Raw genomic sequence first — 144,179 nt, forward strand, 5'->3', positions numbered from 1 at the left:
AAAAAGCTCAGTTAGCAAACGACCCTGGTGTGGAATGTCACTTATTTTTAATATTGTGCAGACGTGGACGATGACTTAATTTAACACCAAAACCTTGTGAATATTCAGAAAAATCATTTTGACATTTCGTCCCTGCAAATTAGGTTTTCCAAATTTGGGAGGAGAAGTGTGTCACCATTGGAGAACGGCGGAGGGGAATGTGAGACGACAACCACGATACAACGACGGAGCCGTTCTGATTAACAATCTCATCTGTGGTATTTTGCATTTATCTTTCATTCCTATGTAGCATCTTCGTCTTCTGTGTAGTTAGTTGTATCTCAAAATTTAATAAAAAACTAGTAGAAGACGTCTGCACGGGTAAATCAAATCTTAAGATGAATAATGTATTACAAACGCATAAAAATAAGTTTAAAAATTTGAATGAGGAATGTTAAATTAAGATTCATAAAACATAATATAGATGTAATGAAGTTATATATAGTAGTTTTTTTTTTTTTAAAAGTTGAAAATGCAATAGGAAAAAGGGTATTATGGTGATAGCAACCCGTGAAAGTAGTGAGTTTTAGTGATAAAATTCACATATGGAATGTATTACGGTGATAGTGACTCGTAAAAATAGTGAGTTTCAGTGATAAAATCCACCTAAGAAAAGTATTATGGTGATAATGACTTGTAAAAATAGTGAGTTTCAGTGATAAAATTCACATAAGAAAAGTATCATGATGATAGTGACCCGTAAAAATAGTGAGTTTCAGTAATAAAATTCAGTATCTTAGATCGGCTTGATTGTTACTGATATATAATTGTTATTATAACTCTAACACATTTTATTGAGTTAAAGGGCAAAAAAAAAAGTATTTTGATGATAGTAATCCGTGAAAATAGTGACTTTTAATGATAAAATTCACAGGAATTGATAAATTTTACAAATATGACTTTCATTGTTTCATTAGACAGCATTACAAAATTTAATTTTTTGAAATAGGTTTAAAGCTTCAGGGAAAGCTAGTAAATTAGAAATTCAATTAAAAGTAAATCAATATAGAATGTATGGGATGCATTTGGGTTGAATCCAAAAGTGCGTCTTTGAACTAAATTTTAAAAGGAACAAAAGTGGTAAAACCAAGGTAATTAAAATCAGACCGGTCTATGAACCAGTACATATAAGAGTTTAAGGTTTAAAAGTTTGACCGGGGTTAGACCGGTATTAATAAAAATATTTTTGAATTTTATTAGTGTGCTTCTCGACCATTTAGGAGAAGCAATTTCCAATTTTTCTAGGAACTTACAACTTTTGAATTTTGTATGTTCCATGATTTTACTGTTTCTTATTTTTGGTGTAAGTGAAATCTTATTGTAGACATCTATCTATTATTCAAGTTCTTTTTTTAAACAACTCTTAGGCTGGGATTTAAAGGGCATAACAATGAAATAACAATCACACAAAATTGTAGACATCTATCTATTGATTTTTCAGTAGTTTATCGGATAATTACTCTACAGAATTGTCTTGAGCCAAAGGAGAAAGTTAATATAACAATTACACACCAAATGATAAAAAAAAAGTCTACAGAGACATGGATAGTAAAGTTACAAGGTTGTGTCTTTCTTAGAAATTCAAAAGTCTTGGTACCCAATTGATCATTTGGAGAAAAAACGGCAGCTCCTTAATAGCTGTTGTACACAAAATCTTGAAATATGAGGCTTGTATACCCAACACAGAGACTCTTTTGCATTATTTACCTGCTGAACAAATTACCTATCATAAACTATGACTTCATTTCATGTTTCAGATTTAAGGCCAGGCCGACATGTATCAGGCGCACAATAATAATACTCATTGAGAGCTCAATACCAAAGTCATCAAAAAAAGGTCCTTATCATTAGGTCCTCGCAAAAGCTCTTTCTGTTCAAAATCTGTAATCACCTGTAAACAATTGGCAAAATTAGGAACATGATTAGGAGATGTGCAAGTTAAAAAAAATTATAAAAGCATACCAATTTTTTATTCTGTAGCTAAGGAAAAAAGCATACAATTAGGAACATGATTAAGAACATGTATTGCTTCTTTTCTTCTATTTGTTAAAAGGCATTTTCACTGCTTGATTACCTTCGGAAGAAGTATAGAGGCTTTGACATTTATTTCCCATAAATTGTCAAGGATCGACTCTTGTGTTTGCAGGATGGATTTGACATAAGGGATTTGCATCAACATTGGATACAACAACATCTATATTTCCATACTTCTGTAATAACAAATTGTTACGAAACAAAGTGTAACAACCTAGTGTATTAGTTATCGGTCAATGGATAAAATTATCAAGAGACAAGAAACTAAAATTTTGACTTGAAATTTCATACCCGTACAGGACTTACCACCGCTTTAAAATCATATCTGCAATTTCACACATGGTCTGCAATACAAATAATGGTTAATAATATATGGTTTTCTAACTGCAGTATACAAATAATTTTACACATCGATATGAAGACATTAATAACTATGGACTTAAGATGAGTTCAGATAGTATTCAAAGCTCAAAGTAGCTAAAACTATAACACTGTACATAGCATCACACAGATCTGCAACACAGAACAACAATAGCACCCAACACACAACAACAACAACAACAACAACAACTTAAGGGAAACACATAACATCAATATAACAGCAACACAGATTTGCAACACAGAACAACAATAGCATCATTATCAAAAAACGAAAAGCATTTAAGATTTTCATCAGCTTCATTATTGGGAAAACACAAGACAAAATACACGATTACATTTTTACACGAAAAATAGGCATGACAAACAAAACCAAACACACAACAACAATAGCATCATTATCGGAATCGGTTCACGGTCATGGTTGAAGGAATCAAAACCAATACGTAAGTACAAGCAAATGGAAATCACAGGTTGACAACATATAAAGTGATGAAACCTAAAAGTTTGAAAATCTAACAAACCAAAATAAGGCTCTTATGGTAAAATTAAATACTAAACAAAAAAAATTGAAACTTGTATCTGTTTTAAAGAAAAAACAAAACAAATAGTATGAGGAAATGTTGAAGAAGCTGCAAGTAACATAAAATTGGAATCTTGGAGAAGCGGAAAGACAAAGGAAAAACGAAATATAAGGCAAAGCGGACACAAGTAAGTCTTACCCCAGGTGCAAGGAGGATGAATGGCGGACGACGGAGTTGGGATGGAGAAGGAAAGACGAACGAGGAAGCTGAGAGAGAGAGAGAGAGAGAGAGAGAGAGAGAGAGAGAGAGAGAGAGAGAGAGAGAGAGAGAGAGAGAGAGAGAGAGAGAGAGAGAGAGAGAGAGAGAGAGAGAGAGAGAGAGAGAGAGAGAGAGTACTATGATACCTCAAGAAATGAAAGGGTTTTTCAGTTTTCAAAGGTTAGCGGGAAAAATCAAAGGATATTAGAAGAAACCCAATAGACATATTGGAAGGAGAGTGTCATTCAGAAGAATGGAGACATTTGATTAGTGGGATAAATTTTTGATTTAGCAAATTAAAAAAAAAAAAACTTAAGTTTATAAAAAAGGAAAGTGAGTAGAAATTTCCAAATTAAAATTTATAAAAAACATAAGTGAGTAGAAATTTCCAGGGTGACTTTTAAGTTGACTCTCTATCCCACCGAGAGCATAACTAACAAGTCACAGATTATGAACTTAATATTCCCTCTAAACATAATCTCCTCCTCCTCCCTTTCTTATTTTCTTCTTTGTTCTAAAAGAATGGATAATCATATCAATAGTCTTATGCCCATAAATTTTAGATACATATTTTTCTTCTTGTTATTAATAATAAGCACTTTTTGCTCACAACTATCCTACTCTCAATCCCAACCTCAATCAATTTATGATTACTCCATTTGTAGAGATCTAAACCATTCCTACAACTGTGGCAACCTATCCTACATATCTTACCCATTCTGGGGGCAGAATCGTCCTATTCAATGTGGCGCAGGCAAACCATTTCAGCTTCACTGCCACAACAACCAAGATACCACTATTCAATTATCCTACCAAAATTTCACAGTCATTGAAATTAACACAAATCATCACATCATCAAACTCAAAAGAACAGACCTTTCCCAAAATCTATGCTCTCCTCAATTTGATCATATTTATTTGACTCCAACTTTGTTTCAATATGCTGATACTTATTTGTCTCCAACTCTGGTTCAATATCTCCCACAAGTCAAAAACATCACCATATACTATAACTGTGACCCATCTCCATATTTTCCTAAAGTTTCTCTATGTGGAGCTCAGAATTATGCTTTTTGTCCTGTTGGTGATTATGCAAATAAGTTTCTTGAAGTATCAAGAAATTGCAGACAATATATACAAGTGCCTGTAGGAGGAGATTTTCCTATTGAGAATGGTTCTTATTACTATTTAAGTCGTGAAGTTCTTGAAAAAGGTTTGGATAAGGGGTTTGAGGTTAAATATAGTGTGAATGAGGAGTGTTTACAGTGTTTGGGATATCAAGAAGGAGGTTGTGTGAGTGATGATTTTGATAAACATGCAACATCCACTTGCTATTATCATGATTGTCCTGATGGATCTATTGCTTTTTCCTCACAATGTTCTTCTGATCAGAAAAGTATGTTTTCTTATCCCTCTATCTCATAAATTAATTTTTTTCATTGAAAAATTATTGTATTTGAAATATATATATATATATATATATATATATATATATATATATATATATATATATATATATAATGATTTTTTAATGACTTTCAAATTAAATTTTCTCAATCCATTTGTTGAATCTTTTAGTCACTCGCCGAAATTTTATTTGTGCCTCTTGTTTTCATAGATTTATCTCCGAAAATATTTATTTTCAAAATTTTTAATTTTTTTCGTAGATGCCCGTAGATGTACCTACAAAATTATTATGTTATATTTTAAATCAATTATATTTCACTCAAAAAAACTCAATTTTTATAAAATAAAAATAGAAATCAAATTATAATAAATCACAATAGTGTAATTGAAGTTTCTTAATTACTTTGATTTACTATATAATTTAATGTTTTATTTTTATTTAAAAAATTGAAGTTTAAGAATAAAATATATATGATTCGAGAATGATTTAGGATTTAGGATTAAGATGATTGCGACTAATTTTGCTATGTGTTCTAACATAATTCTCTATGCTCTTTATATTACTATCGTAGGTAAGCAGGTGAGCTGGCATGGAAAAATGAAAACCATTCTAGGTGATTCATCTATGATCTAAAATTCTAGTGCGACTCTTCTCTTAATTGTTTTTGTCGTATACTTGATAATTAATCTATATGCACAAAATGACCTGTTTCTATTAGATTTTCTAAAATTGATTTTTATAGGATTATATCTCTTTTACAAAGATTTTTTTAAAAAAAATTAATTTAAATAATTATTTTAAGTATTTTATTCTTTTAATATAATTTTTTTAAATATTAAAATTCTTTTAAAAAAATTAGTTTTGAAACTATTTTAAATAATTTTTCGTAAAAATAATTTCTGAGATATATCTTTTTTAAAAAATTATGATTTCGAGTATGTTATATGATATTAAAATTAATCTTTCAATTTATAAAAAAAATTATTATTTTTTAATATTTTAAAAGATGTTTTTATAAAAATTGTTTTGAAAATAAAAAAATAAACTATTTTTCAATAAAACAAATATATCACTAAAAATAACGTTTATTCTTCCAATGATAGACAATAGGAGTGAAAATATGTTAGGTCGAAATAAGTTTTGTCAAGCTTAAGTCTATTTTGTTACAAATTTCAAAGTTTAAGCTTGACTATGGTCTATCATAGACTTATTTTTTAGCTTGAGCCTAGCATTTTCAAAGTCGTGATTAGCTTATTAGTCTGATTAAAAAATCTATATCATTTAGAAATATGTAAGTAAGCAATTCAACTAATATTTAAATATACTAGAAAATTAAAAGTACAATGAGACTAGATATTTGTTTATATTGACTTATTTAAACTACACTTATCATAAATTTTGTAAGATTATTTGTTTGAGAGAACTAGTGAAAACAACTTAAAAGATTATTCATAAAAAAATTTCAACTTATCTTCTCCATGTTAATCAAAACTAATTTGGACTATTTCTTTTATCTTTGATTACAGTGAGATATTGAGTTGTATCACTTTGATTTGATTAGAAAGAGGTCAATATTTTATCATTGGCAAGCCAAATATCATCATAAGAAAAGACCCAATCCCGATCTAATAATTTTTATTTATTTAGTTTTATTTCATTTATCAACACAAATTAATATATATCTCTTTCTTTCTAACAACAGGTATTGGAAGTGCAATAATGGTAGCATTGCTGATGTGCGTCATATTTTGTTGTATTAGAGGTAAGCGATCAATACAACAAGTAAATTTCTGGTATAAAACAAAAAATGATAAAAATATCGAAGCATTTTTCAAAGAAAATGGAGCTCTAACGCAAAAGAAATATAAATTTTCTGAAATAAAGAAAATGACAAATTCATTCGAAATTAAACTTGGTCAAGGGGGTTTTGGGGTTGTGTATAAAGGAAAATTATTCAATGGTTGTCTTGTGGCGGTGAAGATATTGAATGCATCAAAAAGAAATGGTGAAGATTTTATTAATGAGATTGCAAGTATTACTAGAACCTCACATGTTAATATTGTCACTCTTCTTGGATTTTGTTTTGAAGGTCGTAAAAAAGCACTTGTATATGAATTTATGTCTAATGGTTCTCTAGACAAATTTATTTATAATAAGGGGCCTGAAACCATTATATCTGTAAGTTGGGATAATTTGTATCAAATTGCGAAAGGAATAGCTCGTGGGCTAGAGTATTTGCATAGAGGATGCACCACTCGAATTTTACATTTTGACATTAAACCACATAATATTCTTTTGGATGAGAACTTTAGTCCAAAGATTTCTGATTTTGGACTTGCAAAGCTCTGCCCTAAAAAAGAGAGCATTATTTCGATGTCGGATCAAAGAGGGACAATGGGATATGTAGCTCCAGAAGTGTGGAATAGACATTTTGGAGGAGTTTCACATAAGTCTGATGTTTATAGTTATGGAATGATGTTGTTAGAAATGGTGGGTGGGAGGAAAAACATTAATGCTGATGCAAGTCACACAAGTGAGATATATTTTCCTCATTGGGTATACAATAAACTTGAGTTTGGTAGTGATTTGAGACCTGATATAGTAATGGATACAGAAGAAGATGAGATTGCAAGGAAAATGACCATTGTGGGTTTATGGTGTATTCAAATATTTCCTAATGATAGGCCTACTATGAGTAAAGTGGTTGAAATGTTAGAAGTTAGCACAAGTTCTTTAGAAATACCACCAATGCCATTACTTTCCTCTCCTATTAGACCAGTATCAGAGTCTTGAATGTTTCTAATTTAAGGGCATGTATAATTATATTTTACTTTTTAATTGGAGTAGTGATCATCTCAACCTTGTTAATCATCTTGTAAAGTAAAGTGGATCTCAATGTCTCAAATTATTTTTATATTGAATGCATAATATTCATGAGCAATTGATCATGTAAACTCTATTATCATTTTATAATTATTTCTTTTAGAAGTTGGTGATAATCACCTGCTAGTAAGTGGTGATCGAGGCCTATCCTTAACACTTATTATGAAGAAAAAAAATAGGTATGTTAGTTTTTTCTATAGCAAGCTGATATACAAATTAAGATCTATCTAACACACAAACACAATAATTATATTATAATTATGTTTAAATAAGTATTTCTACTAACTCTGATTGCTGTCTTTTTTAAATACATAAAATTTTATGTCAAAAATAAAAATGTAACGAGTTAAATTTAAATGTTATAACTCTGCAGTGGTGATTTTGTTGCTATGGCTTGTTACTGGTGAAATAATTTGCGGCAGTCAGGAGATTTGTGGAGGAATAGCTGTATGTTCTTTAGGTGTTTCCATATATTTTAGAGCTGGTGTGTTTTGTATTTAGTGTTGGGTGTTCTGTCTTTAGAAAAACTCTATCATGTATTAATATTCATTATCTACTAGTATGGCTAATGCTAGATCTATAATATTATATTTTTGCTTCTTCAAAAAAAATTGAGAATCGACTAATAATTCTCCATAATAATTTTTCTCCTTTTTCAAATGATTGTACTTAGAGAGAAATATCTCTCTCAATTGTGAGTTTAACTACTTGAACAAACATTAAGTACATATATGGAAAGTTGAACAAGTAACTTTTTTTAGCAAATGGATGCATCCAAATGAGAGAAGAAATCTTTTAAGATATTCATAATTATTGCTAATCCGGTAAGACATTACACGTCACCAAGCCGGGCTGTAAGAGTGAGCTTTCAACGAATTAAAGTCGAGATGGGATAACTTGGCCAAACCGATTGGATATTGGAATTGATATAGCTAGTGCATTGAAATATCTTCACTACAATGGCATTGTCCACCAACGTTAACTTGGCCAAACCGATTGGATATTGGAATTGATATAGCTAGTGCATTGAAATATCTTCATTACAATGGCATTGTCCACCGTAATGTAAAGTCTAGTAATATTTTCCTTGATCTAAACTTTTGTGCTAAACTTGGTAACTTTCATTTGTCAAAGAAACTTGTTGTTGAAGCAACCGACATTACGAGAGACATGACAGGAACGAGTGGTTATATCGACCCAGAACTTGTGTCAAAAGGCTTACTTAGTGTTAAAAATGATGTTTATAGCTTTGGGGTGGTGTTATGTTCATGAATTTAAATTGGATACTAGTATTTTTAGTATAAATTTTTTATATTATTTTAAAATTTTAATAATATTAAAAAAACTTTAAAAATTTATAAAATCAACAAATATTTATATTAAAGTATATAATAATTTAATCATAATATATTTTTTTATTAATAATCATAAACTCTTACATTGACTATCAGTTATAATGGTAGATTCTTACGGCTAAAAAAAAGTATAATAATTTTTTTTTTAAATTGAAAAACTGAGAAAGATGCTCAAAAACCCTAAATCATAAAACTTAATCATAAAAATCTTAAAAATAGTGAAAAACGTCTAAAAACCCTAAATCATAACTTCAAGGATCAAAGAGACTAGGTCTAAAAGAAGAAGACATACCTAAAAGCAGATGTGAAATCGACCGTGAATCTTCAATGGAAACCTCCTTCGATGTCGCATGTACACAAGTTAGAGCTTCAAAGATTCGCCTCCCTGCACCTTGTGTGGTTTTCGCATAAATGATATTCTTAAGTTGTGAGGTTGTCAGGTTACCCTAATGAGTAATTGAGTCTTATGCCACGTAGGAACCACTTCACCATTCTAATAACACACGTGGATATTAGATACACAAATTAACTAACGGATGCTGACAGAAGGATTAACGTGCTCCATTTTAAAAAGTTAAGGGAGCTATTTGCACTTTTTAAAAATTAAGGGACCAAACTGGACCCGAGATAAAGATAAAGGATAAAAAAAGACTTTATTTAACAATTAATTTGATATTCATGAATTTAAATTGGATACTAGTATTTTTAGTATAAATTATTTTAAATTTTAAATTAATGTTAAAATAAATTAAAATAAAAAATGACATAAAATTATACTATTTTATTATTTGAAATTTTATTAATTGAGAGTACCGATATTTTATATTTGACCTTATGATATGATAGACTAATAAAGAGTATGAATCTTACAACTTATAACTCATTTAGGAAGACTTTAGGATCTAACTTAGTAATCGACTAATTTAAAAAGAGATAAATGTGTGAAACTTTTAAAGAAGCTCGCTCATAATGAAATCTTCGCCGATATACCAACCTTAGAGGTAAAATAATTTGAAACATATATTTAGTGCAAATTGGTCAAAATCAAGTTAACAATCAATTTGAATGCACTCTAAAAATTGAGTGACTTGTCAAAAGCAAGAGACAAATTTCATGAATCAAACCATAGTTTACTCTACCCTGTCGTGCTTCTTAAGTTAATATTGACTTTCACGTCCCTTTGTTCGCTATTCATTTCATTTTCTCCTAATTGTATAATTTCTTACTTCTTTCCTTCCTATTTCCGTAGATAACACTATCTTTCCTTTGTTTATGGGTTGCTTAATTTGCATGTATGTAACTAACTATGATCACTAAAAACATCAACCATCTTAACATTTTTATTGCTTCATTAAGTTTGTTCTAATAAGGCTTTTCCTCAACTCTGCAGAGGACGTGCAATAACCCTATGAGGTTGGGGGAAATGGGGTTGGATCTCTGGATGTGCTGTTTCACTTCCACTTCTGACACATTTCGAAAGCAGACTGAATGGAAGTGGCAAATCTTCCCTTATCACAAACTTAAAATAGCCACAAATTATTTTCATCAAGCTCGGATTCTTGATAAGAAAGGCTCTGCCACAGTATATTATGGTAAGAACTATTTTACATGAAAAACATATGAGTCCTTGAATTTCTAAGTATCATCCAATTTAGTCCCAGAATTTTGTTCTTATAATCTACTTTGATTAGGAAAACTTAAGAATGGTCGTGAGATTGCAGTACAAAGCTTTAAGGAGGACAAGTGCAACATATTGAAACAGTTCATCGAAGAAACTGTTATCCTAAATTTCATGCCCTACAAAAACCTTGTTACAATTTATGGATATTCCACTCATCAAAAGGAATTCTTGCTAGTACATGAATACCTGTCCAATGGGACTCTTGCTACTCATATTAAAGGCCAACCATCAGATAGCCGAACAACGTTAACTTGGCCAAACCGATTGGATATTGCAATTGATATAGCAAGTGCATTGAACTATCTTCACTACAAGGGCATTGTCCACCGTAATGTTAAGTCTAATAATATTTTCCTTGATATAAACTTTTGTGCTAAACTTGGTAACTTTCATTTGTCAAAGAAACTTGTTGTTGAAGCAACCGATGTTACGAGAGACTTGATAGGAACAAGTGGTTATATCGACCCAGAACTTGTGTCAAAAGGCTTACTTAGTGTTAAAAATGATGTTTATAGCTTTGGGGTGGTGTTATGTGAGCTTGTGTCATCCATGCTTGCAGAATATTATGTTCATAACGAAGAAGAAAGTCTAGCTACATTTTTAATGACAAAAGTTGAAAACCAAGCTTTGGTCGAGCTTTTGGATCCAAATCTTGGCTTTCAGTCAGACGTTAAGATCGACAAGATGATGACTGCTACGGCTGAGCTTGCATTTTGGTGTTTGCAATGTCCACAAGAATTAAGGCCGAACATGGAACAAGTGCTAGAGAGTCTCAATGGCATAAAACAAGGGAGATATGAGTTAAGCCCAATAAAAGGTACGCGACATTATTTACTTAAGACCATCAGACTTTTATTCCTTTATTGTTGAGTATGACTCATAGTTGACGTATAAGCTAGCAGATTGCTTGGCCCTAAAGTCAGTTCGGTTGCAACTAGAGTAATACTATAAACTGAATCGTAGTATTTAAACACAAGTTATACGCTTTACTTTTCATGTTTTCTGTTATCAAATATCATGTTTTCTGTTTACGTTTCCTTGTCATTTTACTTTTGAACAGGGTTGATGTTCTAACACTTTTCCTCTCTATTGTCTTTCTACCTGATAAGCTAAGTGTTTTGTTGTTAACATACTAGAGATTATTAATGTCTATAGACTATCAATGTCTTACTCTTACTATGCAATTCTCATTTATCTCAGCTTTCAAAATCTTCCACCATGCTGAACTTGAAGAAGCTACAAACCATTTTGACACTTTCCTAGGAAAGGGAGGGTTCGGCAGTGTCTACTACGGTAAGAAGCTAAAAACCCTATTGGAAAATTTTAATGACATAGTACTGACTGCATACTTTAACTTTAGGAAAACTAAAAGACGGTAGAGAAGTTGGAATAAAACGTTTCCATGAAGAGACAAACAGAACAATTAAGCAATTCATGAAAGAAATTGAGATTGCAAGTCACTTGCGTCATCAAAATCTGGTTTTACTTTATGGCTGCAGTTCTCGTCATAGCGACAAGCACATGCTAGTGTATGAGTACATCTCTAATGGAACTCTTTCACAGCATCTCCATGGATCTTCAGGCAGTACGTTATCGTGGCCTAGTAGATTGAATATTGCCATTGAAACTGCAAAGGCCTTGGTATATCTTCATGACTCAGGTATCATCCATCGCGACATAAAAGGAAGTAATATTCTGCTGGATGAAAATTTAACTGTTAAAGTTGCAGATTTTGGACTGTCGCGGTTTCTTCCGGACTATGTTACTCACGTTTCAACTCTTCCGGTTGGAACTCGTGCTTACATTGATCCAGATTACTTTGAAACTGGAAGGGTGAGTGACAAAAGTGATGTGTATAGCTTCGGGGTGATCTTATTCGAGCTTATATCATCCAAACCCGCAAGTTTAATGCAAGGAACGGAGAATGTGACTCTCGCCCAATTCGCAATGCATAAAATCTTAAACAAGAATTTACAAGGGCTAGTGGATCAAAGTCTTGCAATTTGTTTTAATGAAAATGTTGTGGAAATGATAACAGCGGTGACAGAGTTAGCATTTCAGTGTGTCCAGTGTCCTAAGGAACTCAGGCCAACCATGAAACAGGTGTTACAAACTCTACAGGGCATAAGCAAGGGGACATGGGGATTCAACCAAATAACATAGGAGTAGATTTTGGTGATTCTCCGACATAGAAAATATATTCCTACTCGTGACATTTCACTTATTCATTATTAAAAAGTGAAATTTCAATCATTAAATTACTCGAAGAAAAAAATAAAACGTTTAAATTATTTTATAACAACATCAATGCAAATAATTTTGAACTTTTTATCTTTTTACTTACAAAGTTACAAACTATATCTCCTACCAAACAGTCATACCTAACTAAAAAAATAGTTTGGTGTCTGATTGGCTGTTCAATGGGGGTTGGTTCCTACCATATTCTCTCACAAGATCATGCACAATGTAGTTGATACTTGCATCTTTAGGCTGTGCTTTGGATGGTGGTTTGAGCTTATTTTATCACCCTCCTTTCAATTCAGATATTTAACAAATGAAATGTTTTTGGATGTTTTCACTTTCCATTTATTTTTTTGTGTAGTCTGTCTTCTTTAACCGTGTTTTAATTTCAAAAATAAAGAAAACTCTTAATAAATATAAAGTAGATTTTATTTATTTATTTATTTTAGATATAAGTTTTTTTTCCTATAGATCACTTTAACATTTTCACAAGTAATTAAGAATAGTAATTAATTATATTTTCCAAAAAATGGGTGAATTCATAAAATTAGCTTTTATTAATGTACAGGAAAAAATTTAAAAAATTTAATGAAGAATAATAAACAATTAAAAGTATTTTAGTAAAAAAATATTAATATTTAATTAGAATTGTAAAATAATTTATAATATTACGCAAATATCCTTATAAAATAGATATAATAAAAATAGAAATAGTAATAAATTATATAATCTTGTTTTTTGTTCTGAAATATTAAGTTTCGAATAATAAAATCTAATTTTAAATCAATTCAAGATGTGGAGACATTAAGAAATATTATAAAAGTTATAACACCGCTATGTATTTGGGGTTGGATTCAAACCTAAAATTTCGATTAAATTGAAAAAGACTCCATCATCTCATTCAATTGCTCTTGAATTATTGCATTTATTATATTTTTATTAATGTGATTATATTGATTTTACATTATTTTTTACCATCAAAGATAAATATCATAATAGAATATAAATTTATTCTTTTTTCTTAAAGGAAATATTTATAAATATAATATTAATTATTAATAAATTTAATAATACTTTTATTTCTTTAAATTTTGTCAAATAAATGTTATATTTAAGGCAAATATTAGAGATGATAATGAGTAGAATTTGAAAGTTATACTATATTATTCATTCCATATTTGCATTTTTTAAAAAAAACTCCTTATTCAATTTGATTTTCATGTGGATAACAATGTTTATACTTTCATAGGATATTTGTATACCTATATCATATTTGTTACACACATTTTTAATAAAAATAAATTAATCAATTATAAATTTTTATATTATTTTTAAAATTATAACAATATTATAAACTTTAAAAATTTATAAAATAGATAAATATTTATATTAAAAAATATATAATAGTTTAATAATAATCATAGACTTTTACATTGACTATCAGTTGTAATGGTAGATTCTTACAATTATTAAAAAAATATATAATAATATATTTTTTTAAAAAAATTGATAAACATAAATTTTTATATATATAACTAGTCATAATTGATATTTTTATAAGTGGTAAAACTAGTCATAATATAGTAATATAGTCATTCTTTAGTCTAATTTGTTTTTTCAAATTTTGTATTAGGAATTGATATATTTTTATAAATTTTTTATTGACTTTCTGCCTTTCTTAAAATAAATGTTATATTTTTATATTTTTTTGACAAAAATTTAGAAGCACAAGTTAGTTTTTAAATTAAATATAAATAAAAAAAATTATATAGAAAATTATATATTCAACTTTTTCCTATTTTTTCTTTCTTTCATTTTGTGAAATTATGAAAGCGATTACATGATTTTAATCTATTTAAATACATCTTAAACTATTTTTGACTAATTATAATTACAGTCATACTCTATTACTAAAAAATTAATATTTAATTTATTTCTTAAATTTTCTTTTTTTATCTCGGTCAATTTCTTAAGTTTTCTTTAAAACATATTTTAATTAGTTCTTACAAAAACAACGGGACTTGTGCGGTCAAAAACAAATACACCACGGTATCAAAATTTGTACAGAAAAAGTTTTAATTCAAATCATTGATGAAAAAAAGGAAAGGCGGGAGCGACCCTAATCCCGAAACTTAAATTAAAACCCAGGGCCCACCTAGGCCGGACTCACTGGCATTCAACACTTTCTGTTTGGCTCTCTCTTTCTTCCACCTTTTCTCACCACTTTTCATTTCTTTCCAGAAAACCAGCGAAACTTCTTCTCTCTCTTTTTCTTCATCCTTCATTCACCTCTCTACAGAGTACAGATCAGGTATCAATTCTTCACCTTCTCTCTAATCTTTTTCGTTTCAATTCATTTATGCATGTTCGCTTTTCGGATTTCTTCTCGCATTTCAGTTTTGAATTCTTGAAATTCGTTTTCTGTTGTTAAGTGTTAATCAGACTATAATCGTTTCGTTCTTGATTCTAGTTAATCTACAATTTACTGTTGTTTAGTACCGTAAGCTTAAGATCTTAAACCTAGAGTAGAATAATAGTTACTACTTGAATGATTAATTTAGGGATGATATGGTGAATTTTCGTAAACATTAGGAGATTAATATGTTTAGTTTCGTGTTTGGAGTAATAAGAGTTGATTCTGGAGTTTAAGAATTTATTTTTACTTAATTTTATTGTTTTCGAGTAAAATCGATTCTAAGTTGAAAGTATGATTTATAGATTTTGAGTCCGTGATTTTAGAAAATGGTCACCGTTGCATTGTGGACAATGTAAAGGCTTTTGCGATTTCGGTCGGTATAAGTGTTGCGACATTGATTACGCGGTGTGAATTGACTGTAGTTTGTTCTTTAATATAAAAGCAGTGAATAACGGTATCGGTATCGATATCTTTGAATATCATTTTGTCGCAGGTGTTTTTGTGGTCGCGGACCGTTTTTTAAAATCCTTGAGGTTTTTATATTAAAAACTGCTGTTCAACAACTTAATTATAGGTAGATGTATCCGAATTTACGAAGTGGGGAAATAGTCTTGAAATTGAAGACATGCATTGCAGGGGCTATTTTTTCATTTCTTAATTTTGGGAGACAATTTGCTTAACGTCTTTAGTTTTAACAATTAATCAAATGATTTAGTCAATGTGAATATCTATGTCAGTTACGATTGCAGAATAAATGTTTTCTCAGTCAGAACCATTTTTTGTTTGCACGAATGAGTTGTGACATGTCTTTTATACTTAATTAAATGGTGTAAGTAAGTACTTTTGAGCTGCAAATTTGTGAGTTCAATATTTAAAGTGTCTTTCTATGTTGGATATTTTACTTTTCCTATCTGTTTTGATTGTAGGATTTTTAAACTGTTTTATTTTATGAAACTATTTTAGATTCTCTTCATATCTTGATAAATGATGAGAGAAAGCATGATCCTGTTAGTCACTGTCTCACCGAATGGTTTCGCGAACCAGTTTTTTGTTCATGTTACTTCTATTTATTTGAGTTGAATGAATCTTTCTATATTGATTGGAAAACTTGTTCATTTTAGAATTCTTTATTTATTTTTTCTCCAATGAGTACTTATCGTAGTTTTTTTTTTATCCTCAGAATCTCAGATGGAGGGCTCTGGCGATTTTAGTGAAGGTCTTGACCAAGAGAGATCAGTGGTGACTCCATATTTTACACCATATCTGAAGAAGGTAAAGCCGGATTCTGATCTTCAAGCTGTCAATTTGGATTTCTCTCCTAGCTCGGGTGGGGTTAGCTCTGACGTTTCTGTGAAGGAAGGCTCTGGATCACCTTCCTCACCCTCTTTGGAATCAGAACCTGAATCTTTTACCAAGTCTGAAATTCGTATCCAGGGCACGCCGGTGAATACCGATGATGAAGAAACCCCTGAAGGTAAGCTGAGAGAAGACACTCCTAATATGGAGAGACAGAGCGAGTTTCTTGGAGACGGAGAAAATAAAAGTTATGATGAGTTGCTTAAGAAGTTTATCAAAAATGAGGAAGAGCTAAGAGTTTCCAATCTAAAACTTCAGCTGTCTGAACAAGAGATTATCAAGTTGAAGAATCAAATTGAGAAAAGGGAGAATCAACTTGATAATGTGCTGAAAGAATTAGAACTGAATAAGGATGAACTTGAATATAAAAAAGGACAGGTACAGAAGTTGCAAATTCAAACAGCTGAGTTGGAGACTCATGTTTCAGATTATTGCTCCAAGATTGCAAATTTGGAGGAACAGCTGGAGGTAGCTAATGAACACCTCAAGATATCAAATGATGATACTGCAAGATTAAGAAATGAACTTGAGAATAGGTCATTTGAGACTCATCAATTGCAAGGGCAGCTTGAAGCGGCACATGAAAATGTGGCTAAATTAGAATGGCAGCTTGATTCAGGAGAAAAGCAGATCCGAGAGTTAGAAGATGGGGTTGCATGCTTTAAAGCTAATGAAACTAACCATCAACATGAGATGCAAAGAGTGAAGGAGGAAATGCTTGAGATGCAGGCACAATTTTCTTTAGAGAAAGTTCAATTGCATTCTGATATTACAAGCTTGTCAGAACTGAAAATGGATTTGACCTCTAAACTGGAGGAATTGGAGCGTAGACACAATTCATTAGAAAATAAATTGAGACAAGGCGAAGCTGAAAATTTGGAGCAAAAAGAGCTGTATGCTACACAACAATTGGTTATACAAAGTCAAATAAGTTCTTTAAAGGAAGAACTTCGTCAGAGAAAAGATGACGTGGAGACTGTGAATAAGGAGTTTGACGGGCATAAACAAAAATTTGACATGCTCATGACGGAAAGAGACGAAGCAAATGCTATGATTGATAAACTTAAGGCTGAGATAACCTTCCGAGACGATCAAATAGAAAATATGAAAAAAGAGCTTTTCCAGCTAAGCACACAGCAGCTTGAGTTGAAACTGAAAGTGGAGAAGCAGAATGTTGTGATTTCTGATCTGAATGAGGAGAAGAGAGGGGCACTGACTTTGGTAGATGAGCTGAAACTGAAAGTGGAGAAGCAGAATGTTGTGATTTCTGATCTGAATGAGGAGAAAAGAGGGGCACTGACTTTAGTAGATGAGTTGAAACTGAAATTGGAGAAGCAGAATGTTGAGATCTCCGTTCGGAATGAGGAGAAGAGGGAGGCAATCCGGCAACTGTGCTTCTCGCTTGATCACTATAAGAGTAAATATGATGAACTTCTTCAAGCTTTTACTGGTCATAGGCGCCATACCGTCATAGCCTCCTAAAGTCACATTCTGTAGTAGTCTCATCATTTTATATTGTTCTGTAGACCTTTGTGGATTAATAGTTTTGCATGTCCGATTCTTATTTTGTTATGCAGCCAAACAAAATATACTTGATGGGTTGTGACTATTTCTTTCTTCTTTGAGTGCATAGAGTTGCAGATGAATTCTATTGTTGAATCCAAATTATTTTGTTTATAATAATCATGATGCATTAGGTAAATTTTGTATGGATGTTATGACCAAAAGCTATTGAAATTGGTATTTTGGCCATGATAAACTAGCAATGATATAGTTCTAGTTGTCTTATTTGATTAGACTATTTTTAAAAGATGTGTTGGACATATGCAAGCAAATGCGACTGCAATTGCGACTGTGAAACCATTGCTGAGACCTCTAAGACTATTGTAGCCACAATATAGAACACATCAGAGATTAGAGCACTCTGTAGTATAGTAGCTGATGATTTGTGTTTGTATATTGAATGAGTGAGAGAGTGAGATAGCATATTTCTTTGAAACTTTATGAATCTAAGTTTTTAAAATATAAATCTCATTTCAATTTTTATATGCAATAACGAACTGACTAAAACAAACTGAATTGCTAATAAACACTTTTTTTTGGAGATAATGTTGACATAAATCCAGGTTATATTATTATACATTTGTCTAGTTTATAAAACGAGAATTCTTTTTATTAATTTCAATTTGTACTTCTTACGACCATGTCCTAAATGGAAAAGAAAATTTGTATTTTATGTCGAAAAAGGTAAAACAAGAAACATAACAAAGGGTCATAAAAAAGAAGAAAATCTAAGTGAAGGCATACCTAGTCTATTTTGTATAAAATCCTTCTTAATGTTATTAGGAATGGAATAAAAAATGGTGAGGGAATTACAATTGAGACCGATATTGACCAAGAAATCGGTGCAAGAAGTCCCTTCTCTATAGGAGAAATGAACAAGTGTTTATATATAAAAAATTGTAAGTAGGTAAACCATTGATACCTTAACTGCCAAGGCAATAAAAGTTGATTATGGAAAGTTCGCACAATATTGTGGTAAATGCGTTTCAATCAAAAGCTTGTCCCAACCTCTTTCCATTGCAGTCTTCACGGCTTGGACAAAGACTTTGAACTCTGCAAGGTATAAAGATGGCTATTCTACCTTGTTTGCAAAAGCTAACACAAAATTTCCAAGTTTTTTCTAAAAATCCCACTATAACTGGCTGGGCTAGAGTCTTGGAGATAAGCACTGCCACAATTGCACTTTAGCCAAACTAGAGGTGGGGATGCCACCAGACCTCTTTGATTTGGAGATCCCACCGGATTACTCAACTAAAAAATATACTCTCTCTCTGGTCTCATTTATAAGAAAAGATTATCTTTTTAGATACATTGGAAAAATAATGTATCTAGACAATATGTTGTAGAGATACATTATTTATTCAATATATCTAAATAGGGAATCTTTTCTTATAAATAGGACCGGAGGCAGTAATAAATTTGAATATTTTTTCAAATTAATCAACGACAGAGTAAAATTATAAATGTTAGACAAATTTAAGTTTTTTTGTTTGATTAAACTTTGTCTAACACTCAATTTAAACATTGAGCAGCACTTTCAATTAAAATTTGAGACATTTTATCTTAATTTGAGGCATTAACTGCAACAACATGTGAGCTTAAATTGTTGCTCTAGTTGTTCAAAGAATTGAGAGTTGAATGCATCAAAACACATGTCTTTTATTGTGATAAATTCTATCTACATTGCAGCAAATCTAATTTTTCACGAACGAACAAAGCACTTGGAAATCGATTGCCACATTGTCATAGAGAATATGCTAGCTGGAGTAATGAACCTGTTACCATGTTCTTCCAATAGAGAATATGCTAGCTGGAGTAATGAACCTGTTACCATATTCTTCCAATGAGCAATTGGAAGACTTTTTCCCAAAACCATTACTTCCTCAGCCTGTAATATCTTTTTCCCTAGTTGTGTAACTAACTAATTCTAATATTTTAGGACAATTGAGAATTAGTTATGAGCTTTGCTATGGAAGGTGCTAGACTCTAGTTGGTTGTGTGCTCAGGTGCTAGACTCTAGTTGGTTGTGTGCTCATTAGTTTGGACATAAGTAATCATGCGCTCATTCATTCAAAGTTTATTATTCCCTCGGTCTCATAATGAATGACCTATTTAGAATAAAATGATATCCCAAAATGAATGATCTATTTCAATTTTAAATACACTTTTTTCAATTCAATTCTAACCTCTAATTAATAAAAATTCCATCATTCTTAATATATGATAAGGGTACTATAGTAAAAACAATATTCTCTCACTTACTTTTATACATTTTTCTTAATATGTGTGGAATGGTGTACTGGATCACTTATTGTGAGACGGAGTGATTAAACTTCTTTCTTCCGAATTAATTTTCCAACTTTTATAATAAGTCGCTCTCACATATCATAAATATTTTAATTTGTTTTAGATTTTGATCGAGTGGTTGTGTCTTTTTGGTAGTGGTTATGTCTTTTTGGTGGATATAGTTTAGAGTAAATATCTATGTCTTTCATAAAACAGTTTAGGATGGTCTTGCAAAATAACATTAATAATAATTAGACAATTATAAAAATATTTAGAAATATTTAAAATTTTAAGTTTGCCATTATTTAAATTTTGGATTTTTTTTTTTTTGGTTTATAACCACCGGTTTAGTCCGGTTCGGGGGATCAGCTCTGGCATCAAGTGGGTCAAGCCCCCTCCCGATCGCAGTTGCGGGGGATCGAACCGTGGTTCTCCCTACCAAGTCCAGCGCCAATCACCACTGGATTTTTTTTCTTATATAAACTTTACTTTTGTAACATGCCATTGTGCTTCCTAAATGTCTTATAGTAATTGTCGTTTTAATATTTAAAAATTAAAAATATAGTAATAATAATGACTCTTTTTGTCATTCTAAAAAAATATTTTTCCAAAAAATGTCAAATATTTTCTTATATTTTTTTTTAAAATTTCATCATCGGAAGCCTTCTCATCCTCTCCTCTCCAAACTCACAAACAAAGCTTAAATTTATTAGAGATAGGTGGCTGCCATGGCCGACAAAAATGTTTCATGTTAACCAAAAAAACTAATTTTTTGAAATAGTTGTAAACAATTAAATTTTCAAATTTTTTTGACAATTTTTTTTTGTGATGGCCCAATTTAGATTAGTATTTTTTATGGAAAACAACTTCAGTCTTACTCTTTGTATAATTTCCTCTTTATCACAACTTTTGATTAATTTGGAGGTATTTATTTTAAGGTTAAATAAGTTTTTAGCCCCTATAAATATATCACCCTTCAATTTTAGTCCCCACAAAATTTTTCTTTAAATAATGGTCATCGCAATATTTTTCGTCCCTATTTTTGGTTCCTCCCGTTAGATTCCACTAACGGAAGCTTACGTGTGACAAACTTAAAGCCAATGTGGATTTGTTTTTGTTTGATTCGCCTGCGTGGGCATTTGATAACGCTACCTTATCTTTTAACACCATCTCCATTTTGACTAAGTTAAACAAACATATACTGCATATTCCCATCCAATACATTCTCTCTCTTTTGACCGAAACTCTAACCAAGTATGTTCGTACTCCGCCTGCGCTCTTAAAGATTTGTGTGGTCCCAACAACAAAGCTTTGAGTTGTGGTCCCATATCAAACATTCACGTGGTATTTGTTCCATGCTTTCATCAAGTGTGGTCCCATGTATGACGATTTTTTCCTTATCTTTCAATTTTGTAACGGTAGTGTAGATAAAGAAACATTAAATAGTGTAAGACAACGATTCCTTGATGCATCAATATACATGTTTTCTTTGTATTTTCTACCGTATTTGGTTTATCTAATTTAGACAATTTTAAACGTGGGATTTTTAACCGTATAGGAAATGGGTACATTTAAGGCAATTTTCTACACAAAGGGTTGTTTTGTAAAAGACTATGACCTAAAATATGATGGTGGTGAAGTGTATGCGTTTAGTAGTCAAGATCTAGATTATTGGTCTTTATTTGAAGCTTGTGACTTAGTGAAAAGTATTGACCCTAAGTTTGATTGTAACACTGTTAAGATATGGTGGAAACATGATGAAGGATCCCTTGAAGCATATTTAAAACCATTCAAAGATGACAGAGATGCCTCTGAGTAAGCTATGTATGTTGTTGGGAATAAATGTGAAATTGAGATATACTGTGAGCCAAAACCAGATGAAGGAGATTTCACATTTATGGATAATGTTAGAGAAAAAAAGGAAGGGTACTTCTTTTGTAGAAGAAAAGGAAAAACTAAGTGACTGTAGTGGTGAATCTAGTGATGAATATGTAAGGGATGTCCACTTTGATGATAGTGAAGAAGAGATGATGAATGAGTTTGATGAAGAGGCTGGTGCAAGTGTTGATGCTGAACTTAGAACTACACCTGTTGTAAATAGTAATATCCCTAGTGAACCAATCAAGAGCATGTTTATCACAGATGAGATGGGCAAGGCACTTGTCATTGAGGAGGACTACATGACTGATGAACATAATAATGGAGTTGATGATGACAGTGGTGATGAAAGGCCATGTGTAATCAGGTTCAATGCAGAAGATCTAGTTAGTGCTGAACCTGATTCAACAGTGGGTGTTGTAGTAGAAGCACCACATAGTTCTGAACCTGATGTTCTAATTCAATTTCAACCAGAAGCACCAATTGAAGTTCAACCAGAAGCACCAATTGAAGTTCAACCAGAAGCACCAATTCAAGCTCAACCGGAGACACCAATTGAGGCTGAACCACAGGCACCATTGCAGGTTGAACATGAAGCAACAATTGAGGCTGAACCACAATCACCAACTATCAACAATGATTCACAATCTTCTATGCTAAAATATTATGGCATAGATGCTGACACCTTGGCTGCAATACTGAAGGATGATGATATATTGGATGTTTAACCTTTGAGTGTTGACACATCACCTTTGAAGAAAACTGTCAGGACTTTCTATGGTAAAACTCCAAAGATTTGCCAAAACAAACCTTTCAAAGTCCCGGGATCATGTTCAATAAGGCAAACTTGCAGTAAACCTTAGAGTCTTAAATTTTCCTCAAAAGTTGTTGCCTAACTGTTTTTACAATTTTCTTAACTCTTATTGTTTTGCACATGTCAAGACTTTAAATCAAAAGATCAAGCTCAAATTGTTGCTATGGGTGTTGCAAGAAGACAAAGTGGCAGGCTTAGGACCCTCAAAACAAAGGAAGTTGGTAGCCCTAGGAAAAAGCCTGATGATCATTTGGTCATTAATGAAGAGGAAACCATAGAAAACTTGACTGGTAGTGGAAGGCTTTCAAAAATTGGGAAGACATTTGCAATGGAATGACTCAATGATGACTGTTTTTATTGTGTGTTTTGGTACCAATATGGTTTGTGTTATAAACAAATATGTATTGTCCTATAAATGTGGCCTGTACCACTTTATATTTTGATGTATTAACCAACTGAATCTAATGTGTTAATGAATGTCATTTTTATATAGAACTTTTAGGCCAAATTCTTAAAAGTTTCTATCAAAATTATGCAGGTATTTTGTGTCAACTTTATAGGTCACATTGTGTGCAAATTATAGGCCAAATAATGCCAAATTTATAGGTCATACCAACTTCAAAAAAATTTGTTAAAATCATACAGATTAATATGCCATACATTACGTCTACTTTATTGGTCACATTGTGTCCAAATTATAGGCCAAATGATGTCCAAATTTTAGGTCATACCATGTTAATGTTCATACAAACTGAAACTCACAACATCAAATAAATCTTCTTATCTCAATTTAACCATAACACGAATCAATTTTAACAAAATAACATTGCATTTCATGAGTCACACTTACATAATTGTACAATTCTAAATCTAACTAACAACATTACAACCAATACAACCAGACCAGAAAGACCAAATAAGAATTCAACAGTTACATTTCAATAGAATATACATGTTGACCATTATAAAAAAAATAAGACACAACAACTTCAACTTTCCAGACAGTGCATCTGTCTTTATCTTCATCTACAATTTCTTGTTCTTCTTTAGTGAATTTTCATACAAATCCCTCATAGTTTCAACAGCTTGCATCTCCCTTACCTTGCTCTCATTTTTACTCCATTCTTCATCTACCCTTTCTTAAACATCGGTTCCTTGTGCAATATCATCATCCCGTATAAATAAGTTACAAGTTTTCTCATCTTGTCAAAAGGGACATCTCCAAAAGAGGTGGCCTTTATTACACCCGTTCTTACAGTGGTACGAAATCATTCGAGCATCACATACACACCTTCTCCCTGGACGGTTACTCACACTCGTAGCTTAATAAGATGTTAACTTGCTTCTCCTTGATGAAGATGACATTGTATCTTGTCGTGAAATATGTGCAGAACAATAACTCGAAGTTGCGGTTTGAAGAAGATGAATAAAACAGCTTGAAGATTATGGCTGATGTTTGAAGAAGAGGTCGAAGAAGAAAGAAGAGGTCCAATCGGTGGAAAGGGATTGAAGAAGCATGCAATTAGGGCTCAAAAAGTGAAGGACAACTTGATTTATTTAACACAAATCCTACTTGTTAAATAAAAAAACATTGCTGGTATGACATGTAAGCCATCGTTAGTGGAATCTAACGGGAGAGACAAAAATAGAGATGGAAAATATTACTAGGACCATTGTTTGAAGAAAGATCTTGTAGGGACTAAAATTGAAAGTTGTCATATTTATAGGGATCCCATACATATTTAACCCTTTATTTTAAAAAACCAATTTTTTAAAATAGTTGTAAATAGTTAATTTTATCTCTTCTTTCAACATATACTTAAATTTTGAATTTTTTAATAAATGACACTTAAATTTGACAAATTATAGTTCTACTCATCATATTCTCATCCCTAATTTTACGTAATTAAGAGCAATATTAATACTCTACGAAATCAATTAAAAGAAATGGTTATTTTTATTTAATTGTGTAAAATTTTGTTAATTTTAAATATATTTTTTATTATTAAAAAATTCAAATTTCCATTTTAAATAAAAATGTTTTGGTTATTATGTCATTATTTTTATAAAAGAAGTTTTTTTTATCTCCATTCTCAATTGATATGTTTCTAATTTATAAGCTTTTATTGTATATCATTATATGAATATTTTTGCTTTTGTTTTTCGAGAATTATAGATTGTTGTACTAAGTTTTTAGAGATATATGGAAGTGCATACAGCATTAGTACAAATTATTCTTGAACTAACTTTGCCTTTTAACTACTCTTCACCTACTCTAGTTAACCTCCCTTCACATTTAGTAATAAATTTTCAACTAGTCCTCACCTACTCTAGTTAACTTCACCTTCGGTACTAAATTTTCAACTACTACTCACCTACTCTTGTTAACTTCCCTTCAACTCTATAAATACAAACTTTTCATCAAACTCTCTTCACACTATAAAATCTCTAATCAACCACTCTTTACCTATCAACTCTTCTCAACCTCTCTTCACATACAAATAATCTCTCTCCATTCTTTCTCTCAATCCATAAACTTCTCATTTCAAACTTTAAACTAATTGGCAAGAGTATGTTGAAAGAAGTTTGATGGCCAGCCCATGAATTGTAAACATGTCTTTAGGCATATTCTATGTATAATCATGCATAGCAAGATTATAGAGATACATCTTACATTCATTTAGATGTCGGATATTGTTATGCCAATAATCTATTTACATTTTTCTTATATAAATATCTCTTTATTTACATTTTTCTTATATAAATATCTATTTAGTTATTAACGATAGTTTAATATTGACATTATATGTGCAACTATTTAAATGAATTCACGATGTATATGCCAATAATTTTTCTAAGATAGGTTTACTGTCCACGGGTTTGGCCATCCAACTTTAAATTAATTGACTAAAAATGTTAAAAGAAGTTTGATGGCCATAATCCGTGGATGCTGAACATATCTTTGGGCAAAATGTATGGCAACCATGCATAGCAAGATTATACATATACATCTTACATTCATATAAAATTGCAGCATATTGTCATGCCAATAATCTCCCACACAGTAATTATTAATTCCTTTGACATAATAACATTTGTTTTACAAACTTGTGTCTGTCGCTAATTCTATATTTTTGTGTTAGTATGTACTATATTTTATACTCTCTTTAGAATGCATATTTAATTTGGTTTCTAACAATAAAAATTGTGATTTAAGTTGATCTTTCACTTAAAAAAAAGAGTATATTAAATTATGTCTATTAATCTTTTACAAAAATTAATTGAGACCTTTTTCCACTATGTTTGACCTGTCATGTTTTTTATGTTTCTATTTGTAAAATTATTGCTCATTTTAATCTTTAAAAATATTTTGTTGGGAGATCTTAGTTTTTCAATCATATTTATAAAAAAATCTCATAAAAAGCCTCTATTTTAGTTCATGATAATATTTTTTTTATTCAGCCCTTATAAAAAAATATATTTTTAATCAATTTTTGTATGTATTTTATAGATTACTTTTTTGATACACCTTTTATATTACTTTTGTATGTATTTTAGAATATTGATAAAATCATGTAGAATTTTAATGTTCAATTTATTATCTTGAATGTTCAATCTATCTTTTATGAAATTGGATCGTCTACAATTTTTTACTAATTCTCAGGTGCAATTATATATGTACCGTTAGATTAATTTAATGGACAACAAAAAAAACATCATTTAAAGAAGAGAGAGAATTATATACTAGTTTTAATTTCCTTTTATTTTTCTTTATTAATCTAATTTAAGAGAAAAAAATGAATTCATTTAATAAGAACAATGTTTCATATGTTTCTTTTTATTTTCTTTAATTTTATTTTATTTCTTGCCATTAATCAACTCAAATTCATTGTGTTTAAGTAAAGTGGTTAAATCAAAATTGTTTAAAATTAATTTATAAAATTTAAAATCATTTTCACGGTGGATAAATCAAAATTATTTTTATGGTATATAAACATTAAAAGTTTCATAAAAAAATAAAATAAATTTTTAATACAATACAAAAATTATGGTCTCTCATAATCTCGTTTTAATGTTATGTGATTGAAAACCAATTATTATATTTAATTCTTTAATTACAAAATTCGCTGTAAGTGTATTTTTATAATACATTATAGTAAACATATTATAACTATTCTAGTTTTTAATTTGAAAATATATAATGATAAATTAACTAATTAGCAATGATTTATGATAAATATAAAATTTTAATATCTTATTATAAATAAGTTGTTAAGTCTCTTAATAATTTTTAGTTGCCAAATTTAAGAGTAAATATGTCTTTTACTTTGATCTATTTAATTATAATTTATTTTAATTAATTAATAAAATTATAATAATTAAAAATAATTTAATAATCCTACTAACCACGTGAGAAAGAAGTAGGAAACTATAAAACCACCCATTACTCACATATTTGCTAATTTTTCTCTCCAATTTCTATCTCCTATTTTTTTAATTTAATTATTTGTTATGATTCTATTTTTCTACTTCTCTCATCTTACTCTCCTATACTCGTTACTTTATGAAATAGTTCTATATAGAATTAAACTATTCTTTAAATATATAGTTTAACTTTTCTATTTTATCGATTTATTATATTTATTATTTAATTCTATTTTTCCACTTCTTTCATCTTATCATCATACTATACAATCAATTTTTTCTTCTAAAACTTTCAAAGTTAAAATTGATATTTTCAACTCCTACTATTATTAATTTATTTTATTAGTTTTTAAATATGACACACATTTCTAATTAATTAATAAAAATATTATAACTTACCAACTACCTCCACCACTAATATTAAATAACTCCCACAAGAATTTATATTAATAAATCTAAATAAGAATAATAAACAATAATAATTACTTAATTAAATTTTTAAAAATTAAATATGACATATTTTAATTTAATTTTAAAAAATTAAATATGACACATATTTCAAATTAATAAATTAATAAAATAACTTCTCCACTCTTATGATTTTAGCGACCAATTTTCACTCTCTCAAACCAATCTCTACTATTCTCTCTAACCAATCTCTACTATTCTCTCTAACCAATCTTCACTCTATATATAAATTCAACTATCTCCATTTATTTTAACCATTTTATTTCTACATAAACTATAATTTATCATTTTTATTATACTTTTCGATACATTCTACTATACTTTTCTTTTTGTTTTACGGTTACTTCCTATTAAGTTATAATAATTCAAAAGATTATAATATTAAAACTAACATTATGCAACACAGAGTTTTAACCTCATTATTCTTACTATTTTGATTTGTTTTGTATTTTTTTTGTTATATTCTACTTTTTTTTTTATATGTTTTTACAAGTTTTTTTTATATCGGAATGAATCCATTGGTTTAATTGAAAGTCGGACAATTTTTTAATTTGATCTCAATTATGCTTTAGTTTTTCTTAATTGATTTGATTTCAATTATGCCTTAGTTTTTCTTAATTCATATTATTAAAATATTTTTTTTTACCATTTATAATGATTAATTTGAAAACAATGACCGCAAATTAAATATCTAACAATAAAATTAAAAAATTGTAAATATTGATATTGAGACTTGTTTAGTATTTTATTGTTTTCATAGCTATTTACACATGACTTGTTTTTTTTTATTACATTAATGATATTTCACTTCAAATTATTCTAAAATGGCTAAAAAAGTAGTCATATATATAACATAAATAATTGTATCTAAACGGACACTACCACAATTTACAAAACAAAATAAATGAGGAACTTCTCTACCCGTCACAAAAAATTGGGTAACATACCTTCAACCAATCACAAAGTTCTATTTAATTTTAATACAATTAATTAATTATAAAATAGTATAATTTTTTGTTGTATCCAAGAAATTTTACCCAATTTTTTAAGTTGGGTAGATAAAAATTTACCATAAATGAAATATTGAATAAGAAGAATTAATGTATAAATAGGTTAAAATATTTACCATAATAACTTTTTAATACATAGTGACACTTATTCTCTACGGGATATGAGTTAATCAATTTTGTGTTTAAGTTGATTTTTATGATATTTTTACTTCGCTTAAGAAACGGACTAAAATGAAAAATAAATAAAAACACCTCATCTCTTTAGTTTCCATTTTTCCTCTATCAGTCATTTAGTTGTATTTGGTGTTATTATCTTTGTTTGTAACTTAGCATTGCACATAATTCTTATTTTTCTTATTAATTACAAAGAATCACACACACAAACTTCATTTGTTATATCTTTTTTAGAGTACGTATTTTATTTTCTCACCTCTCATCTCCTTTTTTACATCAGCTAGATTTATTTTTTAATTATATTATTAGTTCTACTAAAAATAAAAGTTTTTTTATACAGCGACAATTATCAAAAAATTCAATTATGTAAATAATTTTTCATATTTCATATGTAAACAATTAAATTATATCATTACTTTTAGTTTTCGCATTATTATATTTTTCTTATTTTTTAAAATTATAAAAAAAAAATTGGTTTGAAAGTAGACACACTAGAAATATGATGGGTGGTAAATGATAATGATGGTAGAAGAGCGGGTACATATTTCTTATCCTTATTTGTTATGTGTATAATTCTTATTTTTTTACCGGCCTCCTTATCATTATTAGTAATAGTTTAATAAGATTTATTCGTGCGACATACGGGTAGACGTCTAGTATAAGTTATATGCTTCAACGATTTCAGTATTACTCATTTGTAAATAAAAGAGCTTTAAAAGATTAAAATTTGAAATCAGAGTAGTTGATTTTTTTTTTCTTTTTCATTTTTATGTTGACAATATGAAAAAAAGACATTAATTAGTTTTCTTTAGCCACAAATACGCTTTTTATGTATAATATTAAAATTATTCTTATTTTTATTTATTAAATAGAAAAAAGTTAAAGTTAGCTAATTAAATTAGTGATAGATAATTTTCTCATATATAAATTATACTCGTTGATCCTTATTTTTAGCGAGTTATTTTCAAAAAATAATGTTTATACAATGAAGTATAGTAAAATAACTTAAATTGAAAAGAATTAATTATAATGATTGATGGTTTATAAAAGATCATAGTTGTTTTTATTGTATTAAAAATAGATTTTAATTTTTACCTATCGTGAAAATGATTTTGATTTTTATAAATTAATTTTGAAATAATCTTCATTCAACCACTTATTTATCGTGAAAATAGTTTTGAATTTTATAAATTAATTTTCAAACAATCTTCAATTAATCACTTTAATTAGCCACAATCAATTTGAGTTGATTACTAGAAATACAAGAAAATTAAAGAAAAAAAACAGACATATGAAGCACCGTCCTTATTACATGAATTCATTCTTGACTCTTAAATATTAGATTGATAAAAGAAAATAAAAAAAATTAAAACTAATATATATTTCTTTCTTCTTTAAATAATGTTTTTTTTGTTGTTGTCAATTATTAGATTAATCTAACGGTACATAATCGCACATGACAGAAAAAATTAGAGATGATCGAATTCCATCTTCCATAATTTTCGAATATTTTAATGTTACAATTGAGGAATACAATGTGGTTATTATTGTTTTTTAAATAATTATGTATAAATATTTAAAAAATAATATTTAAATAATTATATGGATCTATCTTTCATGCTCTGGAATTTGTGTAGGAATGCTGATAGATAGTCTTTGGATAAGATGGGTTCATACTTACTATATGAAAGATGAACATATGATGAGTGTCCCTATTAAAACTTCTTGTTATTGGATTTTGAAATAAATTCTGAAAACTAGGCTTGAGGTTCGTGGGCTGAGTCAGTGGCAACACGTGGTTGGCAATGGTGTGTTCAAGACTAAGCAGTTTTATAACAGTCTCATAGTCGTTGAGGATAAACTGGAAGTTTCTTAGAGGAAATTGATGTGTGAGAATCAAGCTTCTCCAAAACCATTGTTTATCCTTTGGATGACTTGTAATAAGAGGCATGTTACCAAAGATAGATTGAGTAAGTTTAGTATGATCAGTGAAGAAAATTGTGAATTCTGCCTAGCAAAAAAGAACTTGCTTCATCTGTTTTTTGAGTGTTGTGCTATGAAGAATATTTGGATTGCTGTGTTGAATTGGCTAAATATTCCTCATACTCCTTATGTTTGGGATCAAGAACGGGGATGGATGTTGTCTACATGCAAAAAGAAAGGCTGGCGCTCAATAGTCCTTAAACAGCTTTTACTGAAACAATATACATGTGTTGGTTGTATAGAAATGCTACTGTATATAAGGATAAAGATAAGTATAGAAATGACAATAGTGGTATAGATAAGGAAATTATAGATATAATAGTTCATAGATGTTGGAGGAAATCAAAGTTGCGTGACCATGTTGCTCCATACTTGACATAAGTTCACTGTCAGTTTGGTTTCGTGGTTCATAGCTGGTTCTTCGGGGTCGCTTTGGGCTAGATTGTTTTTTAAATATATATTATATCTTATTTTCCAAAAATAAAATAATTATGTATATAAATTATTTATTTTGATGATTTCTCAATGCATCCATTGAATCTCTTAGCCACCTAACGCAATTTCAATTATGCCCTTTGCTTCTGTAGATGCACATTCGGAAGCAATTTTTTTTTAAAAAAATTGGTTTTTTCCGTGGCTGCATCTACGTAAGCGTTAAAACATAGTAAAACTTGGTATTTTCAAACCCTTTTCCATAATAGATGTAGCTACGAAAGATTTCATGAACTTAATTAATTTGAGATTTTCCCAATTAATTTGGAAATTTTCCAATTTATTGGGATTCCCAAGTTTAACTATGTTTTAATGCTTCCGCACGCGTCTACTTTAAAAACCAAATTTTTTATAAGAAAAATACTTTCGGAGATACATCTACAGAAGTAGAGGAACAATTTTGTGAATTCAGATGTGCATGTGCGTGAAATCCAAGAAGTGTAGTTAGAAATTCTCTTTCTTTTTACTGAATATTCCTATAAACTAAAAAGATATTAAATTTCATGACAAAATGTATAATCAACTTGATGGCATGTCATGGTTAAAAAAAAAAGAAAAAAATCATTATTTAAAAACACAAAGCTCACTTTTAAAATAATTGTTCACTTATAGATATTCTAATTTATTTTTGTTGGGATCAACTTCATTTTGATTTTACAGTAGGGAATTAATTTGAATCTCTACATTTTCTTTTCTTTATCATAGGTTATGTTTGGTAAAACATGTTTTCGAGCTTATAACTTATGTCTTATGTCTTATAAGCTCATATGATAATTTAGACCCGTTTGGTAACGGTATATTCATCACGGACTTATATCTTATTTTACTAACTCTAGCTTATTTTCCAGACGCTATTTCAAATAGCATTTTAGCTTATGTCTTATAGTTTATTATTTTTCTTCCTTTTTTATCTTTATTATTCTAATTAAAATCTATTTTTAACCCTTATAATTTATTTTTATTTAAAATAAAATAATTATATATTAAATATAATTAGCTTATAATTTAATTGAACCGCTAATTTTACCAAACACTTCAATTAGCTCATAAGCTATCAGTTTCAACCATCTACTATAAGCTATAAGCCATCAACCATCAGTCATAAGCTATAAGCTATCAGCTAGCTTATTAGCCAACCGCTATTTTTACCAAACAGACCCTATAATATCATTTTTAATAATATAAAGAGCATTTATTTTATTTTATATGCTTCTTAAAGATAAAAATGTTAGGTAAATGTACACATTTTGTTTTTTTTTTTTAATATTTTATTGGCTTATAGTGTTCTTATAATTTAACTTAAGTAACTTGTAACTTATACTTAGGCTTTGTTTGGTAAATATATCGATTGATTGATAAGCTAGCTGATAGTCTATAACTTATGACTGATGGCCGATGGTTGATGGTTTATAGCTTATAGCGGATGATTGAGACTAATAGCTTATAAACTAATTGAAGTGTTTAGTAAAATTAGCAGTTCAATTAACTTATAAATATAAAATGACATAAAAGATATTTAATATATAATTATTTTATTTTAAATTAAAATAAATTATAAGGATTAAAAATAAATTTTAATTAAAATAATAAAGATAAAATAGGAGGAAAAAATAATAAACTATAAGACATAAGCTAAAATTTTATTTGAAATTGCGTCAGAAAAATAAGCTATAAACTCGTGATGAAAAAATCGTTACTAAACGGATCTAAATTACCAAACAAAACCTTAATCTTTTTCTATCTCAATTTACAATAGTTATCTTAATTGAAAAAATTAAATATCAATTAAATCTATTTCTATACTATTTTACATTCATAAATATTTCATAAATTATCAAATATAAGTTGATTTAATATGAATTTGCTTCTAATATTTTCCTTCCCAATCTTTTTGATAAAAAAAAACGCGTATTTTTCGATCAAAAAAGGATTAAAACGCGTATTTAATTGTGAAAATTGTAATGCTTAATTTTTATTTCACTTGCTACGACCTTTCTTCTTTTTCAGGTGATTGATTATATCATTTGTTAGTATATTGTTCTTTCTCCTTTTTGTTTGTCTTGATTTATCCCCACAGAAAATTAGAACCCTTTTCTTTTGATCCTAAAAAGTTTTAATTTTTCATCGAAAATCATACAATTGTAATACTGTTTAAATTCTTCCATTTTAGGTTACTTTGAGGTTATTTAGCTTCACTATTTTGAAATTGTTTCTATCACTGTCACAATATTTAGATCAATTTTGTTTCTAATTCTGTGTAATGTGTATTAGGGGAGTGAGTATTTTCTATGAATTTAGGTTTGTATAAAGGGATTTTCTCTGTAATTTTAGGGATTTTCTCTGTAATTTTAGGTATGTTAAGTTGCTTAAATCTTAGGGCCACTTTGTAAAAAAAAAACCACTTTAGGAGTACTTAATGCAAATCCTAACTCAACTGGCAGAAGCCGAAATTGTTAGGTTGGACGCTATCACCAGGGCTCGAACTCTGATACTCACGGTTGTGTGTGTGAGTTTATTGTGATTATTACCACTTCGTCCATAAACCCAAAAAAAGATAGTGTTCTTATAGCACTATAGTGTAGCAGAATTCTTACAAACTGCTATTTGTTCATAATACATGATTTAATATGGTGTATTGTCGATTAGTGGCACTATAGCACCATTGTATAGGACAATTTGAACAAACCGTTATATTTTACGATCTGGCATTGGTGATGCCGATTTTCTCTTTTTTATGTCACTGTTTTTCCACTGATGGAACTGGAAAGAAAAACAGCTCTTCATTAAGAGATTTTGAGGAGAAGGGTCGCAACAATTTCGTGGCAGTGAGTTCTGATAAGCCAAATGGTAATGATGAAATGGTGTCTGTGGATTCTAAGGTTTTGAGCAGAGGTAACGAATCAGTTTCTGTAAATGTGGTTTCTGAGTTACCAAGTGGTCAATCATTGTTGATTGATTCTGAGCTGCAAAACGACGGATGCAACAGTAGTGACTGTGAGATCTTCAAGTATTCTGAACTTGAAAAAGCTACCAATAAATTTGATGCTAGTAGAATACTTGGGAGTGGAGGCTATGGCACGGTTTACTCTGGTAAGAACATGACATTGATTTCAATTTCAAAGTTTGTAGTTAGATTCTGTTTTATACTGATATAATTTACTGTCTTAATATATACAATTTTATGTATAAACTATTCTGGCATGTTGATCCATATCATAGAAATTCTTATTCGACAAAGCTTTACGTTGTGTGTTGACTGGCTAACACAACCCTCTCATTTTATCTGGATTTGGGATCGGCTATGCATAGCAAAACTAACTTAAAGATTTTACAAATTAAAATGGTTCAAGTAGGATTCGAACCTATAGACCGTAGGAACATACACCGAACTGTCTTACCAACTCAGGCACTGAGCTCATTCAAACGGAACACCTATCCGCCGGGGAATGTTAGAATTTTATAATGAGTTTGGACAAAAAAGGACATGCAATGTTAGTGTAAACTAGTTTTAAACTGATGTCCAATGAGAATCCAGTGTTTTTCGGTTCTTTTTATTTGTGGTTGCAAAATGGGTTTACATGACAATATCACGAGTTCTCATCAGATGTCAGTGTAAAACTATTTTGTAAAACTATTTTATATTGCAGTACATCCCCATTAAACTTATTAGATTTTATCTTGAATATGTAATTAGAATAGGATGATGGATTTGTATACGTACTCAATTTTGTTTTTATCATAGGAACACTTAAAGACGGGCGACTTGTAGCAGTAAAGCGCTTACACGAAGAGAAGTTCAAGATCTTAAAGTTACATGATAAGAAGCTTGAGGAGGAGACACTAAGAAAGTTCATCTATGAAGTTTCTATGTTAACTCGCATGAGGCATGAAAATCTTGTCCAACTCTATGGCTGCACTTCTCCTCAAACCCGCGAACTACTTCTCGTGCAAGAATATGTTCCTAATGGAACCCTGGCTCGTCGTCTTCATAAAGACACCTTCCCGTGGTCTACTCGATTAAATGTTGCATTACAAACCGCAAGTGCGTTGGCTTATCTTCATGCTTCCAATATTATCCACCGTGACGTGAAAACCAGTAATATTCTACTTGACGGAAGTTTGAATGCTAAAGTTGCGGATTTTGGATTGTCACGAATTGTCCCGTACGGGGCTACTCATATTACAACCGATCCCGCTGGAACTAGAGGTTATATTGATCCAGAGTATTACGAACATTGTCTTCTTTCGGATAAAAGCGATGTGTACAGCTTCGGTGTGATATTGGCCGAGTTGATATCGTCTTTGCCTGCATTTAACGAGGATGAAAAACAACCTTTTCTTTCGGATTTCGCTATGGATCACATCCTTAGAGGACAACTCGGGAAGCTTGTCGATCCAAATCTTGGATTTCAATCGGACAATTGGGTAAGTGAAACGGTAAGTGCAGTGGCAGAATTGGCTTTTGGATGTTTACAGCTTCAAAGAGATATGAGACCTTCCATGAGTGAGGTGTGGAATACTCTTGAAAGCATTAAAAGTGGAAACTCTCAAAAAGCACTTAAATTGGGTTCAAAAAATTGTTATAATGCTACCAAAGTTCACATTGTATCACGTTTGCCTGATGATTATTTTGACAATAAATAACATCAAAATTGAATATCATATGATAATGGAAACTTATTTCAACATTTATATACTACATATACCCTTTATTTGTATATGCTTTCAATTATTCTATGGTTCTTTAATAATAATTCATATTGGTATAATGTTACTTTGAAACTTATATTTCATTTATTAAGACATAAATTCTTTTAAAATTTAATAATGAATTAAAACCTTAATACACCATCTTTCTCATGTAGACCTTTCATAAAAATTTATGAATGTATAGTTAAGATTGTAAACACATTTTTTTTATAAATAACAAACATATCAATTTTTTTAACATAATTTGTTTAAATTTTTATGACATACACTTTTACTAACTAATAAATTAACTTGTTACTTAAAAATTTATACAAGATTAGAATATCTAATTTAACTTGCCACATGATATATTTGACTTAAAATATAAAGAAAAGAGCGGTATGGGCCTTAGGCTAGTCACTCTTATTCTTGTAGATCAAAGGTCCTTGGACCCAACTCATCACTGGTATCATATATCCATATCTGCAACTTTTAAAAACCTAAAAATTATTTTGTAATTAAAAATTATTACAAAATTAATTTTACTTTTTTATCATGTCATTTTATCTCCATAAAATTATTTTAGGTATAAAAAAATTTTAAAATTGAAAATATATTTTAGAGAATTTGAACTAAATTTTTGGATAGAAACTGTAAATTAGAAAACCTAAAAATCAAAAATCAAAAATTTAATCATGATTAGATCTGACTAAATTTATTGAATACTATTATGATTAGGGTTGATTTGAAAACCAAAATCTTATCCATTATCTATTTAAAACTTTTTTTATTACTAGCTATAAAAATAGAGGATTTTTCAATGCACTCAATGAATCTCTTAGCTACCTGCTGCAATTTCAATTAAGTCATCTATTTCCGTAGATTTACATCTCGAAGTAACTTTTATTTTAAAAATTTTGGTTTTTTTTCCTTAGATGCATCTACGGTAGCGTTAAAACATAGTAAAACTTGAGAAAACTTGAGATTTTCCCAATTAATAATTGGGAAAATCACAAGTTCTTAAAATCTTCCGTAGCTACACCTACGAGAATGTTTGAAAAAGTGTTTCGTAAATGTACCTACGAAATATTCTGTTATATTTTAAATCAATTACATTTCACTCCAAAACTCAATTTTTATAACAAAAATGAAAGATCAAATTATAGTAAATCAAAGTAGAGCAATCGATGTTTTTCAATTACTTTAATTTAATATAATTGGATGTTCCATTTATGTTAAAAACAATTGGAATTTAGGAGTGAAATGTAATTGATTTAAAAATATAACAGAATATTCTGTAAATACATCGACAGAATACTCTATTTTCAAACCCTTTCGTAGATGTAGCTACCGAATATTTCATGAATTTAATTAATTTGAGATTTTTTCAATTAATTGAAAAATTAATTTGGGATTTTCCTAGTTAATTTGCGAAATCCCAAGTTTAACTATGTTTTAACTTTTCGTAGAAGCATCTACAAAAAACCCAAATTTTTTTAAAAAAATTACTTTCGAAGGTACATCTCAGAGGCAGAGAGACAATTCTGCCAATTCACATGTGCTGAGAGATTCAAAGGATATAGTTAAAACATTCTTTAAAAATATTCTCATAGAGATGATAAATTAATTTTGTCTCATAGAAAAGTAATAACAATAATATTTACTATAAAAAATTAATGTTACTAATTAATAATTTTATAATTCTTACATTTTAATCAGTAAAATCTAAAATTTAGAGAGGGATAAATTATTTTTAATTGATATTCCATTCATTTTTTTATAAGTAAATTTTACTTTTTATGTTTATTGAATAAATTATCTATTTAGAATATATATACTAAATACATCAATTATTTAATAAATTTAAAAAATAAAAATTGCTTGTAAAAGAGAATGAAGTGAATATGCACTGTCAATGTAAAAAAAAATTATATCATCAATACATCATAACCATTCAATTATATTATTTAAAAAAATCTACAATATAAGAAAATAAACTGTTCTGGAAAAACCATTTTTGCCCTTCTTTTCTCACAGCTTGCCACGTGGATGCTCTTAAAAAGTTCCATTTCAATTGCTACTGCCTTTTATTTTTTTACCAATTATTATATTATTAAATAATTCTATCACTTTTGTTATCTTTCTCTCTCTTTCACATAAACCACTTTATTTTTTCTCTCTTTTTCTCTCACTTTCTTTTGACGATCTCTCTTTCTCTGAGTTCTCATATTTTTCTCAAATCCCTAACCCTAAATCTTCTCATTTCTTCTCCTTCTACACGTTTGTTGATTATATGGTGATGTTGATTCTGAACCGTTAATGGTTGTTGTTGAGGGTTACGGTCGTGGAAATGGATGATGATGTTGGTGACACTGAAAGTCACAGCAAATCGGTGAGATCTTTCTTTGTTTTTAGTATTTTGAGCTCTATGATCTCTCTTCTTCTCTCAATATTTTCTAAAGGGTTTGTGTAAAAAATGAGGAAGATGATGATGAAATAGGGTTTCATGAACGTTAGTGTTGTATCAGGTTTATTGAATATGAACTGCGTTCTTTTTCTTTCTTCTCATTGTTTTTGGAAATTTTGTATAGATGAGGATGATGATGATGGAATTTTAGGGTTTTGGTTCTGTATTCTGCGGTTGGGTTTTACAGACGGTGAACAGTAGAACTGCTACTTCTTTCAGCAGCAACTGTCTCTGACCGTCCTCATTATCTATTTTTCCGTTGGCTAAATTTTCTGTTCAATTTTCATTGATTGAGTAATGATTTTGATTGGTTGAGTTTTCTGTGTAGTTTCAAACAATCCCCTGCTGACAACCGTTTCTCCAACTCCGACCGATTCGTACTCCTCATCTTGCGACCTTCCTAAAGTCTTTTGATTGGTTTGGTGTTGATGATGCTAACGGGTTTGTGCGATATGTTGAGACTGGTGAACACCTTCCCTAAAGAGATGTCTCTGTTGCTAGGCATATCAATACCGTGTCAACGGTGGATAGTGGTAAATCATAGCTTACATTTTTTGTACCGATATCTTTAAAAATCATAGCTTATTATCCAGTATGTGAAATTTTATAGAACATTTCAGTTAAATTCATTAGTAGTATTCAATATCGAATTATATCCATCATTTAGGTTTACAATATAATTTAGTTTGTTCTTTCAGATTAATCTCGGGATATACATAAAGGATAATATAACAGAATTCTCGGTTTTGGGGGATAGAGCTATCGGAGGATCCAACTTGAAAGATTGACAAATTGAGCTGATGCTCCACAGGTATATTTTATTTGTGGCTACTCTCATGCAACCTCTCCAAAAGGGTGCTGCCAAAGCTCCACAGGTATATTTTTGTTTACATTGCAGCTGCTTCTAACGTGGTTCCCTTTTTCGACGCTGCAGCAAATGCTTTTCATCCGTCCGACTACTTTGCTGCTTTACTTGACGGCAACAAAATCTTCACACTCCTAAAACTGAATGGTAACTCCGTTTTTTCTACTATTCAATAGATGGGTATTTCTTTTCATTTACATCTTGGAAATCATGTCATTATCAATTTTTAATTCCATGATACCAACATTGTGATTAATATGAAAAAAATGATAATAAGTATGGTTTGTGTTTCTTGTGTGATACAGGTAGTGTAGAAACATACTTTGATAATTAGTTTTGTGTTTAATAGATTGCTGACTTGAATTTTTTGTATACGTTTTTTATATTCTTATTCTTGCAGTATTGCTGAGTGCTTTGCGTTTCTCGTATGTACGAAGTGGTCGAATCCTGTCATTCATAGAAGTGAAAATTTATGTGGCTTGACTTGATGTTGTTTTGAATTGCAAATTTTAATTGGTATTTATGGTAAGATGCTGTAGATTTTGGTGGGTTTGAAACTGTTAGTTGTGAGGTTTTATAATTTGTTATGAAACTCTTATAGGTGGTTAGTGAAACAGTTAGGATGGTTATAAATGTGTTAGCAGCAGCTTGGATTCATTTTATAATACGTGATTGGATTGATCATATAGAAGACACTCACCAACAATAAGAGGTTTAATCAATTTACTTACTCTTGAAGTTTCCTGCAACAAATAAAACAAGAAAGAGGACACTCAGCAACATAAAGAGGTCTAATCAATCAACTTTGTACTGAGAATTCAGAATTTTAATTGATAGTTTTGAACAATTACAAATATATATGACCCGATTTGTCTCTGTCAAGGGATTGTTCAAAATTGTTTACAGTAAAATCATGCTATGATGCACTTGCTGATTGTTAATTTTTTGCAATTCCTCTTGATACAGGGCTGCCGAAGACGTAAACGCGTGTGTGGAAATTTTGAAGGTTCCTGCTATAGTTCATATTTTTTGTTTGGAGATGCATCAACCATGGCTAATATATGATATCCAAAATTAGGGCTCTTTGAGTAATACACCAATTCAAATGTAAGGTAATGCACACTAATGTTCCAAGCCTATTCTTATCCATGATTTATGGAGTTATAATACTGCAACTAATCAAAATCTTCGGTTGAGATCTTTGACCACTTTACTTATTTGAAAGGGGAGTTATGATACTGAAATGAATCAATGGTTGGAGTTATGTTCTCTAACAGTGATGCGCGTCCCGTACGAGAACCCGTGCGAATGCACGGGTTAGTTACTAGTTAAAATAAAAATCAAATCTTTCAAATTAATCAGCGGTTCGATGTATTTAAATTAAATTTTATTCATTGTAAATTTTTTTTAATGTGTGAATATTTATAAATTTTTTATAATTTATCGTGTATTCCAGGCAACGTATATCCTTAAAGTCGTGGTCCCTAGATAGAAGAAAATAGGGTGGCATATTTGTCAAGAAGACAAATTATATTTCACAATCAACTCAAATTTTATAATTAATGGCCCTCTTAATTTTATTAGGATAATCTTCTTAATGTACTGATAAAAAGTTTCAACTAGATTTGGCTTATATTGTCTTCATTTTCTTCCTCGTTTTTTAGCATAGTTAGGTTCATACTCACAGAAGTTGACACTATATATGGTGAGTTGTCTCAAACAATTAGTATAATTGACTTTTGTTTTTAAGGGCCAGCCAATATATATTTATATATACATATTACACAATAATTGTAGGTTAAGCAATTTATATTAGAGGTATGTGATCCGATTAATTCAGTTTAGTTGAGCAGCCAACTAATGATATACTATTATTTATTAATTTTTAATGAATAAAATTTTGTTCATTAAATTAAAAAATTAAAAAATATGGATTATATAGTTTGAACACTTAAATTTTAACACCGTAAATTAATCTCTATCTTCCTCTTACTTTTTGATCTCATTCACTTTTATGTAGGCGTGATGATATAACTCGCACTCATGAAAATTCATTTGAATTTATTCTGAGTTTGACGGAAAAAATCTGTTTGACTAAGTTTGAATTTTTTTCGATTACAAAATATAAGGACGGGTCGTGTAGTATGGAAACTGATATCCATCCTGAACCACCCCCAAACCTGTCATATTTATTTTATTATGTATATTAATATTTAGCTTTAATAATTTAGAATATGTTTTTGTCAAGTAGCATAGCGGCTGAAATTCATCTTATAAAAATGAATAAGTGAGATGTCGTGGGTTCGAATCCGTGCTTCTGTGTCTGATGTTCTTGCATATTTATCAATTGAAGTGAATTAATGAGACAATTTAGAATATTAAATATATATGGGCAATGCTTTGATATTCTAATTAGTATTTTATTATTTTATTATTTTAAATGAATGTATGAATTGTTTTTAAAAAATTTTATTTTATTATTCGTAGTATAATTTGATGTTGAGAAAACAAATATTTTTATTAAAAAAAATCATTTCCATTACATAGATAATGGTGGGATGACGATGTTGGAGTTGGTTGCAAATATACAAGTTAAAAAAGTCTCACATCATTTAGTTTTGTAATGGAAGGAGTTCAAAACTATATATAGGATACAAGCTCTTTGAAGTCTCATATCGCTTAGTTTTATAAAGGAAGATGGAGTTAAATGTGAAACTGACAAAGAATGAGGATGAAGGGCATGTTGATGGAATCGTGTTCAGGCAGATAGTTGGCAGCTTAAGATTTATCTACCATACCAGACCTGAGATAAATTTCAGTGTTGGTCTAGTCAGCAGGTTTATGAGTGATCCTCGACACTCACATCTGAGTGCAGCCAAGAGCATTATGAGGTACCTGAGGGGAACATTAAGTCGTGGCATTATGTTTCCCTACCACACTAAAGGAGACACTGGGTCTACGTCTTGTACCCTATTCTGACTCTGACTGGTGTGGTGACGTGGTCGACAGAAGAAGCACCATGGGACAAGTATTTATGTTGTTAGGTTCCCCCTTATCTTGGAGTTCCAAGAAGAAAACTGTAGTGAATCTATCCACCTGTGAAGCTGAATATATTGCAGCCTATTCAATTGCTTGTCAGGTCCTATGGTTATCAGAATTACTCAAAGAATTGAAGCTGTTTAATGAAGAAGCAGCAGACTATTGGTAGATAAAAAGTAAGCAATTGATTTGGCAAAGAACCCTATGTCACATGACAGAAGTAAACACATTTGCACCAAATTCCACTTTCTTAGAGACCAAGTAAGCAATGGAAGAATCAAGCTTCATCACTGCATAAGTGAATTACATCTAGCAGACATATTGACAAAGTCATTGAAGAGTGAAAGATTCAAAGAACTAAGGGAGCTTATGAATGTAGTGTCTTTGTAACAGTTTCGAATCAAGGGAAAATGTTATAAGTTATTCAAAATAATATGTAGTATAATATGTGTAACTAGTTGTCCACTAGTGTGTTGCCAAGTATCATGTATTGTGAACTCACGTTATAAGTTAGAACTCTCATCTGTAACAAATTCAGATTGCTAATATGAAATAAAATTCCACCTTCATAGTGTGTATGTTCTATCAATTCAAATTAACATAGTTTCGTTGGATTTCTGATGCAAAATAATATTGTAAAAATCTTCCTTTTGATTTTTATACAAAATTTAGAAGCAAGGATAAAGTTTATGGTTTATATATAATGGTTTAAAGAAGTTAGGGCATATAAAGTTGATGATGATGATGACGAATACCATAACAGGGTTACATGATTACGATGCTTTGGGATCCCTTATTATGTGTGGAATCTGGAATACTTTGAAGTGCTTTCAGCTTAGGTGATAGTCTATATATGTTGTGACGATAACACTTCAAACCAAAGTTCTTTAGATGTAGCTCGATTAATGGTAAGAACAAATTCTATCTCATTCATACAAGGTCCATATCATTTTGCTAGATATACACTTTAGTCTCAAAACTAGTAAACTACCCGTGCTGCCGCACGGGTACATTTATTTGATATTATATATATAATTTGTTTAGATATTTAGAATATTGAATGATAAATATAATTATATAAAAAATTAGATATTTATGAATTTGTACAGGTTAAAATAATTTTGTATAGTTAATTTGTATTCAAATGCATATTGAAAGCAATTTTTATCAAAAACAAATTTGCGTGAATTTAACTAATCGTATCCCGTTACAAATTTATTTAATACGATATAGATTAGATTTAAATATACATGTAAATTTGAAATGAGTTATTTAATTATAAAATGAATAATAATAATAATTTAAATTTAATTTGAATATTTGAAAATAAGAATTTCATATCTCAAATAAAGACAATTATTAATTAAAATAAAATGGTTATTTTATTGATAGTGCCCCGTGAGAAAAATAGAAAATTTTGACATTTGAAAATAAGAATTTTGTGTCTCAAATAAGTATAATCTTAATTAAAATAAAATAGGTATTTTGTTCATAGTGATCCGTGGGAAAAATATAAATTTTAACATGTAAAAATATTTTTTTTAAAAATTATGAATAATTTTGACATTTGAAAATAATTTTTTTAATAATTATATTAATTCAATTTATTAAAATTTTGAGAGAAAAAATTAAAATGAAAGTGAAAATATTGGAGAGAAAATTGTAAGAGAGAGAGAAAAGTAAATAGAAATGAAATGAAAAATAAATGTGGAGAGAGAAGTGAGATAGAATAAAAGTAATATTATAAGAGGATGAAATTTGAAGGAGAGAGAATGAATGGAAGATAGGTGGCAAAAGTGGGTTGAATGTGGGGTGAATAAAATGAGTTGATTATGAAATGACAAAAATAACCTTTTAGCTTTGAAAATTATTTTTAAGAAAAGGGCATAATTGGTAGTGTGGTGGACTTTAATTTTAATTGCTTGATAGTAGATAGTGAAATAGAATAAAAGTAATATTATAAGAGGATGAAATTTGAAGGAGAGAGAATGAATGGAAGATAGGTGGCAAAAGTGGGTTGAATGTGGGGTGAATAAAATGAGTTATTTAACTAATCGTATCCCATTACAAATTTATTTAATACGATATAGATTAGATTTAAATATACATGTAAATTTGAAATGAGTTATTTAATTATAAAATGAATAATAATAATAATAATTTAAATTTAATTTGAATATTTGAAAATAAGAATTTCATATCTCAAATAAAGACAATTATTAATTAAAATAAAATGGTTATTTTATTGATAGTGCCCCGTGAGAAAAATAGAAAATTTTGACATTTGAAAATAAGAATTTTGTGTCTCAAATAAGTATAATCTTAATTAAAATAAAATAGGTATTTTGTTCATAGTGATCCGTGGGAAAAATATAAATTTTAACATGTAAAAATATTTTTTTTAAAAATTATGAATAATTTTGACATTTGAAAATAATTTTTTTAATAATTATATTAATTCAATTTATTAAAATTTTGAGAGAAAAAATTAAAATGAAAGTGAAAATATTGGAGAGAAAATTGTAAGAGAGAGAGAAAAGTAAATAGAAATGAAATGAAAAATAAATGTGGAGAGAGAAGTGAGATAGAATAAAAGTAATATTATAAGAGGATGAAATTTGAAGGAGAGAGAATGAATGGAAGATAGGTGGCAAAAGTGGGTTGAATGTGGGGTGAATAAAATGAGTTGATTATGAAATGACAAAAATAACCTTTTAGCTTTGAAAATTATTTTTAAGAAAAGGGCATAATTGGTAGTGTGGTGGACTTTAATTTTAATTGCTTGATAGTAGAAGTAGATAGTAGACTAGACTTCTTGAATTTTACTGTGACACAGTAAAGTTTTTTTATATTAAAAGTATATAAAAATTAAACTTTCCTATAATATTGAAAAGAGAAGATTGTGAATTGTATGGACTGACTTCCATACAGCATATCTAGAATATGCTCTATGAAATGAAACACATTATTAAGCTTGTAAATGTTGCCATAGCTTTAACGTGACAATGACATGTTAGAGTTCAACAACCCCACAAAACCATCATAGAGCACATTAAAGGTCCCATTATATTTGATTATAATCTAAGTCCAGATTGTCACAGGCCCTATATCTCAAAGAAGTTTCACCATGTACCATTCCCACACACTCAATTTTCTTTTATTAGATAGGTTTTTATTTAGAAAAGGGCACTTGGATTTTGGACCTTGGCTTGGCAACATTTTGAATTGCAGAGAATATTGGTATTAGTTAAGTATTTAATATAACAATATGGACTTGTTTAACCTAAGTCCTATTGTTAATTATCTTGTGATGTTATGAGTGAACTATATATATATCATGATACTCTACAATATCTAGAAGTCACCTAATTATAGTCAAAACTCAAAACCTTAATTAAATTGTTCATACTTATTGGTCTTTAATTAAGATGTTCATACTTATTGGGCTACATGTATGTTAGTTTTTAAAAGTCAAATATAATCTGATCATAAAAACAATAGTCAAATATACTAACAATGCATTATTAATATAATCATTATTTCCCTTAGTCTTGATTATTAAAAAAATAGGCAAGAAATATATTTATATTTCATTAAATGTCATAAAATATTTTCAAAAATATATTGATTAATTATATTAAACTATTATTTTAAAAAGTATGTATTCTGAATAATAATGTGTATTAGCTTCCTAGATTTTTCTATATATAAATTCCAAATAATAACTATTTTTTATATGACCTAGTTTTTTTTTTTTTTTAAGGCAAATGCATTTAATTAGAAACAGCAACAACAGGAATTACATCAGAATTGGGAATGAATCCCAACCAAGTTTTTGACCCTACTACATTTCCAATTCTAATTAAAGAGTGTGCATCTGCATTAAAGTTCCTGCTAACATAAACAACAACAGCCACAGCAAAATTTCTAAGAAACAAATTGCAATCTTTAATCACCGGATCAATTTCAGCGCGAACTTTACTTCCATTGACACAGTCTACTACGGAAGAAGCATCCGAATGAAAGACGACACGGCTCAATTTCAAATTCGCGGCAGTCTGAATGCCCCACCTGAGCGCTAACGCCTCCGCCACCTCTGGACTAGCAGAACTTTCCATCTTGCTCGTTGTAGCCAGAACAACCTGCTTCATGCTATCCTTAATCACACATCCAAGAACAATCGCACCATTCTGAAAGCAGCCTGCGTCAACAAAAACAGAATGAAACGCTTCTTGACTTTGGTTCCACTCTATCTCCGAGTCTAAAACTCTCTTATCAACAGGCTCATGAACCTTTAACTCCCAAACTGCATCCATAACTTCTCTTGCTACACCCCTTGGATCCACCTCTTTCCTTTCAAATACCACAAGGTTTCTTGCCCTCCAAATTTTCCACAGAGTGATGCATATGATTCGGTCCACATCTGCCACCGGTGAGCCTAGCCTCTTTTTCAACCAGTTGAACACATCTTCGTTCTCCGGGATTCTAATGCTTATCGGCAGCGCAAACCAAACTTTCTTCGCGAAATGGCAATGGAGGAATAGGTGGCTGGTAGATTCCGTTGCAGACGAGCAATTTGGGCAGAGAGTTTCAGAACAGCATCCCTTCTTCTGCAGGTTGATTTTGGTCGGAATGATATCCTTGCACAGCCGCCATATGAAATTCTGAACTCTTGGCATAACTGGGACTTTCCAGATTTTCCTCCATATTTTCTCATTCGTATTATTAGAAGAGCTAGCCTTCTGAGCCTCGTTCTCCCCTTTGATCAAGTGGTAAGCTGATTTAACGGAGTATTCCCCATTCGCTTCTCGGTGCCAGATCAAAGAGTCAGGGGGACTTCTAAGAGATAATGGGATGCTGAGAATTTTCTTCGCTTCGCTCTGATCAAAACACTGCAGAACCAGATTTCTATTCCACCTGCACAGGTCAGGTTCGATCAAATTATCCACCGTTGCGTTTCTGTCCAAACCTCTGACCTGCCCAAGGATTCTAAACCCGTTACCATTAGGAATCCACTTATCCTCCCAAATTTTTACACTCCTTCCGTTCCCAATCCTCCATCTTGTCCCTTTCAAGACCATCTCTTTAGCACTTAGAACACTCCTCCAAGCATAGCTAGGAGAAAACCCCATTGTAGCTTCCTGCACAGCACAATTAGGATAGTATTTGCTCTTCCAAACGTCCTTCAACAGAGAGTTTCCCTCTTCCATCAGCCTCCAGAAGTGTTTGCCTAGAAGGCTGACATTGAAATCAGAAATACCTCTAAATCCCATCCCTCCCAATCCTTTTGCTTTCGACATTCTCTCCCAACTCATCCAGTGAATTTTCCTTTCCCCATCCTTTGCACCCCACCAAAACCTAGCAAGCATCCGTTCTATCTCCTCGCAAACCCCAACGGGAATCCTGTAACATGACATAATATAGCTAGGAATAGCTTGCGCCACCGCTTTAATTAGAACCTCCTTTCCCGCTCTCGACAGAAATCCTTCTTTCTATCCTTTCAATTTCTTCCAAATTCGTTCCACCACCAGAGCGAAAACCTCCTTTTTAGATCTTCCGAGAACCACTGGCAGGCCAAGGTATCTCGATTGAGAGACCACTGTCTTTACTCCCATCCTGTTATGGATTATATGTTTAACTTCATCACGCACATTTCGACTGAAGGAGGCTTTGGACTTCTCAAGGTTCACCATTTGGCCAGAAGCTTGTTGATAGATAGCCAAGATCTCCAAGACTTTCTCGGCTTCATTAGTGCTGGCTCTAGAAAACAGAATGCTGTCATCTGCGAAAAAAAGGTGAGAGATCTTTGGGGCCCTTCTTGCAACCTGAATACCATGTAAACTTCCTTCCGCAACTCCCTACTTCAATAATCCAGATAGAACATCTGCACAAATAACAAACAGGTAAGGAGAAAGGGGATCTCCTTGACGGAGACCCCTTTCCGGATAAAAAACTCTGCTCGGCTGCCCATTGACAAGAACTTGGAACGAAACCGTCGATATGCATCTCTCAATCAGCAGAATCATCTTCCTCGGGAACCCCATAGCTTCGAGGGCTCCCACGACAAATCTCCATTCCATTCTGTCATACGCTTTGGACATGTCAAGTTTAACCGCCATAATCCCTTTCTTGCCTTTCGTCTTCTTCTTCATCCAATGGAAGCATTCCATTGCAACCAGTGCATTGTCAGTGATGAGCCTCCCTTGGACAAATGCACTTTGTTCCTTGTCAATAATGTTTGGCAGCACCTGTTTCACCCTATTCGCAATTGTCTTCGACATTAGCTTCATAATCACGTTGCATAAGCTAATCGGGCGAAAGTCTTTTGGGGCCGTAGGATTCTTACATTTGGGGATTAAGGCAATAAAAGTTCTATTCATTTCAGCCGGGTCTTTCTCTTTGTTCAAAATTTCCAACACCATCCTTTTGACATCCTCCCCTACTATATGCCAGTATTTTTGGTAGAACAAACCAGGTAGGCCGTCGGGTCCCGGTGCTTTTAAAAGGTGCATTTGAAATAGAGCTTCCTCCACTTCGTTTCCTGTGAAAACTTCATTACATCTCTCCCTATCCTCCTCACTGAGCTTATCTTTAACCACATCACAAGTGGCTTGTATATTTATTGGACCAGAAGTAGAAAACAGTTCTGTAAAGTAACTAACTAAGGCACGCTCACATTGTTCTCTCCCCCTCCACCATCTTCCTCCCTCGTCTCGCAGCTTCTTTATATGGTTTGTTTTCCTTCTCTGCTCAGCCTTTCCATGAAAAAATTTTGTGTTTTTATATCCCTCGTTGAGCCACAGCGCCCTGCTCCGCTGCCTCCACATTATCTCTTCCGTCTTCAGCAAGTTATTCCTTTGATCTTCTAGCGCTTTGTATTTTCTAATGCTCTCCTCTTTGCCATCCCACATCTCTTGCTTATTTAATTGTTCCTCAATCTGGTGAATCTCCTTGCGAATGGAGCTGCATCTGTACTCCTTGAATTGATCCCCGATACTCGAGACGCCTTTAATTTTATTGTAACATGTCCTATCATTAGAGCACCAAATCCTCCTCACCAGATTTTCACATTTAGGATCTCGACTCCATGCCTCCTCAAACCTAAACAGATGCCTCCTCTTCTCTTCTTTGTCCCCATTCAGGATTTCTAACTCCAACCTGACTGCAGCATGATCAGATCCGTAACGGGATAAATGTCGCACATTTAGCGGTTGAAAGCGATCAATACCAGCGTCATTTCCAAACACCCTGTCTAAGCGGCATTGGATATTATTCGCTCCACGTCTCCCATTTGACCAAGTGAATTTATAGCCCTCATAGCCAAGATCTCTAAGCCCACAATCTGCCACTGTTTGTCTCCCCCAGTTAAGTTGGCTAATAGATCTATCATTTCCCCCTTGCTTTTCATGCACTGCCAGAATGTCGTTAAAGTCTCCCATACAAAACCATCTGTCATCACTCCCTCTTTTGAGGCTTTGTATTAACTGCCAGGTTTTCCTCTTATTATGATCTTCTGGGTAACCGTATATCCCGGAGAGATGCCACGGAACCTCTCCTTCCTCGTCTGCAATAGAAACATTTATGTGGTTAGTGGAATACGATGTAACCTCCACTGTCACAGCCTCTTTCCACAACATTGCAATACCCCCTGCCCTTTCCTTCCCTTCACCTCTACACCCCACTATGAAACTATGGCTCATGTCACACTTATGTTTGATCCTACCAAACTCCTGATCTTTCAAACGGGTCTCCATCAGAAAGATAAGGGAGGGATTTTCCACTCTAATGAGCCTTGACAAGGCTCGAACTGCCCGAGGACTCCCTAAACCTCGGCAGTTCCAACTGATGATCTTCATTGTTGTAGGCGGTGTTGGTTTTCCAACACCACCTCTGGTTCATTGTCATCCTTTGCCCCCTCTTCGCTGCCCTGTTTCCTTTTTTTCTCTCCAGTACCGCAATCTTCAACCATTCCGTCTACGACCATTACATCAAAGAGTTGTCTCTTGGAGCTTCCTGGCTTTTTATTCTGATTGTTATTCTTCCGGGTAGTCCCCTTTCTCCTAATCCATTTTCTCTTCTGCACATTCTTGGGCCCCAGACTTTCGCCTTCAATCTGCTTCTCTAGGGATATTGCCACAGCCCCTAAAGACTCGACGACTGTTTCGATATCATCATTTCCTTCTTTATCTTCATGAACAGCCCTTGGCATCAATTCTCTCACAATAGCTTTTTGTTTTGTTTGCTGGACCTCCTGTTCCCCGGTAATCTCCTTGCCTTTCGTTTCGCACCTACTCTGTCCTGAGGAAACATTGAAAATATTTTTACTGCACGTACCAGAGCTTGAGTCCCTTTTTTTCGGTTCCTCAATGACTTTAGGCAGTGGTGACGCCCTCAACCATTGACCATAAGACAACTCTTGTTCCTCTATGTCTTCAAAACCTTCTTCATTAAGTTCCTCCAGCGCCTCACAATCTTTGATTTGGTGTCCGATTCGCCCACAGATGAAACAGAATGTAGGTAGCCTTTCATATTTAAAATGGACTCTTAGGTTTTTCTCTTTGAACTTCACAACGGTTCCTCTCTTCAACGGATTTCTAAGGTCTATTGTAACTTTGATCCTCAGAAAGCGACCAATACGATGAGCATCCTTCAGGTCCATCTCCTCATACGAGCCTAGGATGTTCCCTAGCTTTTTAGCAGTAACTTCAGACCGGAGCATAAGTGGCAGATCGTAAACTCGGACCCAAAATGTGCTAAAATTCATGGTGAGATCAGAAGGTTGTTCCTCTCCTGTGATTCTTTTCAGGACCAACAGTGCTCTGTCAAAGCTCCACGGACCACTTTTCAGGATGAACTCCAGATCTCTCTTCGTCGAGAACTTGAAGAGGAATAAGTTCTTACTCAGATCTTGTATTTCGACTGGATTTTTCAGCTTCCAAGCATTCACCATTGTACTCTTGAAAGCTCTTGTATTGAAACTGCTCTCAGTCCATAACTTCCCAGCCAAAATACACTGAAAGGTTTCTTCTTCACTGACCTCCTCCGTTGCTACTTCGACCCCCTCCTCCTCCTCCTTGGAGAACTGAATTTGTTGCCATCTCTCCATCCTCCACCGACCCCTCCTATGCCTCTATAAATCTGAGAATGACTGCTACCAACCCCAATAGAGAACCACCGAACCGCCTTAGAGACGGGGAAAGAAAAATCACAAGGATTTGGAGAACCAGATTGACTGGGAGAAGGAAACTCGCCGTCACAAACCCTAACAAGGGAGAGGACAGAAAAAAGCACGTTAAATTTAGAGAGAAGTTGGAGACTCTCTCTCTAGACACGTGAGTGAATTTGAAGAGAGTATCCTTGGTGGTTGAGTTTTTATATGACCTAGTTATACTCAACAACAACAATAAAATTTCTAACAACAATAAACAATATCAAATAATTTTAAAAACAACAATAACAAAAACAAAACAACTAACATTATTAATTAAGTTACACCCATAATTTTTTAAATATAATATTAAATTAGTAAAATACTCGTGCGTTCGCAGGAATAAATTTATTTAATACGATATAGATTTTATTTAGACATACATATAAATTTAAAATGTTATTTAAATTTCCCTTAGTGTCGATTATTAAAAAAATAGGCAAAAAATATATTTATTTTTCGTTTAATTAAATTTTATTGTCAGGACCCTTTTACATTAAATTTAATAAAATATCTCCTAAAATATATTAATTAATTGTATTTAACTATTATTTTAAAAAGTGTGTATTTTGAATAATACTGTGTACAAGCTTCCTATTTTTCTAAATATATATAAATTCCAAATAATAAATATTTTTTATATGACCTAGTAATACTCAACAAAAACAAAAATATTTCTAATAACAAAAATATCAAATAATTTTAACAACAACAACAAACATATTATTATTAAATTACACTCATAATTTTCTAACTATAATATAAAACTAACAAAATACTGGTGCATTCGCATGAATAAATTTATTTAATATAATATGGATTATATTTAAATATATATGTAAATTTAAAATGTATTATTTAATTATAAAATAATAATGATAATATAAATTTAAATTTGTAAAATGGAGGAAGGAAACAAATTGACATTTGAAAATAAAAATTTTATGTCTCAAGGTAACTGTTTATTAAAATAAAATATGTATTTTGTTGATAGTATTTCATAAAAAAAAAATTTAACAATTAAAAATAAGAATTTTATATCTAAAATAAATATAATTGTAAATTAAAATAAAATAAATATTTTATTGATAGTGTTCGGTGAAAAAAAATTAACATGTGCCCCGTAAACAACTCTCTCAAAGTTATATTAAATTTCCTTAGACTTGACTTCTACATGATTCTTTCAATAAGTTTTTTTTTGAAACTAACATGTGCCCCAAAGACACGAGTTAATAGATTATTTATATAAATATTTTATTGAAACATGTGTATTTAATGTTTCAAAACTTTAAATATGACTTTATTATATTTAATTTTATTTAACTTTTTTTATCCAAAAACATCATGGTTGAATTTTATCAACAAGTCTTATTTACACATATGAAATTTTATAAGTTATTCAAATTTAATCGAAAGCTTTAATCACTTAAAAAAAATAATCATTTAATTAGTATAATCTTTTTTACCCACTAAAAGTTCTTTTGTCAAATAACATTTACACACGAAAATCACATTCCTTGAATTGGACCCACCAACATCAAGTACAAAATACTAAGAAACAATACTATCCCCCGACATGTAACACCAAAATTTCCTTGTCTTCTTCTCTCTTCCAAACTTCCTACTACACAACCTTCTCTTCCTTTCTCTCTATACAATCCTCCACTTCACGCATAGTTCCTTTCATATTTATTCAAAGTCTCTCTCACTCTATCAATTCACTCACCGACCCCTTCTTCTCTTCACAACAATCTTTCCTTTGATCTCCTTTTTCTTCACTCATACTCTTATAGTGTTGACCCAGTTTTGATTTTCATGAGCTTTGTTTGATTTTCTTTGTAAAAATGAAAAAAGAATAGATTTTTTAATCTGGGTCTTGTTGATTTTTTGTTGGAAAATGTTTGGGACTTCCCTGTATTTTAATGGTGTTCGTGGTGATGATCGGTTTTATATTCCGGTGAAAGCAAGGAAGAATCAGAATCAGAATCAAAATCAGCGTAAGAAAACTCAGAGAGATAAGTGTGGTGGAAGTAAGAGTGAAGATTCTGCTACAAAGAGTGAAGTTGTTGATTCTTCTCAGAATAGGAATCTGAATGAAGATTCCTGCTCTTTGGACAAACCATCTTCTTGTTCTTCTGTTGAGTCTGCAAGTAACATTGATAGATTCTTGGAGTCAACAACACCTCTAGTTCCAGCTCAGTTTTTCTCTAAGGTTGATTTTTTTTCTGTCTTTTGTTCAATTGTGGTTATGTTTTGTCTTTAGAGTGTTTGATTTGTGCTTGGTTGGATTTGGAGTTTACAAGTACAACAACCTTTGTTTACTGTTTTTGGTCTGTTTCTCAGTTTGTAGCTGTTGTTGGAATAGGTTAATGTTAGTTGCTATGTTAGTTTCTGGATTTGAACTCCTTCATAGGAACAATTTATTTTGATTGATTTGTTTTAGCTAATCTACCAGCTTAAACAATGGCAAGACTATTTGAGAGAGTTTACGGAAACAACTTATGATGTAGTCTTAATTTGTTATTTGCTTAATTTCATAAACTCTTCGAGATAGGCTAGCTTATGGGAACAACTTATACATAAGCGCTTAATTAAGTTGTTTATCCAAATAAGGCCTAAGCCTTGCTTATTCAGCTACTTAATCCGTTAGAGTTGGTCTTGGTCTGATGGTGAAGACTTGGGTACTGAGAGTATGCTCCTCTCAATTTCTCAGGTTCGAATCATGTTAGGTGCTATCAGTCTTTGTGTTGGGCCAATCCATACAGAGCAAAAGCTTTGCCTTTAAACGGGCTCTCCGCTAGTGGACGGTGGGATTCGTTCCTTTGGATTTGTTGGCCGCAAAGCCGAATTTTAAGCTTTCAAAAAAATAACTTACTTAGGACTTGTTTTTGTTATGTTTTTTATGTAGACAACAATGAGAGATTGGAAGACTTGTGATGTAGAGTATCGGTCATACTTCGCCTTGAATGATCTCTGGGAATCTTTCAAGGAATGGAGTGCCTATGGAGCAGGAGTTCCTTTGTTACTTGATCAAAGAGAATCTGTTGTACAATATTATGTTCCTTATTTGTCGGCTATTCAACTATATGGTCAATCAGCTAAGAACTCGATTTCTAAGCCAAGGTATTTTCATTTTCACAGGTAAAGCCATGCTTTGTATATTTTCCATTTCAAAGGAGTAACTATATTTCGTTTTCTTTTGTCATTAGATGCATTGGTGAAGATAGTGACAGTGATTACTACAGAGATTCAAGTAGCGACGGAAGCAGTGATAGTGAGTTTGGAAAAAGGACTAAACATTCTATAACACAAAGAAGTAATCAATATCAAACAGGTGATGCTTCTTTACGAATGAGCAGACTATCTGTACAAGAGGGATTTTCTAGCGATGAAAGTGAAACTGAGAATCCTCAAGATCTTCTTTTCGAGTATTTTGATCAAGAACCTCCCTATGGCCGTGTGCCATTGGCTGACAAGGCGAGTGTCGATTTTACTTAATGCGTGGCTTATTTGCTGTTATTTTGAGTAATTTATCTCATCATATATCCGATTGTATTTTGACAGATACTAGATCTTGCGCGCCACTATCCTTGCCTCAAGTCGTTGAGAAGTTGTGATTTATTGCCAGCCAGTTGGTTGTCTGTGGCATGGTGAGAATAATATATTGAACTCAATCGATACGAATCTCTATTGTGTAGCTATTTGGACATGAATCTCTATTGTGCCCTCTAACATTCTGCAATGCTATGGCTTAGGTACCCTATATATCGAATACCGTCGGGTCAAACATTGAAAGATTTAGATGCTTGTTTTCTTACTTATCATACACTCCATACACCGTTGACAGGTATTCATGGAACTTTAACCCTATGCTTGAACTGTAGTGGCATTGAAGTTTTTGCTTACCATTCAGCACTTATTTCGCGACCTGATTATTAAATGTACTCATGCATTGTACACATTTTTCGCACCTTTTACCATTTGGATATCTAAATACTTTGTTTTGATTCCATTTTTTAGGAAATGGTGGTACTCATGCTCCGGTATTGCTTTATCCCAATGACATAGATGGTGTAGCAAATATATCGTTACCAACTTTCGCAATGGCGTCTTATAAGTTAAAGGGTTCTATTTGGATGAAAAATGGAGTTAGTGATAATCAGTTAGCGAATTCGCTCTTGCAGGCTGCAGATAACTGGTTAAGGCAGGTTCAAGTGAATCACCCGGATTATAAGTTCTTTGTGTCGCATGGCACATACCATAAGTGAACCAAATGACACGACTTATACCATTACATTTTCATGGCTAAATCCTAAAGCTGTTAGCCTTAAGTTTATATGTTCGTTGCTCGACACAAACTTGGTATAATCTGCCGATCTATAGAGATTATTACGGTGTTGCGACTGCTAATGTGGGTTTGTGTTACACCTCTAAGTAGCACAAAATATGAGGTGATCTCAATTGAAGAATGAAATGGAGATTGTTGCTAGAGTGAAAATAATAATTAGAAGTGAAAAAGAAGAGAGTTTTGTAGGTAGATAACAAGTGTCACATAAGTGGAATGGAAAAGGTCCCAATGGAAAGGGAGAAAGAGCTAGATAAACGGCAAAGATGGCTAAGGCTATAGCTTCCCATGGAATATAGGTGGAATACAATCCAAGCCTTTTTTTTTTTCTGTTCAATAATGGCTGAGTTTTTCAGACTTGAATATTTACTGTAGTTATGTTGTGATTTAGAAAGGATGAGTGAAATATGTAAATTTTTTGTGCAGGACAAGGTACAAGTTTGGTTCTATATAAATAAATGTATGTATGATAAACAACTTGTTACAATGGTGTGGTGAAATAAAGAGAGAAAATAAGAAGGTAGTTTGTAATATTCTCTTGTTTCAAAATCTACATGAGATTTAATACACTCTTTCATGCTTATAACTATTGAACTTGGTGCGTATAGATGGCTGACCGTCTGAATCGATATGCAATATTTATTCTTTTGAATATATTCTTCATGCTTAGTGTTCTTTACTGGAACTAGGGCTGACCATCAAGGTTAGTAGTACTCCATCGCTCAAGTCAGGAAGAGAGTGAAAAAAGAAGTTTGAATAAAAAAAACTTTGAATACCTGAGAAATGGTGCGTTCTCTTCTTTAAATATGAGGATTGATTAGCAATTGAACGTGTGCGATGAGGCGTGATGTGGTGAATCGTCAAATCAACATCGACGCCTAAGATAAGGCTTGTGAGAGAAATTACCAGCTTGGTGGGGAAAAAGAGTCCACCTATTTTGTGTTAAATGTTGCCCTTCATTGCTATTGGGCTTCCGCATCTTTGTGCCTTATTAGACGGTCCGAAACAGCTGCCCCTAAGCCATTGATTATGCTTTGTAGGGTGAAGGTTTGTAACATGTCTCTCTGCACGACCACGAAACCCGAGGACGTGGAAGTTTTTGATGGGAAATCGGCGCTTTTTTAGAACAAGTAAATTAAATGTCTTTCTTGTAAGACACAACGTGATATTGGCAATGGTTGACATATCTCTCTACGCTAGTCAGTAATAATGTTCCTACTTTTTTAAGGGCACTATAGCGCTTTTTAGATCGTTTCGAAAAAATCTCCACCATTGGTAGTGCAAAGTGATCGTACGATCCTCATTGCTCAAATAGGGTATAAACGACTTTTGAAGCGTTATTTTGCCCTTTCAACTGTTATTGACATGGAAAAGAGTGTTTATGCTTTTTTGTTGCTCTTTTCTGAAAACATTTTTCTTCAAGCATTGTATCAACTTCAGGTGACTTCATTCGTTGACGTTGACCTTGCATGTTTGATTGTTCTTTTACCTAAGTTCCAACGTTTAACTTTCTTAGCATTGCATGTTTGATTGTTCTTTTACCTAAGTTCCAACGTTTAACTTTCTGCTTCTGTTTTCCTTCAACTTCTTTGAGATTTCTGGAATAATGAGTGTTTGAGGTTGCTTACTTGGTACATTGTACATACATTTGTTTTTTGTTACAACATATTTAATCATGGCTATCAGAGAAGATTTCGAAGGAGATTTCGATTTTTATCAGAGGAGATTTAGCTTAATCAAAAGAAGTTTAATCCTGGAAAATCACAGGAATCAAAAGTTAATTCCCACTAACAGCGCCAATGTTACATACTAGAACTACAGTTGACCGGAAATAGTGGATTCACATTTTATTGCGGTGCTTCGAAGCTTCCGATGCGGTTGAGAGGGGTTGACATGTAAGGTTAGCTCTCCGACGCTCAAGTCAGTGAGTAAAAAATGAAATTTAAATGAAAAATGATTTGAATATTTGAGAAATTAAATGACATGTTCTTTTCTTTAAATAAGAGAATTAATTAGCAACCGAACTTTATAATGAAGTGTTAGATGCGATCAACCGTTAGATCAATTTAAACGACTAGAATAAAACTTACCAGAAAGATTATAGGTTTGGTAAGGAAAAATAATCCACCTATTTTATATCAAATGTTGTCCCTTTTCGTAATTGATACACGGTTCGAAACACTTACACCCTCCGGTCACTATTATAAGAAAAAAAATGGTCTAATTTTTGGTCACTATTATAAGCAAAAATCAATTATTACTAAATCATTTAATGCTGTAATTCCTAAGATACCCCTATATTTCATTTTCCAATACTTCATTAAATTTAATAAAGAGGATATTATAGTAAATTTAATCAATGTTTTCTCCAAAATCTAAAAAGTTAACTACACTTAATTGAATTTCTTAATAATCGTGAAAACCATTTTTTTTGCTTATAAATGTGACCGGAGGGTGTATTTATTTAAGATGCTATTAATATTTGGCTGCATTAATGTGTAGCATTTGGAAAAGTATGAATGGAGCTAATAGAAGTGTAAGTGTCAATGGCATTAAAAGGGTCGATGATAATGGCATGACCGCTACTATGTGGCTGATGACATGTTATGCACGGGATGTCGATGGACAACCTCAAATAATGAGACAGTTTGGTTTTAATTGGAAATGAAATAAATGTTATGGTTGAATTTCAAAAACATGTGTTGAAAAATAGTACTAAACTTAATGCGGAATTTTGATTGATTGGTGGTATAACAATTTTTTCTACTTTGAATACTAGGGTCTCTATCGTTATAGTGTGAAGGGCAAGTTGGTAATGTGACTCTTCCAAAGAATATGTTCTTAGAGCTGTCTAGTTAGGAGACAATGCAATCCTACCGACATGAGTTAGTTTAATAACATATTCATAAGATTTAAGATAACTATATTCTCTGGCGCCCTACAAAGGGTTAAATATTATTAATATTATCATGATTAGTTATCGCAACAAAATATTGTTCTTGTTATTGTTAGGTCATGATAGGATGGATATTAGCAGGGCCGTCTTTGAGGGCGTGCAAAGCGGGCTACCGCACAGGGCCTCAAAATTTCTAAGGTTAAACTATAGCTAAATAGGGCCTCATAAAATATTTGGTAGGTTAAAACATGAGTACATAAGGCCTCTATTAGTTTTTTATGGTTAAACGGTGACTATTCTACACAGGGCCTCCAAAAACATGAGACGGCCTTGGATATTAGTCTATTATTTATCTCATTTGTTGGTATCTCATATTTTACTTTGACCAGGTGTAATTAGTCGTAGAATTACAAGCCTTACAAAGTCTGTTATAACTATCATTGGTTATACTATTTTCTTTTTCTGATCAATAAAGTTCATTAATTTTTCATTGTTAAGAGGCGAAAATACCAACTTCATTCTAGATGTGACATCGTCTCCAAGATAATTATTACTCCCTCCGTTTTTTATTATAAGTCGTTTTGAAAAAATATTTTGTATTTTAATATAAGTCGCTTTACAATTCCAATGAATAATTAATGCTATTTTTCTTATTATATCCTTAAATATTTATTATTCTCTCTCATTTCAATTATATGAATTTATCTTCCACATGTCATTAATGAAGGATAATTTTATAAAAACCTTCCTAATTTCTCATTTTCATACAACAATTATTATTTTTCTTAATCTATCTGAAAAGTCTAAAACGACTTATAATAAAAAATGGAGGGAGTATATAGTTAAAGGAAAATGTTAACGAGTATTTTAGAGATACTCTTTAAGTGTTTGAAATAGTAAATTTTTTTAAAAATACATGTATTTAATGCATTGAAAATTAAAATAATTAATTTTTTTAAATAATATTTTCTTTATTTAATATTTTTAAAGAGTGCTCTCGGGACACTCGTTAACATAACCTAATAGTTAATAACCCCTTTCATAATGCGTGTGCATGTTTGGATTCAACTCATGGGATTTAGGATTTGAAAAGAAAACATAAACCTACATAGGGCCATAGGGGTGTTTCCGGTGGATTTGGAATTAGTTTTGAAAATTAAAACTCTTTCTATCCAAAAATAAAAGTGTATGTAAGTTGGTCTAGTCTTAAGATAACAATTTAGAGAGAAAAAATTGATTTAAATCAATCCAATTTAATGCAGTTTATTTTGATTTGAATTTTAAGAAGAGATCTTATTTTTTGATTACGGAACTCTATTCAAGATATAACAAACAATTAATTAAATTTTCCTCCACTAATGAGATGCAACACCAAAACTCAACATAATAGCAACAACTAGTTCAATAAGATTTATATTTTTTCTCTTTGTTTTACCATTCATTACAAGAGAATATACTGAAGTCGTTTCATGTACAATTCCATGTTATTTATATAATTCATTAAGTAAACTAGAATCATACTAGTTCCCCTGCCACAAAGAAACCTTTTAATTTTTTTAATAAATTGATTTTCAATTTTATTAACAAGAATATCATTCTTAGTGATGTGTACAGATTTATCCCTATAGACTGACTAAACCTTGTCTTACTCATAAGAAAAACAAAAAACAAGATCCTTTATAATCTTAGAAATATTCATGGTGCCTTAAAGATTAAATTCTTTTCAGGTAGGGACTTCAGCTTTAGTTCTCCAATATCGACAATATTCCCAACAACACTTTCTTAATCATATATGTTTTAAACATTGCACGATCATAACAGACATGACGAGAGGATTTAATGCTTATCCAACAACCATCAAATTCACCAATCATGTTGATCTTAGTGATCAAAGCAATAAATTGCTTACTAGTCAGTTTAGTTTATGCATTAGGGGCAACACAAGGTTGTTGCATAGAAATTGGAGAAATTGAGTCCCTTGAAAGGTTCTCATTCTTAATTTGACTCCCAACATCGCAGTTCTGATTCTTTCATCATTTGTCAAATAACTTTAGAGCTACATCAAATTTCTTTTTGTTGTTTGAATAAACCAAGACTTTTTCTTTAGGATATTATCTCTATGATTCTTCTTCAATTCAAAAGCGAGTAATCAGACTCTCAATTAAAATTCATTTGTTTTTTGGCGAGTCAATTTTTTTAAAAAAAAAAAACTTTAAAACTAGGGGGTAATTTTTTAATAATTAAAGCAATTTAAAATTGTTCATCTAAAGACATACCTTCAGTTATGATGTCATAATCAATCTTTTGAAGCTCGTGACATTGAGTCTCAATGAACCTTTCATCTATACCATTTACTTCTTGAGGCGGAGGCTAACAACATACTTCTTTGCTACACTTTCTTTGTGCCATACTTCTTTTTCAAAGCCTATCAAACTTGTTTTGTAGTATCACATCTAGTGTAATAATCATATAGATTATTTGCAAGTTTATTCATAATATGATTTTGTAGAGATAATAATCATTCACTATCCATAAGGTGCTTTCTTTCTTAAGATGTAAATCATTCACTTTAATATGTGCAATGTAACACCCCTTTTCTAACCCCAAATATATCATACAATCACACAGGGTAATCATGCATAAGGAAAAGGGAGTCACATGTTATTTTCATCACAATGAAAACCTAAAGCAAAACATCCAACATTCTTAATATGCAAAGATCATATTTGTAACACAGTGTAAATCTCATGCTTTCATACATTATGCATAAACGCTTGCGGAAACAATAGAATTGCTATTAAAATTTCAATGAATATATCCCATACTATATTCATCTACCAAATTCGAATTAACATTTAAATCCATAATCTTGGCCACATAGCCTCAAACAACATATCCGGGAACAAATACATCCGAATATCCAACAAAACATAGGAAATAGCAATAAACCTAAGCATAAGTCTAAATAAAATCCCCCCCAAGTGTTACATGATCAGAGCATATGACTCGCTACCTAATCCAATAACAAACTCAGGAGCTCCTTGGCTAAATCCTCGGACAAGCTACTACTCGTCGGAACCTGCACGTTATCAACGAAGGATAACATTCAAACAGAAGGGTGAGAATTCAAATTCTAAATAGAAAATATAATAATGGGAAATGCAACATAAGTAAGCATACATTTCAAGAATTCATCACTCTTCACAAAACATGTATTTATCTCCAATATAAAGTGAACATGTTCAACTTAATTAATCATCACAATTAATTCACAACCTCATTTATTGCCAATTTACATATATACACATATATCATTCATACGTATATATTTCACATTTCACATCAAATATGTATCAATCACGTATATCTCATTCTCTAATTCATATCAAATGATTTATCTTTCCACATATATGCATATCAATCAAACTCACATCCACACATTCATACCACATAATCACACATAACAACATTTCACACCGACACGTGCGACTCAAGTGTGACTCTATGCGATATGCATGTGGATCCCTCCGTTATCATTTTCGGTCATGCCGATTGTCATTCTCTCTAGACTAGATAACCACCTCAAAGCCCCATACTCGTTAAGCTTTCAAACCCCGTACTCGTTAGGTTTGGGACAAGTAAATAACCTTCGCGAGATTACCCAACATTGCCACTTTCAAAGACTCATGCTTGTGTACGTGTGCAACAAAACAAGACTCATGCATTTAAGACGATCTCTCTATCTCTTAAACTACACAATCACATCTTTCCAACCTTGCACAACATTACACAACATGCAATTCAATCCAATCTCAACACAATTATCATCTAGCATTCCATTACATAATACATTCAATTACACCTCACACATGTTATTTAATCAATTAATAACACATTTTGAACATATAGAAGTAATAGGTATGCAAATCAAGTCTTAAACAAACAAGAAAATGTTTTTGAACATAGTTTGCGCCGCCAACCTTTGGTCGCGCCGCGAAGTAATAGACAGAAACAAGGTATCTCAAAAATGCATTCAGTTCGCGCCGAATCCACACGTGCGCGCCGCGAAGTACATGGCAGAACCAAATCATTTCAGAAATTCATTCAGTTCGCGCCGCCACCTCTCGTTCACGTCGCGAACACAGCGCAGAATGAATTCTCTGTGTAAACTCAGCACAGTTCCCTCTTTTCATTTTCATCACTCAATTCACAGTTCAGTTCATTATTTGCACACGAATTTCACATACATAACATACACATAACCCATATGTATCCTTAGATTCATCAAAGTTTCATTAATCATGCAAATTCATGAATTTCACCCAAATCCCAAAGTTAGGTTTTTACATTCTTTTCATCCAACATGTTATAAATCAAAACCCACCCATAGAATCAAGTAAAGAATCATGAATTACATGTTATTTCTACCCATTCTAAGCATAAACAACATCAAACAACACAAATCTCATGGATTATTAAAATACCCAAAGTGAAATCCCATGTTTTAACACATACAACATTACCCAATCATAGATTCTACAAGAACTTGTATTCAAACCCTTACCTCTTGAATTTCTCCTTCTAACTTCAAGAATCTACAATCCTCTCCTCTTCTCTCTTCTACTCTTTTGCCTCTTTTCTCTTCTCTACTTTTCTTTCTATCTTTCTATCTAATTTAGGTTAACTCATAGAATTCTCTTCTAACTCTCATTATCTCAGTGGGCTTAACCCACCTAATACTCTTTCTCACTCAACTAAGCCCATTTAACTAATTTCAAATAAAATTCTACCATTTATTAATTAGCTAAATAACATATTGCCACCCAATTAAATAATTATCGCTCAAACAATAATTAAATAAACACACAAACAATTATCAAATAATCATAATTAAATAAAATCTAATAAAAATAGGATGTTACATGCAACAAATTCAACTACAACACTAATAAGTATTCCATCTGAATCCTCAGATTTCTTACCATTAGTTTGTTTGGTAGATCCAGAAGGAGCAACAAAATTTTCTCGATCAAAAAGTTGACAACCTTTTTCAACGTTAAAAAGAACTTCATCTTTTGTTGTCAACGTGTTAAGTGACTTCCCTTAAACTTGAATGGTTTGTCATAGACAATAGCTGCAGAAGTACAAATAATTTCTTCGGTAGTCATGGTAGTTTGAAACTTCTTAAAATGGTTGATTCACGATTTTTGAAAATTACCAATGAAGAAATTATCGGGTTGAGTCTCGGACTAGGTCGCTCTCTTGAAGACATTTTGCGACACTGCTCAAAATTGTTCAAAGTAGTCACTCAACAACGATGTCTCCAAGATAAAACAATTCAGTTCTATACTCTACGATTACTACTTGCACGATAGGTGATCAGTCGAGAAATACATCTTCTGATGGTACAGAGACCATTTGAATATGATATAAATATCACTCGTAGTATCTGGTATAAAAACCAATCGCAATAATTTCTCAAACAAGGATAAATTCAAATAATTTTTTTTAAAAAACTCAATAATGGTCGTTTGAGCACTCAAAAATGATTTCTCAAACATAGAAAAATTCAAGTAATTCCCCAAAGAGAATCCTAAAAATAATACTTGATAATTTCTCAACTCAAATGAGGAGAAATTAAAATAATTCTCTAGAGAATTTAAGAAAGTAATCAGAAAATTCAACAAGTAGAAAAAATGGGGAGAAGTTGGCACTTCGACGATTCGAAAGACGCAGAGTTATGAGAGTGAGGAAGGAAAAACTCAATATAAATTTTTGATGTGTTTTAAAATGAAACAAGTGATTTTCTTACATATTGATATAGGCTAGCCTAGATATTTAATCTAAGCAATATGGGACTAAGAAATTTTTTCAACTAACACACAAATAACCTCTTTTTTTTAACAATGTGGGATTTAAGGAATATTTTCAAATTCATCTCTCTATTGAAATATTGATATGTTCCAACTTTAACTTATTGAGTTTGAGATTGTGTTAATGGTAGAAAATTTATTGTTAGAGTTTTGTAGAATTTGTTTGAAATTGTTGTGTTTGTATAAATTTTATATTATTAGAATACATTTTTTAAGAATATGATTTTAATTGTGCAAGTTCTTTTTTTATAAATTTTTTTTTTAGTAATAAGCAATGAAAAAATATTTCAAAAGAAAAACAACAGAGTAATCATTAACTTCTAATTCTCAAACACTTAATGAATTTGGAAGCCTCAGAGGGTTCCCCCAAGGAAAAAAGATTTGTGGAGTTTGAATTAGAAAAACTTTCTAATGATTCTAATTTTAAGGTAAAAAAATGTCAGATTATCATCCAAGTGATAAAGATTAAATTAGAAGATATCATTTGTAAAATGGTTCTTGTCAACCAAAAGTGATTAATTTTTCAAAAAGAAAATTTTGAGATACCTCTCGTAATTTAAATTAGATTGGTATTTAAAATATGGTAGTTGGTAGGAATATAGTCAAAGTGAGAATTCTGCATATCGTTTATATTGTTATCTTATGAGATCACGTGTTGAAGAACATAAAGGTTCCGGTGATGCTTTTATAATATAGGGCTTTACAAATTGGAGAAAAAGTGAATGGTTTCAAGTTCATCTTAGAGATACAAATAACTCTCATAATCAAGCAAGGAGAAAATGTCAAATCCTAATGAAACAAAAGCAACATCTTAAAGGTGTCACTAGTACAAAAATAACTTTTTTAGTAGAAGTTGTTAAGTTAGTTCACCTGCCACCTAACTTAAAAAGCGATGGCAATCCTATAAATATTTCTAACTTAGTTAGGTCGGGTGCATTTAAAATCGACTTAACAAATATTTCTAACTTAGTTAGGTCGAGTGCATATAACTTATTATTTGGGATACAAAATTCATATTTTTAAATATTAAAATTTTTTTTTTCCTCACAAGTCACTATCAGCAGAATACATATTCCATTTTAATTAACAGTTGCTTTTATTTGAGACACAAAATTCTTATTTTCAAATGTCAAAATTTCTCTTTTTCTCACGGGGTACTATCAGGAAAATATCTATTTTATTTTAATTATAATTGCCTTTATTTGATATACAAAATAATTTTCAAATGTCAAAATTTCTCTTTTTTTCACGGAATACTACTAGCAAAATACATAATTTATTTTAATTAACAATTGTTTTTATTTGAGACACAAAATTCTTATTTTTCAAATATTAAAATTTATCTTTTTTCACGGATTACTATCAGTAAAATATCTATTTTATTTTAATTAATAATTGCATTTACTTGAGACACACAATTCTCATTCTTAAATTTATATTAATATTATTTATTTTATAATTAAATAACTAATACATCTAAATAAATCTATATCTTATTAGTTTAGTTAAATAAAAGATATATTTTGTTGTTTGACAAACCATAAAAAAAATAAAACATAAGATAAGATGAGTTTAAACTTCACAAAGAAAAACACTTTTTCCTTTTTGTCTTCACTTATCACAAAAAACAGCTGTAACAAAAGAACACAAAACGTTAGATTAGAATCTCGAAACCCGGGTCCTACTACAATCTTACCTGTATATAAACGTTAGTTCAAAAGCATAACTAAATTAAATTAATATTTATATTTCTCAATTAATTAAAACCTGTAATAAAGTAAATAATAATTCAAGAAACTGAAGAAAGAAACAAAAAAGAGAAACTAGCCGTTAGAGTTTCACCAAATTCAAATCAAAATGGAAGCGTAGTAGCACACACAAACCATTACTCTTTCGTTCCATTTCAATAACCATAATCACTACACAAAGAACTAGAGAGAGAGAAAGAAAGCAATTACTCTGTACAAAATCCAAACCCTAATTTCTAGCTTCTCCGCTATCTTCGTGCACGCTTTCTCAGTTTAATCAATTTTACTTACTCATCTTGTTGAATTCAATTCAAATCTTCCTCAGATTAATGTGAGTTTCCATTTCAATTTCCTTTTCGAACTCTCCGATCGATGAAGTTTCTATTTATGCTAATTTTTTCTATCTAAACTTTTATTTACTTTCCTATTTTATTGTTTTTCTTAGTTTATTAAGATCGTGATAATTTGTTTCCTTTTTTATTGAATCTATCAGATCTCACTTTCAATTTTAATTTTAATTTAGAAAATTCACAGAATCTGCAATTTTTTCATTTTAATAAGTTGAAATTCTCTGTTTGAAGTTTAATTTTAGCAAAATTCACGTCACATTGGAAATCTAAGATCTAATAAATCAAGTTGGATCATATGATAAGGAGCATGAAATGTTTAATTATCGATGTTGTTAGGCTAATATGTCAATTTTGTTGATGATTTTTGTGTTTACTATGACTTGTTTAGAAGATGACTGTGAGAACACCTGGAACGCCAGCCTCAAAGATAGATAGGACACCGGTATCAACTCCGGGAGGACCGAGAGCTCGGGAAGAGAAGATTGTCGTTACGGTAAGGTTAAGGCCTCTAAACAGAAGGGAACAATTGGCTAAAGACCAGGTGGCATGGGATTGCATTGATGATTATACTATTGTGTATAAACCGCCGCATAATGAACGTGCTACTCAACCGGCATCCTTTACTTTTGGTATTCACATTATCTATTCAGCCAAGTTCTGTATATAATTTTTAACTAATGTTGTCACCTAGGTGGTTAAGTTTTTTATGACATTAGTTTCTCATTGCAGACAAAGTTTTTGGTCCTGCTTCTGTAACTGAGGCAGTATACGAAGAAGGAGTAAAGAATGTCGCATTGTCTGCACTGATGGGGATCAATGGTATTGTATTAGACATTAGATATCTGTATCATTATCATTGTGTTTTGACCTCGTCTGTGATTTGTGTCTTTGATAGAGACTCACACTGCATGCTTATTTTTGTTGTAGCTACTGTTTTTGCTTATGGACAAACTAGTAGTGGAAAGACGTACACAATGAGAGGAATCACAGAGAAGGCTGTCAATGATATTTATAACCATATAATGAAGGTAAGTTTGCTAAATTCTTTTAAAGTTGTAATTTATGTATTTAAAGATTGGATAGGATTTCAAAAGTTGTTAATTTAGGCTTATCTTTTTCTATTTCCATGATTTACAGAATCCCGAGAGAAATTTCACTATAAAAATATCTGGACTAGAAATATACAATGAGAATGTAAGGGACTTGTTAAATTCAGAACCTGGTCGAAGTTTGAAGCTTTTAGATGATCCCGAGGTAAACATTTTTCGTATTCAATTTAACAAACATGCAATTCAGTAGCTTCCTTGTCCTAAATTTTGAATTCTTTATTTTAATATCCTTTGTGTAATGTAGAAAGGTACTGTGGTTGAGAAATTGGTGGAAGAAACAGCAAAGGATGACAAACACTTGAGACATTTGATCTCCATTTGTGAAGGTATGATACTCTCTTAGGCTCGCAATGAGTTATAAATGTTTCCTTATTCAAACAGATTAATATATCAAGTTTATTTGTTTTGCAGCTCAAAGACAGGTGGGCGAAACAGCTCTGAATGATAACAGCTCAAGGTCTCACCAGATAATAAGACTGGTATGTGATAGTGAAAATCCTTGCTGGAATATAAGATGATCTTTTTCTTCTATTTCAGTCATTGATAACATGTAAACATTTCTTTTCTTCCTTTTGATGTATATTGCAGACAATTCAAAGTACTCTTCGCGAAGAAGCAGATTGTGTGAAATCTTTTGTTGCGACCCTGGTAATTGCAGTTTCCTTATATATATATTAAAATGGATACCATAGTTCTCATTGACTGATTAGTTTGTGTCAATGAATGAAGAACTTTGTTGATCTGGCTGGGAGTGAGAGGGCTGCACAGACACATGCAGATGGCACTAGGCTCAAAGAAGGCTGCCATATTAACCTTAGCCTTATGACCCTTACAACTGTTATCAGGAAGCTCAGGTCAGAGTCAGTGTTGTTTTTAGGAAATTGATTAAGTTGTTACCGTGTTGTTATCCCTTTGCAGTGCCATTAGAACTAATTACCTCTTGAGATTTCTTCTTCTTCTTCTGATTTCCTCTTTCCTATAATCATTTACAGTGTGGGGAAAAAAAGTGGTCATATACCTTATAGAGATTCAAAGCTCACGCGCATTTTGCAACATTCCCTTGGTGGGAATGCACGCACTGCCATTATATGTACCTTGAGTCCAGCATTAACCCATGTAGAGCAATCACGAAATACCCTCTACTTTGCTACTCGGGCTAAAGAAGTTACAAACAATGCTCAAGTAAACATGGTAAGTACCGAGAAGTCATAGTCCCCTTGTTGTTTTTTTTTTTTTAACTTCAATATTTCTCCTTTTACTACTAGAACAAAGCTTATCATCTTTTTCAAATGCTTTGTATAGGTGGTACCAGAAAAGCAGCTTGTTAAACATTTGCAAAAGGAAGTGGCGAGGCTGGAAGCAGTGCTGCGTACTCCTGATCCATCTAAAGAAAAGGATTGGAAAATTCAACAGGTAAATTGAAGAATAGAAATGATTGTTAGGAACAAGAATAATACCATAGTACTGATATTGTTTGCCTATAATTCCAGATGGAAATGGAAATTGAAGAGCTGAAACGTCAGAGAGATCAAGCACAAACTCAAGTCGACGAGTTACGAAGAAAGCTTCAAGAAGACCAGCAGGTCTCAATCTGTCTGCATCTTTCTCTCTCCCCCAGCCACACACACAGATTTTTAATTTATGTCAACTGATTTTAAGACAATTTTTTATAACTTCAGGTTTCAAAGCCACTTGAACCAGCACATTCTTCTGCCAAGAAATGTTTATCTTTCACTGGTGCATTATCGTCACCGAAATCAGGGCTAGGGTGTGAAAGAGTGAGAAACACGTCATTAAGACAGTCCATGAGGCAATCATCCACTGCTCCTTTTGCCCTTATGCATGAAATACGCAAACTGGAGCACCTTCAAGAGCAGCTAGGCGAAGAAGCCAACAGAGCTTTGGAAGTATTACAAAAAGAAGTGGCATGTCATAGGTTAGGTAACCAAGATGCAGCTGAGACAATTGCAAAGCTGCAATCAGAAATAAGGGAAATGCGTTCCGTTAAGCCAGCACCTAAAGCAGTTGTAGTTGGAAGCATGGTTTCTGTCAACAAAAGTGTCAGTGCTAATCTAAAGGAAGAGATTACCCGTCTTCATTCACAAGGAAGCACCATCGCAAATCTTGAGCAGCAGCTTGAGAATGTGCAAAAGTCTATAGACAAGTTGGTGATGTCTCTTCCTAACAATTTTCAAACTTTAATAACCAATGAAGCATCCCCCAAGCATAAAAAGGAACATAAAAGGAAAAAGCTGCTTCCTTTATGTTCAAATAACTCTCCTAATCGCCCGAACTTTATTAGATCCCCCTGCTCACCATTATCTACTACTCAACAAGTTTTGGAATCTGATATTGAAAATAAAGCCCCTGAGAATGATGACAACATTTCAACAGAAATTCATCCAGAGTCCGAGAAGGATACTCCCTCAAAGAGTGAGGAAGCAGGAGACGTTACATCAAAGGAAAATACTCCAGGTTACCGTCGCTCTAGTTCAGTTAACATGAAGAAAATGCAGAAAATGTTTCAGAATGCAGCAGAGGAGAATGTAAGAAGTATAAGAGCATATGTGACAGAATTGAAAGAACGTGTGGCCAAGCTGCAGTACCAAAAGCAGTTACTTGTTTGCCAGGTAGATGATTATATTTGCAAATCTTCCTTTAATTCTCCATTTCTTGTGTTTCCATTAGCCTTTCTCTCGTGTCCTTATATTTTGATGCATTTAGGTACTTGAGCTTGAGGCAAATGAAGCTAATGGCCAGAACATAGAAGATGAAATGGACATGGGTGAACCAGAGGAACCTCAAGTTTTGTGGCAAGTAACATTTAAAGAACAGCGGAAGCTAATCCTTGAATTATGGGATGCATGTTATGTCTCCATTATTCACAGGACCCAGTTTTATTTGCTATTCAAGGGAGATCCAGCTGATCAAATATATGTAGAAGTCGAACTAAGGCGTTTGACTTGGTTGCAACAACACCTAGCTGAACTTGGCAATGCAAGTCCAGCTCCTAATGTTGGAGGCGACGAACCAACTATCTCACTATCATCAAGGTTCCTCCTCTCTGAATATTTAAAACACTTCACACTCTCACACAAACACTACTAGGTGAATTATAAATGAGAATTTTTCATTGAATGTATATTACATGTTATTGCAGTATGAGAGCATTGAAAAGAGAACGGGAATTTCTCGCCAAGAGATTGATATCACGTTTGACGCCAGAAGAAAGGGAGACATTATATATGAAATGGGATGTGCCCCTTGAAGGGAAGCAGAGGAAGATGCAATTTGTCAACAAGCTTTGGACAGATCCTTATGATCAAAGACATGTAGAAGAAAGTGCTGAAATAGTTGCAAAACTGGTGGGTTTCTGCACAAGAGGTAACATGTCCAAGGAAATGTTTGAGCTGAATTTCGTGCTTCCTTCCGATAAGAGACCATGGTTAATGGGCTGGAACCATTTGACAAACTTACTTAATTTGTAAATCAGAAGTGCCATTTAATTGTTGTATATGGAAATTAATTCTGGTGCCTGTTTGAACTCAAAAAAATATTATTGTTTTGGGACCAAAGTTAGTTCCAATAAACCAATTCATTTCATTGGATTCCCAATTATAAGAGATTATTTTTTGAATTGTTGTTGTGTTATGGAGGCGGAGTACAAGTATATTTCTGTGATAAATGTCGGTGATTTGAATGCGATCAACAAAGTCTTTTCTGACTTCACCGGAATTATTTGATATTTCATTTAACACGCATAGTTTCAATTTTGCTCTGATTAAAAGTTTTATTTTGTTAGCATCATTTTGCTATGATATCAATTTTCTGTCTTTAATCAGTATTAAAATACAATACAATAATAGTTCACATTTAAATAACTGGTATCTATTGTCTCTGTTTGTTCTTAATTATTTCATTTATTTTTTATGAAATGCTCTTCTCATGAGTGAATTTCCCAAACAAGTTCATGCCAAAGTCTAACCTTAACTAGAGCAGTATTAAACATTGAGAAAGAGAGTGTTGTTAAGAAGAAAGCATTATCTACAATATTGCTTTGAATTATAAATACATATTTTCGCAACAACTAATGTGATATGAGACCACATCAAAGAGGTGAACGAAATTACATTCAATAAAACTTATACTTTTACTTCTGAAACATTCAAGCACACTCAAACATTGACATTAGACACGACTAATACATAGACATAAATAATAATATGGGAAAACATAAATAATTGAATGTCGGTGTCGTGTCGATATCTGACCAAACACCAAACACATTCAATCTGAAGTATAGTATCTGTGTCACACTTTAAAACATATAGACATCAAACCACACAAAATATGAAATTATTTTATAGTCTGAACTCTCAATGGACTAACTCTTTAAACATTTAGCACCTTGGGAAGGGAGTTCCACAAGTGTTAGCAACTTTCCTTGCATTAGGAGTGTTAACAAACTTCCTAAGATTAGGATTCTTGAGGTATTGGCAAAGGCAAGGTCTTTGTTCCTTTATCTTGGAGCAGCATAGTTTAGATGGAGGAGTTGAAGAAGTGATTGCACTCACACATGAGCTAAGTTGCACTGGACTGCATGTTACTGCCATTGACACTTCAACATTAACCAAAAGCAGCAAAAGGAAGGTGCAAATAGCAATCTGTGCTGTTTTCATTTTTTTCTTTTCAATATAGGAAGACTAGGATTTTGTGTTTTGAGTATGATGATAAGTGTTGGAATGAGAGTATGTATTGTTGCATTTTGGATTAAGTTTGCTCTCAATTTATAGTGTGAGATTAGTGGAAAACAAGAATAAAATAGTGATGACATATTGCACTTATGCCCCCACCTCTTTGAAATATGTCACACAATGAGACTTTGAGAGTAAGTTAATATTCAATTTAATCTTTGAAATTGTATCATCCATATTTTAAAATAATCTTTAAAATTATACAATGTTAATTAGGTTTACTATAATATACCTTATGCAAATTGAGGCACAAGTTTAACTAAAATTGTATAATTGTGTAATTTTAGTAATTATTTTAAAATATAAATAATATGAAGACTAGATTGAAACGGTATACAACATATAAACATATAAATCGGGTATCTGAATTGTCTAAGTGCATGTTTGGTTTGATTTTTGAAAAGACGATAAAACAATTTTAGAAATGTAGAATTGATTCTGGATAATTTTAAGATGTTTTGTTAGGCGAAAACAAAATTGATTCTATCTCTAGAATTGATTCTACATGAAGCTAAAATTTGTAGCTTCTGCCTGATTCTCGATGATTTTTACACTGCAATTTATTATTCAACTATTCAAACATAAATCAATTATATTAAACTCAATTTGGATAAAATCAATTCTACCAAATTCAATTTTGTTAGAATCAATTCTATCTACTGCCAATCCAAACACAGCCTAAAAGTGATTCTTCCATCAATGAGAATTATAATAGATGACAAAAATCTGTCATTCAAATTGAATGACAAATTTAATAAAATTGTGTAATTTTAGATATTATTTTAAAATATCAATAATACAAAGACTAAATTGATAAGTCTATACATAGATATTTAGAATGGAGTCCGAATTTAAATTGATACGATATACAAAATATAAACCGTGTACCCGAATTGCTCATAACCTAATTTTTCGAGTTATAGAGGATTATAATAGGCGGCAAAGTTCTTTCAATTAAATTGAAGAATAAATTTAATAAAATTGTATAATTTTAAGATTATTTTAGAATATCAATAATACAAAAACTAAACTGATATTGCTATATATATTAATGCTAAGGACGGAGTCTAAAATCAGAATTTCAGATTAAATTAAAAGAGATCTCTATCATTTTAATCCAAATGTATATGAACATATGACCATTTTATATTTTTCAAGTTATGTTCCCATCCGTTTGGAATGTCTATTACCGTGCATCAAGGTATGTAATGGGATCCACCATATTTCAACTGGGACACCTTTCGGTGATGTTGCTGTGAATATTTCGTTTGCATATATATGACTTTTTTATTATAAAGGCACACACATGGTTTATTATGATGATGAACATAATAACACGCACTGGGAAATTGGTAAATCACTGGCCATCATCACAAAGCAGGGTGCTAAATTGTGTGTACAAACAATTGAGTATATGAGAGCAATAGTATATTGTTTTAAAGAAGTAGCAATCCAATTCAGAGAAATTTTTAGTTGAAGTTTTTTTTTTAATCAAGTATCTTGATGACTGAGATTTACCATTTAAAAGTGAACAAGTAGAATGTCACGAGTTCGAAATCGCGACCCTGCCACTGATGTCCTTGCACAGCTATCAACTGAGCTGGTTTGACGGGGCATTTTCAATCAAAAAATTTGTTACAATTAATATTGGTTAGGGGTGGCAAAACGGGCCGACCTGCGCCCGTAGTCCCGCAAGAGTGAGTGGTTGAAGTCCCACATTGCCTATGAATGAATGAAATATTAGATTTATAAGAGAGATGACCCATTTACCTAACACCTTAAGGTTTTGGGTTGAGATGTGGCGTCTACCTCTCTTGTGATCCTAGAATATTGGTTATTGTAGACATAACGATAACGAAGACGAATGATCAAACCACAATACACCTGATGTACAATATTCTTCTTCTTCTCTCCCCTTCCATATCCCCCCATGATATTATAGTTTATCATATTGATAGCGATTTCGTTAATAAGTTTTAGGTTTTGTTAAATTGAGATTCTGAAAGTTTTTCTTTTTAGATTATATATGAGAAATTGTAATGTTTGATTTCTTACTCAATTGAAAAGATCGCTTTACACAACTCGTGTAAATAGAGTTTGACTCAATCGATATATTGATTGTATTAGTACTATTTCGTCTATCATCTATTTTGTTTATCTGATTAAGAATGCAATTGGTTTCTTCTAAAGGAATATAAAATTTTGTAGGAAAATCTTATGTCATTCAAAACTATTTCAAACTCTAATTTTTGAAAGCAATATTTAAAACCAGTCTAATTTTTAAGGTATACTCAATTCCCCTTGTGAGATATTGGATCGAACTCTAGTATGATCGAAGGGTAGCTTCTTGGTTCGACAGGATTAAGCATGGAGTCGAAGGTTGTTCACATGCTTGTGTCGAAGATACTTGGGTTATTAGCATGTTAAATTAGGTTTTAGTGTTTAAACCCTAATTTGTTAAGTTAACTTGTTTATTAAGTTGGCTTGTGTAATGGGCCTTGTGGAAAAAGCCCATTAGTTAGTATGTTAGGTTTTATTATAAATAGCATACTAGTCTCTCATCATTGCTAAGCTGCAAATCCTAATTTAGGGTGAGAGAGGTTATTTGTTATTCTTGTAAACTTGTAATCTTGTTTTAAGAGAAAGTAAAAGAATAGCAGTTATAATCAATTCTTGTGTTCTTCTTATCTTCCCTAATTCCTATTATGTTTTGTTCTTGACATCGTTTTTCACAACAAATTGGAGCGGTGAGCGTGGAGAAGATGCCTTCAACAAAGTATGAGATTGAAAAGTTCACCGGAGTGAATGATTTCGGTCTGTGGCGCTTGAAGATGAAAGCCCTACTGGTTCAGCAGGGTTGTTTGGAAGCGTTGAAGGGAGAGGCATCCATGAATGTTGCATTAACGACAGCGGAGAAGACAACTATGATCGAGAAAGCACACAACGCAATTCTGTTGAGCCTTGGTGATAAGGTTCTACGACAAGTATCAAAGGAGACGACGACATCAGGGTTATGGGCGAAACTTGAAAGGTTGTATATGACCAAATCGCTGGTAAATCAACTCTATCTAAAGCAGGCTTTGTATTCATTCAAGATGATTGAAGACAAAGTGTTGGCTGAGCAGTTGGATAGTTCAACAAGCTGATTCTTGATCTTGAAAATATTGATGTGAAGATCGATGATGAAGATCAAGCGCTGTTGTTACTATTGTGCGCTTTGCCTCGATCACATGCTCACTTCAAAGAAACTCTCTTGTATGGAAGGGAGTCCCTAACCTTTGAAGAAGTTCAATCAGCCCTATATTCAAAGGACCTGAACGAACGAAAGGAGCATAAACCTTCGACTGTTGGTGAAGGTTTGGCCGTTAAAGGAAAACTCTTATGAAAGGATGGTAAGTTTGACAGGAAGAAGGGCAAAAGCCAGTCGAAGTCTTACAGTGGCGAAACATCTGACATTCGATGCTATCATTGTAAGAAGGAGGGTCACACAAGAAAGGTTAACCCTGAACGCCTGAAAGATCATAGAGGTAAGGATAATGGCAATGCAGCCATTGTTCAAGATGATTTCGAATCATCTGATGTTCTTGTGGTTTCAAGCAGTGACTCGAGAAGAGAGTGGATTATGGATTCAGGTTGCACTTGGCACATGACTCCAAACAAAGACTTATTCGAGGAATTATGTGATCAAGATGGTGGATCAGTATTATTGGGAAACAACAAGGCTTGCAAGATTGCAGGTGTTGGATCTGTGAGGTTCAAACTCCATGATGAGTCAATAAGGTTGTTGACTGAAGTCAGGTATGTTCCTGATTTGAAGATAAATCTACTTTCTCTTGGTGAATTCGACAAGAAAGGATATGTTTTCCAAGGAGAGAAAAGTATCCTAAGAGTCATGAAGGGTTCGAAGGAAGTCTTGAGAGGCGTGAAGAAACAAGGCTTGTATACCCTTGAGGCTGAAGTTGTAAGTGGTTCGACAAATGTTGCATCCACGAAACCTTTGTCGAAGACAGAAATCTGGCTCATGATATTGGGCCATGTCAATGAAAGGGGTCTAGTCGAATTAGGGAAACAAAATCTGCTTGGTGGAGACAAAGTCGAAAAGCTGAAGTTTTGTGAACCCTGTGTACTTGGAAAATCTTGCAGAGTGAAGTTCAACAAAGGCAAACAAAGAACACATGGATCCCTTGATTACATCCATGCTGATCTTTGGGGGCCTGCAAGGCGTGCATCACATTCTGAAGCGAGGTATTTCCTATCCATAGTAGATGATTATTCCAGGAAGTTATGGGTATTCATCCAGAAGACTAAGGATGAAACTTTTGAGAATTTCAAAAGTTGGAAGACTCTAGTCGAAAATCAGACTGGCAAAAAGGTCAAGAGGTTGAGAACCGACAATGGCCTTGAATTTTGCAATGAGGCATTCGACAGTTTTTGTGCTGCCTCTGGTATTGCAAGGCACAAAATTACTGCAGGTACTCCACAACAAAATGGTTTGGCTGAAAGGTTTAATCGAACTATTTTGGAGAGAGTCAGATGCATGTTGACTAGTGCGGGGTTAAAGAAGGTGTTTTGGGCTGAGGCTGTTTCGACAGCAACATATCTGATAAACAGATGTCCTTCGACAGCGTTAGATATGAAGACACCTGAAGAAATTTGGTCGGGACATCCACCAGATCTCGACAAACTGAGAGTATTTGGCTTCGTAGCCTATGCTCACATTAGGCAAGACAAGGTCGAACCTAGAGCTCTAAAATGCATGTTCATGGGATACCCTGAAGGAGTCAAAGCTTATAGGTTATGGTGCCTAGAGCCAGGTCATAAGAGGTGTATCACCAATCGAGATGTAGTTTTCAATGAAGCTGAAATGGATTTTAAGAAAACTGATGATGTTGGTCGAAGTACAGAAACATCTGACGAAGAGCTGGAACAGGTAGAGATTCCTGTTGAGGTGGAGCATGTTGATGCTGAATTGCATATCCCTGATGAAGTCGAAGAAGAAGCATAAGATGTTGAGGAAACTGTCGATGACTACCTATTATCAAGATATAGGTCGATAAGAACCATCAAGCCACCTCAGAGACTTGGGTATGCAGATCTTATAGCTTATGCCTTAATCTCTGCAAGTGAGGTTCTAGACGAAGAACCTAGAGACTACAAGGAAGTTATGAGGATTCGAAATAAGACTGAATGGCTAAAGGCCATGGATGATGAGATGAAATCTCTTCATAATAATCACACTTGGTAACTGATCATGAAACCTGCTGGGGCAAGGCTAGTCAGCTGCAAATGGATTTTCAAAGGTAAGGAAGGAATTGAAGGACTGACGTCGAAAAGATACAAGGCAAGGTTAGTTGCAAGGGGTTTCACTCAGAAAGAAGGTGTCGACTTCAATGATGTGTTTTCTCCTGTTGTGAAGCATAGGTCCATTCGAATGTTGCTTGCCATGGTGGCACAGTTCAACCTTGAACTGGAACAAATGAATGTGAAGATTGCGTTCTTGTATGGTGATCTAGATGAAACGATCCTGATGAGGCAACCTGAAGGGTATGTCGAAAAGGGGAAGGAAGATTATGTGTGCAAGCTAAAGAGATCTTTGTATGGGCTGAAACAATCTCCTCGGCAGCGGAATAGGAGATTTGACTAGTTCATGGCACGCATAAGTTTCATTAGAAGTCAGTTCGACCACTGCGTTTACTTCAGATTTCGACCTGGTAATTCATTTGTTATTTTGTTGCTTTATGTGGATGATATTCTCATAGCAAGCAACAATGTTGAAGATTTGATGAGGGTGAAGGCTGAACTCAATAAGGAGTTCGATATGAAGGATCTGGGAGCTGCTTCCAGGATTCTTGGAATTGACATTCGAAGAGATAGAAAGAAGTCGAAGTTATGCTTATCTCAAGAAGCATATCTAAGGAAGATTCTCGAAAAGTTTGGTATGTCGAATTCGAAGCCAGTTGTGACTCCAAGAAACCCTCAATTCAAGCTGAGTATTGATCAGTGTCCCAGTACTGATTTCGAAAGAGCCTATATGAATAGCATACCATATGCTAATATAGTTGGTTCTTTGATGTATGCTATGGTCTGTACTAGACCCGACATAGCATATGCAGTAAGTCTTGTAAGCAAATACATGGCGAACCCTAGAAAGGCTCACTGGCAAGCATAAAAGTGGATTTTAAGGTACATAAATGGGTCTCTGAATAGAGTCCTAATTTATGGTGGAGCCTTGGGTGAAGATAGTAAAGTAGTAATAGAAGGATATGTCGACTCTGATTATGCAGGTTGTATGGATTCCAGAAAATCTATTTTTGGATATGTTTTCACTATGTTTGGCACTGCAATTAGTTGGAAAGCAACACTTCAAAAGGTTGTTGCTCTATCAACCACTGAAGCGGAGTATATTGCCCTAACTGAAGCTGTGAAAGAAGCATTATGGCTTGAAGGTTTTGCGAAGGAGCTGAAACTTCAAGGTCGAGGTATCACTGTTAAATGTGATAGTCAAAGTGCAATACACTTGTCGAAGAATTCAGCCTATCATGAGCGAACTAAGCACATTGATGTGAGACTGCATTTCGTCAGAGGAGTAATCGAGCGTGGAGAAGTCCAAGTGCTGAAGGTTTCGACTGAAGACAATGCTGCTGATATGATCACCAAGACATTGCCGAGTTACAAGTTTTTCCACTGTATGCAATTGATAAAGCTGCATGAAGAAAGCTAGTTTGTTCCCTTGATGTTGTAGAGTTAGATCCAAAGTGGAGATTTGTGAGATATTGGATCGAACTCTAGTATGGTCGAAGGGTAGCTTCTTGGTTCGATAGGATTAAGCATGAAGTCGAAGGTTGTTCGCATGCTTGTGTCGAAGATGCTAGGGCTGTTAGCATGTTAAATTAGGTTTTAGTGTTTAAACCCTAATTTGTTAAGTTAGCTTGTTTATTAAGTTGGCTTGTGTAATAGGCCTTGTGGAAAAAGCCCATTAGTTAGTATGTTAGGTTTTATTATAAATAGCATACTAGTCTCTCATCATTGCTAAGCTGCAGATCCTAATTTAGGGTGAGAGAGGTTATTTGTTATTCTTGTAAACTTGTAATCTTGTTTTAAGAGAAAGTAAAATAATAGCAGTTATAACCAATTCTCGTGTTCTTCTTATCTTCCCTAATTCCTATTATATTTTGTTCTTGACATCGTTTTTCACAACACCCCTTTTAGACCATTTGATTCCATATTCTCCCCCAACATCAAAATTTCTTAGATAATGAACGTTTAGTTCTTTGATATTTCTGGTGCTCCCATGATTTCTCAATAGACTAGTCTATGTGATGATGATTGATTGGTTTTTGGAATGATGAAAATGCATGTATGCTATTCTAATTGAGTATGATGATTGATGCAAATACGTGTATATTTTGTATATGATGATGATGGAATTGTGATTGAATGATGTTAAGATATATGAACATACTTGGATGATGATGATGATGTTGATGATTGATGATGATGATGGTATAAGTATGTTGTATATGTTGCATTCATTCATGTTCATTGATGATACTGTATCCATAAGGGTGTGTTGGATCAGTGAAGGGCATGATTCCCATTGTGTGGAATCTGTGCTGGCAGGGCCGTATCTTGGATGATGTTGGATCGGTCATGGGTTATCCCCATTTGATGATGTTGGTACCACATGCATAGTGTCAGTTCATACATATGCATAATTTATAACATGATTGGATGCATTCCAGTGTTGTAAATGTTGATGATGTGTTGATTGTTGTTTGATTGTTTTGAATGTCTGTTTATGAAACAATTGGGTGAATGATACAACTGTGATGTGTTATTGCTTTATAACCTTATAACATTTGTTAATTATGATGAGACTCACCCTTACATGTTGTCATTTTCAGATTGAGGATAGCGGCTGTTAGACTCGGTGAGGATTAGCTCATGAGTCAGTAGTTTAGTAGCGTCAGGTGTCATGCTCTGATAGTTGTAACACTGGGGACGCGATTGTTTAGAGTTTATGATTATGACTCTAGTTATGTTTTGATGTTTTGAAGGATAAGTTTTAAAGATGTTAAACTTAGTCCGTTTTTGATATATTTCCGCTGTGTGAACATGAAACATTTTAATTTATGATGATTACCTCAGTGAATGCATGACATGACTGAATGATGTTTGTTTATTATGAATTGTGGCACCCTTATTTCATGTACTCTGAATAATTGTTTAAAAATTGCCGCGGGGTTAGTAAAGGGTGTTACAGTAGTGGTATCAGAGCATAGTCGGTCGTTATGACCAGAGTCTTAGTGTCAGTTTTGTTTCCTGTGTATGCGACTAGTAAGAGTTAACTGTCGATACTTCTGTTCTGATTAAATTGGTTGTGATTTAAGCAGAACAATGGCTGGAAGAGGAGGAAGAAACGACGATGCTATTGCTGAGGCTCTGGGCATGATTGCTGGTGTGCTGGGAGGAAATGCCAATGGAGCTGCGATTGGTGCTGACAGGCAGCTGAACAGTTTTCAGAGGAACAATCCTCCATTGTTCAAGGGCACGCATGATCCTGAAGGTGCTCAGAAGTGGCTTAAGGAGATCGAGAGAATCTTCAGAGTCATCGATTGTGCTGAAGATCTGAAGGTGAGATATGGCACTCACATGTTGTCTGAAGAAGCTGACGACTGGTGGATGACTACCAGGACTGAACTGGAAGCTGATGGTGTGGCTATTTCTTGGGCTGTGTTCAAGAGGGAATTTTTGAGAAGGTACTTTCCTGAAGACGTAAGAGGTCGAAAGGAAATTGAATTTCTGGAACTAGTCCAAGGTAGCATGACAGTACCAGAGTATGCTTCGAAGTTCGTTGAGTTGGCGAAGTACTACGTTCACTACAACAACGATGAAGCTAGTGAATTCTCGAAATGCATCAAGTTCGAGAAAGGTCTCCGTGATGAGATTAAGCAGGGTATCAGATATCAGAGAATCCGGAGGTTTGTAGACTTGGTGGACTGTAGTAGGATCTTCGAGGAAGATAATCTCAAGCTGAAGTCATCTCACTCTCGCGAGTTAGTTGACAGAAAAGGGAAGAAGCCTATGGATAAAGGTAAGCCATATGGTAGAGGTAATCCAAAGACTGGTGGTTGGAAGAAGCCTTGTGGGGGAGACTCTAGTGCTTTTGTCAGGTGCTATAACTGTGGTGAGGTCGGGCACCGTAGGAATGAGTGCAAGCTGAATCAGAAGAAGTGCTTCAAGTGTGAAGAAGTGGGTCATGTTGCCGCTGATTGTAAGAAGAAGATTGTGACTTGTTACAATTGTGGTGAAGAGGGTCACATTAGCCCACAGTGTCCTAAACCGAAGAAGAACCAAGCTGGAGGAAAGGTCTTTGCTTTGTCTGGATCAGAAACCACTCCGGAGGATAGACTAATTAAAGGTACGCGTTTTATTCATGGCACACCTTTAGTTGCGATTATTGATACTGGAGCAACTCATTCTTTTATTTCTTTGGATTGTGCTAAGAGGTTGAATTTGGAAATATCTGAAATAAATGGAAGTATGGTTATTGATACTCCAGCGTCGGGTTCAGTAACTACTTCGTCCGCATGCTTGAATTGTCCGGTTGACATTTTTGGTAGAGAATTCGGAATGGACTTAGTGTGCCTTCCGTTGAAACAACTCGATGTAATCCTGGGGATGAACTGGTTAGAATTTAACCGTGTTCACATCAACTGTTTTTCGAAGACGGTAATCTTTCCTGAAGGAGTTCATTCTGATGATCTGGAGATGACGGCTAGACAAGTGGATGAAGCTATCAAGGATGGTGCAACAGTGTTTATGTTGTTCGCATTGCTGAATGTGAAAGAAAAAGTGGCGAGTAGCGAATTACCTGTGGTGTGTGAATTTCCAGAAGTTTTTCTAGAAGATGTGAATGAATTACCACCGGAAAGAGAAGTGGAGTTTTCTATTGATTTAATTCTGGGAACTAGCCCAGTGTCAATGGCACCGTATCGTATGTCACCGTCTGAGTTGACTGAACTGAAGAAGCAGTTGGAAGAATTACTTGAGAAGAAGTTCATTCGTCCTAGCGTTTCTCCGTGGGGTGCACCTGTGTTGCTAGTGAAGAAGAAGGAGGGTTCAATGAGGTTGTGTGTGGATTACAGATAATTGAACAAGGTTACTATCAAGAATCGGTATCCCTTGCCGAGGATTGATGATTTGATGGATCAGTTGGTTGGAGCGAGTGTGTTTAGAAAAATTGATCTGAGGTCTGGGTATCACCAGATTCGTGTGAAAGACGATGATATTCAGAAGACCGCTTTCAGAATAAGGTATGGACATTATGAGTATTCGGTAATGCCGTTTGGAGTTACTAACGCACCTGGTGTAGTTATGGAGTATATGAATAGGATATCTCATCCTTATCTCGATAAGTTCGTGGTGGTGTTTATAGATGATATCCTAATATATTCTAAGAGTGAGGAAGAACATGCAGAACATCTCAGAATTGTGTTGGAGTTGTTAATAGAGAAGCAACTTTTTTCCAAACTGTCGAAGTGTGAATTTTGGTTAGAAGAGGTCAGTTTTCTTGGACATGTAATTTCTAAGAATGGTATTGCTGTCGATCCTACTAAGATAGAGGCTGTATCTCAGTGGGAAGCGCCGAAGTCAGTGTCAGAGATTCGTAGTTTTCTTGGTCTTGCAGGTTATTACAGGAAGTTCATTGAAGGATTTTCAAAGTTAGCATTGCCGTTAACTAAATTAACCAGAAAGGGTCAGGCTTTTATTTGGGATGTAAAATGCGAGGAAGGATTCCAAGAGCTGAAGAAGAGGTTGACTAGTGCTCCTATTTTGATTTTGCCGAATCCGACAGAATCATTTGTGGTTTATTGTGATGCTTCGTTGATGGGTTTAGGTGGTGTACTGATGCAGAACCAACAAGTGGTCGCGTACGCGTCGAGACAACTCAAAGTGCATGAACGGAATTATCCGACTCATGAATTGGAGTTGGCAGCGGTGGTTTTTGTCTTGAAGTTGTGGCGACATTATTTGTATGGGTCGAGATTTGAAGTGTTCAGTGATCATAAGAGTCTGAAATATCTCTTTGACCAGAAAGAACTGAATATGAGGCAGAGAAGGTGGTTAGAATTCCTTAAAGACTATGATTTTAGTTTGAATTACCATCCGGGTAAGGCAAACGTAGTTGCTGATGCTTTAAGTAGGAAGACTTTGCATATGTCTATGCTAATGGTGAAGGAATTGGATTTGATTGAACAATTCAGAGACTTGAGTTTGGTATGTGAAGGTACTCCTACTAGTGTTAAGTTGGGAATGCTGAAGCTGACCAGTGGTATTCTTGAAGAGATCAGAGAGGGCCAGAAGGCTGATGTCGAATTAGTCGATAAGTTGACTTTGATTAACCAAGGCAAGAGCGGTGAATTCAGAGTTGACGAGAATGGTATACTGAGGTTTGGAGACAGAGTTTATGTTCCTGATGTTGCTGAACTCCGAAGAAATATTTTAGAAGAAGGACACCGTAGTGGATTAAGTATTCATCCTGGTGCTACCAAGATGTATCATGATTTGAGAAAGCTATTTTGGTGGCCTGGAATGAAGAAAGAAATTGCTGAGTTTGTGTATTCCTGTTTGACTTGTCAGAAGTCAAAGGTTGAACATCAGAAGCCATCTGGATTTATGCAACCGATGTTTATTCCTGAGTGGAAATGGGATAGCATATCAATGGATTTTGTTTCGGGTTTGCCGAGAACTGTTAAGAATTGTGAAGCTATTTGGGTCGTGGTAGACAGGTTGACAAAGTCTGCACATTTCATATCGGTAAGAATGGATTATCTGATGGAAAAGCTGGCTCAATTGTATATTGAGAAGATAGTTAGTCTACATGGTATTCCTTCGAGTATCGTGTCAGACAGAGATCCGAGATTTACGTCTAAGTTCTGGGAAGGTTTGCAGCAAGCTTTGGGTACTAAGCTGAGACTGAGTTCTGCTTATCATCCGCAGACGGACGGATAGACTGAGAGGACAATTCAGTCGTTAGAAGACTTGTTACGTGCTTGTGTGTTAGAAAAAGGAGGTTCTTGGGATAGTTATCTGCCTTTGATTGAATTTACCTACAACAACAGTTTTCATTCGAGTATAGGTATGGCTCCATTTGAGGCATTGTATGGTAGGAGATGTAGAACTCCATTGTGTTGGTACGAAGCTGGTGAGAGTGCTGTGATTGGACCAGAAATTGTACAACAGACTACGGAGAAGATTAAGATGATTCAAGAGAAGATGAAAGCTTCTCAGAGTCGTCAAAAGAGTTATTATGATAAAAGGAGGAAGACACTTGAGTTTCAAGAGGGAGATCATGTGTTTATGAAGGTTACTCCTATGACGGGTATTGGTCGAGCTTTGAAGTCAAAGAAGTTGACTCCGCGTTTTATTGGACCATTCCAAATTTCAGAAAGAGTGGGAGAAGTGGCATATCGTATTGCGTTACCGCCAATGCTTGCCAACTTGCATGATGTATTTCATGTGTCTCAATTGAGGAAATACATTTCGGATCCGTCCCACGTGATCCAAGTGGATGATGTGCAGGTTAAAGACAACTTAACGATTGAAACGTTACCTATGAGGATTGAAGATAGAAGACTGAAGCAATTGCGGGGCAAGGAAATAGCTTTAGTCAGAGTAGCTTGGGGAGGACCAGCTGATGGAAACGTCACCGAGGACGAAAACTCTTTAGTGGGGGAGAGTTGTAACATCCCGAAAATTCTTATTTAATTAATTTAATCAAGTTTTAAATTAATTATGGGAAATTAACATTTTGTTGAATTATGTGGAAAAATAATAAAATGTTAAGTCATTGGGCCATGCGGTGGAATTAGTAAAGTGGAGGTGTAATTGAGTAAGAGCCCATTTCTAATTTTATGTTTTTCATAAAATAAAGGAAAACAAGAGGAGAAGGGAAAAATTAGAACGTGAAAACCAGAAGCTGTGAGAAGAGGAACTGAAGAACGTAAAGGGAGAACCAAAGAGGAAGAGGAACCAATTCAAGAATTTGGCTAAGGTAAGGGGGGACTTGTCTAATTATCATCTATTATTGGGTTAGGGGTTGATAATACTGAATAGATGTGGAATTCGGTTCGATTGAGTCATATGATAGGTTTAGGGATTGAGTCAAATTGTATGATGTTTGATCTCTATGTTTGAATCTATGATGTCTGCGTTGTTATGGTCTCAATTGATGTGTAAATGGTGTATTATGAGATGTAATTTGTGTTGTTTGTGCATTCGATTTCCCTAGGTTCGTACTGGTATGAATTGGATGAGTTTGGAATGTATGGAATGCTGTTTTCTGCAGGTTGGGGTTTCTGAAATCGCCGGTTGGCGCCGCGTGCATAGGGTTGGCGCCGCGAACAGGTGGGCTGAATGCCAATAAGTTGTGATACGCTCAGGTCGCGCCGCGTGCATAGGGTTCGCGCCGCGAAGGCGTAACTTTTTCTCGCTTCGTGCCGCGTGCAGATGTTTGCGCCGCGAACAGCTTGGAAGAGAGCCAAGGATTCTTGGAACGCTCAGTTCGCGCCGCGAATTGGTGATGGCGCCGCGTGCTGTTGGTGTTTTGAGACATTTTTGAAAGTTCAAAGATGCATTACTTTTTAACTGTTGGTCCGTTTGATGTGCCGTTTCGAGCTAAACGAACCTTATAGACTAATCTATGTGATGATGATTGATTGGTTTTTGGAATGATGAAAATGCATGTATGCTATTCTAATTGAGTATGATGATTGATGCAAATACGTGTATGTTTTGTATATGATGATGATGGAATTGTGATTGAATGATGTTAATATATATGAACATACTTGGATGATGATGTTGATGTTGATGATTGATGATGATGATGGTATAAGTATGTTGTATATGTTGCATTCATTCATGTTCATTGATGATACTGTATCCATAAGGGTGTGTTGGATCAGTGAAGGGCATGATTCCCATTGTGTGGAATCTGTGCTGGCAGGGCCGTATCTTGGATGATGTTGGATCGGTCATGGGTTATCCCCATTTGATGATGTTGGTACCACATGCATAGTGTCAGTTCATACATATGCATAATTTATAACATGATTGGATGCATTCCAGTGTTGTAAATGTTGATGATGTGTTGATTGTTGTTTGATTGTTTTGAATGTCTGTTTATGAAACAATTGGGTGAATGATACAACTGTAATGTGTTATTGCTTTATAACCTTATAACATTTGTTAATTATGATGAGACTCACCCTTACATGTTGTCATTTTCAGATTGAGGATAGCGGCTGTTCGACTCGGTGAGGATTAGCTCATGAGTTAGTAGTTTAGTAGCGTCAGGTGTCATGCTCTGATAGTTGTAACACTGGGGACGCGATTGTTTAGAGTTTATGATTATGACTCTAGTTATGTTTTGATGTTTTGAAGGATAAGTTTTAAAGATGTTAAACTTAGTCCGTTTTTGATAAATTTCCGTTGTGTGAACATGAAACGTTTTAATTTATGATGATTACCTCAGTGAATGCATGACATGACTGAATGATGTTTGTTTATTATGAATTGTGGCACCCTTATTTCATGTACTCTGAATAATTGTTTAAAAATTGCCGCGGGGTTAGTAAGGGGTGTTACACGCCCTACCAAACAAAAGATGTTCAGAGTCAATCAAGGGTTCGAGGAAGATCGAGGCTCAAGATAATTAAATTAATTGTTCATCTCTCTTATTTTCTGTTTTTATTCCCCTTTTCCCGCAGGTGTTTATTGTAATAGCGTAGGAAATTTTATGTCTGCCTTTATTTTATTTTAATTGCGTGGTTAGTAATTTAGGGAGTGATAACTATGAATTGAACGTAGATCACCTAATTACAAGATAAATGTCATCGAAGTTAACCACATGATTGTGCACCCACACACCTTTAGGGTAACCCTTCTTGTTGCCTGTTGCCTTATATTTTTGCCTTGTTGCCTCTAAGTATGCTAAATAGTCAAACTCCCTCGATTCCGAGGATACCTAAAGCAATGTTGCCTTCAAAGTTATTGAAACTCCCTCGAGGTTGCCTTATAAAGAATAATTGTCCCAATTGCTAAGGTATCCTCGCATGATGCCTGCAAATATTAAATGACTATTATATCCTTCCCTTAGACTACCTGCCCTCTTTATGGCATGGGACAGTCTTATGGCGAACGATTATTCTCGATGACCCTTAAACATCCAATTGAAAGGCTTCCTACTCTCTTATGGTATGGATAGACCCTTTCGCCTTGAAAAGCTAAAAGAACGATTTTTCAAACTTAGGGTAGGTAGATTTTAATTGCTTGCTCAATTCAAAATTCAAATTCAAACTTTTTTCCCACTCTTTTCCAAAAGTCAAATTCAAAAAGACTACGCTTATTTACAAGCTAAAGTTCTTCTTCAAAGTTTTTACTATTCACACTCCGCTTTTCAAACAATTCAAACATTTTCAAAGTGAGCTAAGCAATTAAGAGCCCATGGATAACCATGGATGCAAAGGGTGCCTTACACCTTCCCTTTGTATAACTTACCCCCCGAACTCAAAATATTTTTCAAAGGTCTTTCCTGTTCTTTTAGCCTTTCTAATTGGATAAAATAAAAGTCGGTGGCGACTCTAGCTATCCGCACATTTTAAATAAAGTCAGTTCACCGTATTACAAATGGCTTTTAAGAAAACTGATGATGTTGGTCAAAGTACAGAAACATCTGACGAAGAGCCGGAACATGTAGAGATTCCTGTTGAGCTGGAGCATGTTGATGCTGAATTGCATATCCCTGATGAAGTCGAAGAAAAAGCAGAAGATGTTGAGGAAACTGTCGATGACTACCTATTGTCAAGAGATAGGTCGATAAGAACCATCAAGCCACCTCATAGACTTGGGTATGCAGATCTTATAGCTTATGCCTTAATCTCTGCAAGTGAGGTTCTAGACGAAGAACCTAGAGCCTACAAGGAAGTAATGAGGAGTCAAAATAAGACTGAATGGATGAATGCCATGGATGATGAGATGAAATCTCTTCATGATAATCACACTTGGGAACTGATCAAGAAACCTGCTGGGGCAAGGCTAGTCAGCTGTAAATGGATTTTCAAAGTTAAGGAAGGAATTGAAGGAGTGACGTCGAAAAGATACAAGGCAAGGTTAGCTGCAAGGGGTTTCACTCAGAAAGAAGGTGTCGACTTCAATGATGTGTTTTCTCCTGTTGTGAAGCATAGGTCCATTCGAATGTTGCTTGCCATGGTGGCACAGTTTAACCTTGAACTGGAACAGATGAATGTGAAGACTGCGTTCTTGTATGGTGATCTAGATGAAACGATCCTGATGAGGCAACCTGAAGGGTATGTCGAAAAGGGGAAGGAAGATTATGTGTGCAAGCTAAAAAGATCTTTGTATGGGCTGAAACAATCTCCTCGGCAGCGGAATAGGAGATTTGACTAGTTCATGGCACGCATAAGTTTCATTAGAAGTCAGTTCGACCACTGCGTTTACTTCAGATTTCGACCTGGTAATTCATTTGTTATTTTGTTGCTTTATGTGGATGATATTCTCATAGCAAGCAACAATGTTGAAGATGTGATGAGGGTGAAGGATGAACTCAATAAGGAGTTCGATATGAAGGATCTGGGAGCTGCTTCCAGGATTCTTGGAATTGACATTCGAAGAGATAGAAAGAAGTCGAAGTTATGCTTATCTCAAGAAGCATATCTATGGAAGATTCTCGAAAAGTTTGGTATGTCGAATTCGAAGCCAGTTGTGACTGCAACAAACCCTTAATTCAAGCCGAGTATTGATCAGTGTCCCAATACTGATGTCGAAAGAGGCTATATGAATAGCATACCATATGCTAATATTGTTGGTTCTTTGATGTATGCTATGGTCTGTACTAGACTCGACATAACATATGCAGTAAGTCTTGTAAGCAGGTACATGGCGAACCCTGGAAAGGCTCACTGGCAAGCATTGGAGTGGATTTTAAGGTACATAAATGGGTCTCTGAATAGAGTCCTAATTTATGGTGGAGCCTTGGGTGAAGATAGTAAAGCAGTAATAGAAGGATATGTCGACTCTAATTATGCAGGTTGTATGGATTCCAGAAAATCTATTTCTGGATATGTTTTCACTATGTTTGGCACTACAATTAGTTGGAAAGCAACACTTCAGAAGGTTGTTGCTCTATCAACCACTGAAGCGGAGTATATTGCTCTAACTGAAGCCGTGAAAGAAGCATTGTGGCTTGAAGGTTTTGCGAAGGAGCTGAAACTTCAAGGTCGAGGTATCACTGTTAAATGTGATAGTCAAAGTGCAATACACCTGTCGAAGAATTCAGCCTATCATGAGCGAACTAAGCACATTGATGTGAGGCTGCATTTCGTTAGAAGAGTAATCGAGCGTGGAGAAGTCCAAGTGCTGAAGGTTTCGACTGAAGACAATGCTGCTGATATGATCACCAAGACATTGCCGAGTTACAAGTTTTTCCACTGTATGCAATTGATAAAGCTGCATGAAGAAAGCTAGTTTGTTCCCTTGATGTTGTAGAGTTAGATCCAAAGTGGAGATTTGTGAGATATTGGATCGAACTCTAGTATGGTCGAAGGGTAGCTTCTTGGTTCGACATGATTAAGCATGAAGTCGAAGGTTGTTCACATGCTTGTGTCGAAGATGCTAGGGATCTTAGCATGTTAAATTAGGTTTTAGTGTTTAAACCCTAATTTGTTAAGTTAGCTTGTTTATTAAGTTGGCTTGTGTAATGGGCCTTGTGGAAAAAGCCCATTAGTTAGTATGTTAGGTTTTATTATAAATAGCATACTAGTCTCTCATCATTGCTAAGCTGCAAATCCTAATTTAGGGTGAGAGAGGTTATTTGTTATTCTTGTAAACTTGTAATCTTGTTTTAAGAGAAAGTAAAAGAATAACAATTATAACCAATTCTTATGTTCTTCTTATCTTCCCTAATTCCTATTATATTTTGTTCTTGACATCGTTTTTCACAACACCCCTTTTAGACCATTTGATTCCATATTCTCCCCCAACATCAAAATCTCTTAGATAATGAACGTTTACTTCTTTGATATTTCTGGTGCTCCCATGATTTCTCAATAATAATATTAAAATTCTGATTAATCTCGGTAGAGGAGCGAGAGTGAAATTGTAATATGAATAAATTTTTATGATGTGGATGACTCATTGTCTTAAAATTTTGAATGAAATATATAGTATTAAGATCTCTCAGATGAACCTTTTTAACTCATTAGTATTCTCCGAGTTGGCTAATAGAAACTTTGTATAAAGGAAATTGAAAAACTACCTTTGTTATAGCACACTTTGATTAAGCACGCCGTGTAATAATAATCATGAGCTCACATATACAATAATTCATTTGCTAAAAAGCACACGAGAGATCAAATTGGTGTGAATTCACGCATATAATCATTAAACTTAGTTGATTATTTCGGCCAATTGTAAGTCAAAATTAAAGTGGTAGTAGCATTTTGATTTAACAATTATAAAGTGCTTGCTATCATGTAGTGTGTGAAACTTTTAAATTATGGTACCTTCAACTTTAGATCTTCATGTTCACTTGATAATTCATTATTAATAATCATTGCTTACATCAGCCAATTTCAAGGTATGAGTGTTGAACAATCATAACCTCACATATAAATATGAAATACTTATATTAAATATGAATTAATTAATATATGTAAAATAAAATAAAAAATGTTCCAATAAAGAATCAAATTCATGAACCAATGACTAGGACTCGAGCGGAAAACGAACTTCTATTAAAGAACGAAGGTTCGAAGAAATTGAGTTTGATTTCTTGTGGACACAATAATTGGTCAGTGTCATGATCTTTCGGCACAAATTCTAAATTATCAAGGTCTCATTTCCTTAGAAACCAAAGTACGAAAAAGAAAAAAAATCAAAAAATTCATGTACTTTCAATTAATTTGATATTAAGTGAATTTCATTAACTACTTGTACTTAATCATGTAATTGATGGTCTGCTTTAAATAATTAATCAAAATGGCTATTAAGAGAAATCTAACAACATTCTGGACTCTATAAAACTTTTGTAGACTTTGCAAGTGGTGATCAATATATAAATTATCAAATCTAATGTGATTTTGTGGACCACAAATATGCAATTTAATAGAACATAGGCGTGTACTAATGTATGATTACATAAGAGATTTGGGATTAATTAGGCATGCTTATGCAGCAACTTTTCATAAATGGATGCCAAAGAGAGTAAATTGTATCTCACTGTCCCGTAAATTAAATATACCTTCAAGATCAGAGACACTTGATATATTGAGACGCGAATTAAAATCAACGGTTTTTAATTTCTCAACACATTTAAAATATGTCATATACATAAAAACTAAAAGAAATTAAACAACTCAAACACCACGGGGTCGATTACAATCTCGAAGACATGAAAAAGGTTGTTGGGTTATAGTTAAAAGGCCTCTACAATATGTCAATATTGAAGATTGGTTTGGGTGACTTTAAAGCGTTAAAGTCATGGTAATTTTGGTCTTTTTTTTTAAACAAAAGGTGAGCAAAGAGCATGACTTGCATATGTATTAATCAAAGGAGATACAAAAAGAGGGGGACATATAGCAAAAAAAAAAAAAACCCTCAACCATTACAAAAATTAAAAGAAAGAAAACTCTAACAATTACGAGCAAAGTCAGGTCTAATCGGATCCGGAATAGAGTCCTACGAAAGGTTGCCGTTGATAGAGATATCAATATTGACAATTATGTCAGCACAGGTATTGTCTTCACGGTAGATGTGCGACACTGTAAAATTCATATTGGAAACTATGATAAGGCAGTTCTACCACCTGTTCTTGAGTTTTCAAGGGACGATCGAGGGATTCGAAAAAGCTTTACACACCAGCCAGTTTTTAACCAGAGGTAATTCCAACCATTTTGCTTAGAAATTTCTATTGCTGTCATAGCCCCGATAAATTCAACTTGTAGAGCAAAAGACGTGCCAATATTTATAGCAAAGCAGCCCAGAAAATCAGTAGAGTAGTTACGAAAAATGCCACCACAAGCCGCCTAACCAGGGGCACCAAGAGCAGCCCCGTAATTGTTACATTTAATCCAAGGATTGGCTGGAGGAGTCCAAAACACTTCTCGAATCTTAGGGGCTTTAGGCGGGTGAATCCGAATTTTAAAGGATTTAAAGATACGAAATTTCTCCATAGATGAAGAAATAGTTTCTTTTGTTGTTTTTCCCGTAATTGAGACTAGGGAAATAATATTGTTAATAGAAGTTCTCCAATAAATTAGTTTATTTTCACACCTAGCCTTGTTTCTACTATGTCAAATGGAGTTGACGGGAGATGATTTTTTTTTCTCTCACCTATAAACTAATCTCTCTCATTTAATTTTTCTTTTCTTTTTTCCTACTTTCTCTGTCAAAAGAAACAACTAATGTCACTAAAATATTCACTGCTTGCATAAATATGATAATGTTTAGAGAGAGAAGCTCCCCCCTCTCTAAACTTAGGGTTTCTCTACTTTGATGGGTGTCACCTCCCTTCTTGTAGGGGCTCTTCCTCTCTCATGGGACCTATTCACCATCATTATGGTGGCCATCTCCTCTTCAATGGAGGTTTCTCCTCCACTGTAAGTTTTTCCTCCTCTCTTTTCATTTCTTTGAAACCTTCATCAATGTTAGATCCATACATATTTCTTCCTCCAACATCCATCAAGCTCATCCTCCTCTCCGCATCAACCATCAATCGCTTGCAACCCCAAAATCACCTCCACCAACTGATGGCCTAGAGTGGTATCAATATGGAAAACGTCCCCCACCGGAGCCACCACCACCGGAAGAGAAGGAAGCCCAGTGTTTATGTGTGTGTGTTTATGTAATAGTTTTTTTTTATTGTGTTTGTTTGTTTGTTTGTTGTGGATTCAATTTTTTTGTTTGGTTTGTTTTATTGGGTGTGTTGTTATTAGGCTCAGGTTGTTTTAAGTTTGTGCTAAAGGTATTTGATGAAATGCCTCAAAGAAGCTTGGATGAAAGAAATGTGTTTTTGAGTAAGAATCTTACTAGGGATGTGGCAAATCAAACTCCCCTTTTCAGTCAACAATTGTTTTATCCACAAGTTGTGAGATTAATCAATATTGTAAACCTGAATAATTGATTTGAGCGTGATAAAGCTAGTGTTAAAGCTAAAGATATGATTCGTAACTGGATAGATTTAAAGATTGGGGTTTCAAAACTCATTTGTCTCTTACGGAAGAATTTAGGTTGGTTGATTGGATTAAAGTTTTGGATTGGTACCTTCCATAGCTTGTTAGTCTTAATTATTAGTGTTGTTATTTATGTGTGGATGGAAAATGCAGTAACACATTTTCTTTGTACTCTCTCTTTTTCATTTAATAAATGAGTTTGTTTTCTATAGAAAAATCACCAAAATAATGGATTCTCTCTCATTTAATTTTTCTTTTTCTTTTTGCCTTGATGAGATGATAATGACAACGGATGCGCAATAGGGAATTTAAGTTTTATATTTTGAATTTTAACATATTTGGTCTTGATATACGAGATTAGTTCGTAACTTGAATTTTATGATTATTTTAGTTAATATATTTTGGTTATGGTATTTTAAACGTGAAAACTACATTTTACACATACAAATTATACAATCACGATGCACATATTGTGTTAATTATATATCGGGTTGTATAATCTCTATTAATACATATTTTATGGAAAAAAAACATATGTTTTACAGATTCAGATTATACAATACATTGTGTAAATAATTTTAAAATTACATGTTCATATTGTATAACATGTACGCATAAAATATATTAAATATTTTGCATGTCTAAAATACTCCGAAAAATTGTATGGTTTAGAATGTACCGACAGTTCGTATGGTATAAATAAACTACATTGAAATTTGTATGAATTAGTGTCTTATGTTTTGATCATTCTCTGATTAATGTGTCAAAATGAGTTGCAATTACAATTTACTACAAAATAAGTTTATTTAAGATTAATGCACTACTACAAAGAGAGAAAAAACCTAATCTCAAATAAACAAGAAAAATGACTTAAACAATACTAAGATTATTAAATCTATTATGAAAAAAGATATCCTAATAAATTAATCTAAATGGATCATTTTATCTTGTAGGAAAATCATTAAATAAAAATAAGATCATTTCATAATCTTTCTTTATAAATCCAAACATAAATTACAAAATCATGGATAAAAAACAGGGTCTTCAAGCTTGGCAGGAGCAAGATTTGGATCATTCAAAATAGCTTGAAAATCTTTCTTTTGGTTATACAAAAAATCCTTCAAAAATGCAACAACTAACCCACCCAAAGTCCTTATCATCAAATCCTTAGGCCCAATTCCATTCTTACACATACACTTCAAAAGTCTACTTCTTAAACCTTGTGTGTCTTCATCCAACATATCCATATGACCATAATCCTTAGTCACAAAATGTGCACAAGGTGGTTTACTCTCATTGAAAAATTCCACATGGTTCCTCCCCTCAGGAGCACATGATACAGGAGAGCAATTAGAAGGTTCTGGACCGAGCCCAGTTCCAATCACCAGAACGGGCATGTTTATGTTGAAGGATTGGGCCTGGCCCGTTAGAATGCCCTTACCTGGGCCTGCCACTGGATCTATTCCAATTAGGGCTGAAAATTTGAGGTTGGTTTTTGCTTGATCTATTGCTAGGGCAAAAACTGTTTTTCCACCTTTACTATGGCCAGCAAGAACCAATGTGTCCAATTTTGCTTTAACATTTTGTTGAATGTTTTCATTGATCTTAGGTTGAAGTCCCTTGGCTATCCAACTAGCAACTTTTTCTGCAAATTTTACTTCACATACTCCAAGCATAGGCAAGTTCAAGGTAAACTAAACAAGAAAAAAAATGTGTTAGAAAATCTGAAAATTCTATTGAGTGGTGTTAGAATAAACATCTTAATCAATTCTTTATTGAATAAACATTTATCATACATACATTATATATCATAAGTGTGTAAAGTCGGCTCAACAATATGTTATCAATGTAATTCGATGAAAAATATAGACGACTCACATCTCTCAACATATGTTTTAAACTATCAGATATTAAACTTATGAGCACATATTTAAAAGATTTAGATATTTGTCAGATATGTCACACCATAATTAATAAATTGTAGATAAGATTTTAATTATAATATTAATATAAGATAATGGGAAGAGGATCATCGAACTTTATCTCTTTCTAAAAAATGCAATTCCTCTCATCTTGTCTTTTTTTTTTAATCTCTTTCTCACTTCTCTCTCATGTAAAATGTCTAAAGTTAAGGAAAGTTAGAGAATCCAAAGTTAGAGGATCTGTTTCCTAACAAAGTCATCTTAATTTTTGAAAGATCTGAGCAAATTAACTACGATTTAAGTGTGACAAATCAAATAGAAGTAATAATTTTTTATGTTTAACTGTGACAAATATTTTATGACCTCCTTTTTAATCACGATTTAAATGTGTCAAATTTTATATCATTTGCGGTAATTTTCCTTAAACGCCTTCGAAAAATGCTGGACTTCCAAAATAAATATTATGTAATTGGGGAGAGTAATCTAAAATATTAATATTGCAACTATAATTTAAAACCTTAAATATAGATAAGGACATAAAAATATATCTGAAAAACATAAATAAAATAAATGAGAAAAAGTTATAAGAGTGAAAATATATACCAATTGAGGAGCAACAACAATGAATCCATGAGAAGCTATATGGCCTAATAGCTTAGAGTAGTATCTATTAGAAATGGCATAACCATGGCAGAACAATATGACAGGATATGTTCCTTCCGCGGTTGGTGCAAACACCAACACTGGTTTTGGGGATGTCTTAACATTGAATTGCTTCCAACTAATGTCTCCAACTTGGAAAACATCTGTGCCTAGGTTGGTGTTGTTGGTGGCTAATAATGGTTTGCCTCTCAATGCCATATTCAACACTCTATGCTATTCTCACACCAAATAATGAAACTTTAATTTGTTTATGAAGTGTACTTAAAGTCTAAGTAGTGTGGATATTTTTGAAGTATTCATTGGATTCTTTTGTGTGTAAGATAAACGTGTGTGAGAATATATGTGTAGTATTTTAGATAAATAATTTAAAATTTTCTCATTTTAGGGAAAAATTGTTTTGAGAAAAATGACAAAATGTTATCCTATTATTGTGTGGTTTTTTTTATATGAAGTATGCTTTTATTATTTTGTCTCTACTTTTGTTGTTTTGTGTTTGTAATCTCTCTTTCTCACTTTGGATGGAAGGAAACCATACAAAATTACAAACAAGTTGATGATGACAAGTCTGAAGTGTCAATAGGCCACTTAAATATTCTTTGTATTTTCCACCAGAATCCAAAAAAAATTAATTAACATTTGGCTACTTTAATTTGGAAGAATTAATTTAGTGTGAAACATGTTTATATTGAATTGACAAAACTAAACTTATATTAATCCATTTTCAATAACATGAGAAATATAATCAAAGGTGAAGTGAAGTTATATAGTATACAATAGTTTAATTCACATGAAACTTTCAGCGGCAGTGACGATAAATCGATGGTAAGAATGTGCAACCTAGGTTGGTCGTCCCAGTCGACCAACTCACCATGTACTCTTTTCTATTTGGCCAAATCTAATATTTTATATATTAAGTTAGTACTATTTAAACCACTTAATTTTAGTTCAAAGAGTGCTAATTTAAACGTAGACTGTTTTAACAAGAGACATTATCTATCTGATTAATTGGCAATTTACAAAGATTATAATAGTTTTTAGCGGTACAATTGTTAAAAGCGTAAGTATTTTTTTTATCGTTTTTACAGAGATTGGTGCGATACTACCGCCGTTCTATAGTTTAGTGTGTTTTGAGTTAAGATTTGGTAAGAGTTCGGTGACATGAAATGTAGATTGCATAAAAAGTAAACAAAGATAGTAAACTAGGGTTTAAAAACGATTTGAGAGAGTTGTGCCAAGATTAGTTTTTGTTAGTTTGCTTCATATATACTCGATCAACCATGCATATGAACTTATTAATGATTAATACAATCACGTATCCTCTCGATACTGTTTATCTCTAAAGCAATATCGTGAATATTATCATATTAACTATTATATGATCTCTCATGCCAATAATCAACATGATAATCTTAAAATCTTGATACAAGTAATTATCAACTCACAAATCTATCTCTAGAGTTTGTTATTGATAGATGAATATCTTTTAGGTCAAGGTTTGAAACATATCTCTCAATAGTGATTCAAAACAACAAATAGAACATGAATAACAAGATATTCACCATATATTAATCATCAACCAAGCTCATACACAAAAGATTAAAATAAGTACATATTTACAAACTAACTACCTCTAATCTTGACACAAGAAGATGTTTAGCTCTCCATAGCCATGAAAGCTTCAATAACAAGCAACAAAACAAGATTTACTAGGATATAACTCAAAGAATATGAAGATGGATGCTTGGAAATCTTGAAGTTCTCTTGAAAATATTTTTTCCTCTCTTCCTTTCTCTTGCCCTAGGTTGTTGTTGTTAAAAAGTATGTATTTGAAAAGATAAGATGATCAAAATATCAATACCAAGTGCCTAAATTACAAGTGGTCAAAAAGTAGCTCCGCTAAGCGGACAGGGTCCGCTAAGAGGACGTCTCAAAATATCTGAAAAGTGAGCAGCATCCGCTTAGTGAGATTGGTCCGCTAAGCGGACAAAAAATTTGAGTTCGCCTCTATTTTACGTTGTACAAAGCGCGCTTGAAGCTGGCTTGTGAATTAGAAATCCTCAATAACTTGGAATTTATGGAATACCATATGCAATTTATGGATTTTCTTTCTCTTCTCGGAAAACATGGACTATCATATGCAATTTCTGGAATTTCTTTCCCTTCTCCAAAAACATGGACTGTTATATGCATTTTCTCAAATTTCTTTCTCTTCTCCAAAAATGTGGACTATCATATGCGATTTATGGAATTTCTTTCTCTTTTTCAAAAACATGGACTATCATATGCAATTTATGGAATTTATTTCTATTCTCCAATAACGTGGACTATCATATGCGATTTCTAGAATTTCTATCCTTTCTCCAAAAAGGTGTACTATTACATGCAATTTCAGAAATTTCTTTCTCTTTTCCAAGAACGTGGACTTATGCAATTTTTGGAATTTCTTTCTCTTCTCCAATAACGTGCACTATCATATGCAATTTCTAGAATATCTATCCCATCCAAAAAAACATGGTCTATCCTATGCAATTTCTAAAATTTCTTTACTTTCTCACCAAAACGTGGACTATCATATGCAATTTATGGAATTTTTTTCTCTTCTCCAATAACGTGCACTATCATATGCAATTTCTGAAATTTCTTTCTCTTCTAAAAAAATGTGGAATATCAAATGTGATTTTTGGAATTTCTTTCTCTTCTTCAATAACGTGGACTATCATATGCAATTTCTGAAATTTCTTTCTCCTCTACAATAACGTGGACTATCATATACGATTTATGGAATTTCTTTCTCTCCTAAAAAAACGTGGACTATCAAATGCGATTTATGGAATTTCTCTTTCTTCTTCAAAAATGTTGACTATCATATGCAATTTCTAAAAATTCTTTCTCCTCTCCAAAAACATGGACTATCATATGCAATTTATGAAATTTCCTTCCCTTCTCCAGAAACGTGGTCTACCATATGCAATTTCTAAAATTTCTTTCTCTTCTCCAAAAACGTGGACTATCATATGCAATTTCTGGAATTTCTTTCTCTTCTTCAAAAAGGTTGACTATCATATGCAATTTCTGAAATTTCTTTCTCCTCTCCAAAAACATGGACTATCATATGCATTTTCTGGAATTTCTTTCCCTTCTCCAAAAACGTGGACTATCATATGCAGTTTCTGAAAATTCTATTAACTCACACGCGATGTCGTACTGGATGTTATGATATCCACAATCAGATATAATAAAATGTTAAAACAGAAGTGAATAAAAATAGTAAAGAACACAACAAATTGTTCACCCAGTTCAGTATACAACAATACCTACTCTAGGGGCTACCAAACCAGAGAGGGAATCCAATATAAGCAGTATTAATTCAGAGTTAAACTCCCCCGTTTACAACTCCTCACTTAAGACCTACCCAATGTAAATCTAATCTAATCCTAGACCTGAGTATCTCTACTCACCCCCCCTCAATTACAACAGTGATTACAAACAGACATTAAACAAATAAGAGAAGACACACTTCAAAACACATCTTGATTTGCTTAAAGGCTTCAATCAAGAGACACACACTCGTGCTTAAAAGCTTAGAGTGACATAGTACAAAAACATACATATTCCAATACAATCATCAAAAGACAATTGCTTGGAGTACAATAGACTAAACACACAGACACATAACTACAGTTCTTCACTATTAACAAATCTCTCTGCGTTTCAAATTAGGATTGAAGTCTTCTTATATGCAGCTCTTGGGCCTCGGGCTTTCCAAGAACCAAATTAGGGTTAACCAAGTTAACCTAATTTACACGTCATCAGGTTGTTACAGAATGTGCTGGTAACAAAATCTTCTAGGAGAAATATTCATCACATAATAAAATGTTTCCTAAATTGTAGATTGAGAGGAACCAGGAAACATAAAAATAAAACATAACAGCTCCTGCTGTCAGACATGGATGTCATGACATCGGTCATGACATTCACTAATAAAACCTGTATTAGGTTAAACATATGCAGCCTGCATAACACCATACAAAGCATGTCATGACATTGGCAAGACATTTAACACCCAGAAATGTTTTACCACAAATGCAGCCAACATAAAAACACCTACAATTTCTGAAATTTCTTTCTTTGCTCCAAAAACGTGGTCTACCACATGCAGTTTTAGGAATTTCTTTCTCCTCTCCAAAAAACATGGTCTATCCAATGCAATTTCTAAAATTTCTTTACTTTCTCACAATAACGTGGACTATCATATGCAAAATCAGGAATTTCTTTCCCTTCTCTAAAAACATGGACTATCATATGCAATATCTGAAATTTCTTTCTCTTCTCCAAAAACGTGGACTGTCATATGCGATTTTAGGAATTTCTTTCTCTTTTGAAAAAAGTGGACTATCATATGCAATTTCGGAAATTTCTTTCTCCTTTATAATAATGTGGACTATCATATGCAGTTTATGAATTTCTTTTCCTTCTCCAAAAACATGGAATATCTTATGCAATTACTAAAATTTCTTTCTCTTCTCCAAAAACGTGGACTATAATATGCGATTTCTGAATTTCTTTCTCTTCTTCAAAAACGTGGACTATCATATGCAATTTATGAAATTTCTTTCCTCTCTCTAAAAACATGAACTATCCTATGCAAGTTCTGGAATTTCTTTCCCTTCACCAAAAACGTGGACTATCATATGCAATATCTGAAATTTCTTTCTCTGCTCCAAAAACGTGGTCTACCATATGCAGTTTTAGGAATTTCTTTCCCTTTTCCAAAAAACATGGTATATCCTATGCAATTTCTAAAATTTCTTTACTTTGTCACAAAAACATAGACTATCATATGAAATTTTTGAAATTTCTTTCTCTTTTCCAATAACGTGCACTATCATATGCAATTTATGGAATTTCTTTCCCTTCTCCAAAAAAGTTGACTATCATATGCAATTTCTAAAATTTCCTTACTTTCCCAAAAAAACGTGGACTATCATATGCCATTTATGGAATTTCTTTCTCCTTCAAAAAATTGGACTATCATATGCAAATTCTGAAATTTCTTTCCCTTGTCCAAAAAACATGGTCTATCCTATGTAATTTCTTAAATTTATTTACTTTCTCAAAAAAACGTGGACGATCATATGCGATTTCTTAAATTTCTTTCTCCTTCAAAAACCTGGACTATCTTATGCAATTTTGAAATTTCTTTCTCCTTTACAAAAACGTGGACTATCATATGCAATTTATGGAAATTCTTTCCCTTCTCCAAAAACAAGGACTATCATATGCAATTTCTAAAATTTCTTTCTCTTCTCCAAAAACATGGACTATCATATGTGATTTTTGGAATTTCTTTCTCTTCTTCAAAAAGGTGGACTATCATATGCAATTTCTAAAATTTCTTTCTCCTCTCCAAAAACATGGACTATCATATGCACTTTCAGGAATTTCTTTCCTTTCTCAAAAAACATGGACTATCATATGCAATTTCTGAAATTTCTTTGTTTGCTCCAAATACGTGGTCTACCATATTAAGTTTTAGGAATTTTATCTCCCCTCCGAAAAACATTGTCTATCCTATGCAATTTTTAAAATTTCTTTACTATCTCACAAAAACTTGGACTATCATATGCAATTTCTGGAATTTCTTTCCATTCTCTAAAAATGTGGACTATCATATCCAATTTCTGAAATTTCTTTCTCTTCTCCAAAAACGTGGACTATTATATGCAAGTTATGAAATTTCTTTCTCCTATACAATAACGTGAACTATCATATGCAATTTATGGAAATTCTTTCTCTTCTCCAAATATGTGGACTATCATATGTAATTTATTTAAAAAACGTTGACTATCATATGAGATTTCTGAAATTTCTTTCTCCTCTCCAAAAACATGGATTATCATATGCAATTGCTGGAAATTTTTTCCCTTCTTACAAAACATGGACTATCATATGCAATATCTGAAATTTCTTTCTCTTCTCCAAAAACGTGGTCCACCACATGCAGTTTTAGGAATTTCTTTCCCTTTTCCAAAAAACATGGTCTATCCTATGCAATTTCTAAAATTACTTTACTTTCTCATAAAAACATGGCCTATCATATGAAATTTTAGAAATTTCTTTCTCTTCTCCAATAACGTGCACTATCATATGCAATTTCTGGAATTTCTTTCCCTTCTCTAAAAATGCGGACTATCACATGCAATTTCTAGAAGTTCTTTCTCTTCTTAAAAAACGTGGACTATCATATGCAATTTCTGAAATTTCTTTCTCCTCTACAAAAACATGGACTATCAAATGCAATTTAAGATATTTCTTTCTCCTATACAATAACATGGATTATAATATGCAATTTCTGAAATTTCTAACTCCTCTCCAAAAATGTGGACTATCATAAGAAATTTTGGAATTTCATTCCCTTCTCCAAAAACGTGGACTATCATATGTTGTTTTAGGAATTCTTTACTTTTTCCTAAAAACAAGGTCTATCCTATGCAATTTCTTAAATTTATTTACTTTCTCACAAAAACATATACTATCATATGCAATATCTGGAATTTCTTTCGCTTTGCCAAATACGTGGACTATCATATGCAATTTCTGAAATTTCTTTTTCTTCTAAAAAAAGGTGGACTATCACATGCGATTTCTTGAATTTCTTTCCCTTTTCCAAAAGCTTGGACTATCATATGGGATTTATAGAATTTCTATCCTTTCGATAAAAACGTGTACTATCATTTGCAATTTTTGAAATTTCTTTGTCTTTTCCTAGAACGTGGACTATCATAAGCAATTTATGGAATTTCTTGCTCTTCTCGAATAACGTGCATTATCATATGCAATTTCTAGAATATCGATCCCTTCCTAAAAACATGGTCTATCCTATGCAATTTCTAAAATTTCTTTACTTTCTCACAAAAACGTGGACTATCATAAGCAATTTATGGAAATTCTTTCTCTTCTCCAATAACGTGCACTATCATATGCAATTTCTGAAATTTCTTTCTCTTCTCTGAAAACGTGGACTATCATTTGCAATTTTTGGAATTTATTTATCTTCTTCAATAACGTGGACTATCATATGCAATTCCTCAAATTTCTTTCTCCTCTACAATAATGTGGACTATCATATTTGATTTACGAAATTTTTTTCTCTTCTCCAAAAACGTGGACTATCATATGCGATTTATGGAATTTCTTTTTGTTCTTCAAAAATGTTGACTATCATATGCAATTTCTGAAATTGCTTTCTCCTCTCCAAAAACATGGACTATCATATGCAGTTTCTGAAATTTCTTTCCCTTCTCCAAAAACTTGGACTACTATATGCAGTTTTAGGAATTTCTTTCCCTTTTCCAAAAATCATGGTATATCCTATGCAATTTCTAAAATTTCGTCACTTTCTCACAAAAACATGGACAATCATATGAAATTTTTGAAATTTCTTTCCCTTCTCCAAAAACGTGGACTATCATATGCAATTTTTGGAAATTCTTTCGCTTCTTAAAAAACGTGGACTATCATATACAATTTCTGAAATTTCTTTCTCAACAAAAACATGGACTATCCTATGCAATTTCTAAATTTTATTATTTTCTAAAAAAAACATGGACTATCATATCCAATTTATGGAATTTCTAACTCCTCTACAAAAACATGGACTATCATATGCAATTTCTAGTTTTTCTTTCCCTTCTCTAAAACCGTGGACTATCATATGCTATTTATGAAATTTTGTTCTCTTCTCCAAAAACGTGGACTATCATATGCGATTTTTGTAATTTCTTTCTCTTTTTCAAAAACATGGACTATCATATGCAATTTCTGAAATTTCTTTCTCCTCTCCAAAAATGTTGACTATCATATGCGATTTATGGAATTTCTCCCCCTTCTCCAAAAATTTGGACTATCATATGCGATTTCTGGAATTTCTTTCTCCTCTCCAAAAACGAGGACTATCATATGCGATTTCTAGAATTTCTTTCCCTTCTCCAAAATAATTGACTATCATATGCAATTTATGGAATTTCTATCTCTCCTACAAAACCGCGGACTATCATATGCAATTTTTGAAATTTCTTTCTCCTCTCCAAAAACATGGATTATCATATGCGATATATGGAATTTCTTTCTCTTCTTCAAAACTTTGGACTATCATATACAATTTTTGAAATTTCTATCTCATCTCCAAAAACGTGGACTATTGTATGCAATTTTTGTAATTTCTTCCCTTCTCAAAAACGTGGACTATCATATGCATGTTCTGAAATTTCTTTCTCTTCTCCAAAAACGTGGTCTACCATATGCTGTTTTAGGAATTTCTTTCCCTTTTCCAAAAAATATGGTCTATCCAATGCAATTTCTAAAATTTCTTTACTTTCTCACAAATACGTGGTCTACAATATGCAATTGTTGGAATTTCTTTCCCTTCTCAAAGAACGTGGACTATCATATGCAATTTATGAAATTTCTTTCCTTTCTCCAAAAATACGGGCTATCATAAAATATTACTCCCTCCGTTTTTTATTATAAGTCGTTTTAGAAATGTTTTACCACAAATGCAGCCAACATAAAAACACCTACAATTTCTGAAATTTCTTTCTTTGCTCCAAAAACGTGGTCTACCACATGCAGTTTTAGGAATTTCTTTCTCCTCTCCAAAAAACATGGTCTATCCAATGCAATTTCTAAAATTTCTTTACTTTCTCACAATAACGTGGACTATCATATGCAATTTCAGGAATTTCTTTCCCTTCTCTAAAAACATGGACTATCATATGCAATATCTGAAATTTCTTTCTCTTCTCCAAAAACGTGGACTGTCATATGCGATTTTAGGAATTTCTTTCTCTTTTGAAAAAAGTGGACTATCATATGCAATTTCGGAATTTTCTTTCTCCTTTATAATAACGTGGACTATCATATGCAGTTTATGAATTTCTTTTCCTTCTCCAAAAACATGGAATATCTTATGCAATTACTAAAATTTCTTTCTCTTCTCCAAAAACGTGGACTATAATATGCGATTTCTGAATTTCTTTCTCTTCTTCAAAAACGTGGACTATCATATGCAATTTATGAAATTTCTTTCCTCTCTCTAAAAACATGAACTATCCTATGCAAGTTCTAGAATTTCTTTCCCTTCACCAAAAACGTGGACTATCATATGCAATATCTGAAATTTCTTTCTCTGCTCCAAAAACGTGGTCTACCATATGCAGTTTTAGGAATTTCTTTCCCTTTTCCAAAAAACATGGTATATCCTATGCAATTTCTAAAATTTCTTTACTTTGTCACAAAAACATGGACTATCATATGAAATTTTTTAAATTTCTTTCTCTTTTCCAATAACGTGCACTATCATATGCAATTTACGGAGTTTCTTTCCCTTCTCCAAAAAAGTTGACTATCATATGCAATTTCTAAAATTTCCTTACTTTCCCAAAAAAACGTGGACTATCATATGCCATTTATGGAATTTCTTTCTCCTTCAAAAATTTGGACTATCATATGCAAATTCTGAAATTTCTTTCCCTTGTCCAAAAAACATGGTCTATCCCATATAATTTCTTAAATTTATTTACTTTCTCAAAAAAACGTGGACGATCATATGCGATTTCTTAAATTTCTTTCTCCTTCAAAAACGTGGACTATCTTATGCAATTTTGAAATTTCTTTCTCCTTTACAAAAACGTGGACTATCATATGCAATTTATGGAATTTCTTTCCCTTCTCCAAAAACAAGGACTATCATATGCAATTTTTAAAATTTCTTTACTATCTCACAAAAACATGGACTATCATATGTGATTTTTGCAATTTCTTTCTCTTCTTCAAAAAGGTGGACTATCATATGCAATTTCTAAAATTTCTTTCTCCTCTCCAAAAACATGGACTATCATATGCACTTTCAGGAATTTCTTTCCTTTCTCAAAAAACATGGACTATCATATGCAATTTCTGAAATTTCTTTCTTTGCTCCAAATACGTGGTCTACCATATTAAGTTTTAGGAATTTTATCTCCCCTCCTAAAAACATTGTCTATCCTATGCAATTTTTAAAATTTCTTTACTATCTCACAAAAACTTGGACAATCATATCCAATTTCTGAAATTTCTTTCTCTTCTCCAAAATCGTGGACTATTATATGCAAGTTATGAAATTTCTTTCTCCTATACAATAACGTGAACTATCATATGCAATTTATGGAAATTCTTTCTCTTCTCCAAATATGTGGACTATCATATGTAATTTATTTAAAAAACATTGACTATCATATGAGATTTCTGAAATTTCTCTCTCCTCTCCAAAAACATGGATTATCATATGCAATTGCTGGAAATTTTTTCCCTTCTTACAAAACATGGACTATCATATGCAATATCTGAAATTTCTTTCTCTTCTCCAAAAACGTGGTCCACCACATGCAGTTTTAGAAATTTCTTTCCCTTTTCCAAAAAACATGGTCTATCCTATGCAATTTCTAAAATTACTTTACTTTCTCATAAAAACATGGACTATCATATGAAATTTTAGAAATTTCTTTCTCTTCTCCAATAACGTGCACTATCATATGCAATTTCTGGAATTTCTTTCCCTTCTCTAAAAATGTGGACTATCACATGCAATTTCTAGAAGTTCTTTCTCTTCTTAAAAAACGTGGACTATCATATGCAATTTATGAAATTTCTTTCTCCTCTACAAAAACGTGGACTATCAAATGCAATTTAAAAAATTTCTTTCTCCTATAAAATAACATGGATTATAATATGCAATTTCTGAAATTTCTAACTACTCTCCAAAAATGTGGACTATCATAAGAAATTTTGGAATTTCATTCCCTTCTCCAAAAACGTGGACTATCATATGTTGTTTTAGGAATTCTTTACTTTTTCCTAAAAAGAAGGTCTATCTTATGCAATTTCTTAAATTTATTTACTTTCTCACAAAAACATATACTATCATATGCAATATCTGGAATTTCTTTCGCGTTGCCAAATACGTGGACTATCATATGCAATTTATGAAATTTCTTTTTCTTCTAAAAAAAGGTGGACTATCACATGCGATTTCTTGAATTTCTTTCTCTTTTCCAAAAGCATGGACTATCATATGGGATTTATAGAATTTCTATCCTTTCGATAAAAACGTGTACCATCATTTGCAATTTTTGAAATTTCTTTGTCTTTTCCTAGAACGTGGACTATCATAAGCAATTTATGGAATTTCTTGCTCTTCTCGAATAACGTGCATTATCATATGCAATTTCTAGAATATCGATCCCTTCCTAAAAACATGGTCTATCCTATGCAATTTCTAAAATTTCTTTACTTTCTCACAAAAACGTGGACTATCATAAGCAATTTATGGAAATTCTTTCTCTTCTCCAATAACGTGCACTATCATATGCAATTTCTGAAATTTCTTTCTCTTCTCTGAAAACGTGGACTATCATTTGCAATTTTTGGAATTTATTTATCTTCTTCAATAACGTGGACTATCATATGCAATTCCTCAAATTTCTTTCTCCTCTACAATAATGTGGACTATCATATTTGATTTACGAAATTTTTTTCTCTTCTCCAAAAACGTGGACTATCATATGCGATTTATGGAATTTCTTTTTGTTCTTCAAAAATGTTGACTATCATATGCAATTTCTGAAATTGCTTTCTCCTCTCCAAAAACATGGACTATCATATGCAGTTTCTGAAATTTCTTTCCCTTCTCCAAAAACTTGGACTACTATATGCAGTTTTAGGAATTTCTTTCCCTTTTCCAAAAATCATGGTATATCCTATGCAATTTCTAAAATTTCGTCACTTTCTCACAAAAACATGGACAATCATATGAAATTTTTGAAATTTCTTTCCCTTCTCCAAAAACGTGGACTATCATATGCAATTTTTGGAAATTCTTTCGCTTCTTAAAAAACGTGGACTATCATATACAATTTCTGAAATTTCTTTCTCAACAAAAACATGGACTATCCTATGCAATTTCTAAATTTTATTATTTTCTAAAAAAAACATGGACTATCATATCCAATTTATGGAATTTCTAACTCCTCTACAAAAACATGGACTATCATATGCAATTTCTAGTTTTTCTTTCCCTTCTCTAAAACCGTGGACTATCATATGCTATTTATGAAATTTTGTTCTCTTCTCCAAAAACGTGGACTATCATATGCGATTTTTGTAATTTCTTTCTCTTTTTCAAAAACATGGACTATCATATGCAATTTCTGAAATTTCTTTCTCCTCTCCAAAAATGTTGACTATCATATGCGATTTATGGAATTTCTCCCCCTTCTCCAAAAATTTGGACTATCATATGCGATTTCTGGAATTTCTTTCTCCTCTCCAAAAACGAGGACTATCATATGCGATTTCTAGAATTTCTTTCCCTTCTCCAAAATAATTGACTATCATATGCAATTTATGGAATTTCTATCTCTCCTACAAAACCGCGGACTATCATATGCAATTTTTGAAATTTCTTTCTCCTCTCCAAAAACATGGATTATCATATGCGATATATGGAATTTCTTTCTCTTCTTCAAAACTTTGGACTATCATATACAATTTTTGAAATTTCTATCTCATCTCCAAAAACGTGGACTATTGTATGCAATTTTTGTAATTTCTTCCCTTCTCAAAAACGTGGACTATCATATGCATGTTCTGAAATTTCTTTCTCTTCTCCAAAAACGTGGTCTACCATATGCTGTTTTAGGAATTTCTTTCCCTTTTCCAAAAAATATGGTCTATCCAATGCAATTTCTAAAATTTCTTTACTTTCTCACAAATACGTGGTCTACAATATGCAATTGTTGGAATTTCTTTCCCTTCTCAAAGAACGTGGACTATCATATGCAATTTATGAAATTTCTTTCCTTTCTCCAAAAATACGGGCTATCATAAAATATTACTCCCTCCGTTTTTTATTATAAGTCGTTTTAGAAATGTTTTACCACAAATGCAGCCAACATAAAAACACCTACAATTTCTGAAATTTCTTTCTTTGCTCCAAAAACGTGGTCTACCACATGCAGTTTTAGGAATTTCTTTCTCCTCTCCAAAAAACATGGTCTATCCAATGCAATTTCTAAAATTTCTTTACTTTCTCACAATAACGTGGACTATCATATGCAATTTCAGGAATTTCTTTCCCTTCTCTAAAAACATGGACTATCATATGCAATATCTGAAATTTCTTTCTCTTCTCCAAAAACGTGGACTGTCATATGCGATTTTAGGAATTTCTTTCTCTTTTGAAAAAAGTGGACTATCATATGCAATTTCGGAATTTTCTTTCTCCTTTATAATAACGTGGACTATCATATGCAGTTTATGAATTTCTTTTCCTTCTCCAAAAACATGGAATATCTTATGCAATTACTAAAATTTCTTTCTCTTCTCCAAAAACGTGGACTATAATATGCGATTTCTGAATTTCTTTCTCTTCTTCAAAAACGTGGACTATCATATGCAATTTATGAAATTTCTTTCCTCTCTCTAAAAACATGAACTATCCTATGCAAGTTCTAGAATTTCTTTCCCTTCACCAAAAACGTGGACTATCATATGCAATATCTGAAATTTCTTTCTCTGCTCCAAAAACGTGGTCTACCATATGCAGTTTTAGGAATTTCTTTCCCTTTTCCAAAAAACATGGTATATCCTATGCAATTTCTAAAATTTCTTTACTTTGTCACAAAAACATGGACTATCATATGAAATTTTTTAAATTTCTTTCTCTTTTCCAATAACGTGCACTATCATATGCAATTTACGGAGTTTCTTTCCCTTCTCCAAAAAAGTTGACTATCATATGCAATTTCTAAAATTTCCTTACTTTCCCAAAAAAACGTGGACTATCATATGCCATTTATGGAATTTCTTTCTCCTTCAAAAATTTGGACTATCATATGCAAATTCTGAAATTTCTTTCCCTTGTCCAAAAAACATGGTCTATCCCATATAATTTCTTAAATTTATTTACTTTCTCAAAAAAACGTGGACGATCATATGCGATTTCTTAAATTTCTTTCTCCTTCAAAAACGTGGACTATCTTATGCAATTTTGAAATTTCTTTCTCCTTTACAAAAACGTGGACTATCATATGCAATTTATGGAATTTCTTTCCCTTCTCCAAAAACAAGGACTATCATATGCAATTTTTAAAATTTCTTTACTATCTCACAAAAACATGGACTATCATATGTGATTTTTGCAATTTCTTTCTCTTCTTCAAAAAGGTGGACTATCATATGCAATTTCTAAAATTTCTTTCTCCTCTCCAAAAACATGGACTATCATATGCACTTTCAGGAATTTCTTTCCTTTCTCAAAAAACATGGACTATCATATGCAATTTCTGAAATTTCTTTCTTTGCTCCAAATACGTGGTCTACCATATTAAGTTTTAGGAATTTTATCTCCCCTCCTAAAAACATTGTCTATCCTATGCAATTTTTAAAATTTCTTTACTATCTCACAAAAACTTGGACAATCATATCCAATTTCTGAAATTTCTTTCTCTTCTCCAAAATCGTGGACTATTATATGCAAGTTATGAAATTTCTTTCTCCTATACAATAACGTGAACTATCATATGCAATTTATGGAAATTCTTTCTCTTCTCCAAATATGTGGACTATCATATGTAATTTATTTAAAAAACATTGACTATCATATGAGATTTCTGAAATTTCTCTCTCCTCTCCAAAAACATGGATTATCATATGCAATTGCTGGAAATTTTTTCCCTTCTTACAAAACATGGACTATCATATGCAATATCTGAAATTTCTTTCTCTTCTCCAAAAACGTGGTCCACCACATGCAGTTTTAGAAATTTCTTTCCCTTTTCCAAAAAACATGGTCTATCCTATGCAATTTCTAAAATTACTTTACTTTCTCATAAAAACATGGACTATCATATGAAATTTTAGAAATTTCTTTCTCTTCTCCAATAACGTGCACTATCATATGCAATTTCTGGAATTTCTTTCCCTTCTCTAAAAATGTGGACTATCACATGCAATTTCTAGAAGTTCTTTCTCTTCTTAAAAAACGTGGACTATCATATGCAATTTATGAAATTTCTTTCTCCTCTACAAAAACGTGGACTATCAAATGCAATTTAAAAAATTTCTTTCTCCTATAAAATAACATGGATTATAATATGCAATTTCTGAAATTTCTAACTACTCTCCAAAAATGTGGACTATCATAAGAAATTTTGGAATTTCATTCCCTTCTCCAAAAACGTGGACTATCATATGTTGTTTTAGGAATTCTTTACTTTTTCCTAAAAAGAAGGTCTATCTTATGCAATTTCTTAAATTTATTTACTTTCTCACAAAAACATATACTATCATATGCAATATCTGGAATTTCTTTCGCGTTGCCAAATACGTGGACTATCATATGCAATTTATGAAATTTCTTTTTCTTCTAAAAAAAGGTGGACTATCACATGCGATTTCTTGAATTTCTTTCTCTTTTCCAAAAGCATGGACTATCATATGGGATTTATAGAATTTCTATCCTTTCGATAAAAACGTGTACCATCATTTGCAATTTTTGAAATTTCTTTGTCTTTTCCTAGAACGTGGACTATCATAAGCAATTTATGGAATTTCTTGCTCTTCTCGAATAACGTGCATTATCATATGCAATTTCTAGAATATCGATCCCTTCCTAAAAACATGGTCTATCCTATGCAATTTCTAAAATTTCTTTACTTTCTCACAAAAACGTGGACTATCATAAGCAATTTATGAAAATTCTTTCTCTTCTCCAATAACGTGCACTATCATATGCAATTTCTGAAATTTCTTTCTCTTCTCTGAAAACATGGACTATCATTTGCGATTTTTGGAATTTATTTCTCTTCAATAACATGGACTATCATATGCAATTCCTCAAATTTCTTTCTCCTCTACAATAATGTGGACTATCATATTTGATTTACGAAATTTCTTTCTCTTCTCCAAAAACGTGGACTATCATATGCGATTTATGGAATTTCTTTTTGTTCTTAAAAAATGTTGACTATCATATGCAATTTTCTGAAATTGCTTTCTCCTCTCCAAAAACATGGACTATCATATGCAGTTTCTGAAATTTCTTTCCCTTCTCCAAAAACTTGGACTACTATATGCAGTTTTAGGAATTTCTTTCCCTTTTCCAAAAATCATGGTATATCCTATGCAATTTCTAAAATTTCGTCACTTTCTCACAAAAACATGGACAATCATATGAAATTTTTGAAATTTCTTTCCCTTCTCCAAAAACGTGGACTATCATATGCAATTTTTGGAAATTCTTTCGCTTCTTAAAAAATGTGGACTATCATATACAATTTCTGAAATTTCTTTCTCAACAAAAACATGGACTATCCTATGCAATTTCTAAATTTTATTATTTTCTAAAAAAAACATGGACTATCATATCCAATTTATGGAATTTCTAACTCCTCTACAAAAATATGGACTATCATATGCAATTTCTAGTTTTTCTTTCCCTTCTCTAAAACCGTGGACTATCATATGCAATTTATGAAATTTTGTTCTCTTCTCCAAAAACGTGGACTATCATATGCGATTTGTAACACCCCACACATATTTGTCTAGAATAATATGCATAAAGTATTATAAATGGTTCATAAGACATCAAATACATAATGTTTTTGCAGCGGAAAGTATAAGTACATGGTACAGAAGCCGAATATGACATGGCCAAAATATACATATACAATAAACACCACTCTAAGGTGTATAGTACATATCCAAAAGATAAGATCTAATAAACACGATAAGAACTAAAGGAAGCATCCATGTGTCAACAAGAGAACTAGTCCATCTTTCCCATACCGCGAGCGTGTCCCGAACCACCTGAAAAAAATAATTGGAATGGGATGAGATTACTAAATCTCAGTGAGTCCGCCTATCCTATTAGTTCACTCGGATCTAAAGGGGACATACAATTAAACGGATCCGCTGTGGACCCGTGGTCTTACTCACGGCTAGGTACAAATACACAATAGGGGCAATATCATCACTGGAAGTCCCATGGCTAACCAATGAGATATTATTAAACACGCAAATAACACACAAGTGTAAGTTGCTAGTACAATCACGTCGCCATGATCGTACCAACCCACCGGAGAGGCCCTACTGATATTGCCTATGTGGCATCACTAGGGGTGAATAAGCAAGTGATCTTACCGATATGGTATCACTATCTCACCGTACCAACATCCGATGTTTTCCTGCCAGAGGAAATGCCTTTTTCAGTACATGGTGAGTATACACCAGATCATTCCCACCAAGCACTAGCATTTCTTTAGGTAACACGATGAGTATACACCAGATCATTCCCATCGAGTACCCACATATATCGTACCGATCAATGAGTATACACCAGATCATTCCCATTGAGAGCGGTGAATATGCCCGGCTATCCCTTCCCACCAATGAGTATACACCAGATCATTCCCATTGGCGGCCATCCACGGAGTATACACCAGATCATTCCCGCGTGGAAGGGGGCATAAAGATGACAATATATATGCAGCAATACAATACAGCCATCAAGATTAAAGGAGAAAATTACATTCCAAAATACATATGCATCACATGTTATCAATATCGCACATAACAGAAGGTACGTCAGATATATCGAAAAATATCATTTTCACACCAAAGCTAATTTTCCTAGATAATACATCTAACTAGCTTTCTAACGGTATATGGTACGCGTCAATCGGACTTACGAGGTGGGAGACATGAATTTCCCAAGTTTCTGAATTTTTTGCTTCTGCGCCCAGTGTAACCGGTTACACCAGGAACCGTAACCGGTTACGGTCACGCAAAATGCCCAGATTCTCAGTTTTTCAACAGCGTAACCGGTTACACCAAAACCCGTAACCGGTTACACTGAACCAGAATCATTTTTCTGCGTTTTTGGGAGTTCTAAACCAGTCCCAAAGTGCTTATGAGTTCATCCCCTGCATTACTAACAGTTCCACGAATTTAACACATGCACCATATTCAGAATCACCAACAAGCATGGATTTAAAGCAATATAACATGATCATCTTCATTGATTCATTAATCATCACACAAACCCTAACCCCAATTAGAAACCCCAACATGCAAGCCCAAGGTTTCTATCTAGGACTCACCTTAGAAGAAGATGAAGATGATGATGGAGTTGAGAGCAGAACAGAAGATGTTCAGAGAATCAGGCTTGAATAGATTCAGATGCATGCAAGGTTGAGCTGAGTTTGAACCAAGCTAGGAGGCTTCCTTCTCTTCCTCTCCCTTTTCCACGTTTTTCTTCTTCTTCCTCTACTAAATCAGAATTCTGGTTTTTGGAAAGAAGAGGAGGATTAACCAAACATGCCCTAAGTTTTATTTAAGAGTGAAAATACCTTAATACCCCTTCTATCACCACTAATAGGTTTTGTTAGCATAATTGCCAATTAGTAGAAGTAGATATCATATTTATCAATCTTATTTTATACCAACCACACTAGTGTTAATAAAGAGTGGATAAATAGGATATCGGGTATTACATTCTCCCCCCTTAAATAGAATTCGTCCTCGAATTCAAAGAAAACTTACCAAAACAAGTGAGGATAGGACTCCCGCATCTCTGATTCAAGCTCCCACGTAGCTTCCTCAGGACGCGTCTCATCCCACATCACTTTCACGATAGGTATCTCCTTATTCCGTAGAGACTTGCTTGCACGCTCCAGGATACGGTAAGGTTGAGGATCATAGGAAAGATCTGGTTCTACTTCAACAAAATCCGGAAGGATAGGATGAAAGGTATCCGGTACGAACCTTCGGAGCTGAGATACGTGGAATACGTCGTGCAGCCCGGATAGTGAAGGCGGTAGTGCCAACTGATAAGCCACCTCACCCACTCTGCTCAAAATCTGGTATGGTCCCACATACCTTGGACTGAGCTTTCGTGTTTTGAACGGTCCTCCCAACCTCAATCTCGGAGTGACTTTCAAATACACATGATCACCAACTTCAAATTCTATCGGTCTCCTCCGCTTGTCCGCATAATTCTTCTGTCGGTCTTGGGCTTTCTTAAGGTTATCTTGGATCATCTTAACCTTCTCGGTAGTTTCTCGTATAATCTCCGGTCCAAGAATACTCTTCTCCCCTACTTCGGCCCAACACAAAGGTGATCGACATTTTCTCCCGTATAGAGCTTCGTAAGGAGCCATACCCAAACTAGCATGGTAACTGTTATTGTATGCGAACTCTATCAATGGCAAATGATCTTTCCAACTCCCACCTTCTTCTAAAATACAAGCTCTCAGCATATCTTCAATCGTCTGGATCGTCATCTCCGTCTGTCCATCGGACTGAGGATGGTTAGACGTGCTCATATCCAGTCTAGTCCCCAATTCCTTATGAAACACCTTCCAAAATCTCGAAGTGAATTTTGGATCCCGATCGGACACTATACTGGATGGCACACCATGCAATCGGACAACCTCCGCTATGAAAAGTCTTGCGAGATGAATCTCCTTGTGCGTGGTCTTTACAGGTAAAAAGTGAGCAGATTTGGTCAACCTATCCACTATTACCCATATAGAATCATGTCCGCCTCGAGCACGAGGTAATCCCATGATGAAATCCATAGAGATAGAATCCCATTTCCATGTTGGTATTTCCAGTGGCTGCAACATTCCTCCCGGCCTCTGGTGCTCAATCTTAACTTGTTGACAAATGGGACACTGTGCTACATATTCTGCAATCTCCTTCTTCATACCTGGCCACCAAAAATCCTTTTTCAAGTCTTGATACATTTTGGTCGACCCAGGATGAATAGAAAACCTGCTCTTGTGTGCTTCATCCAGAATCAAACGCTTCAACTCCGAATCATTCGGTACACACATCCGTTGCTTAAACAAGATTACTCCATCCGGTGCTCTCACAAAATCATGCATATCTCTGCTTGCTTGCAATTGCTCATCATACTCTTGGGATATCCGAATTCTCTCCCGCAACTCATTCTGAATGCTCAAATTACTGATCAACACACCATTGGGTGTCCATTCAAACTGAAGGTCGAGGTCTCTAAACTTTTCCATTAAGTCATGCTCTAACATCATCAACTCAGCGACTCGAAATTCCTTCCTACTTAATGCATCTGCCACTTTGTTAGCCTTTCCTGGATGATACTTCAATTCAAAATCGTAATCTTTGAGGTACTCCATCCATCTCCTCTGTCGCATATTCAACTCCTTCTGATCAAAGAGGTATCTCAAGCTTTTATGATCACTGAACATCTCAAAGTGGACGCCATATAGGTAATGTCGCCACACCTTGAGTGCAAAGACTATTGCAGCAAGTTCAAGATCATGGGTTGGGTAATTCTCTTCATGAGATCTCAACTGCCGAGAGGCATAAGCTACCACCTGACCATCTTGCATTAGTACTCCACCTAAACCTTTCTTAGAAGCGTCACAGTACACCTCATAGGATCGGTTTGGATCCGGAATCACCAACACGGGTGCAGTAGTCAACTTCTTCTTAAGTTTCTGGAAACTCTGCTCACACTCGGAATCCCACTCAAAAGCAACCTCCTTACGCGTAAGCTTTGTCAATGGTAAGGCTAACTTAGCAAACCCCATAATAAACCTCCGGTAATAACCTGCCAAACCTAAGAAGCTTCTGACTTCAGTCACACTCTTTGGCCTATCCCAATTCACCACTGCTTCTACTTTAGAAGGATCTACTGCTACGCCTCTCCCTGAGATGACGTGACCAAGAAAACTTACTTCGGATAGCCAAAACTCACACTTACTGAATTTGGCATACAACTGTTTCTCTCGAAGAGTAAATAACACCATCCGCAAGTGTTCATCATGATCTTCAGGAGTACGAGAATACACAAGAATGTCATCAATGAAGATCACTACAAACTGATCCAGATATGGCTGAAAGATTCGATTCATGTAATCCATGAAAACTGCCGGAGCATTAGTCACACCAAAAGGCATAACTAAAAACTCGTAATGACCATATCGGGTCCTGAATGCGGTCTTGGGTACATCAGAACTCTTCACTCGGATTTGATGGTATCCTGACCTAAGATCAATCTTCGAGAACACACTGGCTCCTTTCAACTGATCTAGGAGGTCATCAATCCGCGGTAGAGGATATTTGTTCTTTATGGTAACTTTGTTCAGCTGGCGGTAATCAATGCACAAGCGCATACTTCCGTCTTTCTTCTTCACCAAAAGAACAGGAGCTCCCCATGGAGAAACACTGGGTTGGATAAAATGCTTAGCAAGAAGTTCTTCCAATTGGCGCTTCAATTCTCTGAGTTCAATAGGAGACATCCTATATGGAGTGATGGAAACTGGGGCTGTCCCAGGAACAAGATCGATTGAGAATTCCGCTTCTCTTTCTGGCGGAAGAGAAGTGATATCCTCAGGGAAAACATCAGAAAATTCGCACACCACCGGAATCTCCGACAACTCAATCCTCAGAGGAGGCTCCTTGGAAAGGACTAAAAGGAAGGATCTTTCTTGAGAAAAGAGATAATTAACCGTGCTGATTGTACCTTCTATCAACTTGGTAATTGCATCATCAGAAGAAGTCTCTTCAGCAGGAATGAATATGTCCTTCTCTTTGCAACCAATGTACACCGAGTTAAGAGACAACCAATCCATCCCTAGAATGACATCAAGCTTCTTGAGGGGTAAACAAATTAGATCAATTGGGTACTCGCGACCATTAAAAGAGACTGAACAATCTTTACAGATTAGTCGAGCTTCCACGGTATCATCCGTTGCCGAAGAAATAATCATGGGTTCAGGTAACGGAATAACCTCCAAACCAAGTCGGTAGACGCACTCGGTGGAGATAAAAGAATGAGTGGCTCCACAATCAACTAAAACACATAACGGTTGATTGTTAACATAACACGTACCCGCAATGAGATTGTTATTTCCCTTGGCCTTCCTTGAATCCAAAGTGTAAACACGACCTGCAGTCTTCTCAGGAATCCCCCTTTGTGGACAGCGTGGAGCTATGTGGCCCTGCTCACCACATCTAAAACAAGTCACAGAACCAAGCTGGCAATCTCCAGTATGCTTCCTTCCACACCTACGACAATGAGGCGGTTGAGTGGATTGGTCACCATAAGCCTGCTTCTTCTTTGATGGAGGGTTACGGGGCCTCAAGTGTTGGGTAGACCTTCCTTGCTCTCTGAAATTAGTCCTGGTCTGGTTCCTCTCTTCTTGAACCCTCTTCAAACTGTTTTCAGCAACATAGCATTGTCTTAGACATTCAGCATAAGTAGTGAATTCTCTTTGGGAAACACTATGAGCAATGTCGGCCCTCAAACCCATCATGAACTGATCAATCTTCCATAGTTCATCCGGAGCATATTCTGAAACAGTCATGTCACCTTGCTTGAAGTTCTGAAATTCTCTCTCCTTTTGGGTCCTCACACTATTAGGGAAATACTTCTCCAAGAATGCCACTTTGAAGTGCTGCCAATCCTTAGGAATCCCTTGGGTAGTGAAATAAGTGGATGCAGTGTTCCACCACCTAAGAGCTGGTCCCTTCATCTTCTGAGTAGCAAAGATCACCTTCTCTTCTTCCGTACACTGGATAGCCTGAAACACCCTCTCCATTCCAGCTAGCCAGTCATGAGCCAGGAGTGAATCAAGTCCGCCAACAAACTCTGGAGGTTCCATCCTGAAGAAGGCACGAAAATCAGGTCCAGCTGCAGCTTGAGGAACGGGAGCTTGAGTAGGAGGTTGTTGCCCCTGCATGCCTTGCATCATTTGAGCCATCATCTGGTTCTGCTGCATCATCTGCTGCATCATCTGCTGCATCATCTGCTGCCAAGGCACGCCTGCACCTCCGGCTTCTTGCTCGGGCTCCACATGCCTAGTTCTGGGCCTTCCGGGACCTCTGCGTTGCTCAGCCATCTCCCTGTCTGTCCTACGCATGGAATCAAGTTGATCAGGCTCAATACCACAAATAAGACAAAAGGGATCTTACTGATTATACACATATGAGGCAGAATTGTACTGCATTATGATATGTCTTAGCAAAGTCGAGGATCGACCTGCTCTGATACCAACTGTAACACCCCACACATATTTGTCTAGAATAATATGCATAAAGTATTATAAATGGTTCATAAGACATCAAATACATAATGTTTTTGCAGCGGAAAGTATAAGTACATGGTACAGAAGCCGAATATGACATGGCCAAAATATACATATACAATAAACACCACTCTAAGGTGTATAGTACATATCCAAAAGATAAGATCTAATAAACACGATAAGAACTAAAGGAAGCATCCATGTGTCAACAAGAGAACTAGTCCATCTTTCCCTTACCGCGAGCGTGTCCCGAACCACCTGAAAAAAATAATTGGTATGGGATGAGATTACTAAATCTCAGTGAGTCCGCCTATCCTATTAGTTCACTCGGATCTAAAGGGGACATACAATTAAACGGATCCGCCGTGGACCCGTGGTCTTACTCACGGCTAGGTACAAATACACAATAGGGGCAATATCATCACTGGAAATCCCATGGCTAACCAATGAGATATTATTAAACACGCAAATAACACACAAGTGTAAGTTGCTAGTACAATCACGTCGCCATGATCGTACCAACCCACCGGAGAGGCCCTACTGATATTGCCTATGTGGCATCACTAGGGGTGAATAAGCAAGTGATCTTACCGATATGGTATCACTATCTCACCGTACCAACATCCGATGTTTTCCTGCCAGAGGAAATGCCTTTTTCAGTACATGGTGAGTATACACCAGATCATTCCCACCAAGCACTAGCATTTCTTTAGGTAACACGATGAGTATACACCAGATCATTCCCATCGAGTACCCACATATATCGTACCGATCAATGAGTATACACCAGATCATTCCCATTGAGAGCGGTGAATATGCCCGGCTATCCCTTCCCACCAATGAGTATACACCAGATCATTCCCATTGGCGGCCATCCACGGAGTATACACCAGATCATTCCCGCGTGGAAGGGGGCATAAAGATGACAATATATATGCAGCAATACAATACAGCCATCAAGATTAAAGGAGAAAATTACATTCCAAAATACATATGCATCACATGTTATCAATATCGCACATAACAGAAGGTACGTCAGATATATCGAAAAATATCATTTTCACACCAAAGCTAATTTTCCTAGATAATACATCTAACTAGCTTTCTAACGGTATATGGTACGCGTCAATCGGACTTACGAGGTGGGAGACATGAATTTCCCAAGTTTCTGAATTTTTTGCTTCTGCGCCCAGTGTAACCGGTTACACCAGGAACCGTAACCGGTTACGGTCACGCAAAATGCCCAGATTCTCAGTTTTTCAACAGCGTAACCGGTTACACCAAAACCCGTAACCGGTTACACTGAACCAGAATCATTTTTCTGCGTTTTTGGGAGTTCTAAACCAGTCCCAAAGTGCTTATGAGTTCATCCCCTGCATTACTAACAGTTCCACGAATTTAACACATGCACCATATTCAGAATCACCAACAAGCATGGATTTAAAGCAATATAACATGATCATCTTCATTGATTCATTAATCATCACACAAACCCTAACCCCAATTAGAAACCCCAACATGCAAGCCCAAGGTTTCTATCTAGGACTCACCTTAGAAGAAGATGAAGATGATGATGGAGTTGAGAGCAGAACAGAAGATGTTCAGAGAATCAGGCTTGAATAGATTCAGATGCATGCAAGGTTGAGCTGAGTTTGAACCAAGCTAGGAGGCTTCCTTCTCTTCCTCTCCCTTTTCCACGTTTTTCTTCTTCTTCCTCTACTAAATCAGAATTCTGGTTTTTGGAAAGAAGAGGAGGATTAACCAAACATGCCCTAAGTTTTATTTAAGAGTGAAAATACCTTAATACCCCTTCTATCACCACTAATAGGTTTTGTTAGCATAATTGCCAATTAGTAGAAGTAGATATCATATTTATCAATCTTATTTTATACCAACCACACTAGTGTTAATAAAGAGTGGATAAATAGGATATCGGGTATTACACGATTTTTGTAATTTCTTTCTCTTTTTCAAAAACATGGACTATCATATGCAATTTCTGAAATTTCTTTCTCCTCTCCAAAAATGTTGACTATCATATGCGATTTATGGAATTTCTCCCCCTTCTCCAAAAATTTGGACTATCATATGCGATTTCTGGAATTTCTTTCTCCTCTCCAAAAACGAGGACTATCATATGCGATTTCTAGAATTTCTTTCCCTTCTCCAAAATAATTGACTATCATATGCAATTTATGGAATTTCTATCTCTCCTACAAAAACGCGGACTATCATATGCAATTTTTGAAATTTCTTTCTCCTCTCCAAAAACATGGATTATCATATGCGATATATGGAATTTCTTTCTCTTCTTCAAAACTTTGAACTATCATATACAATTTTTGAAATTTCTATCTCATCTCCAAAAACATGGACTATTGTATGCAATTTTTGTAATTTCTTCCCTTCTCAAAAACGTGGACTATCATATGCATGTTCTGAAATTTCTTTCTCTTCTCCAAAAACGTGGTCTACCATATGCTGTTTTAGGAATTTCTTTCCCTTTTCCAAAAAATATGGTCTATCCAATGCAATTTCTAAAATTTCTTTACTTTCTCACAAATACGTGGTCTATAATATGCAATTGTTGGAATTTCTTTCCCTTCTCAAAGAACGTGGACTATCATATGCAATTTATGAAATTTCTTTCTTTTCTCCAAAAACACGGGCTATCATATGCAATTTTTGGAATTTCTTTCTCTTCTTCAAAAACGTGGACAATCATATGCAATTTCTTAAATTTCTTTCTCCTCTAAAATAACGTGGTCTATCATATGCAATTTATGAAATTTCTTTCTCTTCTCCAAAAACATGGACTATCATATTCGAATTATGGAATTTCTTTCTCTTATTAAAAAATGTTGACTATCATATGTAATTTGTGAAATTTCTTTCTCCTCTCCGAAAACATGGACTATCATATGCAATTTAAGGAATTTCTTTCCTTTCTCCAAAAACGTAGGCTATCATATACAATTTCTGAAATTTTTTTCTATTCACCAAAACGTACTCTATCATATGCGACTTTCGGAATTTCTTTCTCTTCTTCAAAAACGTGGACTATCATATGCAATTTCTGAAATTTCTTTCACCTCTATAATAACGCGGACTATCATATGCAGTTTATGAATTTCTTTTCCTTCTCCAAAAACATGGAATATCTTATGCAATTTCTAAAATTTTTTTCTCTTCTCCAAAAACGTGGATATCGTATGCGAATCTGGAATTTCTTTCTCTTCTTCAAAAATGTTGACTATCATATGCAATTTCTGAAATTTTTTGTCCTCTCCAAAAACATGGACTATCATATGCGATTTTTGGAATTTCTTTCCCTTCTACAAAAATGTGGTCTTCCATATGCAGTTTTAGGAATTTCTTTCCCTTTTCCAAAAAACATGGTATATCCTTTGCAATTTGTAAAATTTCTTTACTTTCTCACAAAAACATCGACTATCATATGAAATTTTAAAAATTTATTTCTCTTCTACAATAACGTCAACTATCGTATGCAATTTCTTGAATTTCTTTCCCTCCAAAATGGTGGACTATCATATGCAATTTTAGGAATTTCTTTCGTGTCTTCAAAAACGCGGACTATCATATACAACTTATAGAATTTCTTTCTCTTCTCCAAAACATGGACTATCATATGTAATTTCTAAAATTTATTTCTCTTCTCCAAAAAGGTGGACTATCATATACAATTTCTTACCTTTCACCAAAAACGTGGACTATCGTATGCAATTTCTGAAATTTCTTTCTCCTCTTCGAAAACGTGGACTATCATATGTGATTTCTGGAATTTCTTTCTCCGCTCCAAAAATGTGGACTATCATATGCGATTTCTAGAATTTCTTTCTCCTTTTTCAGAAACGCGAATTATCATAAGTTATTTCCGAAATTTCTTTCTCCTCCCAAAAAACGTGGACTCATATGCAGTTTTCAGAATTTCTTTCCCTTTTCCAAGAAAACATGGTCTATCCTATGCAATTTCTAAAATTTCTTTACTTTCTCACAAAAACGTGGTCTATCATATGCAATTTCTGAAATTTCTTTCACATCTTCAAAAACGCGGACTATCATATGCGATTTCGGGAATTTCTTACCATTCTCTAAAAAGGTTGACTATCATATGCAATTTATGGAATTTCTTTCTCTTCTTTAAAAAAGTGGACTATCATATGCAATTTATTGAATTTCTTTCTCTTCTTAAAAAATGTGGAATATAATATGCGATTTATGGAATTTTTTTCTCTTCTTTAAAAACGTGGACTATCCTATAAAATTTCTGAAATTTCTTTCTCCTCTCCAAAAACGTGGACTATCGTATGCAATTTCTGGAATTTCTTTCCCTTCTCCAAAAACATGGAATATCACATGCATATTCCTAAATTTCTTTCCCTTTTTCCAAAAACGTGGACTATCATATGTATATTTTGAAATTTCTTTCTCTTCTCCTAAAACGTGGTCTACCATATGCAGTTTTATGAATTTCTTTCCCTTTTCAAAAAAACATGGTCTATCCTATGCAATTTCTAAAATTTTATTACTTTCTCACAAAAACGTGGACTATCATATGCAATTTCTGGAATTTCTTTCTCTTCTCCAAAAATGTGGTCTACCATTTGCAATTTTTGGAATTTCCTCCCCTTTTCCAAAAAACATGGTCTATCCTATGCAATTTCTAAAATTTCTTTACTTTCTCCGAACAACGTGGACTATCATATGCATTTTCTGTAGTCTCTTTCCCTTCTCCAAAAACATGGACTATCACATGCAATTTTTGAAATTTCCTTCTCTTCTCGAAAAACGTGGACTATCATATGCGATTTCTGAAATTTCTTACTCTTTTTTCAATAACGTGGACTATCATATGCAATTTCTGAAATTTCTTTATCCTCTCCATAAACGTGGACTATCATATGCAATTTATGGAATTTCTTTCTATCCTTCAAAAAAGGGGTCTATCTTATGCTTTTTTTGAAATTTCTTTCTCCCCTCAAAATAGGTGGACTATTATATGCAATTTCTGGAATTTATTTCGCTACTCGAAAAATGTGGACTATCATATGTAGTTTTTGAAATTTCTCTGTCTTCTCCAAAAACGTGGACTTTCATATGCGATTTATGGAATTTCTTTCTCTTCTTCAAAAACGTGGACTATCATATGTGATTTATGGATTTTATTTCTCTTCTTCAAAAATGTGGACTATCATATGCAATTTCTGAAATTTCTGTCTCCTCTCAATAAACGTGGAGAATCATATGGAATTTCTAGAATTTCTATCCCTTCTCCAAAAACGTGGACTATCATATGCATATTCCGAAATTTCTTTCTCTTCTCCAAAAACGTGGTCAACCATATGCAGTTTTAGGAATTTCTTTCCCTTTTCCAAAAAGCATGGAATATCATATGCAATTTCGGGAATTTCTTTCTAATCTCCAAAAACGTGGTCTACTTTATGCGGTTTTTGGAATTTCTTTCCCTTTTCCCAAAATACAATGTATAACCTATGCAATTTCTAAAATTTCTTTACTTTCTCAAAAAAACGTGGACTATCATATGCAATTTGTGAAATTTCTTTCACCTTTAGAAAAACGTGGACTATCATATGCAATTTATGGAATTTCTTTCCCTTCTCTTCTCCAAAAACGTGGACTATCATATGCGATTTCTGGAATTTCTTTCTCTTCTTCAAAAATGTGGACTATCATATGCAATTTCAGAAATTTCTTTCTCCTCTCTTAAAACATCGATTATCATATGCAATTTCTGGAATTTCTTTCCTTTCTTAAAAAATGTGGACTATCATATGCGATTTCTGAAACTTTTTTCTCTGTTCCAAAAATGTGGTCTACCATATTAAGTATTAGGAATTTCTTTCTCCTCTCCTAAAAAAATTGTCTATCCTATGCAATTTCTAAAATTTCCTTACATTCTCACAAAAACGTGGACTATCAATTGCTATTTCTGAATTTTCTTTCTCTTCTCCAAAAACGTGGACTATAAGATGCACTTTCTTAAATTTGTTTCTCCTATACAATAACATGGACTATCATATGCAATTTATGGATTTTCTACCTCTTCTCAAAAAGGGGTCTACCATATGCAGTTTTAGGAATTATTTTCCCTTTTCCAAAAAACATAGTCTATCCTATGCAATTTCTAAAATTTCTTTACTTTCTCACAAAAACATGGACTATCATATGAAAATTTTGTAACTTCTTTCTCTTCTCCAATAATGTGCAATATCGTATGCAATTTATAAAATTTCTTTCCCTTCTCCAAAAATGTGGACTATCATATGCAATTTCTGGAAATTCTTTCTCTTCTTCAAAAACATGGACTATCATATGCAATTTCTGAAATTTCTTTCTCCTCTACAAAAATGTGGACTATCATATGCATTTTATGGACTTTCTTTCCCTTCTCCAAAAACATGGACTATCATATGCAATTTCTAAAATTTCTTTCTCTTATCCAAAAACGTGGACTATCATATGCGATTTTTGGAATTTCTTTCTCTTCTTCAAAAACGTGGACTATCATATGCGATTTATGGATTTTCTTTCTCTTCTTCAAAAACGTGGACTATCATATGCAATATCTGAAATTTCTTTCTTCTCTCCATAAACGTGGACTATCGTATGCAATTTCTAGAATTTCTTTCCCTTCTCCAAAAACGTGGACTATCATATGCAAATTCTAAAATTTCTTTCTCTGCTCCAAAATCGCTGTATACCATATGCAGTTTTAGAAATTTCTTTCTCCTCTCCGAAAAACATGGTCTATCCTATGCATTTTCTAAAAAACATGGACTATAGTATGCAATTTCAGGAATTTCATTCCCTTATCTAAAAACGTGGACTATCATATGCATTTTCTGAAATTTCTTTCTCTTCTCCAAAAACGTGGACTGTCATATGCGATTTTTGGAATTTTTTCACTTTTTCAAAAACGTTGACTATCTTATGCAATTTCTGAAATTTCTTTCTCCTCTACAATAACGTGGACTATCATATGCATTTTATGAATTTCTTTCCCTTCTCCAAAAATAGGGAATATCTTATGCAATTTCTAAAACTTCTTTCTCTTCTCTAAAAACGTGGACTATCGTATGCGATTTCTGAATTTCTTTCTCTTCTCAAAAAACGTGGACTATCATATGCAATTTCTGAAATTTCTTTCCCCTCTATAAAAATATGAACTATCATATGCAATTTCTGGAATTTCTTTCCCTTCTCTAAAAACGTGGACTAAAATATGCAATATATGAAATTTCTTTCTCTTCTCCAAAAACGTGGTCTTCCATATGCAATTTTAAGAATTTATTTCCCTTGTCCAAGAAACATGGTCTATCCTATGCAATTTTTAAAATTTCTTTACTTTCTCTCAAAAACATGGACTATCATATGAAATTTTTGAAATTTCTTTCTCTTCTCCTATAACGTGCACTATCTTATGCAACTTCTGGAATTTCTTTCCCTTCTCCAAAAATGTGGACTATCATATGCAATTTCTGGAAATTCTTTCTCTTCTTAAAAAACGAGGACTATCATATGCAATTTCTGAAATTTGTTTATCCTTTACAAACACGTGGACTATCATATGCAATTTATGGAATTTCTTTCCATTCTCCAAAAACATGGACTATCATATGTAATTTCTAAAATTTCTTTCTCTTCTAAAAAAACATCGACTATCATATGCGATTTCTGGAATTTCTTTCTCTTCTTCAAAAGGATGGACTATTATATGCAATTTCTGAAAATTTCTTTTTCCTATCCAAAAACATGGACTATTATATGCATTTTCAGGAATTCTTTCCCTTCTCCAAAAACATGGACTATCGTATGCAATTTTTGAAATTTCTTTCTCTGCTCCAAAAACATGGTCTACCATATGCAGTTTTAGGAAATTTTTGCTCCTCTCCAAAAAACATGGTATATCCTATGCAGTTTCAAAAATTTCTTTACCTTCTTACAAAAGCGTGGACTATCATATGCAATTTCAGTAATTTCTTTCCCTTCTCTAAAAACATGGACTATCTTATGAACTTTCTAAAATTTATTTCTCTTCTGTAAAAACGTGGACTGTGATATGTGATTTTTGGAATTTCTTTCTCTTCTTCAATAACGTGGCCTATCATATGCAATTTCTGAGATTTATTTCTCCTATACAATAACGTGGACTACCATATGCGGTTTTTGGAATTTCCTTCCCTTTTCCCAAAAAACAATGTCGAACCTATGCAATTTCTAAAATTTCTTTGCTTTCTCAAAAAAACGTGGACTATCATATTCGATTTCTGGAATTCCTTTCTCCTTCAAAAACGTGGGCTATCATATAAAATTTGTGAAATTTCTTTCTCCTTTAGAAAAACGTGGACTATCATATGCAATTTATGGAATTTCTTTCCCTTCTCTAAAAACATCGACTATCATATGCAATTCCTAAAATTTCTTTCTTTTCTCCAAAAACGTGGACTATCATATGCGATTTATGGAATTTCTTTCTCTTCTTCAAAAAGGTGGACTATCATATGCAATTTCAGAAATTTCTTTCTCCTCTTTTAAAACATTGACTATCATATGCATTTTCTGGAATTTCTTTCCTTTCTAAAAAAATGTGGACTATCATATGCGATTTCTGAAACTTTTTTCTCGGTTCCAAAAACGTGGTCTACCATATTTAGTATTAGGAATTTCTTTCTCCTCTCCTAAAAAAATTGTCTATCCTATGCAATTTCTAAAATTTCTTTACTTTCTCACAAAAACGTGGACTATCATATGCATTTTCTGAAATTTCTTTCTCTTCTCCAAAAACGTGGACTATCATATGCAATTTCTTAAATTTCTTTCTCCTATACAATAACATGGACTATCATATGCAATTTATGGATTTTCTTTCTTTTCTCCAAAAAAGTGGTCTACCATATGCAGTTTTAGGAATTACATTCCCTTTTCCAAAAAACATGGTCTATCCTATGCAATTTCTAAAATTTCTTTACTTTCTCCCAAAAACATGGACTATCATATGAGAATTTTGAAATTTCTTTCTCTTCTCCAATAATGTGCAATATTGTATGCAATTTATGGAATTTCTTTCCCTTCTCCAAAAATGTGGACTATCATATGCAATTTCTGGAAATTCTTTCTCTTCAAAAATATTGACTATCATATGCAATTTCTGAAATTTCTTTCTCCTTTACAAAAATGTGGACTGTCATATGCATTTTATAGAATTTCTTTCCCTTCTCCAAAAACAGGGAATATATCTTATGCAATTTCTAAAACTTCTTTCTCTTATATAAAAACGTGGTCTATCGTATGCGATTTCTGAATTTCTTTCTCTTCTTAAAAAACGTGGACTATCTTATGCAATTTCTGAAACTTCTTTCCCCTCTCCAAAATTAGGGACTATCATATGCAATTTCTAATATTTCGTTCTCTTCTCCAAAAACGTGGACTATCATATGCGATTTCTGGAATTTCTTTCTCTTCTTCAAAAACGTGGACTATCATATGCGATTTATGGATTTTCTTTCTCTTCTTCAAAAACGTGGACTATTATATGCAATATCTGAAATTTCTTTCTCCTCTCCATAAACGTTGACTATCGTATGCAATTTCTAGAATTTCTTTCCCTTCTTAAAAAACTTGGACTATCATATGAAATTTCTAAAATTTCTTTCTCTGCTCCATAATCGCTATATACCATATGCAGTTTTAGGAATTTCTTTCTCCTCTCCGAAAAACATGGTCTATCCTATGCATTTTCTGAAAAACATGGACTATAGTATGCAATTTTAGGAATTTCATTCCCTTCTCTAAAAACATTGACTATCATATGGATTTTCTGAAATTTCTTTCTCTTCTCCAAAAACGTGGGCTGTCATATGCGATTTTTGGAATTTCTTTCCCTTCTTCAAAAACGTGGATTATCATATGCATTTTATGAATTTCTTTCCCTTCTCCAAAAACAGGGAATATCTTATGCAATTTCTAAAACTTCTTTCTCTTCTCTAAAAACGTAGACTATCGTATGCGATTTCTGAATTTCGTTCTCTTCTTAAAAAATATGGACTATCATATGCAATTTCTGAAATTTCTTTCCCCTCTCTAGAAACATGAACTATCATATGCAATTTCTGGAATTTCTTTCCCTTCTGCAAAAACATGGACTAATATATGCAATATATGAAATTTCTTTCTCTTCTCCAAAAACGTGGTCTACCATATGCAATTTTAAGAATTTATTTCCCTTCTCCAAAAAACATGGTCTATCCTATGCAATTTTTAAAATTTCTTTACTTTCTCACAAAAACATGGACTATCATATGAGATTTTTGAAATTTCTTTCTCTTCTCCTTTAACGTGCACTATCTTATGCAATTTCTGGAATTTCTTTCCCTTCTCCAAAAATGTGGACTATATCATATGCAATTTCTGGAAATTCTTTCTCTTCTTCAAAGAGATGGACTATCATATGCAATTTCTGAAATTTGTTTATCCTTTACAAACACGTGGACTATCATATGCAATTTATGGAATTTATTTCAATTTTCCAAAAACATGGACTATCATATGCAATTTCTAAAACTTCTTTCTCTTCTCTAAAAATGTCGACTATCATATGCGATTTATGGAATTTCTTTCTTTTCTTCAAAAGGGTGGACTATTATATTCAATTTTTGAAATTTCTTTTTCCTCTCCAAAAACATGGACTATTATATGCATTTTCAGGAATTTTTTCCCTTTTCCAAAAACATGGACTATCGTATGCAATTTCTGAAATTTCTTTCTCTGCTCCAAAAACATGGTCTACCATATGCAGTTTTAGGAATTTCTTTCCCTTTTCCAAAAAAATAATGTCGAACCTATGCAGTTTCTAAAATTTCTTTGCTTTCTCAAAAAAACGTGGACTATCATATTCGATTTCTGGAATTCCTTTCTCCTTCAAAAACGTGGGCTATCATATGAAATTTGTGAAATTTCTTTCTCCTTTAGAAAAACGTGGACTATCATATGCAATTTATGGAATTTCTTTCCCTTATCTAAAAACATCGACTATCATATGCAATTTCTAAAATTTCTTTCTTTTCTCCAAAAACGTGGACTATCATATGCGATTTATGGAATTTCTTTCTCTTCTTCAAAAAGGTGGACTATCATATGCAATTTCAGAAATTTCTTTCTCCTCTTTTAAAACATTGACTATCATATGCATTTTCTGGAATTTCTTTCCTTTCTAAAAAAATGTGGACTATCATATGCGATTTCTGAAACTTTTTTCTCGGTTCCAAAAACGTGGTCTACCATATTAAGTATTTGGAATTTCTTTCTCCTCTCCTAAAAAAATTGTCTATCCTATGCAATTTCTAAAATTTCTTTACTTTCTCACAAAAACATGGACTATCATATGCAATTTTTGAAATTTCTTTCTCTTCTCCAAAAACGTGGACTATCATATGCAATTTCTTAAATTTCTTTCTCCTATACAATAACATGGACTATCATATGCAATTTATGGATTTTCTTTCTTTTCTCCAAAAAAGTGGTCTACCATATGCAGTTTTAGGAATTACTTCCCTTTTCCAAAAAACATGGTCTATCCTATGCAATTTCTAAAATTTCTTTACTTTCTCACAAAAACATGGACTATCATATGAAAATTTTGAAATTTCTTTCTCTTCTCCAATAATGTGCAATATTGTATGCAATTTATGGAATTTCTTTCCCTTCTCCAAAAATGTGGACTATCATATGCAATTTTTGGAAATTCTTTCTCTTCTTCAAAAATATTGACTATCATATGCAATTTCTGAAATTTCTTTCCCCTCTCTAAAAACATGAACTATCATATGCAATTTCTGGAATTTCTTTCCCTTCTCCAAAAACGTGGACTAATATATGCAATATATGAAATTTCTTTCTCTTCTCAAAAAACGTGGTATTCCATATGCAATTTTAAGAATTTATTTCCCTTCTCCAAGAAACATGGTCTATCCTATGCAATTTTTAAAATTTCTTTACTTTCTCTCAAAAACATGGACTATCATATGAAATTTTTGAAATTTCTTTCTCTTCTCCTATAACGTGCACTATCTTATGCAACTTCTGGAATTTCTTTCCCTTCTCCAAAAATGTGGACTATCATATGCAATTTCTGAAAATTCTTTCTCTTCTTCAAAAACGTGGACTATCATATGCAATTTCTGAAATTTGTTTATCCTTTACAAACACGTGGACTATCATATGCAATTTATGGAATTTCTTTCCATTCTCCAAAAACATGGACTATCATATGTAATTTCTAAAATTTCTTTCTCTTCTCTAAAAACGTCGACTATCATATGCGATTTCTGGAATTTCTTTCTCTTCTTCAAAAGGATGGACTATTATATGCAATTTTCTAAAATTTCTTTTTCCTATCCAAAAACATGGACTATTATATGCATTTTCGGGAATTCTTTCCCTTTTCCAAAAACATGGACTATCGTATGCAATTTCTGAAATTTCTTTCTCTGCTCCAAAAACATGGTATACCATATGCAGTTTTAGGAATTTCTTTCTCCTCTCCAAAAAACATGGTCTATCCTATGCAGTTTCTAAAATTTCTTTACCTTCTTACAGCAACGTGGACTATCATATGCAATTTCAGTAATTTCTTCCCCTTCTATAAAACCATGGACTATCATATGAAATTTCTAAAATTTATTTCTCTTCTGTAAAAACGTGGACTGTGATATGTGATTTTTGGAATTTCTTTCTCTTCTTCAATAACGTGGCCTATCATATACAATTTCTGAGATTTATTTTTCCTCTACAATAACATGGACTATCATATGGGTTTTATGAATTTCTTTCCCTTCTCCAAAAAGCATGAACTACCTTATGCAATTTCTAAAAATTCTTTCTCTTCTCCCAAAATGTGGACTATCATTTGCAATTTCTTAACTTCTTTCTCTTCTTAAAAAATGTGAACTATCATATTCAATTTTTGAAGTTTCTTTCCCCTCTCCAAAAACATGAACTATCATATGTAATTTCTAGATCTCCCTTCCCTTCTCCAAAAATGTGGACAATCATATGCAATATCTGAAATTTCTTTCCCTTTTCAAAAATTGATGCTTTTATCCTATGCAATTTCTATAATTTCTTTACTTTGTCATAAAAACATGGACTATCATATGAAACTTTTGAAATTTCTTTCTCTTCTCCAATAACGTGCATTATCATATGCAATTTATGCAATTTCTTTCTCTTCTCCAAAAACGTGAACTATCATTTGCAATTTCTAAAATTCCTTTACTTTCTTAAAAAAACATGGACTATCATATGCGATTTCTGGATTTTCTTTCTCCTTCAAAAACGTGAACTATCATTTGTAATTTCTGAATTTTCTTCCCTTTTCCAAAAAACATGGTCTATCATATGCAATTTCTAAAATTTCTTTACTTTCTAAAAAAAACATGGACTATCATATTCGATTTCTAGAATTTCTTTCTCCTTCAAAAACATGGACTATCTTATGCAATTTTTGAAATTTCTTTCCCCTTTAGAATAACGTGGACTATCATATGCAATTTATGGAATTTCTTTCCCTTCTCTAAAAACATGGACTATCATACGCAATTTCTAAAATTTCTTTCTCTTCTCCTAAAACGAGGACTATCATATGCGATTTTCTGGAATTTCTTTCTCTTCTTCAAAAAGGTGGACTATCATATGCAATTTCTGAAATTTCTTTCTCCTATCTAAAATCATCGACTATCAAATGCATTTTCTGGAACTTCTTTCCTTTCTAAAAAAACGTGGACTATCATATGCGATTTCTGAAATTTCTTTCTCTTCTCTTAAAACGTGGTCTACCATATTATGTTTTAGGAATTTCTTTCTCCTCTCCTAAAAAAATTGTCTATCCTATGTAATTTCTAAATGTTCTTTACTTTCTCACAAAAACATGGACTATCATATGCAATTTCTGAAATTTCTTTCTCTTCTACAAAAACGTGGACTATCATATGCAATTTTTGAAATTTCTTTCTTTTCTCCAAAAACGTGGACTATCAGATGCAATTTCTTAAATTTTTTTCTCCTATACAATAACGCCGACTATCATATGCATTTTTAGGAATTTCTTTCCCTTTTCCAAAAAACATGGTCTATCCTATGCAATTTCTAAAATTTCTTTACTTTCTCACAAAAACATGGACTATCATATGAAATTTTTTTAATGTCTTTCTCTTCTCCAATAACGTGCACTATCGTATGCAATTTCTTTCCCTTCTCAAAAAATGTGGACTATCATATGCAATTTCTAGAAATTCTTTCTCTTCTTCAAAAACGTGGACTATCATATGTAATTTTCGAAATTTCTTTCTCCTCTAAAAAAATGTGGACAATCATATTCAATTTATGGAATTTCTTTCCCTTCTCCAAAAACATGGACTATCTTATGCAATTTCTAAAATTTATTTCTCTTCTCCAAAAACGTGGACTATCATATGCGATTTCTATAATTTCTTTCTCTTCTTCAAAAAGGTTGAATATCATATGCAATCTCTGAAATTTCTTTCTCCTCTCCAAAAACATGGACTATCATATGCATTTTCTGGAATTTCTTTCCCTTCTCCAAAAAACGTGGACTATCATATGCAATTTCTGAAATTTCTTTCTCTGCTCCAAAAACGTTGTATACCATATGCAGTTTTAGGAATTTCTTATTCGTCTCCAAAATACATGGTCTATTCTATGCAATTTCTAAAATTTCTTTACTTTTTCACAAAAACGTGGACTATAATATGCAATTTCAGGAATTTCTTCCCATTCGCTAAAAACGTGGACTATCATATGCATTTATTGAAATTTCTTTCTCTTCTCCAAAAACGTGGACTGTTATATGCGATTTTGGGAATTTTTTCACTTTTTCAAAAACGTGGTGTAATACCCCGATTCTTCGACATTGGTAATTATTATTTAAATTGGTTAAATGGTAATTAGAAGACTTTTGGCCCAAGGAATATATATATATATATATATATATCATAAGACCTAGTTAGAATCCAACCAAGTGGCGTCTTGGTAATTACCACTTAGTTGGAGGGAAAATGTGTCATTTAACATGATTGCATATGATAATATGTTTGTGTCCCTGTTAAACTCTGCGAAGAATTGGTTATACATGAGTTAGAATGTTGTTGATATGTTGGAAATGTTTGGGATTGAAAAGTATTGGAGTTAGAACGATAAAAATGTATATTTTGGGGACTGTCAGCAATGTTACCCGTTACATGATTCATGTAACCGGTTACATGGGCGAAAAGTTGGAAAAACACAGTTTTTTGGTCATGTAACCCGTTACATGATTCATGTAACCTGTTACATCACTGTTGGGAAGATTTCTCAAAACGTCAAAAATTCATAACTTTTATTCGGTAAGTCCGTTTAACGTATACTTTATATCGTTGGAAAGCTAGTAAGACGTGCTATCTAGGAAAATCATCTCCAGTACCAAATTGTCGTTCTTCGACACGTTTAAACCCCATTTAGTGAGTTATTGCGAATAGAATTCTGGGCGATAAATCCCCCGAGAGTAGTTCAGTTCCGTAGAGTGAACCGAACGCCTCCATTGTCTTTGAGACTTATAAATTATGCTATAGAACATGTTGCACCGAGTATGATCACCTATGTGCTAAACTCATGGATATGTGTGATTATTGGATGCATGTAAGTGTTTTATATGAGTTATGTGATGAAATAATATAATATGATCATTAGTGGTTGTTTTCCGTTGTTTGGGTTGAACGTTCGGAAGTTTGTTGCCTGTGTGACTAATGTATATGTACGCTGAAATATATTGTTATATTGATATAGGTATATAGTGCATTATGTTTTATGCTATATTTATATACCTTGTTTTCTGATTGTATTGTGTGTGAGGTACTGACAGGGCAAACCTGGCATGACATCCAGTATAGGCGTATCCTGTGTACTAGTGAGAGTACTAACAGGGAAAACCTGGCATGGTCACCCAGTTTAGGCGAATCCTGTGTACTTCTGAGGAGCACTGACAGGGAAAACCTGGATATGAAATCCAGTTTAGGCGATTCCTGTGTGCGACTCATTGTATGCTTGAATCGGAGTAGGCCTAGCTACTAGGCATACACCTGAGCAACCATTGCGATGTTCTGGCAAGGGTCCGAAAGCGCGTTTCTGTGCTGGAGTTATCAAAGCATCGACGTGCTTGGTATGGTGGGGTTGCGATGCCACTTAGGCAATATCGTAGCGGATTCACTCACCTCTAGTGGTGCCACGTAGGCAATGCCACTAGGCTTTCGCCCGGTGGACCCATGTAGTCTTGATGGCGTATTTTCCACTGTGGCGATCACATATGCGTATGGTGATTGACGGGGCCGTGAGGCCACATAGGCAATGTCACCGGTGTAACTCGTCACAGATAGATTCCCATGTATGACTTATCCGATTCACTTGCGGTGTGCGTGTGCAAGTCTCTTGACAATTAGACATGGGAGGTAATCCATCGAGGGTGTGATTATATGACCGACATAGAGGCATTAACGTGCTCCTGGATTCCTCGTACACGGGTACGGGTCTACATACTTGTGTGTTGTTTGTGTGCTTGTTGCTATCTCATTGGTTAGTTACGGGACTACCAATGGTGATATTGTCCTTGTTGTGTATTTGTACCAAGCCGTGAGGAAAACCCCGGATCCAAGGTAGATTCGTTTGTTTGTATGCACTTTGTAGAACCGAGTGAACCCGTAAGATAGGGGAACTCACTGAGATTTAGTAATCTCACCCCAATCCTCTTATTATTTTTTTCAAGAATAGGTTAGAAGTAGAAGAATTGCTAGATGGTTTGTCGTGAAGACGGTGGACGAGAAGATGGCAGAATGACCTTATCATATCTTATCTTTCTGCTGTGTATTATTATTGACAAGCTAATTGTATACATTTTATTCAAGAATGAAATCGTATATGATTTTTAATTCTTGTCATTTTTCCGCTTATGTATGTTTCTTGTACCATTTTAGCATCGCTACATATTATTCTAGACGTATATGTATGGGGTGTTACAGTTGGTATCAGAGCAGGTCGATTCTTGTCCCTGCCATGAAACATTGTTAGCAATTTTCTTCTCCCCCACATGTGTGTGTTTCTAGCCTGACTTCTACTATCATAATGCTCAGTTATTGAGCCTGATCACCTCATTAACTATGTATGTGATAGATAGGATCACGGCGGAGCCACCACGAGGATGTGTAAGATCTGAAGCGCCTCGATTTGAAGTGGTTGAAGTCGGTTAAGTTAAGAGGATGTTGGGGATGTCATAAGTAAGAGAATAAATTGTCATGGAATAGTTGACAACCCAACTATCGTGGTAAGGTCTAAAAGGACTAGAAGCTACAAGATTTGATTGGACGAAATGGACCGTCTCGGGATCCTTCTGGTAGTGGAGGAAATTCACGAAGCGCCTGAGTAGGCATGTAGTAAGAGAGTTCTGCGATAGAGAGGAGCTTAAAGCAGTTATGGTTTCGCTACGCGATCATGGTACTAGTGGATGAGAAGGCTAGAGAACCGATAAAATGGAAGACTTTGGGGGTTGGACAGAGATATTGGATCTTTCTAATTACTTTGGCCTGGGCGGTACTCGGATGGACAAGGTGTTACACTCCGACTCGTTCTGGTGCACCTTGAGGTGAAGAGTTGGTAGAACGAGTGGAAGTGGTGATCTCCATTTGGGAAATCTGGGATACCTGAATTGGTGAAAGGAACTACTGCATCTTGCTTATTTTAAGATGTGTGAGTCATAGAACTACGCTAGGCGGCAGCTGAATGGGTGGATATGCAGTTTGCAAAAATCCATGTTCCTTACTAGTTGCAATTCATCTAATCCCGAGTGACGCTGTAGAACTTCGCTAGGTGTTGGGTACTTAGGTGAATTAAACTAGTGGTTATCTACAATATCAGCGGGCTGACCGCAGTAAGTGATTAATGTTGTAACCATGGTATTCCTATATGGTGGGAGTTATCTTTGGGAATCCTTCGAGTGTGCCTTGTGTGACTGAGTGCACACCTGGCATAGGAACTTAAACTAGATTCTTACCAAATCAAATCTAGCTTGTTACGTTCAGAGGAATTAAACCTTAAGCGTGTGACACTCTTAGGTTTTAGCATCCTAAGGAGTGTAACTAGAAGGATCCGAGGAGTGATAATCTCAATGGGGACCTGTCCAATTATTGTCGGTCGTGGATATAGGATACGGGTGAAGATTGTTATACGCTACTAGGTAAGTTACTTAAGTGCATGGTCTCGGAGTTGGACCACCATGTTAGTACTACCAGATAGGTATGACACCGTAGTATCGCTATCACGCACGAGGCACGTGAGTTGTCCTTTCCTGATAGATGTGGGACAATGTTGACCTGGAACTCAAGGTAGGATTCAGATTAGTATTCGTGAGATGCGAACCCAAATTCTCCTAAGGTAGGTTGGATAAGGATCCATATGTCGCGCTCGATGATTGAGGATTATGCAAGCGGGTTATAGCGAGATGGATTAAATTCTAATGCTACGCTTATGAGGAGACTCTGGGTAATGAGACTGCGTGAGAAAACTTTAGATTCTACACCGTAGATGCTTCTTGTTTCGTTGGAATTTGTGAACCTTGTGCGTAGTGTCTGAGATGGGATGCATGGAATCATCATGTTCCGACCAACACATGGTGAGACTATTCTTTAATATTGGTGATCAGTGTTAGAATAGATGAAGTACATCTTGAGTTAGCTAGATGTGAGGAACAACTAGAGAAGTATCTATAGATCCTCAGAAGTGGAAAAGTTGTCAGAGTAATTGTAGGAGTTGTACGATGTGAGAATTAGTAAAGTAAGACGGATTCCTATTTGGTAAATATTCGACTTCAGACATTCTGGAAGCGAAGTGTATGACAAGGTGACAAAGGTCATATTCTACGGAGAATTTGCCAAGGATGATAACATATTTAGTGACCTGATTTTTGGAACTACTCGACCTCGAAGAATAGTGTTGGTGAGTGTGTTTAAGGTTCTGACACGTATCGTAATTGGACGAATGTTGAGAAGGAACCGTTGCTATTAAGAATTAGACATGGTATAGTACTAGAATTAATTGGACTATGGATGTAGCGTGATTCAGAAGATTTCAAGAAGTGTGTGATCAGTTGAGATCAGAGTAGTGCAAAGAATATGAGTTAACTCTATAAGCCTGTAGTAGGTGTGAATGGAATACTTGTACGATAGTGTTTGAATAGAGGAATATTCATAAGAGGAACTCGAAAAGGCAATGATTTATTCGTCTCAGTCTCTCAAGGATCCACCATAGTCTGGTGGGATGTTGTTGATGGACAGTCATAGAAGAGAATCTATGGTTAATACGTGGTCAGATGGTCGTGGGCCAAGGGTTGAGCTTGTAGGCATCAAGGGTTTGGCAGAATGTCGTGACCATTGAATGATGAGGAAAAGTAAAGGATCTATCTTACATGGACTTATTGTGGCTATGTCAGGTGCATTGTAAGCGTGCATGAAGACTTAGACGATCGTTGTGGGTTGCCTATTAAAGTTCACCTTTCATCGGCAGGACTTTGTGTGAGATTAGAGGATGTAGTTATAGAATTGTACGCCATGGTGGATTGTGGTGGTAGTTATTTTTCCTAAGACTGAAGAAAGGAACGAAGTAAGAAGCCTTAGTTACATAAGTAAAGGTAAAGTTGGAACAGACTATCATAAGCATCAGGGAATTAGGAGTTAAGACTAAGGAATTTGGCAATCATTTAGATGAATCCATGTGGAATTAGTGTGGAAGTGAATCTGAGACGTCATCTTTGGAGAAGGAGACTGTAGTATGATTTTCTTAGAATGGCGGTAATTCATAAAACCGGGAAAGGAAGAGAAAATCAATGGCATGCGTTGAGCAAGGATGAGCTTGGAAACATCGAGGATGAGGAGTATCCAACCAAAATGGATTGCCATGAATTCCATAAACTACACAGACTCAGTGCGGAAAAATGAAGAATCGAAACCTCAATAGGGTCGTTTTTCAGGTACGACAAGATAGAGTACCAGGAGAGATGTATTGTGCGAGATCTAAGGTTTTCAATCAGGAATAGTAGAATACAAGTTTATTGGAAAACTGTGTTTCCTCGGATGGAGCGGCGCTCAGGAAAACACATAAGGTTTATCCAAGGAAAGAATGTAAGGGACAATTCATCCCCTCGTTGGAAGGAGGCGCCAGGAGCTAGTTTCCATGGTGATAGTGAGGAATTCGAGGGTGAATTCTATTTAAGGGGGGAGAATGTAATACCCCGATTCTCCGACACTGGTAATTATCATTTAAATTGGTTAAATGGAAATTAGAAGACTTTTGGCCCAAGAAATATATATATATATATATCATAAGACCTAGTTAGAATCCAACTGAGTGGCATCTTGGTAATTACCACTTAGATGGAGGGCAAATGTGTCATTTAACATGATTGCATGTGTCCATAAGGCCTTGTTTGGTAGAGATAACATGTGAGTTCATTTCAAATCAGATTAGATGCATAAGGAGAATGAATGAGAAGCTTATTAGCAAGAGATTGAGGAAGGAAGTCACATTCATCATCTTCATGCTCCATTTTCATATTCTTGGGACATCTTCTACTCAAAAGGTAATAACTTTCTGCTCGTATCTTTGATTGAAGCAATTTTGGACTTTTCAGAAAGCTCACGAAATTCTCTTTAATTTGCATATAAATTTCGTGTCAAGGAGATTTATATTGATGGAGATAAACGCCTTTAAAGTTGAGCATTTGATGCTGAAAGCTGACAAAAGAGGGCTACGGGTTTGGTGAGCTTGGAGGTGAAACTTTGGCCATGATGGGAGTTCTAATGCAGCATGTATATCTTCCTAACCTCCATTTGAATAAGGCGAGTTCCATAGATAGGAACTTGGGTAGGAAGTTGGTGGGGAAGATTTCATGATAAGGGTTAGTGTGATCAAGATGTTATATGTTGTTTCAATAATGGAAACATTGTTCACTTGATGCTTTTATTCATTTTCGGTGAGAAATTGATGTTGCATGTTGATAATATGTTTGTGTCCCTATTAAACTCTGCTAAGAATTGGTAATACATGAGTTAGAATGTTGTTGATATGTTGGAAATGTTTGGGATTGAAAAGAATTGGAGTTAGAACCATAAAAATGCAGATTTTGGGGACTGTCAGCAATGTAACCCGTTACATGATTCATGTAACCGGTTACATGGGTGAAAAGTGGGAAAAACACAGTTTTTTGGTCATGTAACACGTTACATGACTCATGTAACCGATTACATCACTGTTGGACAGATTTTTCAAAACTTCAGAAATTCATAGCTTCTGTTCCGTAAGTCCGTTTAACGCATACTATATATCGTTGGAAAGCTAGTAAGACATACTATCTAGGAAAATTATCTCCAGTACTAAATTTTCATTCTTTGACACGTTTAAACCCCATTTAGTGAGTTATTGCGAATAGAATTCTGTGTGATAAATCCCCCGAGAGTAGTTCAGTTCCGTAGAGTGAACCGAACGCCTCCATTGTCTTTGAGACTTATAAATTATGCTATAGAACATGTTGCACTGAGTATGAACACTTATGTGCTAAACTTATGGATATGTGTGATTATTGGATACATGTAAGTGTTGTATATGAGTTATGTGATGAAATAATATAATATGAACATTAGTGGTTGTTTTCCATTGTTCGGGTTGAACGTTCGGAAGTTGGTTTCCTGTGTGACTAATGTATATGTATGCTAAAATATATTGTTATATTGATACAAGTATATAGTGCATTATGTTTTATGCTATATTTATATACCTTGTTTCCTGATTGTATTGTGTGTGAGGTACTGACAGGGCAAACCTGGCATGACATCCAGTATAGGCGAATCCTGTGAACTAGTGAGAGTACTGACAGGGCAAACCTGGCATGGTCACCCAGTGTAGGCGAATCCTGTGTACTTCTGAGGAGCACTGACAGGGCGAATCTGGATATGATGTCCACATTAGGCGAATCCTATGTGTGACTCATTGTATGCTTGAATTGGAGCAGGCTTAGCTACTAGGCATACACCTGAGCTACCATTGCGATGTCCTGGCAAGGGTCCGAAAGGGAGTTTCTATGCTGGAGTTATGAAAGCATCGGCGTGCTTGGTATGGTGGGGTTGTGATGCCACTTATGCAATATCGTAGCAGATTAACTCACCTCTAGTGGTGCCACGTAGGCAATGCCATTAGGCTTTCGCCCGGTGGACCCATGTAGTCTTGATGGCGTATTTGCCACTGTGGCGATCACATCTACGTATGGTGATTGACGAGGCCGTGACGCCACATAGACAATGTCACCGCTGAAACTCGTCACTGATAGATTCCCATGTAGGACTTATCCGATTCACTTGCGGCGTGCGTGTGCAAGTCTCTTGACAATTAGACATGGGAGGTAATCCATCGAGGGTGTGATTATATGACCGACATAGAGGCATTAACGTGCTCCTGGATTCTTCGTACACGGGTACGGGTTTGCATACTTGTGTGTTGTTTGTGTGCTTGTTGCTATCTCATTGGTTAGTTACGAGACTACCAATGGTGATATTGTCCTTGTTGTGTATTTGTACCAAGCCGTGAGAAAAACCCCGAATCATGGTGATATCGTATATGATTTTTAATTCTTGTCATTTTTCCGCTTATGTATGTTTCTTGTACCATTTTAGCATCGCTACATATTATTCTAGACGTATATGTACGGGGTGTTACACGTGGAATATCATATGCAATTTCTGAAATTTCTTTCTCCTCTACAATAACGTGGACTATCATATGCAGTTTATGAATTTCTTTCCCTTCTCCAAAAACATGGAATATCTTATACAATTTCTAAAATTTCTTTCTCTTATCAAAAAACATGGACTATCATATGCGATTTCTGAATTTCTTTCTCTTCTTAAAAAACGTGGACTATCATATGCAGTTTCTGAAATTTCTTTCCCCTCTCCAAAAACATGAACTATCATATGCAATTTCTGGAATTTCTTTCCCTTCTCCAAAAACGTGGACTATTATATGCAATATATGAAATTTCTTTCTTTTCTCCAAAAACGTGGTCTACCATATGCAATTTTAGGAATTTCTTTCCCTTTTCCAAAAACATGGTCTATCCTATGCAATTCTTAAAATTTCTTTACTTTCTCACAAAAACATTGACTATCATATGAAATTTTTGAAATTTCTTTCTCTTCTCCAATAACGTGCACTATCTTATGCAATTTATGGAATTTCTTTCCCTTCTCCAAAAATGTGGACTATCATATGCAATTTCTGGAAATTCTTTCTCTTCTTGAAAAACGTGGACTATCATATGCAATTTATGAAATTTGTTTCTCCTCTACAAAAACGTGGACTATTATATGAAATTTATTCAATTTCTTTCCCTTCTCCTAAAACATTGACTGTCATATGCAATTTCTAAAATTTCTTTCTCTTCTCCAAAAACGTCGACTATCATATGCGATTTCTGGAATTTCTTTCTCTTCTTCAAAAAGGTGGACTATCATATGCAATTTCTGAAATTTCTTTCTCCTTTCCAAAAATATGGACTATCATATGCATTTTCAGGAATTCTTTCCCTTCTCCAAAAACGTGGACTATCATATGCAATTTCTGAAATTTCTTTCTCTGCTCCAAAAACATGGTCTACCATATGCAGTTTTAGGATTTTCTTTCTCCTCTCCCAAAAACATGGTCTATCCTATGCAATTTCTAAAATTTCTTTACCTTCTCACAACAACGTGGACTATCATATGCAATTTAAGTAATTTCTTTCCCTTCTCTAAAAACGTGGACTATCATATGGAATTTATGAAATTTCTTCCTCTTCTCCAAAAACGTGGAGTGTCATATGCGATTTTTGGAATTTCTTTCTCTTCTTCAATAACATGGACTATCATATGCAATTTCTGAGATTTCTTTCTCCTCTACAATAACGTGCACTATCATATGCAGTTTATGACTATCTTTCCCTTCTCCAAAAACATGGACTATCTTATGCAATATCTAAAATTTGTTTCTCTTCTCC

At 33.5% G+C, this 144,179-nt stretch overlaps 8 protein-coding genes across 12 annotated transcripts; 6 read left to right on the top strand and 2 right to left on the bottom strand.

The window, feature by feature from the left end:
• Positions 1-3,636: 3,636 nt before the first annotated feature.
• LOC131594371 (LEAF RUST 10 DISEASE-RESISTANCE LOCUS RECEPTOR-LIKE PROTEIN KINASE-like 2.4) lies at positions 3,637-8,023 on the top strand. Of its 3 annotated transcripts, none has more exons than XR_009281339.1 (4): positions 3,637-4,629; positions 5,213-5,254; positions 6,344-7,703; positions 7,898-8,023. XR_009281339.1 is itself a non-coding variant. In XM_058866485.1 (4 exons), exons 1-4 carry the CDS (start codon positions 3,684-3,686, stop codon positions 7,432-7,434), a joined length of 1,752 nt encoding a protein of 583 aa, XP_058722468.1. In that variant the 5' UTR covers positions 3,637-3,683; the 3' UTR covers positions 7,435-7,823. The 3 variants fall into 3 exon arrangements, 2 of the variants coding, with proteins under 2 accessions (XP_058722468.1, XP_058722467.1); XM_058866485.1 differs by lacking the exon at positions 7,898-8,023 and having other exon boundaries at positions 6,344-6,403; positions 6,731-7,823; XM_058866484.1 differs by lacking the exon at positions 7,898-8,023 and having other exon boundaries at positions 6,344-7,824.
• A 2,091-nt stretch (positions 8,024-10,114) lies between these two features.
• Positions 10,115-12,864, top strand: LOC131594373 (LEAF RUST 10 DISEASE-RESISTANCE LOCUS RECEPTOR-LIKE PROTEIN KINASE-like 1.1). Of its 3 annotated transcripts, none has more exons than XM_058866487.1 (5): positions 10,115-10,171; positions 10,270-10,471; positions 10,571-11,377; positions 11,761-11,853; positions 11,921-12,864. In XM_058866487.1, exons 2-5 carry the CDS (start codon positions 10,288-10,290, stop codon positions 12,721-12,723), a joined length of 1,887 nt encoding a protein of 628 aa, XP_058722470.1. In that variant the 5' UTR covers positions 10,115-10,171; positions 10,270-10,287; the 3' UTR covers positions 12,724-12,864. The 3 variants fall into 3 exon arrangements, with proteins under 3 accessions (XP_058722470.1, XP_058722471.1, XP_058722469.1); XM_058866488.1 differs by lacking the exon at positions 10,115-10,171 and having other exon boundaries at positions 10,181-10,471; positions 11,921-12,220; positions 12,290-12,864; XM_058866486.1 differs by lacking the exon at positions 10,115-10,171 and having other exon boundaries at positions 10,181-10,471.
• A 2,093-nt stretch (positions 12,865-14,957) lies between these two features.
• LOC131594374 (protein NETWORKED 4B-like) lies at positions 14,958-18,238 on the top strand. The gene is made up of 2 exons (XM_058866489.1): positions 14,958-15,112; positions 16,398-18,238. The coding sequence occupies exon 2, from the start codon at positions 16,406-16,408 to the stop codon at positions 18,053-18,055; it is 1,650 nt and encodes a 549-aa protein (XP_058722472.1). The 5' UTR covers positions 14,958-15,112; positions 16,398-16,405; the 3' UTR covers positions 18,056-18,238.
• A 15,406-nt stretch (positions 18,239-33,644) lies between these two features.
• Positions 33,645-36,354, top strand: LOC131598745 (LEAF RUST 10 DISEASE-RESISTANCE LOCUS RECEPTOR-LIKE PROTEIN KINASE-like 1.2). The gene is made up of 2 exons (XM_058871319.1): positions 33,645-34,756; positions 35,409-36,354. The coding sequence occupies exons 1-2, from the start codon at positions 34,381-34,383 to the stop codon at positions 36,308-36,310; spliced, it is 1,278 nt and encodes a 425-aa protein (XP_058727302.1). The 5' UTR covers positions 33,645-34,380; the 3' UTR covers positions 36,311-36,354.
• A 17,151-nt stretch (positions 36,355-53,505) lies between these two features.
• LOC131594375 (uncharacterized) lies at positions 53,506-56,812 on the top strand. The gene is made up of 6 exons (XM_058866491.1): positions 53,506-54,146; positions 54,843-55,057; positions 55,144-55,411; positions 55,499-55,584; positions 55,690-55,781; positions 55,955-56,812. Exons 1-6 carry the CDS (start codon positions 53,832-53,834, stop codon positions 56,200-56,202), a joined length of 1,224 nt encoding a protein of 407 aa, XP_058722474.1. The 5' UTR covers positions 53,506-53,831; the 3' UTR covers positions 56,203-56,812.
• A 10,053-nt stretch (positions 56,813-66,865) lies between these two features.
• Positions 66,866-71,892, top strand: LOC131594376 (kinesin-like protein NACK1). The gene is made up of 15 exons (XM_058866492.1): positions 66,866-67,127; positions 67,535-67,775; positions 67,876-67,965; positions 68,074-68,174; positions 68,284-68,400; positions 68,500-68,581; positions 68,667-68,734; positions 68,844-68,903; positions 68,985-69,109; positions 69,248-69,446; positions 69,558-69,668; positions 69,746-69,838; positions 69,935-70,885; positions 70,980-71,308; positions 71,416-71,892. The coding sequence occupies exons 2-15, from the start codon at positions 67,538-67,540 to the stop codon at positions 71,741-71,743; spliced, it is 2,892 nt and encodes a 963-aa protein (XP_058722475.1). The 5' UTR covers positions 66,866-67,127; positions 67,535-67,537; the 3' UTR covers positions 71,744-71,892.
• Positions 71,893-72,263: 371 nt separating this feature from the next.
• On the bottom strand, positions 72,264-73,028 carry LOC131594377 (non-specific lipid-transfer protein 2). Its single transcript, XM_058866493.1, has one exon. It carries the CDS (start codon positions 72,932-72,934, stop codon positions 72,656-72,658), a length of 279 nt encoding a protein of 92 aa, XP_058722476.1. The 5' UTR covers positions 72,935-73,028; the 3' UTR covers positions 72,264-72,655.
• A 22,196-nt stretch (positions 73,029-95,224) lies between these two features.
• Positions 95,225-97,171, bottom strand: LOC131598746 (chlorophyllase-1, chloroplastic-like). Its single transcript, XM_058871320.1, has 2 exons — positions 96,789-97,171; positions 95,225-95,957 (listed from the first exon to the last, which is right to left on the bottom strand). The coding sequence occupies exons 1-2, from the start codon at positions 97,044-97,046 to the stop codon at positions 95,286-95,288; spliced, it is 930 nt and encodes a 309-aa protein (XP_058727303.1). The 5' UTR covers positions 97,047-97,171; the 3' UTR covers positions 95,225-95,285.
• Between the last annotated feature and the right edge of the window lie 47,008 nt (positions 97,172-144,179).

This window comes from Vicia villosa, linkage group LG4 (genome assembly GCF_029867415.1).
Source record: "Vicia villosa cultivar HV-30 ecotype Madison, WI linkage group LG4, Vvil1.0, whole genome shotgun sequence".
NCBI lineage: Eukaryota > Viridiplantae > Streptophyta > Magnoliopsida > Fabales > Fabaceae > Vicia > Vicia villosa.

Coding starts and splice junctions, on each gene's coding strand:
- LOC131594374 (XM_058866489.1), top strand. CDS start 16,406: ATGGAGGGCTCTGGCGATTTTAGTGAAGGTCTTGACCAAGAGAGATCA.
- LOC131594376 (XM_058866492.1), top strand. CDS start 67,538: ATGACTGTGAGAACACCTGGAACGCCAGCCTCAAAGATAGATAGGACA. Junction 68,175..68,283: donor TTTATAACCATATAATGAAG/GTAAGTTTGCTA, acceptor CATGATTTACAG/AATCCCGAGAGAAATTTCAC. Junction 68,582..68,666: donor TTTGATCTCCATTTGTGAAG/GTATGATACTCT, acceptor TTTGTTTTGCAG/CTCAAAGACAGGTGGGCGAA.
- LOC131594373 (XM_058866487.1), top strand. CDS start 10,288: ATGAGGTTGGGGGAAATGGGGTTGGATCTCTGGATGTGCTGTTTCACT. Junction 11,378..11,760: donor TGAGTTAAGCCCAATAAAAG/GTACGCGACATT, acceptor CATTTATCTCAG/CTTTCAAAATCTTCCACCAT. Junction 11,854..11,920: donor GTTCGGCAGTGTCTACTACG/GTAAGAAGCTAA, acceptor CTTTAACTTTAG/GAAAACTAAAAGACGGTAGA.
- LOC131594375 (XM_058866491.1), top strand. CDS start 53,832: ATGTTTGGGACTTCCCTGTATTTTAATGGTGTTCGTGGTGATGATCGG. Junction 55,585..55,689: donor AGTTGGTTGTCTGTGGCATG/GTGAGAATAATA, acceptor GCTATGGCTTAG/GTACCCTATATATCGAATAC. Junction 55,782..55,954: donor ACTCCATACACCGTTGACAG/GTATTCATGGAA, acceptor TCCATTTTTTAG/GAAATGGTGGTACTCATGCT.
- LOC131598746 (XM_058871320.1), bottom strand. CDS start 97,046: ATGGCATTGAGAGGCAAACCATTATTAGCCACCAACAACACCAACCTA. Junction 95,958..96,788: donor TTGTTGTTGCTCCTCAATTG/GTATATATTTTC, acceptor TTTCTTGTTTAG/TTTACCTTGAACTTGCCTAT.
- LOC131594377 (XM_058866493.1), bottom strand. CDS start 72,934: ATGAAAACAGCACAGATTGCTATTTGCACCTTCCTTTTGCTGCTTTTG.
- LOC131594371 (XM_058866484.1), top strand. CDS start 3,684: ATGAACTTAATATTCCCTCTAAACATAATCTCCTCCTCCTCCCTTTCT. Junction 4,630..5,212: donor ATGTTCTTCTGATCAGAAAA/GTATGTTTTCTT, acceptor TTACTATCGTAG/GTAAGCAGGTGAGCTGGCAT. Junction 5,255..6,343: donor AAAAATGAAAACCATTCTAG/GTGATTCATCTA, acceptor TTCTAACAACAG/GTATTGGAAGTGCAATAATG.
- LOC131598745 (XM_058871319.1), top strand. CDS start 34,381: ATGCCGATTTTCTCTTTTTTATGTCACTGTTTTTCCACTGATGGAACT. Junction 34,757..35,408: donor CTATGGCACGGTTTACTCTG/GTAAGAACATGA, acceptor TTTTTATCATAG/GAACACTTAAAGACGGGCGA.